General features: G+C 45.8%; 2 protein-coding genes across 2 annotated transcripts in view; one reads left to right on the top strand and one right to left on the bottom strand.

The window, feature by feature from the left end:
- Window positions 1–56,765: 56,765 nt before the first annotated feature.
- Window positions 56,766–124,704, top strand: LOC307087726 (glutamate receptor ionotropic, kainate 2-like; the record flags this gene model as incomplete). The annotated part of the gene is made up of 16 exons (XM_079753360.1): window positions 56,766–56,883; window positions 79,043–79,210; window positions 80,491–80,754; window positions 84,184–84,365; window positions 85,732–85,785; window positions 89,152–89,325; window positions 102,471–102,614; window positions 104,308–104,415; window positions 104,564–104,677; window positions 105,128–105,334; window positions 110,856–111,079; window positions 114,770–114,888; window positions 116,236–116,453; window positions 117,101–117,326; window positions 122,292–122,542; window positions 124,540–124,704. The coding sequence occupies 16 exons, from the start codon at window positions 56,766–56,768 to the stop codon at window positions 124,702–124,704; spliced, it is 2,736 nt and encodes a 911-aa protein (XP_079609486.1).
- Window positions 124,705–140,078: 15,374 nt separating this feature from the next.
- lin28b (lin-28 homolog B (C. elegans)) overlaps window positions 140,079–144,179 on the bottom strand; it is a gene marked incomplete at both ends in the record, with an annotated part of 20,911 nt that continues 16,810 nt past the window's right edge. The window contains one exon of the mRNA XM_079753215.1: window positions 140,079–140,460. Within this exon, the coding sequence (XP_079609341.1) occupies window positions 140,079–140,460 (382 nt within the window). The remainder of the gene's footprint in view (window positions 140,461–144,179) is intronic.

The raw sequence follows: 144,179 nt of genomic DNA, 5'->3' as shown, positions 1-144,179 counted from the left end.
CACCCAGTGCTACGGCTAACTGCTTCCACATGAGGCTAGCACAGAGCGCCAAACAGTGTTCAGGGGGAGCATGAAACAAACATGTTTATGTTTTTGTGTACGCTCGGAAAATAAGCATTTGTTTGTCTTGTATAATGTATTCCTAATTTATAAATAAAAATCCCTGAACCTAAACCACACCGCATCAACTCCTCACAGCCTGTTCTGCATCGCACGCAAATAATGTATCTGATGTAACCGGGCCTCCGCGTTGTTGTTATTGTTGTCTGGTTGCCTGCGGTGACAGAGTATTTTACATTTCATGAGCTTGCTGACGTCCTCCTCCGCGGTGCCTCCCGGGTCTCCTGGCAGTGGGAGTGTCACGGGCCTGCTGGCTACAGCGGCTCCTCATTTCCATGTAGGTCAGTGGTGCCGTGCCCTGGCCGGTGTGGATGAATATTTACGTGGCCGTTAACAGGTGCTGAGTAGTTTAATGACTGTAATTGTTCCACGGCACGTGCAGCGGGCGGACCGAGGCGGCACAGGGGCCCTCCTAATGCCGGGGGCCGCCCGCCCATATGTGGACTCATCCCATGGGAGGTATCTGTGTGTGTGTATGTGTGTGTTAGTGGAGCTTATTTTTTCATTGTAAAATTGCAATTGAAGTTGTGTGTGTGTTAGTATGTATGTACGTTTTGTGGCTATTTGTTTTATAGAGAAAGTGCAATACGGTATGTGTGTGTGAGTCTGCCCATGTGTGTGGTTTTTTTCCATTTTTTCCAAACCATTTACATTACAAATGATACAATCCATGTGTGTGTTTGTGTCTTTTGTGTGTGTGTGTGTGTGTGTGTGTGTGTGTGTGTATAATTGTAAACCCATGTTGTATTTTCCATATGAAATAGAGCATCTGTGTGTGTATAAACTGTAGACTCATTTGCATTGGTTTTGTAAGTCCTTTCGAGTGTATGTGTGTGATCGTATTCACAGGCAAATCATCAGGTGTGAGATAGATATACAACGTAGAAAGTAAACTATATTTATTTAGTATGCAAATTCATCCATGGCAGATGGAAAATATGTACTTCTATGAAGGAACATCACCGTAGCTAACTGTAGAAAAGTGATTTCTTACACAACTTGTCATTTGAAGACAAGCAGATCCTAAATTAGATAAAGATGTCCCTTTTTAGTGTTATTTAGCTTCTGGCCTCCTTTCCCTTTTATTTGCTGCTGAGAGATTAGGTTCTAAATGTCCGTCTGACAGCCATGCAAATGGGAATGCTTTGGAATGCACCCCAGCCGACACAGCTGGACCTCCACAAGATCCCAGCCCCCCATCCAGCCCCCCATCTAGCCCCCCTGTCTAGCCCCGAATCAGCCTCAACGTGGAGGGCACCCACACACGGTTGAATTGACTGATCTTTGGAAAACATAGCCATACTAGTGATCTGGGTGGATTCCAACCTTCCCTTACTCTTCTTAAAACATATCAATAATTAGAACTAATAATGAATGCTGAATACATTTATCTGTCCATGCGTTTTTTGACACACACACACACACACACACACACACACACACACACACACACACACACACATGCACACACACACACTCACACACAAATACACACACACAAACACACACACACGCTCACACACAAACACACACTTAGCCCGCACTTGCGCCTCCACGCTAGCTACACAAAGAGATCCAGTCGGAGCAACGCTACTGCGCCGGCATACATGTGCAGGATAAGACCCAGATGCATCTTTGTTGTTTGCCTGTGACCCTGCCTCTGTCTGCATCATGCGTGCTCACGTGCATCACCTTGTGGAGTGACAGGCCACGGGGAGGGACAGGGCAGGGGGGAGACTGGTGAAGAGGAGCAGAGGAGGGGGAAGGAGAGGGGAAGCTGCAGCAGATTTCCATCATGGGACACGGGCGGCAGCAAGCTTGCGTAGCCCCGCTGTGCGGCCGGCAGATTGCTGTGGAGCGCTGTCACCGGCCGCCGGCGGGGGGCCGCGCCATTATAAGGCCTTCAGGGCTGGGGGAGGTGGGGGGGCAGCTGAATGAATCACTGGAACACACACTCACTCATGCACACACTCTCATTCAGACACACACACACACTCACTCAGAAACACACACACACACACACACAGTCAGAAGTAGTGTGTGAAACCCATCTCTCTTTCCTCTCACTCGCTCTTTCTCTCTCGCTCTCTCTCTCTCTCTCTCTCTCTCTCTCTCTCTCTCTCTCTCTCTCTCTCTCGCTCTCTCTCTCTCTCTCTCTCTTTGTGATATGGGAGCTGAGAATGCCCTCTAAGCAGGCATGCTTTGGGAACAATGAAATGGTGAGACCTGTATCTGTAAGAGATATTGTGTTGGTGTTTAAAGAAGTGTACGTGAACTGTTTCAGCTTATTTATTATCACCTCACTTTTCATTTATGTGTTGGAAAAGTGTGTCAGACAAATACACAGAAAAGAAAAACTGGGTATTTATTATTGTCTATGCAAATCCTCCACTTACGGCTGGATATCTTTTTGTGTAACATAATGAGATTACATTTTTCTTGTGTTCCCATTCAAATCTTCTTTGATTCTATTCTGCTTATTCACTCCTCCATACCAGCAGGAATAGTCTTAATGTGAAACTGTTTGTATGTTTAAGAGCCTATTGACTCAAACCACATATTCCTTGCCTGGTGGCTGCCTGAAAGTGATGTCCTTAAACAATGACTAATGTAATGACCACTAGAACATAACAGTGATGGAAACAACTAACAGGCCCAGTGAGTGTTCTCTTCAGACCACTCATCTGGGTAAGGCGTCACTGCTAGTATCATGCGGGAATCATGAGAATCATGTTTTCATCATTATTTGAATCCCTCGCTGTATTTGTTTGAGAAATAAGAGACATTTTCATGAACGATATCGCGTGTTGGTCTGTTAGGGTTCGCATGTGGTTGCTGCTCATTTAAAAAAGTATACCACGTAATTTAATGTGTCCAAGAATAGATGGTGCTTGGATTGAACGTAGTTCAGTTCAATGTTTGATTTGGTTTTGTCTGATGATATTCACACTTGTAAGTGGTGAATTAAATAGTGGGGCAATTTAAATTGTCAATATAGTTTAGTTTTAATTTCTGACCTGAATCATGGAACGAAGTGATTTGTTTGGTGTCATGGGGATAGAGGGACTTGCTCAATTAATTTTCCCTGCTGGGAATATCTCAGACAGCAAGGGATTTTTTTAATTGGCACCTCCCCAAAACCACCAGCCTAACTACCAGTAATGATAGAATACATGTATTAATACTTCAGCTATCAGTGTGCTAGTAACTCTTAAAGAAGATTAGAAAATCTGAGGAGCTGCAAATAAAAATATCAACCAACACTTTAATGATGTGCAAAGATTAATAATAATACTTATTAAAATATATATTTCCTAATCCTTTCAACGTGATTGAATACCTTTTCACATTGTCCTTTAATTCTTTTCAAATTGGTCATGGAAAATAGTGCCGCTGAGCAAAAGGCATCAGCCCGTTGGGGGAACTGGGAGCCAGATGATTATTTACCCGAAGCTAACAGTCTATTACCCTCCTCTTGTTACGAGCCGCCGATGCCCTGATGAGTGTGCACATCAGCCTCATATCTGTGCAAAATAGAACCTCATGAAGGCCAAACCTGCTCCTACTAGCACTAGTGCTACCGCCCAGCCATCTGCGGTGGGAGCTTCTGATCTGGAGGAAGCTCCATGCTCCTAACCCACTGTGCTTTGATGAGTCTTTTCCGTCTTGTAGAATAGGATCATGACGGTAAGGTGGATGCATCTACCCTACGTCTCAGAGTAATGGGAAGACGTATTGGGAGGTGAGGGCGGAATGGACCACACACCATCTGCCATGTCTATCTTTCTCGATTGCGTGTCTCTTCCAAGAGGCCGACTCCATAAATACCCGACCGAATGCAGCGGAAATAACAGGGAGTAGAAATGCCATTAGGATTACATGTTACCCAACTGCTGCCCTCCTCAGCCGGAATGTGATGCAAATCATACGTGTGTGTGTGTGTCTTTTAAGCAGGCTGATTGTGTGCGTTTGTTTTCTATAGGGAGTGTGCTAGCAGATCAGCGATATAGGAGGAAGATAGCAGAGACCCTTTACATTACCCTCCTTTTATATGTTCTCCTTCTGAATCAGTTTTTCTGTCTGGTCTGACCTCATTTTACCTCTCTCTCTCTCTCTCTTTCGCGCTCTCTCTCTTTCGCTCTCTCTCTCTTTTGCCCTCTATATCTCTCGCTCTCTCTCTCTCCCTCTCTCCCCCCCTTCCTCTCTCCTTTTCCGATGCTCCTTGCCATCTATCCTGCCTCCATACCTCATCTGCGAGGGGTGGAACAGAGTGCACGGCCGCGCATGCCTTTACATATCTCAGGGCCCGCGTGCAGCGCCGGGCCCCTTGATACGAGAGGCCTGCATGCCAAGCAGCTCCATGTCTTCCATTTCCATGTGCTGAGCGCAGACCGCAGCGCCGACCCGGCCGCTAACGTGCGCCGCGCGACAGAGCCGCCATGTTAATGCGCATCGCACACGATTCTTTCTTCAAAGAGGAAGAAAAAGATGCTCACATTTTTGGGTAAAACAGGATCATTGGCTGAAAAGAAAATTCTCTCTTTCGATGAAACAAAACAAAAACTTGTAAAGCTGTAAAATGACCATGTTAAAAGCTATTGTCCTGATATGAAAGAGAGTTATTATTCGTTAAACTAAAGCTGGCTGGAGATCCAAGGGCAGTCTCCTGTAGGTACCCTTTGGAACACACCAAGAGGCTCTTTTTACACTGTCTCCTACTTTCTCTGTGGCTTGGCAGGTTTATGACCTTTGCGCCTACGCCTCACTTAACATCATTTACACAAGGAAGTAATTATAGCTCAATAGCTGACACAGGAAATGTCCGCTCATGAATATAAATAAAGCCCAACTTTCAGCCCATTACTCAAAGTTTCCAGCCATTACAAACATGTCCCCTCCCTTTCTCAGTTCCCTGCGTTTTGTTGTGATGTTTCCAGCATGTGTGCGGGTAGTGATTGTTGACGTAGCGCTGCCAAACTGCTCTGTGCGCCTTGACTATACCAAAGGAAATGTTTATTTGTCACACAGCGGAGGTGTGGTGTTTCGGTAGGTACTGCTGGATGACTCGGACCGGGATCTCTATCAGGTACATCTTGTTTCAGGACCGCAGATTTGAATATACCCTTTGTTTTTGAAACTTCAACTCTATGTAGCCTGTCGCTTTTCTTCTTCTCAACTTTGTTCTGTAAACCTTTCTTCAGTAAAATTATAAAATCAGAATATTTTTGGATTGGAGTTTTATATTTTATAGATATGACTCTAGATTTTTCAATGTTGTTTGGCCGATCATCCACTCTGCTGACGAGTCAGCGTATGAAGTCATGCCAGTCAAGCAAGGTGCTTTGTCTAAATACCCAGCTGTGTAAATTGTTAATTTGACGTCGGTAAACAAAAACCTGAGCAGTCCGCTGAGGCAAATATGATAATTGTTTGCGGATTAAGGAGATCTGGCAGGCGGCTCGGCGATAGGCTGTGAGCAAACTGGCCGAAAGCTCAGCTCAAATAAGAGGCGATCGCTCTGACAGTGGAGTTCCTAGTCAGATGCTACCACTAACGTTGTTGTCAATTGGAGAGTAAAACTAGCTAACCCAGAATGGTTTGAGCCCAGCGAGTGCCTCTGATGTGCTTAAGTTCGTTCAGTTACCATTAGATATGCACACAAGGAATCATGAAACGAATAACAAACATTCGGTGTGTAGATAGTCTTTCGTTCGACTTCCAGTCTAATGTGTCTTGGTTTGAACCCCAATATCCACGGTTTATCCGTAGGAACCCTTTAGCAAGAGGGTCTCAACCCTGGCGGCTCAGTAATGCAATATCTAAAATAAAATCACTGCAAGTTGCTCTGACAAAAGCATCCAAAGAGAAAAAGGCAAAACATGTTGATTTGAATCAATATAAACTTGTATCTGTCATAAAATGACTTGACTCAAACATCCACGGCTGCATTGTTATGGCCGCCAACGACATAACAACCGAACAATGGTAATGCTAGCTCATGTTGCTTCGCTACAGCACGACTATCGCTACAAAGATTGCTCAGAATCAAATTCAGGCAAGTATGGGTGATGAACGGCAATAAAAAAAAAAAACCTGCTGCGTGATACCAGCCTCCGTGATTGGATGGTCAAAGCCCACCTGCCATTGAGATTGACTCAGCAGCACAATGTGGCAGTTGGCATTGAATGAGGAGAGAGACGGGGGGGGGGCTATGCTAACATCAGGGAGACTGCGGTTTTTACACACAAATTGAAAACACAGAGCTCCAGCACTGTGAAATCCAGACAAATAGTGTGAAATAACAATTAAAAAAACAACATCTAACCCAATATCTCATCCAAAAAGGCTAATAACACTTTATTATGGGGATTCAAAGCGATATTTCATATTTGTGTACATATAAAGATATTTATTTAGAGATGAATACTGCATATGGGCTCGTCCTTATTTAATGTTGATGCTAATAAAGGACATTACCGATGACACCATAATCAGGACTTATTTGAGCCATGTAGTGGACGGCGCTGTGGCAGTCCCATTAACCAACACCGGGATCGTGCAGCCTAGCGAACACTAGAATCAAAGCCTTTACTGTTCCTCTTGTCTCCCCCCTCCTCACAGCGCTTCTACTACACAAAAAAGTCAGAAGGATTTCGTGGACTGGCCACTCTGGTGAAAGCCAAGTTGGCTTTTAAGTCGCATGAGGCATTAGAAGAGCACTCCTTCTATTAGGTATAGCAATCCTGTGTGTGTGTGTGTGTGTGTGTGTGTGTGTGTGTGTGTGTGTGTGCGTGTGTGTGTGTGTGTGTGTGTGTATGTGGGGCTGATGGTCTTCAAGGATGGGTGGTCTGTCCGGGCTGAAATGGGACGTGTGTGGGAGTGTGTAAGGGGGTGTGTGAGCGCTCATTGTGTCCGGGAAGAGGCGCCTTTGTTCCCTTAACCAGGGAGGTGGGGCGGACAGATTAAGCCTTTAGAAGTGCAACCGACCACCGTGGGGGGCACGCCACCAGGGAGAACATGGCCGTGCTCTGTGGGCCTCGCACAGCGCACCAATGTGTGTGTGTGTGTGTGTGTGTGTGTGTGTGTGTTTGTGTGTGTGTGTGTGTGAGAGAGAGAGGGAGAGAGAGTATACATCTGCATGAGTGTGATGCGTACAACCATGTTAAGTGGATATTAAGAGACTTGAGAGACATGAAAAAGACAAGAAAGAGTTTCAAACGGATTGAAGGAACCGACAGAGGAAAGAGGAAAGGCAGAAAGAAAGACGGACGGACAAACAGGCAAATCATCTGAAGATCAGAAACTTTTTATTTGATGAATGATGAATTGATTAATTTGGAAGTAAAACACCAAAGATATACAAATAAATATAGAATATAGACAAAAAAAGAATATATAGAAAAGTAGAAACATAACAATATAGACAAACAAATATTCATGTATCATAATAATATTACACATACAAATAATTTATTAATACAAAAGGGTTGAGGGATAGTGGTAGTTTCTATTGAGGTGTCCAAGTAGGGAAGTGCAAAGTTTCTGACTTACAGAAACACAGACAGACAGAGAGAGAGAGAGACAGAGAGACAGAGAGAGAGAGAGACAGAGAGACAGAGAGAGATAGAGACAGAGAGAGATAGAGACAGAGAGAGATATAGAGACAGAGAGACAGAGAGACAGACAGAGGTAGAGACAGAGAGACAGAGAGAGGCACATTAGCATGAGTTAGTGTGATTGTGAGGCAGGTCAGCAGGTCAATGGTTCTCATCCATCTGTGCCTCTGATGGCATGCCTCTGCCTGGTCAGTGTGGAGGCTCTGAGAGGAGGTGGAGGAGGTGGAGGAGGAGGGAAATAAGCTCCACGCAGCACTGCACTGATCCTCCAGCAGCAACCCCTCATCTGCTCCCCTCAGCCCGCCCAACACACACACACACACACAAACACACACACAGACACACACACACACACACACACACACACACACACACAAACCCAATGAAACACACACGCAAACACACACACAGACAAACACACACACACACACACGTGTACACAGAAACACATATATATATATATATATACGCATATATATATATATATTTATATATACATATATAAACACATACAATTACACCTAAACACACACACTGACACTTACACACACATACTATATATATATATATATATATATATATATTCACGCTACACGCACACACCAACACACACATGCATGTGTATATGTACACGTAAAAACACATCGATGTACAGACACACACATACAAAAAAAAAAAAATATATATATATATATATATATATATATATAAACAAACAAACATACATTTACGATATATATAAACAAACATACACATAAAAACACACAAAAACACATATATACGGACAGACACAAGCACACTCCTGCGCGGAACACCAAACGTGGACGCACACACATGCATACATGTTGGAACACAATGCACACGAGCGGTGGTTCTGGCGGGCTGACACCCATTCAGGGTCCACGGTGGATGTGGGGTGTCATGACACTGGTGGATGTGGTACCGCAGGCGACTCGTAGAGCAGCACGCAGCATTTGATGGAAGGACGAGAGGTGGGGGCGGTGTGGGGGTACGGGGTTGCAGGGGTGGGGGGTGGGGGGAGTAAAACCTGATGTCTCTAAAGGACCTGCCATCTGTGATGCAGCTCACCCCCCCCATCACCCCACCTCCACCCTGACCTTCCCTCTCCTCCAGGAGCAGGGGAAGCTCTTTCACTGTACAGCTCTCATTGTGTCCTGCCCCCCTGCCCCCCACCACCACCCGTATGCCCCCGTCTGTCGTGGCGCGGCGCGGCCGTCTGAGCAAACAGACGCGGGGTCTTCTGCGGCGCGCGGCAGACGGGCGGGGCGCGGGGGATTGTTTGCGTTGGGTTTGTGTTCGCTCCCCACGCCGGCCAACGTTTTTCTTAGGGAGGCTCCGAACAGAGGTTCCGGGGCCCTCAGCGGAGGGCCCACAAAACAAATATTTACCAACCAACCAGGCCTGCCTGCCCGCCTTGCTGCCTGCCTGCCTGCCATCACGCCTGCCTTGCTGCCTGCCTGCCTTCATGCCTGCCTTGCTGCCTGCCTGCCTTCACGCCTGCCTTGCTGCCTGCCTGCCTTCACGCCTGCCTTGCTGCCTGCCTGCTCTGCAGCCTGTGTTGTGTTGGGCCCTTCAGTTGGCTGGGTACAAGCGGGTGCCTGACTCTCTGCTCTTGGGCAGGGGGGGTTGGCAGGTTGGGCGGGGGAGGGGGGGTGTCTTCCTCTTCATGGTCGGTAAACCTTTGAGAGGAAGACCTACTGGTGGGGGGGCTCCTCCACCCTGGATCCACTCTGCGCCCCAGGACCGAAGCGGTTCGCGGGAGTTTGCTCAATCGAGTCCTCCAGCACAAAGTTGGACGGGATCTTTATAGTGGAGACCGGGGGAGTGGGAGGGGCTACAGACTCCATGGACCCGTGCACCCCGGTCTCACGAAGGCCACGTGACTTGTTGATCCGGACTGGCTGCTGCGGTTCCCGACGAGCCCAACGCAGAAGTCTGCAGTGCCTTTTCTCTTTTGAATGTTTTTCCTTTCTTTATTTAATTCCAGTATCCACACAGCACAGTGGCCCCCACTCCTCACCCCACCTGGATGTTTCCTTGTCAGCTCGGCCATGACCACTGCCACCCCCCCCCCCCCCACACACACACACACACACACACACACACACACACACACACACCCCATCCCTCGGTGCTTATAATCGCTACACTCTCTATTCCATCCTAATACGATCAAGCATGAATCAGTGGATGTCCTGTCGTCCCTCCTGATGCAGCTATTAGGCCCGGCTTCCTCCTCTCCCTGCACCTCGCCCCGCCTGTAAATATGCACATGTTTGACAGCGAGGTCGCAGGAAGGGAGGAAGACAGGAGCCTGTCAGAAAGGCCCACTTCCTGGATGACGGGAGAAGTGGTGGTGGGCCGGGAGGGGTGGTGCTCTGTCCATCATGCGTCAGCACCGAGGGCGAGATGCTCTCGCAGCGCGGCGCGCGCCCACCCATCACAAATCGACAATATAAAGCGGGAGAGGTCACCGAGCGGGCACAAACAGGAAGTGGATGATTCACGCCTTGAGGCGCGTGGATTGATGGTGGGGTGGGGAGGGGAGGGGGGAGGGTGGCGTCCAACAGTGCCGCAGGAAAAAGAAAATAGCGGATTATTTCACTGACCTTTTGTGCATGGAGATATTTTCAGAATGGTCAGGGAATGAGTAGATATGAACAGTACTTCTGTCGAGGGCTTCAGTGACTCTGCAGCGTGTGATTCTGAGCATTTCCTGAGTTGGTAGCCATCTGTATACGTTGTTATATTTTAGACTGTATATTTTAAAGAACTTCGTTGGCTTCACATTTACTACATCACTTTAACAGCACAAAAAAAATAAAACCACCACTTTGTTGCACTGCCTGCGGCTCAGAAGGTCCAATACCCACATATTTTACGGAACGATAGCGCCCTCTTGTGTTGAATTGTAATAATCACATTTATTGCTAATAGCGCAACGTCTTCAAAAAGTAAACAGCCTCATTGTAAGGTTGGCGTCAAGTAAGAGATTTATTTTAATTTGCTTCTTCATCAAAACATTTTTGGGCACTAAGAACTCCGAACTTTGTCCGATATCCGAACGATTATCAAGTAAAGTTTGTTAGCACTAATTCAACGATCACTTAAAAGTATAATCCAGTCGACAAGGAAAATGTTTCATCATGTATTTTTGTTTCAGTACGGTACATTATTACAATTACTAAATAAATTTCAATGTTGGCGTCAGCAATTGTATTAAAACTAAAATAGTGTAGTTCCTAACACAGGATAAGGGTTAGGTGTGGCTCTTGGATGCCTACAGGTCATGTGTGGAGATTGGGATCGAACCCAGTACCTTTGGTCAGAAGGTCGATACCACAGGCCAAGGTGATTCAGTGATTGGATAGGGATTAATATCTTCCCTAAAAATGTTGAACGATAATTAAGTTATGTTATTTGGCTCCACAAACGTTACATCCTGCCAAAGTGAGACCCAAAATATTTTTTGTTGAATTAAATTGGATTCGCCACCACAATAAAACGTACATTTGTTTTGTAAAGGCTTACAACAGTTGGCCACCATTCCTACCACTAGGTGGCGCCTCATCCTTTAAACATGGAGGAGCCCTATCAGAACCGCTGCTATAGGATCAATAAGCAGTGTAATACTCCAATGTAACACACACCATAACCACGGCTATACTGCATTGCCTGCTGCACTGCATCACTGTGTAGCATCTGTTGGCTACTCCGTTTCTACTTCCACTATGACTCTCCATCTTCGTTGTATCTCTTTCTCTTGTGTCTCTGTGTGTGTGTGTGTGCGTGTTTGTGTGTGAGTGTGTGTGTGTGTGTGTGTGTGTGTGTGTGTGTGTGTGTGTGTCCGCCCGCGCGCGTGTGTGTGTGTGTGTGCGCGCGTCTGTGTGTGTGTGTGTGTGTGTGTGTGTGTGTGTGTGTTTGTGTGCATGTGTGCATGCACATACAGTACATGTGTGGAATGTTAGTCCCACAGCAACAGACTGTAAAACATGACGGTAGCTGAATAGGTCTGGTTTTCGCAGATCCCATATTAGTATTTTAAAAGAGTCGCCTCTGATTGACTGCCTTAATGACAGAGATTTTCTTTTCTTTTTCCGAGAGCACAACAACGCACACTAGGCTTAATCCTTGTGGGGCTTTGAGACGTTGTGAAAAGCACTTAGCTGGGCTGAAGCCAGCAATGGCTCACAACGATCTCCGATTCTCTTCCCTGACCTTGTTGTTTTATTTCTGACGTTTTAGACCCAGTAATACAATACACCTGGGAATGCAAATAGGCACATGTTTCCTTCGACTCCTGGCAGTGGAGGGTTATATGTCTTTGTTAAAGCATGCAGGCCAGGTAAGGTGCATACACCAGGAACAGGCAAAGGAGATAGACTTTTGTATTTTTTTGTATATGTGTATAATTGTAGATGACTTGCTTTATTAAAATATCAAATCAAATCAAATAGAATATCAAAGTGGTCCTATGTTTTGTCGATGTGCTATTAGTGGGCTTCACTTGCAGAAAACACTGCAATTGTACGTTGACTTGCACAATCAGAGATATATGCCATCTAGCATATTCATTTTCAATGTGTTGGGAACAATTGATCATGTTATTTGTATGTGTTACTATCAATAAACTCGGTCTATGAGGATGGATAGCACTCATTGTTTGTTTGTTTGTTTGTTTGGAAAGTACTTTATTTATAGAGTCAAGACTGGCATTTGTGAGTTGTATTGACGAAGAAACATACTATCTCATTGTTATATTATATATGTAATATATCATCTTTCTTTCTCCCATCTTTACATTTTTTTAAGTTTCTGTCAAATTTAATTCTGTGAATCTACACATGCATGCAAACAGATACAGACACACAAACACACACACATACACACACGCACGCACACACACACACACACACACACGCACGCACGCACGCACGAACGCACACACACACACACGCACACACACACACACACACACACACACACACGCACGCACGCACCTACACACACACACACACACACACACACACACAGACACACACAGTCTTCAGCAGGCGTGAGAGTTCTGCAGCTGCAGTCCAACATCCTAATGAGACGTTTCAGTGGGGAACTTTGGCAGCTCCGAGGCTACAAATCTACACCAAAATGCTTTGTTTGGGAACATTGTTTGGCCCACGCTGTGAACTCACCAGCAAGGGATGCAACCCCACTGCTACGACAGGAAAGCACAACCATTATTTGCATTTCCCTCGTATGGCGTTACATAGAAGAACAAATACCACCACGGATAGACTTACATACCAACCCAAAAACAGTCACAATCACATGTATACATGCGCATACACACTCATTTAAAGGCGTGCACAGGCATGGGAACACTATGGGGGGGGGGAAGCTAGCCGCGGCTGGAGGGGGCTTGATCAGTGATAGCATCGTTTTTATGGTGCCTCCAGCGTGCTCGGTTGTTAGGATAAGGGATTCCTCGGGATTCCTCCAAGTGCCTTGCTCTACAAGAATTAGAGAGAGAGAGTATTTTCCCGTCCACATTAGCATGAGTTATTGTGATTGTGAGGCAGGTCAGCAGGTCAATGGTTCTCATCATTGAAGAATGAAGAGAGAAAAGCCATGAGAGACCAATAAAAGATAACCTTTCCAGTGTAATCCATTGTGGTCTGTGCAAAGCAAAAATACTGCCAGACTGTAGGTGAAGGAGTTGAGTCGTCGGTTAGAAAGCAGTGTCACTTGAGGTTGTAATGATGAGGGTTGTTCATCAGTACGGAGGAATGAGAAATCCTGAATAATGAATGTCAGGATCTCTTCATTGTAAAGACTCAAGAGTACTTGGGCAGAGCACATCTCATAAGAGATGAGCCGCAGGCCCTGATCATTGTCAGGGAAAGAGGAGCAGGATGGATGTAATGCAAGACTGATGTGAATGGAGGGGGTGTGAGGGTAGACCGAAGCCAAATTGGTAGCCCGTGTTGGACACAGAGTTCCTATTTGCATAATTAATGAATCAATTACTTCACTGGGGGGGTTCTAACGACCCGGCTGGGGAAGCAGTTTGACGGACAGTAGTTCAGTTGGTTGTGTGTGTGTGTGTGTGTGTGTGTGTGTGTGTGTGTGTGTGTGTGTGCGCATGTGTGTATGTGTTTGTGTGTGTGTGTGTTTGTGTCTCCCATTTGTAATTGTGGGTTATTAAAGCAAGTATGCAGTAATCCTCACAATGAGGAAGACAGAAGTCATAATGTGAGGGGGGTCGGGACCGTTTAAATCCTACCATTTGATCTCTGATCTGATTTGGAGATCTATAGCATTTACAAAATCAGCTCCCTTTGCATTTGACACAATGAAAAATGAGCAACAATGGAGGACGTCCAAGAAGGACGTCAAACTTTTGCGCAACATTTTCTTCAATAAACAAAGCTTTCCCTTGTCCAGAAATACTTCACGGGTAAAGAGCTGGAGGCCTCCCACACCCAAAACTCCAAAACATCCAAAAGCCCGTGATGTCGATAGCCTTTAACAGCTAGCTCATCTTGGCTGTTGAATCAATGATGACGTCTGTCTCTGATTAGAGGTAGAGGCAGAGCCGTCATCTCTGATGGCGTCGGTGTCATTTCCAGTGACTGTGAGGGCTGATGCAGGAGCCACGCCATTGGCTGCAGACACGGGACAGATGTGTTGAATTTCGTGTGCTCGTCAGTACATCACTGTAGTGAGCTGATCGGCGTGCACATTTACATTTTACATTTACATTTAGGGGATTTAGCTGATCCCTTCATCCACAGCGACTTACAACTATTCCTTCACACATTCACACACCGACGGCGGAGTCAAACACACTGGGCGACAGCCAGCTCATTGGGGCAATTCGGGTAAGGCGTCTTGCTCAGACACCTTGACACACCTCGACTGCCAGGGATCCAAACCAGCAACCTTACGGTTACCAGTAAACCAGCTCTACCCCCTGACCGCCTGTCGCCCCACATGCACCTCTGTCACTCCGAGACACGGGGCTTGATGAAGCACCTCTTTAGCAGGGCTTTTTGAGGGGTCTTTAAAACACCAGCTTATAGCGCCCTGCAGATCACTTTGCTACTTTGGAGTTGGCCAGATTGTGTAAGCTGTTGGGCATTCTGGACAATCCAACACACAAACAAAAGCTCTACATAAGCCATGTTGGATAAGCCCGATGAGATCCAGCCCGGGTGAACAGTTTGAGAGTGTGAGGGATGGGGAGCAGGCTGTTCTCCACACGGGTCACGTCTGCTCCTTTGTCGATGCTCCCTCCTCACCAATCTATTGTGCATGTATGGATATTTCACTTTTGCTACTGTCAAATGCTCTACGTTCACACAAGGACACATTGCTGTCCTGGGCCTATTGAGGGGCCAGCTGTCTGCATGCAGGGTTAGAGATACAAATGTATTTTATACACATGAACAAATAATTATAGAAACAAATGGAAGAATGGAATAAGACTGGAAGGAGATTTTCATTTATTTCCTGCTCATAAATTGTGCTGCTCAGCTTTCCAAATCACAGCAAAAATTACTGCTTATTGAATGACTCATCCATACAGGGTGAGTTAAACTCTATGATTTCAGAGAGAATCACGTCACAAAAAATTATAATGAGGCCATTATAAAACATACGTGTTAGCAAAAGAGTGAAAGAAAGTGGTTGGGTGTGCTCACAATTATGCAAGTGTATTTCTGTGTTTTCAATGTAAGTCCCTTTGGATGAAAGTGTTCGTTAAATGAACTAATAGCAGATAGTAAATGTTTAGTCGTTGTGTTTGTTTGGCTGTAGAGACAAAAAAAAAGAGAGCATAGTAGAGGATAGAGATACCAGGGGATGAAGAGAAAAAGGAATGAAAAATGAAGAGGGGAGGGGAATGAGAGAACAAATGAGCTCGTTCTCCTTTGTGGCAAAGTACTTTGTCACTTAATCATCCCCAGGTCTATAAATAGGTCTCCACAGCCCCAGAATATTGGGAAGTAGATTAATGGAAACAATGGAAGGCTGCTCTGTGTTTCAAGGATTCTGGATCTCTGCACTTTTCCCACCAGAGGGGAGAAGTTACCCCTCTGTCAGACCTTCCAGAGAGAGATAGGGAGAGAGAAAAAGAAAATAGGTTTAAATGAATGCCAGAGGGGGTGATGCTCAAAGCAAACAAACATAGCATAGCATAACAATTATAGCTGCAGTATTTACTCTTTATGCATGTTGACTTATACAGTAGGCCTACTTTAGTATAACAACACTTGGGTTAGTAAACAAATCACAACAACCAACATGAATTTTAAGTTTTATTCATGAAAAAATATGAACTATTTACAAAAATAAAACATGTAATGTGCGTTTGCTAGAGTCAAAATAGTCACAGCTCATCTTGAGCATCTACTGTCTCCTGGTAGCCACGGCACTGCCCATCTTGTGCTGGGTAATTAGCTCTGATGGCCTGGACAACACAGGAAGCCGATACTGTCTAAAGCTGCTTTCACACCGCCGCACGGCAACTCGCCGCCTCAATTCATTTCAATGAGGGAAGGGCGGCAGAGGGGAGGCGGTTACAAAAGCGGCTGAAAACCAGGAAGCGGTTGCCGCCCACGTGAATGCGCACAGATTTTGCCCTACCCCTCAGACCCCTTCTGAGGTGTATTCAGAATAAATAAATATTTAAGGCATTTGTACATTTACCCGGGTTAGTGTGGACGTCATGTACTCATGGAAGTATGGATATTGGAGCACAGCACGAGAAGCCTAATGATGTGTTCGAGATCTTTCGGCAGTCCGTTCTTTTGGTCGTAATGTCTCGGAATCCAACGAGATCAGCGAGGATAACCTTACAACTCGACAAACAAAGATGGCCGCGTCCGTAATGAGATGTAGTTTCTTTGTATTTGTGCCACGTTGGTCGTTTTATTGTTGATTTTAAATGCTCTTACACACTTGTTACATTGATGCTTTATTCCAGGGACCAATTTACGGTCTTGCTGTGCGTGCAATACAATGTAGAGTTTTGTTTGTTTTCGAGCTGATTGCTAAAGAAGCTAATGTAGCTAACAATAACATAACTAGCCAATGAGTCTATCCCGACTCGTCGTGGAGCAATGCCCACGAAGTACGAACCAAATCTAATGGTAGAATAGCGATATAACAAGCAAGAGCAAAGCATTTGAGTGTCAACGTATGCATCAAGCAATCAACATCCACATGTGTCCCGTGTTTCCTTTAATTTAAAAATAATTAATAACTCCTTAGTCTGATTTTAAACAGAGAAATTGTCTCAAACCATATAAAAGACAGCTGGGAGAAATGTTTGAAATGTAGTGCAATGGCTTATCTTGCGTTGTGGGAAGACTTGGCAAACCATGCTCTCCGCAGGGAGCGCGTTTTCAATGATCACGCTGATCTGCTTGGTGAGTTGCTGACGTCTCACGTCTGTGGGCTGTAACTCCCGACCTAACTGAATTAACTGCATCAGTCACCTTTTCCCATGCAGCAAGATATCTTTTATTTGTAGTAGTGAAAAAGTATATTATCGTTTGTTGAGTTGTGGTGCAGTAACTGTTGCAGCTAATGTTGCACTCGGAAGAAGAGAACTGAGAGATGAACTTCACTTTTAGCCGTTCTTGGCATATTTATTCCAATGCTACTGACACGTCATTCTCACGGTCAGTTACATGGACAGAGACTGAACATATTATTATGTATTTTAAAACCTATTTATGATTATATGTCTTTTAAACTTATATATTCAAATTGAGTGTCAGCGCAGTCTTGGAAGTCAGGATTACATTTCACTGCTTGTTGTACACCTCCAGATTAATTACTCTCAGTGATTGGGTGCAAACCTAAATCAACGGGGAAATGTAAAATCTCATAATACAAAGCAAACACATTTGTCCTCTTTCTTTCAATATCTTAGGTGCTAGTCTCTCTCAATATTATTTATTTTGAGAGGTCATGTTTGAAAGTTTTATTAAATGAAAAATATATTAAAGATGGAATAAAATATTTCAAGGCCAATAACGTGAAATCAACAGGCTCATAATGGCCGTGTGTAAACCAATGAGTTACACCACGGATGCTATGTCCATATATGTTATACTCTGTGTTTCAAACACAGGGACTGCCGTGATCGATTGCTCTATTCCAGAACAGGCTGATCTGGAATTTATTGACCAACAAATACTGGAAATATTTAGCCTGTATCTGAAATAGACAAAATGTTGACTCCAAGATGGCCAGCCATACGTTTGTCATGTTCTGAATTTGTCTTTATGTTGTTAAGTGTTTGTTATCCCCTGTCCACCAGATTTCTAGAGACTTTTCCAATCCATTCAGTCTCACCCCACATACACAGATAAATCCCTTGGTTCCCTTGTCGGTTTTTGCTATTTCTGTCATGTCCCTTTTACCTTTTGATTAAAGGAGACATATTATGGTGTTTTCCCAACATGTAAACATAGTATATGAGTTCCAGAAACATGTTTTTGAAGCGGTTTGTTGAATAGCTTTTAGGAAAAAAAATCTTGCCTACCGCTATTCCCCTCTTTCAGTCCCTTCAGAATATGCTGTTTCTGGGGTCTGTAGCTTTAATGCAAATGAGCTGCTGCGCATTGACCAATGAGCTGTCAGAGTGTACCACAGCATGGAGGAGAAGTGAGTGTTGCTGTTTGCGAATTCCTGGAGCTCTATATCTATATAAGATCATATAATATAATAATAATATTTATATAATACATAGATATTTATATAATATTATATCTACTATCACGGCCGCTATGTGCGCCTCGGATGATATTATGAATCATAAAGACTGCGTCTGAGGTCTCTGGTACTTCCACAACAAGTAGAGAATCGTAGTGGGCAGGGGCGTAGGAATGAGTTTAACATTGGGGGGGACACATCGGAAACCTGACAGATCCGTTAATGGTTTGAACAGAAATATGTCATAAATTAACTACACTGAAAAAATTCACAAATATATTTTATTCTACTAAAAAGATTCATTTGTATATGTAAAGGAAAACACATTTTGAATGGCAGTAATGAACTGATAAATATCAAATCAATTCTTTAATTTCTCAATCATCCAGTTTTTTAGAATAAGAAGCGGTGACAAGACGCTGTGTTCCTACGCCCTTGGTAGTGGGGGTTATCTCGGCCATGGTTGAGAAGAATTGGGGGAAAGGAACTTTGGCATTGACTCTCTGAAGTCCATGTTGAACCGCGACATGGAGGAGAAAGGGATTGTACTCCCGGAGCTGAGCTGCCGGACTGCCGCCGAGCTCCCCCCGCCAAAGCAGTATGGCGGCAGTCTGGCAGCTCCGGCGGAGGGAGCTCGGCGGCAGTCCGGCAGTGCTCGTCGACTGGTCCACAAAATCTTAGCTTTGCTCTGATTGGAGGGGGGTGGAGAAATGGGAGGTAATATTCAAATGTGCCCCCTTCCTACGTAGGAGGGGGCGCCGAAACTGACTCGCTCGTTTGGTAACTAAGCGGGGTACTTTCAGCAATGCATATCTCACTGAAAGAATCATGTACAGACTTTTTTAAAGTTTGTATGCATGTGGGAGCACCGAAGACCCAAAACAGCACCCCAAAACCCAGGAAAAGTGTTGTTTTCATAATATGTCCCTGTGGGGGGACGTGCGACGTCTGGCCTGCAGGGGGAGTATGGGCAGGTTGGGGGCGCACGGGATTGGCTGGGGGGATTGGACCTGATGGCGAGCAGGTGTCTGCACTCAGGCCAATCAGGGAGGGTGTACTTGTGTGCCTGCTTTGTGTTGTAGTGAAGAGGAGAAACCCGGACCACGGACCCCAGAGATCCCGCACGAGGGAAACCCACCCGAGGGCCAGAGAGAGAGACATTGTGGGAACGGACCCCCTTTCTGTTATCCTTACGAGTTTTTGTGTTTTCGTTCAAAAGCAATTAAAGAGACCTCCCGCTGAGGGACGACACCCCTGCCTGCTCGCCTTTGTGTGTGTGAACCCGTTACAGTCCCCTTTAAAGATAACAGGTATTTATGTCCTGTTGCAGGCAGGTTAGCCGGCACATTTCTCTAATGAATGCAAGATACCAGATACCAGGCACCAACCGGGTCAACCATTGTGGACATATTATTATTCTAACAAGCAACACTACACCACTAGGGCGTGAATCAGATTGAATAGACTTATGAAAGGATCCTTTGGGAGGAAGCAAAGCGAACATAACAACTGTTCTCTTGTGCATCCCAAAAACACATCCTCCTAATCTGTCCCAAAGATTAATATAGGTCTTCCCTTGGTAGCTTGAATTACAATTATGTTAAATTGACTGTATCCATCAACCAGCTTTGTCAACAATGGGTGAACTGTAATAGTTTGAATTTGGGGGTGGTCAAATGCCGTCGGCTCTGGGCATTTGCCAAATCGGTGTCATAAGTTTTCATTCAGGAAATATGAAACCTATATAAACCAAGACTTTCTGCCATTCTGCCAGAGCGGTTCTGCACTGGTAAGCACAGCTACAACCGGACTGTCTAAAGCCTCTTTGGTGAGTGTCTTATTTTTTGACCTCTTGTTATGTTGGAAAGGACAGAATAGGTTTAATAGAAAACTTGAAAAATGTTCTGCGTGATGGTATTTATGTCAAGATACTGCTATTGTCAAGTAGGCTCATTGAAACTGTGAGTTGTGGAAAGTAGGTTAAAAATTTAACCTACGTTAAATATTCTTAGATATATCAGATATACAGGGTGCGATTTGCCGGTGGGGATGGTGGGGATTATCCCCCCCTCTGGTTTACACGTCCTACCCTCTGCTGAATTATTTTTATCCTCGGTGGGGATAAAAATTATCCCCCCCACCCAAAGTATTTTCACAATTTCATCGTAATAATTAACAACCAAAATACACAGGGTCCGTCTTCATTTTGAAATATTTTAAAATGTTTCTCAAAATTATCCCCCCCTCTGGTTTTTTCACAAATCGCACCCTGTATATATATATCAGTTAGATCCGGGTCCGGAACTGTGTGATATATCTCTATACTTAGATATATCAGAGATTGTTTTTAATTTGTTTGCTTACATTTTATGTTTGTATGTGCTATTTATCAGAAGTGCACGATAAAATCCTTGAGATTCTTTTTTCTATGCAATAAATGTGATTTCTCCATAGGTATTAGAAGAGCAAGATAATCTGCAGCCATGTCCCAGTTGGTACTGTTCACCCTTAATTGTTAGACTTAATTACTTCAAGAGTCATTAAATACCTATGTAGCATAACGGATGTTTATAATATGCATGTTTCATTTTATCTAACAGATCGCCATTTTCCTTATGGCTGGTTTGATGACCGGTAAATTCACCATATTAGTAATTTGGCATCGGATCATTATTTTATCTTCGATATGCTTATCTTCTTGAAGAATCTGTACTAAAAGTAGTTTTCCTGTTTATTTTTCAGTAAGTACTCAGGATATATCCGAGCAACGTCGGCCTTGTGTAAACACAAGTAAGTCTCGTCAATGTCGGTTGAGATTAGAATTGACAAATGTAGCAAAAAAAAAAGCGAACATAATGTTGTATGGAAGTAAATCTGTGTCATCAGATTTTGAAAAAATAAACCCATTGAATTTAAAGCACTGAATATATAATAAATATAAATATTCAACGTTAAGAAATACAACTTAATTATTTCAACGTCCCCAAATTCAACATGCCAAAGTCACCTGCAAAATTCAATGTATGAAGTTCAGTGTTAACATCCGGGGACCCAAGGAAGAGCAATCGATCCTAGATGCTAGATCACGGTCAAGAAAGGAGAGCGGGAATAAGAGCTTCACTCGCTGGTTCTTGATTTCTTGATAACAAACGTTAATTCTAAACAGCATTTTACAAAGTCGAGGTCTTCAACGTTTTCCAGGCCAAGGACCCCCAAACTGGTGGAGAGATGGAGCGGGGACCCCCTACTTATATATTGTATAAAATTGTGTTTTATATTAAACTGGTCCTATAGTGCCATGTATAAATGTACCTTGTTATTTTGCATTCAATACTAAGATATTCAAATAATACACAGGTTCATATATTCATGTTTTTATTTAAACACGTGCAAGGAACAGTGAGTAGGGTGGCCATGCCACTGCCATTCATAAACATAACAAAACATAATAAACTGATGCCTGCCAAGATCAACAATGTCTGTCAATTGCATGTAATCATGCGTAAAAGCTATTCAAATGGACATTTTGAAAACATGAATGTGGAAACGAAAATTAGTGATGTTTGTTAGTGTCTTTCTTAGCACTCCGCAAGTAGTCCGGCAACTTGTCAACCCCAGCGTGTCCGGTTGCTAAGTGATGTCAACGTCTTTGGCTGACTATTTCTCTGCTGATCGCTTATTTTCCCAATAAGGACCGGCGTTCTGTACATTATCCCTTACATAACAGCACTCTCTCTCTCCCAACAGTCTTGGCTGCGCACTCTCATCCGAATGCGTATTGTTTGCAGTGGAGGAGGGGGTAGATATAAAGACCAGACGAGAAACTGACGTCGCTGTGCTGTCCTTCCTCTTAATTGAAGGAGCAGGCAGAGAAAAGCTCTCTCCTGCTGGGCTTTTATTAAAATCAAATACATAAAAATGTCGAAGCCGGTCCAGATGTGTCAGGTGTGCGCGAGAGTACGCTTACCACTTTTGTAAATGCCATATATATCCCACCCAGCACACAACGTCTTTTGGACGTTGATATCTGGGCTAAATCCCCTCTAGCCTAGATATCAACGTCCAAAAGACGTTGTGTGCTGGGTGGGATAGTACATTCGGATCGCATGATAGGAATAAATCTATTCCGATTAGAAATCGGATCAAAGGTGTCCATGTAAACGCGGCTAGTGTGTTGGATTCATGTTAATGTGTATTTAAAGACATTTCAATTCGTTGAAAAATTGCGGGGGAATATAAAAAGAAATGTCTAATCAACCAAAACCTTCGCGACCCCCCTGCAGTACCTCCACGGACCCCCTAGGGGTCGCGTACCCCCTGTTGAAGACCTAGTAGCCTATAATAGGAAATGCTGAAATCAACGTCATTAAACACTGACTTTATAGCCTTTCATGGGGAGAGAAGCAACAGTGGTGGACCTTACTAACCGCCCTATCCATTGTATCGGTCTGTAAAATGCTCATCAAATAAAATAGAATTTATTTATTAAGCACATTTAATAACAAGGTGAGGGGGGGATCTAATGTTTTATTTATGTTTTTGTTATAATGCACACCGTTTTTGTAAAACGGTGTGGATCAGTGTTTTTTAAAAGTGGTTTCCCTGTTTATTTTTCAGCAAATATATCCGATGGATGCTGGCAAGATGTAAACACAAGTAAGTCTCGTCAATGTCGGTTGAGATTAGAATTTACAACATAATTAGGTGAGTGCTGCATGCAGCTTTCTCTCTTTCCTCTTTATTATTCTCTACTAACTTTGGGACCTATCTACTTCCTCGATTTTTCACCTAGAGAGCCCATTACAATTTTAAAATGTTCAGAATAGCTTGGAATCTTTTTTAATATTATATACTTTTTAAGATATTCTACTTTTAAAATGCTATATATTTTTTTTAACATGGGAGTCAATGGGAGGGCGGCAGAGCCGTCCTCTGGTACTTCAAACTGTTTAAGACGTAACTAAATCAATTTGATCTTTCTTCAAACCATTTAACAAATCTACACACTTGTATCTTCAATAATATCCAAACGGAATTTCGATATCATTTAAACTTTCTTCAGAGACACAGTTTTAGTTACAAACCCTTATATTCTACAATTGGTCCAATTGAAGCCGTCTGCCCATTCTGACACTTAAATTACTTAAGACCAGTGTTGGGGGTAACGATATTACTTTTTTGGGTAAAGAAGTAAAGTAACGCATTACATTTATAATATCGGTAACTACACTACTTTACTAGACTATAAGAACGCGCTTTCCTGCGTTACCCAAGCCGTGTTTGCCTGCGTGTAAAGTTCTGATCTGTTGAAGTGCGTGCATGCGTGCTGCCTGTGTTTCTGCAGCGCCTGCTTGCCTCATGGCTTGCCTCGGCACGTTGCCATAGCGATCGATTTGAGTGACGTAGCTGCTTGTGGAAGGAGTGTTCAAGTGTTGGAGCGCAGAAGCAGGTGACACAGAAAGACAGGCTGGTTGCAGGGTTCATTGTAGAAGACATGCTTCCGCTGTCGACCATTGAATCACCCAGATTTAGAAAAATAATAGATAAAATACCCGCGACTCGCAAGCCAACATCCGACAGGAAAAGATTTACCTGAACAAGTGTTATACCGACATGGAATCGAAGCTCAAAATAATTTTCGAGTCTTCCCTGGATCATGTGTCCACGACCGCTGACATTTGGTCCGCCAACAACCAAAGTAACTTAATTAGGAGAATGACGGTGCACTGGATAGACAGCATTAGCCTACTTTAAAACTTGAGAAGCCTGCTCTTGCCTGTAAGAGGGTGAGAGAAAGACACACTAATGTCATAGCTTGCGAAATAGATCAGGTTCATTCAGCCTTTGGACCACATAAAGTAACAGCATGTGTCACCGCCGTTTAAGTGCATTTCTGTTCTAATTGTATGGGATAAAGTGACCTTTTTATATTTTTCATTGACAGCTTAATCTTTGTTCTCATGTTTCTCAAAGCCTGTTTTGAAACTTGTGTGTTGCTACTGATTGACCTCACCATAGCCTACTTTATCCTGTTGTTTGTGGATTTTACAGTGAGCCATTTCTTTGTGCAGACAGGGATATTGTTCTTTCATATGGTTTAATATGCTATTTTGAATAGATTTATACAATAAACACTAAGTGATGATAGGGCTATGATGTTTGTCCATGCATCTACAGTAAATTAATAAACAGGAAAGTAAAGTAATAAGTAGTGAAGTTACTTTTCAAATGCAGTAGGCTAACTAGTGAAGCAATCTCATTACAATTTACAGAAGTAACTAGTAATAAGTAACTAATTACTTTCTTTGAGTAACTACCCCAACACTGCTTAAGTTACATTCGTAACTCAGTCAAATTTCAACCGTTTACCTTCGTTCAAACCATTTAACAAATCTACACACTTGTATCTTCAAAAATATCGAAACGGAATTTCGATATCATTTATACTTTATTCAGAATCACAGTTTTAGTTTCATACCGGTGTGGGTACCGGATTGACTCGGCTGCCAGATCGACTCGGGGTCCTAGATGCGCAATAATGACGCACTTCCTGTAAACGCTGTCTTTTAAATGCGCATGCGCGTTTCATTCATTCCCATGTTATTCCCAAGTATTAACGATCTCCTTTTTTTTCTAATCTATGCATAATAATCAAATGTACAAATTATTAATGTTGTTTCCTATACTTGGGTAATATATAAAAGAAGAATCGGTTAACTCCATTCACTGAACGGGGCGATCCACTTTATTTCCAGCGCTCCCAACACAGAGTCAAAACAGCGACCCACACGCAGACACTTCCGTTCTCCTCCTTCAGAATAAGAGTAGGAACTGCAGTGTTTCCCGCAGGATTTTTTTCAGCAGCGGTGGTGTGGTCCCCGAACCCTCTAGGGCAGTGGTTCTCAACTGATCTGGCCTTGGGACCCACATTTTTCATGGTCATTATGTCGCGACCCATTTTTATTAAAACCTAGCAAATTTATTTCTCTAAAACAATCACACATACACAATTGTAATCATGTTTTTTTCCTTAAAAAACAAAACCTTTTTCATCCCTGCATACAGAGCTCTCTAGCAATGAGAAACTGATCAATCAATACTGCGTGCTGCTGATTTAGGTGAATATGAAAAAGATGAACATCATAACTGATCACACAAATATAATCTTCAAGTTGGCTTAGTAAACGGATTGTTTTTACTCAACAAGTGTTCAGTGAAGCTTTTCAGATAGTTGGGGATGTGCTTTTTTCCTGTCTCCTGTGCTTTGTTTCAAAGTCTGGGGTGATGGTTGACAGAGCTACTCTCAGATCATGTTCAGCGTCCAACCTGTTCCTCTGCTTGGACTTGAGCTGGACCAAAGTTGAGAAGCCACTTTCGCAGAGATAGGTAGTGCTGAACTTAGTAATTAAAGTGATATATAGGCCGACACATAGGAATCATAAGTCAAAACGGGCTACATTTGGCTGAATTATAAAAGGTATAAGTGGTCATTTGAAGAGCCGTTTGGGAGCCGAAAGAGCCGGCTCTTGTTGGTGAGCTGATCCAAATTATCCGGCTCACTAAAAATAACCTAAAATCTCATCTCTAATCAGATGGCCTAATCACTGGTACTATTTTTAGCTATTTTATTTTTTCTCCTACACTCCGCGACCCATTCAAAATGAGTCCGCGACCCACTTTTGGGTCGCGACCCACCAGTTGAGAAACGCTGCTCTAGGGGGCTCCGGGGGCATGCCCCCCCGGCTGAAAATTTTTTGTACCCTTTACATTGGAATGCATGAATCTGGTGCACTTTGAGAGGAGAATATGCACTTAAATCCTATTCAAACAGTCCTGTGTATTACTGTAGATGGGATTATTGGTGTTGTAACTTTGCCTTTTGTGTCTTCATTTTCAGATTTTTATATTTTTGTACAGTAATATTTAAACAAAAAATGCCACAACGCAAATATAATTTGCACAATTTATTTACAGATTTTTGCCTAATGCTTAAACACTAAACATGGTTGCCATCCCAAAAAGAGCGACAACACGCACACACACACATAGGCCTACACACACACACACACACAATACTAGAGGAAAAACGGCACGGAGGTTGCGGTTTATAGATACAATAAAATGATTGGGCTCAGAGGGTTTTTAACACTAGTGGTCATGTAGCGACACATTTTAGCAACTTACTTTCTCTCTCTCTCTCTCTCTGTCTGTCTCTCTCTCTCTCTGTCTGGCTCACTCTTTCCTTCTTTCTTCGATCTTCCGCTTCACTCGCTACTGCTAGAATCAATGTAACTTTGCAACCGTGTAGGATAGTCTACTGCCAACAACTGCCACACTCGCTGTGTATTTTTCTTCTTTGATGTTGGTTACGTGACGATGTGCCGCGTGCTGCGCAATTGACGTTACGCGCTGTACATTTTCTAAAAGGAGCTACGTAAAAAAAAAATAATAATAATTAGGAGAAGGATTTTTATTGCAGCGGCGGAGAAAATTCAGCAGCGGCGGCGCGCCACTGCTGTGTGAACGTGGGGGAAACACTGAACTGGAACAGGAACTGGGTTACATATTAACTATCATCATTGCTTTTAGACGTGTTTCCAATGGCTTTGTTTGTGCGAAAGAACGGGCTGCGTTCAATGAAATCAAAACCAAAACGGATTGAGCCTTCTTTTTATGTCCATGATTGAGCCCCGTTTATAAACAACCCTTCCGGGTTTTGTCCGTTGGCTTATGTCGACACGTCATCTGTAAGCGCAGGACCCGAGTTGATCTGGCAGCCAAGTCAATCTGGTACCCACACCGGCTTCGTTTTCAGTTGGTCTCATTGATTTACGTTGACGCTGGAGCGTGAGGACGTTCAGCAGTGTTGGGCAGTTTTTCCCGCCAGATTGGGCTACTTTTGGAGGACCTTCAGGCAGCGTTGCCAGATTGGGCGGGTTTTCTCGCTCTATTGGGCTATTTTTACGCACCGGCTCGCTATTCTCTTAAAGACACACACACACACACACACACACACACACACACACACACACACACACACACACACACACACACACACCAGCAGTGCAGGGCAGATACTTCAGTTCAATTCATTTTACATTTCTGCATTTTTAGCAATGCCTTGTGCTTTTCATTCAACTGTCACTTTATTTGTTTCCAACCATTTACATTTTCTTAAATGATGTGCATGTTTACATTGTTTACTCCATTTAGAATTTTGAACTTTTGTTCAAATCCCTTCACTTGATTTAAGCCATTTAACGTTTCTTAATGTCTTAATCTATGTGGCTTTACTAAAAAATGTTTTCAACCTCACTTTGCACTACAGCACTCACCGCATTTTCTGCAGGAAATGCATTTTCTAATGTTACTATTATTACTGTTGCTATATCATCGTACAATGCATGTACATGCAGATGTGTCCTGAAATATGATTTGAGAATTCTTTTACTTTTAACACGCATTGACCCCCTCTGCTCTGCATCAGGGTGCTGGACAGAATGGTTTGACCGGGACAACCCATCTGGAACGGGTGACTGGGAGATTCTCACGCACCTGCGCAACGAAAACCCCGGCAAGATCTGCCCCACGCCAGTGGGCATTGAGGTGAAGACCACCACTGGCCTCAGTATGGCTGCGGCAGGGGAAGTGGTTGCTGTGTAAGTCTTGCATAATAATAATAATAATAATAATAATAATAATAATAATAATAGTAATAATAATAATAATAATAATAATAATAAATGGAATTTCTACAGGGCATTTCTTGAACTCAATGACTCAATGTAAAACAGACAGCAGACAACAGGCAAATAGCACAAACACATATGGGTGGATTGGGGGAGGAGGCGGGCTAAGAGAAGACAGTAGATAATAGATGGATTTGAAAAACAGGAAGCACTTTGAGTCTCTGATGTCTCGGGGAAGGTGTTCCAGAGCCTGACAGCTGCTCTGACAAGGCTCTGTCCCTAAAACTATGAACATTGGACTTGGGGACGGAGAGAGGGCTGGCTGAGGTTGAACTGAGGTGCAGAGGGGGGTGGAAGTGGGGAGGAGGTCGGTGAGATATTGGGGAGTCAGTTGGTGAAGGACCAGGAACCTGAAGTTGATTCAATGGGAAACAGGAAGCCAGTGGGCCTTTAGGACAGGGGTAATGGGGTGCCAGGATTTGGTGTGAGTTAGGGGTGGTGAAGAAGCATTCTGGACCAGTTGGAGTTTATTGATTGGACTGGCACTGATGAAGTAGAGGAGTGAGTTGCAGTAGTCAAGACGGAAGGAGATGAAGGCATGGATCAGTTTCTCTGCAGCACTGTGGATGAGACAGAGGATTTAAACAGAGGAGTGAAGCAGAGGAGTGGTTCTGAATAGAGATACAGTATGATCTGTGGAGAGAAAGGACCGGAGCCAGCTAAGTGCATGGCCATATACACTGAGGTATATTCTAATGAGCAAGATGTTGTGGCTCACGGAAGGTGCACTCAGGTCCACGAGGATGAGGATCATAAGGGTCAGTGTCAGCAAAGTGAGGAGGTGATTGAAACTGAGGAGTGCGGTTTTGACTTGTTGGGTGAGGTTAACTTTTTTGAGTAGAGTGATGAATTCAGAGGCAAACTTACAGATGGGTAAATCAATATGTATCTTAAAATCACATCATATGCCTCTGCCCAGGGCTGACGCAACCACAGGCTTTGTTTGCAAGAACAAAGACCAACCAGATCAGGCATGTTTGGACTATCGTGTACGTTTTGTCTGCCACCCACCGTTTTGCAACCAACACAGTGAGTGCTGCACATGTGGCTAAGTCTGAATTTCTGATCTGCTTTTGTCATAAATTCATTTATTCATTCGAGATGGGTTCCCTCCATTCGTCCACAGTTTGCTGGAGCAAATGGTTGGACCGGGACAACCCAAGTGGGACAGGGGACTGGGAGACACTGAGCCAACTGAGGATACAATACCCGGGGTCCATCTGCGATGAACCTCTCTACATAGAGGCCGTCACTGTAGACACTATGACCCCAGCATTGGCTACGGAGCAGAACTTCTTCATGTGAGTTTAACTTTGAAAAGGACAGGCTTCAGACTTCCTGGAACAATAAGTGTGAACCCTCAGAGAGTAGGACATGGCATTCATGACATTTAGAGTTGTAGAGTTAGTTTACTTTAAAGGAACATCAGTGTTGGTTTGAAGTCCCAAAACCCAAAATAACAATGTTTTAGTCTTAAGATAAGGATGCTAGAAGCTGTCAACAGCTGTCACCAACAATAAACAAAATATTTGCTGACAAAGCAAAACCACTTGCACCTCTTATTATCAGAAATGAACAAACTGTATAGGATGTAAATCATGATCTATGCATTTACAAAGAATATATATGTAATATATTTGTAAAATGAATGAACTCAAATCCTCTTCCAGCTTCAATCCCACCACTGGGTTTGTCTGTCGCAACTCTGACCAGACCAGAAGAGGGTGTCTTGATTACAAGGTACGCTTTGGATGCTGTTGTGATCCGGAAACTCCGATCCGACCCAGTCCGATCCGAGGCGAGATCTTTGATCAGGCTATACCATAATGGAACTGGAGGCCGTCGCCACTCAGGGAGATGTCTCCGAGGCCTTCCACCAAGAAGTGCTGATGGACAGACAACTCGCCAGTTGGGGACCCAGATGAGGAGGCCACATTGGCTGAGCTCCAGTGATACGTAGAGACAGTTGAAATAAAAAAAATCCTATTAAGTTTTATTTGCTAGTATCTGCAAGAATGTTTTCTGTATGAAGAGTTCAGCCTGCCAGAGGTTTTCCTTTCAGTGTATGCTTTTGAGTTTTAAAAGTTCCTGTTTAGCATTTCCTTTCATTATGTGCTTTTGAGTTAAAAAAAAGCCCATGTTAGGGCGATACTCCCTCATTCCAGAGATGATACAAATGCCCAGTGTATTAGAGGGTGGCGAGAAATATATGAGATCTGCTACATTAAGGGAAGATAAGACCATACACTGGCCTTTGAGAGAGTTATATAACCTGCAGCGTAGCTGCTGAGAGTATCATCCTTTCTTTGCCAGAGACGAGCGCTCTTCAGCTAAGGTTATATTGGGAGCCTGGGAATATGTATTGTATATCTACTTTGTAGATATACAATATCTACTATATCCACTTTGTATATCTTGGAAAACTAGAAGGATCATGCTTGGCTTTGCTCAGTTCTCATAGTTTGGACAGGACCTTGAACATAGAATTACTACCCTGTAGAAGCTTGGGTTAACTCTGTTAACCCCACTAGGGGAAGGAAGGAAAATAAGCCTGCCTCATGGACACATCCGTTGTCATGGGGATCCATGTTTTATGTTTTGCCTACCCTTTCATTTCATCATTTATATCTTGTGTTAAGAAATAAAAATATGAACTGATTAACCCTACATGGATGTCACTTCCGTTCTTGCTTGACTAGAGGTTTTAGGCCGTGCAAGTGACAGAAGGGGGTGATACACTGTACGTATATACTTTAGCCATCCGAGTGGGGACGAAGATAAGAGCAGGCTGCACTAAGTAAAGATTGTATCCTAAGGGCCGGTGGGCCGTCTCAGGAACAAACCCGAGCTGTGAAGGAGGCCTCACCGGTGGGATCCATGACAACCACTCTGAGTTGACCACTCTGTGGAGAAGTAGAAACTAGGAAGAAATATGGGGTCCTAATGTTAGCTTCAATATGGTGTGGTCTAATAAGGCACAAACGAATAATGTACACCTGAAGACAGGAAGGCATGGTTCAAACAACGGTCAGGCGATGAGAGTTGATGACCTTGAAGTGGATAGCAGGTGTCCACTTGAATCGGTTAATAGATGAATAGAGCCCCACACCCACTGCAAGAACACACACACACACACACACACACACACACACACACACACACACACACACACACACACACACACACACACATACAGGAATATGTATAAGTGATGCAAACACTTTGTGTGTGGGGGCACAGAAAGACTTTGGTGTCTGCTCTCTTTTATGAATCAGAGTAACATACAGCCCTACAGGAAGTGATGTAATTATCAGGTGATATCCATTTAAAAGATTAATATCCAAACCTGGGTTCTCTTTAATATCCAAGAGGCCCTCAGCGATATACGGTATTCAATTTGGTCTCAAACCATACAGGAGTTGATCAAATGCGCCATTGAAAGGGATTGGAAATAGAAGGAATTGCAAAAAATGAATCTAAAGTCATTGGAGAGAAATAGGAACTTAGCCCTAAGAACTCAACGAGGGGGCGACGTTGGATCACTCTGTCTCCCAGATATAAGACTTTTATTTAATTAGAAGGTGACCTAGGGGTCAAGGGAGCAAGAGACCTGGAGTCTCTCTTATATGAAAGAGTGCCTCAAGGACAAGTAACTTTAATATTTTGGGGCTTCTGCCGTACAGGAGGTAGCTAAAAAAGTCTCGACCCCGTTCTGAGATTTTGAGCAAAATTTCTTCCCAGCAGGAAGAGTTTCACCCCGACGATCCAACATACATATCTGAGAATCAGACCTTTATCTCATAAAAAAAGAAGTAATGAGTGAAGGTCACAGGATCTTTTTTATCTCTCATAGGGGCGTGGCGCAGGCCCCTTTTTAACTTTTGTCCCCCTAAATTAAAAACTTGTCCACAGGCCATCATTTGTACGTGCCTTAAGGCATAGGTTTCTATCACCATCCAACCGGAAATGGGGAACTTGAAACCAAATCAGTTTTATGCCTTATTACTCTAGGGTTGGAGGTTACGCCCCTTTTGGTGTCCTTTCAAGATGGGTAGAGATGCCAAAAGCGCTTGCAGAACATTTTCTGGGCAGTTTTTTTCCTCCACAGAAGTGTAGTTTATAAAAGGTTTCTTTTGGTGGAACGCAGACTTCTGTTGTGCACCACAAAAGCACGTCCTCCTAATCAGTCCTAAGAATCTACGCAGAATATTTTTTTGGTTGGAAACGCAGAAGTCTTGTGCGTTTGGGCCGACCATCCAGACGGATACAGACTTTTTTGAAACCAGGACCCAGGGTGAAAAAGAGAAAAACGACACTATGTGTTTTCGTTTTAGGATTCATGTGGACGCCAGATACGCAAACGAGGACGTCATCGCCCCCCCACCAGGTGGTAACGTTAGATTTCCGTTTATTAGTTTTGTTTGATTTGATTTGTATTATTTTTGTAACTTTGAATACAGCCCCTTGGTAAACTTAATCACAAATTTAATCACACACTAACTGCAAGCTCAGTGCTTTCCGGGATAGCAGTGTCAATATAAATCACCATGGCAACGATCGAAAACAATGTTTTACTAACATGCTAAACATCATAAACAATCACTAACTTAAGAAATCTAATACAATTTGTCGCTCCAAATGTTATCAAAACGCATTTCAGCTCTGAATCTATCTTAAAATGTTGCATATTCCGCTGAGAATAAAAATAATATCATCCATTTTGTTTTGTCAAGACAGAACCTTGACACATGTGACACATTGCTGTTTCTTCGTACAGTCAATAGGGGGCTAAAACATTCATAGGGGTTGTCTTGGACGACCTTCACAAACAACCTGTGCTGTGGTTTAGGTTGGAGGACAGGCTGGGAAAAGAGACACATATTCAGTTGGAAGTGATTTGTTTGTCCGAATGTTCTCCTCACGTTCTTATCCGTTTTTTCTTCACATGCCTGATGTTAAAAGGACCTTCCTGACTCCGTAGAGGAGGTTATGGACCTTCTCTCCCCAACACCACCCATCAACACTGGCTTATCTGGATGCTGTGTTAACACAAAAACAGAAACAAAGACTAGGTTACGAACAGCACTCGCAGGATCCATTGTCTTCAGAGTGTGTGCGTGTGTGTGTGTGCTTCAGTGTGAGTTTGTTTGTGTGTGTGTGTGTGTGGGGGGGGTTAATTAACTGCCCTTTGAGAAGAATAGCAGCACCCCCCAGGTCAATAGTTGCTATGGCTAGCGAGGGCCTGTTCATGCATCACCATTAAACCTTCTGTCATCCCAGGCGGCCATTCTAATATTTTACACTAAATTGTGCTCTGGACTGGATGCCAAAGACAAAATGACAGTGTTGCTTGGATTCATTTATTACGACGGTGCCCCACCCCCCCTGCCTCCACCAACCCCTCGCCCCCAGTCACTCACTCATGTTTTTGCATGTGTGTGTGTGTGTGTGTGTGTGTGTGACGCATGCGTGTGTGTGTGTTTGATACGTGCAAGAGTAATGGGTGACATCACCCACGCACGATTCACACACAGACTCGCACTCGTCATGCACACACATAGGCATACGCACACACACACCCATGCATCTTGCACGCATGCATGCACACACACATACCTTCTTTATACCTATTCCATTTCCTCATCTTTTGTATTTGGTCACCATGGAAATTATGGTTGACTCAATCTTTCTGTGTTCAACGTTTGCTTTTTGAAAACCAGTATGGTTTTCGAAAAGTGTTTGCGTGTGCGCGTGTGTGTGTGTGTGTGTGTGCGTCTGTATGTGTGTGTGTGTGTGTGTGTGTGTGTGTAGAAACACATTTATCTGTATGGAATAGCACTCTTATGTGTTGAAAGCTCTCTCACTTGTACCAGAGGAACTTCCGTGTATTATTCACCAATCTTTCATCATGCGGATAAAATGCAGTAAGACTACAAAGAACACAGAGACGTCCCCCCACACACCCCCAACGGCCGACACAGGCCAGGGACACATCCGGCCGCCAACTCACTCCCCCCCCCCCCCCCCCCCCCGGAACGGGAGAGGAAGTCCGCCACGGCCATCTGCGCCCCGGGCCTGTGCACGACCTGGAAATTGAAGGGTTGCAACGCAAGGTACCACCGGGTAATCCTCGCGTTGACACCCTTCATGCGGTGGAGCCACTGGAGGGGGGCGTGGTCGGAGTAAACACGCGACCCAGCAGGTAGTAGCGAAGGGCGCCGTCCGCCCATCGGATGGCGAGACACTCCTTCTCCACCTTGCTGTACCGACCCTCCCGGTCTGACAGTTTGCGGCTCAGGTACAGCACCGGTCGGTCGGCCCCCTCCACCTGCTGGGTCAGGCCCAACCCCCTGTCCAACGCGTCTGTCTTCGGGTTGGCCGTGAGCCCCGCCCGTTTCAGCGACTGAAGGACGGCCGCCACCCGCTGCATATGCTGCCACCACTTGTCACCATAGATGACGATGTCATAGATGTAGGCAGCAGCATACGCAGCGTGGGGCCGTAATACAAGGTCCATCAGCCGCTGAAACGTGGCCGGGGCCCCGAACAACCCGAACGGAAGCACCTTGAACTGGTACAGACCAAGCGGAGTGGAGAAGGCTGTTTTTTCCCGGGCTGCTGGAGACAACGGAATCTGCCAGTAGCCCTTCGTGTAGTCCAGAGTCGTGTAGTAGGTGGCCATGCCAAGCCAGTCCACGAGGTCGTCGAACTGAGGCATTGGGTAGGCGTCAACACCGCGTTCACCCTACAGTAATCCACACAGAACCGGACAGACCCGTCCGACTTCCCCACAAGCACGACGGGGCTGCACCAGTCACTGTGGGACTCCTCGACCACGCCCACTCTAACATTGTTGCCAATTCGCGCCGCACAACGTCTTGTTTGTGGATGGTCCGAGCTCCTCTCTCTCCGGTAGCGTCGTCGCGAACGCGACAGGGACCGCATCGTTCCACGTCTTAAGGAGGTTGATGTGGTATATCTGTTTGTATTCGCCCCTGTCCAACCGCGCTATCTCGTAATCTACGTCCCCGACTCGGAGGGGGCCCTTGCCACTAATTTGGTGCTAGAGGTGGGCAGCAGCCCACCTTAAACCTCTCACACAAGCCGTCCGTGGCTGGGTGATAGACGCTCGTGCGAATGGCCTTGACCTTCAACAACCCGTAAAGTTCCCTAATCGTGCGTGACATGAAATTGCTTCCCCTATCAGTGAGAATCTCTTTTGGGATTCCCACCTGCGATATGACATGAAACAACGCCTGCGCAACACTCTTCGCTGAGGTGTTGCGCAACGGAATTGCTTCCGGGTATCAGGTTGCATAGTCGATCAGGACTAACACAAATCGATACCCCTGTGCGGAACGTTCTAATGGCCCGATAATGTCCATGCCAATGTGGTCAAAGGGGGCTTCTACAAGGGGAAAGGGCCGCAAGGGAGCCCTGGGGACGGCCCGGGGGATTCACCAACTGACACTCGGGACAGGAGGCGAACCACCTGCGCACCTCCGCCCGAATCCCCGGCCAATAGAACCGGGCCATTATCCGGTTAAGTGTTTTATCGTACCCCAAATGGCCCGCCATTGGGTTATATTGCGCCACCTGGAAAATCATTTCCCGGCGGCTCCTGGGTACCAGCAATTTGGTGACAACCCTTCTCACTCTGGGTGTCACGACCCACCCGATAAAGCCTATCCCTAACCATCACAAAGTGTGGGTAAGTCAGCACTTCGTCTGGCTGTACCCGAGTACAATCAATAGCTATCACTTGGTCGTTGGCTGAGCGTAGGGTAGCGTCTCGAGACTGCTCGAGGGGAAAAACCTCGGCACTGGGACCTTGGGTTGAGGACTCCCCGCCTCCCCTGGCCCCTGAACAGCGTTGGACACCCCCCGCATCGGCGCAGAACACAATGTACATGTCCCTATCTGTCATGTCCGCGACCCCTAACAGCCTGTGGAAACCCACCCCAATCCAACCCTAGAATCAGGGGATGCGTGAGGCTCTAACTAACCGCCGCCTGGAGTCTATGCTTTTTCCCCCCATAACGAATTTCGATAGGGACCAAGGGATACTCGTGAACATCCCCGTGTATACACCTCACAGGAACACTAGATGCCTCTACCAATGCCCAGGCGCTGATCATGGTCTGCATGCAGCCCGAATCCAACAGCGCCTGATACGTACCCCGCTGTATCCTCACCGGGATACTGTACGCCTCACCGGGACTGGGGGAAGGAGACGGGTCACCGGTGACCCGGACAACCTGGCCCACCTCCATCATAGAGCACTCCCGCCGGAAGTGGCCAGGCCGTCCGCACCGCCAACACCCCCCCCCTGCCATCTGAGCGCCCGTTTACGGGGTTGGGGGAGGTAATTCACGTGCTCGCTCTGACAGGGGGGCCCCCCATTTCACCCTTGGCACCGAAGTGGGCCGGTCCAGCCGCAGGGCAGCTGCACCGGTGCGCGAGCCCGGTGTTGGCGGTCGCTGGTCCGTCGGAGGGGGGGGCAGGTGGCTCGCTGCGAGGTCGACGGCGGCCGAGAGGCTCCCTCTGCAGGCCAGACGCCACACGTCCCCCCACACTCATCTTCAGTTATTTGTCCTGTTTCTTTTTTCATCTTACGGTAAGATTCAAAAGTTGAAAACAGAGAGACCAGAAAAGAGAGTCAGAGCGCCAGATTGTGATACTGAACAACCCCAAAAATGTCGTCTCCACCTCCCTGTTTCTCCACTATTAAGAATCGTGCATTTCACCCAACTGTGATTGACAGGCAAGATTGATTCCATGAACAAATCTGGAAAGAGATAAGTTGATTGGCCAGAATGGAACTTTGAGTGGTCGCAAATTGGCTCATACAGTGGCGGTCGATAAGTCAACTCAAAACAGATAGTCTCACAGCACATTAACTCCACAAATAAATGACCAATGGCGATCTTGAACAAATTACACTCAAATTAGAGCTCTTGAATCGTACCTACAGCTCCTTTAACATCTCCCCCATATGCACACACACAAAGACTATAATATTGGTGTTCTCCTTAACAAAGAACAATTTTTTAACCGGGGAAAGAAAGAGGTTGGCTTCGCTAGTGATGCGCCAGCGCTAATGAGTTAATGATGCTGCATGGGCTTCATTGAGGGAGCTTCACTATCACTGGGCAGCAATTGGCTGCACATGCTTTCAGCGACAGCTCTGCTCCTTTGTTCAGCTCCAGCGCGCTGACGTGCTCAGGCCTACTGTTATCAGAAACATTGTGTGAGTGTCTGAAAGAGATAATGTTTAAGTCTGTTGTAAAGTTTTAAGCAGCAGAATTGGTCGGGAGAGTTTGGTGGAATAATTGATACCTTGAGTTTGATGTATATATCAATAAAATAAAAACTTCTCACTTCGTGTTGAACTTATCAGTTAATTAATGTGGAAAAGTTAGCAAACAAAGGGTCAATAAGTACTGGTCAAGGGTATGAACAGGGAAGGTAAATTGGAAAACTTGTGTTGCATTCTGTGCTACTTCAATCCCGAACAGCGAGCCATCAGCACTAAACTGCCAGGATCTGCTAAACGCTGAGCCATCTGCTGCTCTGCGGATTGATGGCCGTTCTAAACCCAACGTTTGGTTCTGACTGGTATTAGCGGTTAGCCATTCAATTGATCGACTGGCTAGAATCAACAACCACATAGGTTTGGTTGCTGTGCCAAATAGGCATAAAGAGTATGCAAATGGATAATATGCTAAGCATAATACAAATCCACATTGAATCCAAGGAGAAAGAGTTGGTTTCAAGTTGGGGACGGGAGAATGAATAATGACTGAAAATAAAATAAGTATTCTTGGATTATGGGCGTCTAGATGTGTCCTTGAACAGCTCTGCCTCCCCGTCCCAGTACCCATCCATCCATGCATTTGTCTGGTAGCAGCTGGAGCTCATTTGTAGATGTTGTTGTATTATTATTAGAGTGCTTTGCAAAGTGGTGTCTCAGGCTGGGTCTGTGGGAAAGGGATTTACAATATTAACAGGGTTCTCCTTTACGTTAAGCAGCAATTCTTTCTTGTGTTTCGCCCCTGTGCGTTGGAGGCTGTGTGTGTTTGTAAGTGTTGGGAAGTTCTCATTGATATTTTACTCAGCTCAGGACAATTCCTCTATGAAGCTTGCATGTCGACACTGACACAGCTACACTAATTCGCACACACACACACACACACACACACACACACACACATACACACACAAACATTCACATTCACATTCAAACACACACACACACACACACACACACACACACACTGTATGTGAACACAGAGTTACACACACTTCCACACATGTGAGCTGTCTAAAACATCAGTGGGGCTCTGGCTTGTCATCGTTCGTCTTGCACTCCAGCGACCAATCAATCAAAGGTTGGCCTCCGGGATCGAGCCGGAGCCGCTTCTCAGGAGAGACGCTTGTTTCCATGGAAACCACCCGACATGTGATTTGACCTACCAAGGCAAGCGGCAGAATAACATTATTCTTTTGAGCTTTACCAACAAAAAGGGGAAACAATGAAATAACAATAAAAACATTTAAAAATGTAATATACATTAAGATGTAATGATGAGCCCTACAAAAGCATGTTTGGGTTGGGTACGATACCTAATAGGCTCTTTTGGCTGCAGTGAAGGGCCACAGGTGTGTTCCACAGCAGGCATCACGCCCGTAGTCCTCCTCTAAATGTTTTGCTAAACGCACACTGAGAAGCTGACGGCTCGAGGCCGGGGCTGGGAATCACAGATTACATAAAATGAAGAGGAGACACTTCTCTGATCGCACACTCCCAGACTCACACACAGGGGCACGCACATGGTCGCACAGACAAACACACACAAATACATAATTCCGTACGAAACACATACCCTGACACACACAAGCACGCACACACACGTTAACACTCAAGCGCAAATTGAAATGGAAGGCGCCTTTTGACGAGGAAGTGATTCACCATCCTTTAAGAGTGTATTTACAGAGAATGTTTAATAAAAAGAGTCATATCACTCATGCCCTGGAACAATCATCGTTTTAATGTTGATACGTTGGTGTTCGGACAATAGCTTTAGCCTTTCACGTGGGGATAGACTACACAACAACGACACCGACAACAACATCAGAGTCATTAAAGGGTTAGAGAGTTGAGTGGAGGCATCGCATCGAGGCCCGCTGAGACAAGCCAGTCATCTCATCAGGACCCCCCATGCTCCGCTCTGCTGCTTCAGAGCACTTCAGGATCTGACCCCCGCATGCTAACCAGGATTTAAGAGGCCCGCTGTCATGCAAGCATTTAATCAATAAAATAAATAATAAAAATAAGACCAACATAAAGGCTCCCCTGCACATGCAGAGGTTCACAGTGACACATTGGAGAGGGTGCTGAAAACAATATCCCAGAGGGAGAAAATAGAATCATTCATTCATTCCAGCATTAGATGTGATGGGATTAATGGCCCCAGAAGGGGAAGAAAAGAAGAAAAAGCAAAAAGAGAGTTAGAAGTCACACTCTGGCTGTTTTTTTTACTTCCTGCAATAAGCTTTAAATGTCTAATTGACTGATAATTGGATGTCATACAAACAACACCATGGGAACAAAAGATATCAAGATTGACCGGTTGATGGATAACAAATGATTTATAGATTCATTGTAGTTGTGTGCCCATCCGATTGTGTTTGGATGACGTGAAAGCGATTTCTTTGATAAATTTTTTTGGAGCCTTGCTCACTCTCTCTTCCTAATTGAATTGAAAGAGGTTGAATGAGGAAGGCCTACCATGATGACGTTGGGGTTACCAATCTTGAATAAATGGGGTGCTATTACTGCCTATTGCCTGACTCACTCTCCATTCAAACTACCATTAAACAAAGTGACTGGCTTCATCAAGCCTTTGATGAGAAAAACAAAGACTTTATTTCTTTGCTTTAATTGCAGAAGCAACAGAAACGGTTCCAGGGTATTTTTGTGGCTCCATTATGTCTGAGATTGTCGTTTCAGCAAGGGTTTGTTATTAGATACTTGTACTTTATATCATCAGTAAAAAGTATTTTAAGAATGTTTGCTTGGAAATTGAGAAATACATTGGCCACATTAATTGGCACTACAATGTGGTTTTGAGATAAAGAGGGCTGTTAGTTAGAAATTAATCCCAAATCAAGCGATTTTAGATAAGATCGGGCATTGTTATATAAGTAATTTAAGATATATATTATTCAACCATTCAACATTTTTGCAAGACACAGTGTATTGTCTTATCATGTTTGAGTGCATGGGTTAACCTGGACCTTGAAGAAATGACCTCTGAGAAGATATAGTATATATATATATATATATATATATATATATATATATTATATATTAGTGCTGTCAAGCGATTAAAATATTTAATCGCATTAATGTCATAGTTAACTCGCGATTAATCGCGATTAATCACCCATTTTTTTCTATTCTAAATATCCCTTGATTTCGTGCTGCTAGCCTTTTAGTGAGATCAGAGAGTGTTGAGAAGGACAGTAATAAAATATATTTGGTAAGATGGATATAAGAAGAGAGACCCGCAGTGAATTCAACCCGGCCCACTTGGCATCGGGTAGGTGCATGACAGTGGTAGGCCTACCGTAAAACTTCAATAGCCCAGGATTTTATTTGTTTCAATTGTGGAAATTGCATTAAATGAAGGATACAATTTTGCACGTTGAGCACACAGTTGTGTGACTTGTTTATTTAGTTTTAGAAAACAGGAATCAAAACGTGCTGCAAGTGAACATATGCCGCATCGGGCTCCGCGTCATAAGAAGCTCGTAATCCTTAAAGGGACAGCGATCCCTGAAACATAGAGAGAGTAAACGACATGCCTAACACAGTGTAAAGAACAACACATAACAAAATACTGTAGCTGAATTATGTTACACTCACTACACAATCACTGAACTTTCGAAAAAAACTCTTCCTCAGCAAAGATGGTAAATACTATAACATTTATTATTCAAACCAGTATGAATATTCCTACCATACGAAGGCCTAAACACATTACCAGGCTATCAATAACGCCTACACACACACACACACACACACACACGCACACACGCACACACGCACACACACACACACACACACACAGTGGCGCAGTGGTGATAGCAAGAGTCGGGAGAATTCCCGGTGGGCCGTTAACGATTCGGGGCTGTCGGGCTGATTACTGCGGGATAACAATATTGCGTTTATAATAGTTCCTTGCAGCGCCGTCCGGCAGCCTGAGCTGTGCGTCCGCAAACCTCTCACAAACTGTCAACGTCGCAACCAAGTCGATTTTGTCTAGAGCAGAGGTCTTCAACAGGGGGTCCGCCAACACACTAGCCGCGTTTACATGAACACTTTTGATCCCATTTCTAATTGGAATAGATCTATTCCTATCATGCGATCAGAATGTACTATATAAATAGCATTTACAAAAGTGATAAGCGTGTATGTACGGTCTCTCGCGCACACCTAACACATCTGTACTGGCTGCGACATTTTTATGCATTTGATTTTAATGAAAGCCCAGCAGGAGCAATTAAGAAGAAGGACAGCACAGTGACGTTGTTTTCTCATCCGGCCTTTATATCTACCCCCTCCTCCGCCGCAAACAATACGTATTTGGATGAGAGTGCGCAGCGAAGACTGTTGGGAGACAGAGAGTGCTGTTATGTAAGGGATAATATACAGAACACCGGTCATTATCGGGAAAATAAGCGATCAGCAGGGAAATAGTCGCCAAAGACGTTGATGTCGCTTAGCAACCGGACACGCTGGGGTTGATAAATTACCGGACTACTCGCGGAGTGATAAGAAAGACACTAACAAACATCACAAATTTTCGCTTCCACATTTATGTTTTAAAAATATCCATTTGAATAGCTTTTATGCATGATTACATGCAATTGACAGACATTGTTGATCTTGGTTTCAGTTTATTATTTTATGTTATGTTTATGAATGGCAGTGGCATGGCCACCCTACTCACTGTACCTTGCACATGTTTAAAATAAAAACATGAATATATGAACCTGTGTATTATTTGAATATCTTAGTATTGAAAACAAAATAACAAGGAACATTTATACATGGCACTAGGACCAGTTTAATTTAAAACACAATTTTATACAATGTATAGGTAGGGGGTCCCCGCTCCATCTCTCCATCAGTTTGGGGGTCCTTGGCCTGGAAGACGTTGATTCCTGGTCTAGAGGGGAGTAACTGAGCGGCCCCTCCCGAAGTGGTACAGCCCAGGTGGGCCTTGAACTGCGATTGGTCAGAAAGACGTAACAGCTAATGACAACATTGAACTCTCGTGCAGGCTCGGACAGAGTGACACACAAACACACACACACTTTTAAGGAGTTTTTCACCCGCTCCGTATCCTTGCTTGCCCCAACAAATTTGTGCGGCGTGCCGCGTGCTTGTTGTTTTGTTTCCGGTGTAGCTAGATCCGGTATGGTGTTGTAGTTTTTCTAACGTGACTAGTTGTTGCTAGACAGCAGGTGAAAAAACGACAACGTTTGCCAAGCCAAAAGAGCGCTAATCGCGCGATAAACAAATTAACACCGTTAAAATTGGTTTGCGTTAACGCCGTTAATAACGCGTTAAACTGACAGCACTATTATATATATAATGGAATATTTCCATTCATTCTCATCATGAATGAATGGAAGTCCTTCGTGTGCCAAGCATTGCTGGAACCCTAGCAAACGTATGTCTTATTGAAAGCTTACTCACGGAGCGAAGACAGGGGACTAGATATAAGAGAGGGGGGGGGAACAGAAGGAGGGAGGGAGAGCTTGTATTGATCTACAGTTTTGATGAATGATGGTGCAATAGAAAGAGCACACCAGAGAAAAAGAGATCGAGCTGAAAGAAAAGTCACAACATCTACCTGCAGAGAGATGGTATAAATAATAATTGAGGCAAAAGGAAAACAGTTTCAACCGGGTCTATCTTCTTATACCAACCTGATGTTAAAATCGATCACAGTTATCTCTTTTTTCATAGTGAAAGGGCCGCGTCAAAGCGAAGGGCCAAACTCGACACAAGCTCAATGCAGGAAACACGTGTTGCATGTTCCCCACACTCAGCAGGACCTCCTGTCCAGGGGGCTCGCCCTGTTGGTCACCGTGTAGGGGGATGTGTGGAGGACTGGAGGCTTTCCATAGGATAACCTCCAGTCCTCCCCCCTGTTTGGGGGGAAAAGAGTGTGGTTTACTCTTTTGATGATTTGGGTGAACTTATTCAGATAGGGTTAGATATTATTCCTCATCCTTCTCTTAAAAAACACTTATCCAGGGTCGGGTCGCGGGGGCAGCAGCTCTAGCAGGGGGACCAGACTTCGCTTTACCCGAATTTTGCTTTGCCACATTGACGAGCTCTGACGGGGGGATCCCGAGGCGTTCCTAGGCCAGTGTTGAGACTAGTCTCCCCACCTAGTCCTGGGTCTTCCCCGAGGCCTCCTCCCCACTGGACGTGCCTGGAACACCAACCTAGGGAGGCGCTCAGTGGGCATCCTTACCAGATGAACCACCTCAACTGACTCCTTTCTAGGCAGAGGAGCAGCGGCTGTACTCAGAATTCCTCACGGATGGCTGAGGTACTCACTCCAGTTAAATACCATAATAGAAAAAATGATTCTCGGAGATGCTCAGTGTACAGATAATGCCGTGAGACATGATAAATGTAAAAAAGGGGTTCATTATGCATGCATGCATTTTTCGGATCAATACTGCACGAATTCAGATAAATGTATTCAGACCTTTTCAACTAATAATAGATACAATTATAACCTTGATGTCTTCTTTGAAGGTGATTGGCTGTTGACAAAAGTCAGCTGAGACGCCGATTGGCTGATTTATCGCCAATCGACCAATCAACAGAATGGTGGGCATGTGGATGCATGACTTCAGTTTCCCTCTTCAACCCTGATGCGGTACTCTGTTTACGATCACAGGTTGATTGTGCTGTACACACTCGTCTTAATGGGAGCTATTTGTTGCACAAGCAGATGTGGGTTAACCCGCATGGAATAATGGAAAAGCCATCCGTATCCATCCAGCCTGATTTACAACTTTATCGACTGATTGTTCAATTCAGATACTGCAGGGTTGGGACAAGCTCCGGAGAGGGAGAGGGAGGAAGCAAGGGGGGGGGCAGGAGAGACAGATAGAGGGAGAGGGAGAGAGGGGGAGAGAGGGGGTGAGAGACAGATAGAGGGAGGTGGAGGAAGCTATGGGAGGGGGAGAGAGGGGAGAGAGACAGATAGGGGGGGAAGAGAGGGGGAGAGAAGGGTTGAAAGACAGCTAGAGGGAGGGGGAGATGGAAAGAGATGGAGCTAGAGACGGAGGGAGAGTGAGATTAAGGGAGGGAAGGAGGCAGAGAGAGAGAGGGAGGAATCAGACTGCAAGGAAGAGGGAGAAATAGAGGGCGACCAAATAGAGTGAGAGGACGACGTAGGACAGCAGGAAAGGGGTTGTGAGCGAGAAAGAGAGAGGAGGACGGAGAGAGATGAGATGCAGGAGAGAAGGAGCAAGAGACGGATAGATTAAATAGAGAGTGTGAGAAAGAGGAAAGAAAGGGAGAGGTATAAACAGTCAAAAGGCCAGGTCATATCAGGATACGGGAACCCTTTGTTTTTGCTCATATTCTAACAATATGACATCACGATTTCCACAAAATGTGTTTTGGGCTGATTTAGGGTTCATCACCCTAAATCTTTTCAGGTGGACTCAGATGAAGTAGCTGAAACTTCTCTTCTCTCAGGCTAGTCTTATTTACCCGACTGGGCTGTTTACTCAGCTGTTGTTTGTTAATATTGTGAGAAAACTCAATGAGTCCCAGTGTGGCGTGCAGCAAGACCATCAGTCTCACTCTCAACTCTCAATGGAATGCATGTTTTGTATAGGTTGTGTGTGTCGAGTGTTGGTGGTGGATGGCTGGTTTAAGCAGCTGTATCTTACCTTGAATAGTCAAACAAATGATGTCATGTGTCCTTTCCTAACCACAAAAAACGAATATAGGCTACCAAAATTAAACACAATGGTTGTCCGATTGAGAATCTCTCACTCTCCCGTGCGACTCATATTTATCCACATGAATCCCAATTAGTATAATTGATTTAAACAATGTTCAGTCGGGAAGATCGTTTGTTTTTCGTGAATGCCAGAATGGTGCGTTTAAATGTTGCTGCTGCAGGAAATTGTTGGACGGAATTATCTCCTTATCTTTCATAAAGGATGGTCCACTCTACCCTATGCTTAAGGCGATATGATAGACAGCATTGGAGAACCTTTCCTTCACTTTTAGTGGATTCAAACAGCTCTCAGCATAGCAGCCACTTAGACTTCTGGCTCATTTCCATCAGTTAGGAACCTTCCTTAGAATAAAAGAGTATTCGACCGCAGCTTGGGGCTGGGTGAGGCTGCAGCACTGTGATGCATTGGGGAATTAGGCAAACAAGATAAAGCAGCCATTACCACACACACTTAGACAGAATGTTTTTACCACATGCCCGATTTAGCTTGTAACATCTTGCGCACTCCCAAATAAATGTCTTAAAAACACCCACCTGGGCCAGGGGGTCGGAGGAGCCCAGTGAAGCCATCAAGGTGACATGTTTATTAGTTATAGTCTTATGACTGGGATAGTCATTCCAGTAATAATAATCATTCAAAGATGTTAACAAATATTTATGCATTTAATTCAATAAAATAAATGTGTGATCAGATTATTAGCTGTAATTGTCATTTTAATGTCAGCCAATTTAACAAATTTGGCTCCCGTTGGGGTAGTGGGAGGATAATAATGTTATTTTACTTTCCAATGTAACCGTGTCATTGAAATGTATGACAATGGGTGCCCCCAAGGTTGGGTGTGCAACACTTGGCTTTGTCATGTGTTGAAGGAAAGTTTTGAAGGTACCATTTCCTCAATGAAAACAACAAGCACACAAAAACGCCCACGCCGACACTCAGAGGCTCTTTGCTCCCGCCCTGCCCGGAACCAGACGGAACCAGTCTCAACCTATACAAGTGCACAGAGAGGAGGCCCGCACTAGTGAGAGGGGCTTCTGGCAGAGGCATAAATCACAATAATTTATGATGCGCCTCTCTGGAATACCCTGTGCTGCTGGATACATTCAATTAAGTAGATTTCAAAATATACAACTTGCATTGTTGTTGTACTTTACTCATCATCATTTTTTTGTGTCCTTGTTGTCCCTTATGCTTCTTTCTTTACCACCACCAGCTCTTTGTCTCTTTTCTGTCTCTCTTAAGCTTCATCCATATAGACCTGTGAATGAGTGCTGTTTGCAAAGAGAGGTTAAAAATATGTTTTAGTTAAGCCACATAGTTTAAGACGTAAAGAAATGCTAAATGGTTGAAATTAAGTTAAGGTATTTGAACAGAGGAATAAACAATGTAAACATGCACACCATTTAAACATTTTTATATGGTTGGAAACAAATAAAGTGTTAAACAAATAGCCAATGTGATCAAGTTTGAATACATTTGAGATAAAATATAGAAAAGCTGAACTGTTCTGATAGTGTGTGTGTGTGTGTGTGTGTGTGTGTGTGTGTGTGTGTGTGTGTGTGTGTGTGTGTGTGTGTGTGTGTGTGTGTGTGTGGTGTGGTTGGTAGTAACTTGGAAAAGTATGTTATTGACCTTATTCCTTCCTTCATTCCTCATCATCTTGTTCATCGAAATATGCTCACAAAACGGTGCTTATGCCTTTGGACTCCTTTGAGTCTCAGCTTTCATATGGCATACACACACGTTTGTGTAGATAGCACGTTTAAGAATTGCTGTAAGCATTTAGCTTCTGCCGTTGGTAAACCACCAAACCGCATATGTAGCAAGCACTTAGTCTCTAGCCATATAAACGGGGGTCCCCACAGACAACGCCTGATATTCAACAATCATATTTCAAATGGATTAATCAGTGTAACCAGTGTAACAAGAAATAACGCAGGCGTTTAAGCTTGACCTTAAGTTTCTAGGTTAAATACTGACGTTGTTTAGGCTCCACGACGTCAGCCATGGATAGCTTTAGTAATAGCCACCTAGAGTGTCATCTAGAAAGTCCTGACGCTCGAGCCTCAACATAGGTCAATGAGACCAACTATAGACCAAATATTAGATTTTTTTTTAAAAGAAGCGCACGATTCCAAGCTAATCGGAACATTTTATAATTAGAATGGAGTCTTTAGGTGAACAATTGTGGAAGGAGTAGGATCTGTAGGGAATAATAAAGAAAGAATAAAACCTAAAAAGAACAATAGTTTAGCGCTGTATGCAGCACTCACCTAATGACATACTTAAGGCAAAAGGAAAATATGTAATTTGGTGAACATTATTGTATCAACCCGATGTCCGCTTCAGAAGGCTGCAGGAACTGGAAAAAGCACATAGAGGGCACCTCCTTAACAGGTGGAAATGGTTTTGAGTCCACATCTAATTACATGACCTGAAAATTACAGTAATTGCTCTTAATTGTAAAACACCACTTCGCCTATAGGAGGCCCACAATTGGCATCCGGAAAATGGCATTTAATATTAAACCAGTGTGTGTTTGTGTGTGTGTGTGTGTGTGTGTGTGTGTGTGTGTGTGTGTGTGTGTGTGTGTGTGTGTGTGTGTGTGTGTGTGTGTGTGTGTGTGCGTGTGTGTGTGTGTGTGTGTTTTTGGGAACAAAAAGACCCAGTGCTGAAGAACTAATTCCCCTGTCTGAGGCATAGTTGCGTCTAGGAGTGATGACTTGTCCTTGTGAACCACTTGGAACGGCTGGTTGCTGCGTGGGCAGTAAATACCTTTTATGACTAATATTTGGCCGATTGGTATATCTAAAAACATTATTATTTGCTGAATTCATCCAATTTAGATTTCAGCAGTCCACAAATCTACAACTGAGGTGATCACCTATAAGAGAGCATGTCACGTTTGAAGCGATCCGTTAACCTCTCTAATTATCATCGACAATCTTGCAAGGTCAAGTTTGGTTTTGTGTGTGGGTCTTCAGATGGCTGCAGGGGCTGATCTGAGATCCACGCATCCATTGCAGTAGGTTTTCAACGAGTGATATACCGGTTATATTTTACGATTTTATACACCATTGCAGAAATATAATTTGCAAAATATTTGCCTCTGAAAAGTTTTACAAAAAAAAGTTGTACATTGTCTGTTGCACAAACCTTGAATTAATCTCTTGATTATAGTAAATGTCCCTTTAAACATAACCCATCACTCAACAAAATGCAAATCACTACAAGTACGTTTTTTACACAGGATACTCGTGCAATTGGAGATTCTTAACATAAGCACAGGAGTCTAAACAACGGTCCATGACTTCTGGGTACTGGAGGATGATGCAGAAGGGGTCCATGTCCTCATCCCCCTCCTCCACCCCCTGCGGTTACTCCAGCGCCACCTGCCTCTCCACATCCACCTCCCCCTCATCCAGTGTTGCCAGATTGGGCCAGATTTCCCGCCCAATCTGGCACTGCAGCCAGAGTTGCCAGATTGAGCGGGAAATGTGGCCCAATCTGGCAACACTGTCCTCATCCTCTCCTCATCCAACCAAACATTGGCTGTGCGTGGCAGTGGCACGTTTGCCACGGAACAAATGGTTGTTTCTGTTTATTCAGGGGTGGAAGTATAAGCACATCTTAACAAATAATATTGGTTTATAAGAGTGGACCATAATGTATAATTGCAAAGACATCCAATGGAAATCCATCAGTATGAAAGCGTGAGAAAAACACCATGATGAATTTGTTTTTCAGAAGTTGTCATTCGGTTATGGATTGTAACCGAAATCACACAGATAAAGGAGACTTTGACCTGAAACCATTAACTAATGGTACATTTACTCTTATCCACATAAAATAAAAAATGTGACAATCAGCAACCATGCGATAATAACATTGTATAACCTCTTAATTTATTTCCCCAGCACTGTGTCATCATTCTTCAATTCATTTAGCTAGCTAAGCTGCATTCCCATTTCATGTTACAAACATTGTTTAATGAAGTTCCCTATTTCTACTGCTAACCTATCAGCTATCTGTCATGTTGGGCTCAGAGTCGCATGTAAATCTGCGACCAACTACATTGAGTAATTTATATTATATTATATTCTTGTATTAATTTTGATTGTTCACGTTGTTTGTTTTTTTAACCAAACAAACAAACAAACTTCCAGGTGTGATCCCCTTCCCCCTGCAGGTATCTGCCCATTTCCAGCTCGCTCAGAGATATGCTACTCTGAGTTTCGGTAAATGTCTCTGCCATTGTGTGTGTGTGTATGTGTGTATGTGTGTGTGTGTGTGTGTGTGTGTGTGTGTGTGTGTGTGTAATTGTGTGTGTAATTATATAATTATGTGTGTTGATATTGTGTGTGTTTGTGTGTGTTTGTGTGTGTATCTGTGTGTATCTGTGATTTTGTGTGTGTAAGTGAGTGTGTGTGGGTGATTGTGTGTGTAATTGTGTGTGTAATTACGTGTGTGTGTGTGTGTGCATGTGTGTGTGTGTGTCATTCCAAAAGGAAAAATAAATGTTGTAGTCAAAACAGTCTTTCTTCTGCACAACCGACGACATAGCAAAGTGATGCCAAGTGCATAATTGATGGCACCCGTCCGTTGGAAACTAAAGCTGATTACACCGATTATATTTTGAAGTCAAATTACATTATTATAAAAGTCTACCCAAATGTGTTAAATCGGCAAACTGTCCCTTTAAGTGAAATGGTTCTGTTCCGATAGCAATAGCAGTAGCGTTGGCCCCTGAGTACATTGGCCCAGGATTAGAATGGACCTGAAGCTATAGCTCACAGAGAACATGGCTTTGGCCTCGCGGGAATGAAAAACATTGACACACAGCATACACACATATTCACACACGCGCGCAAAATGAGTGCTTCGAACAAGCAAGTGTGTTGCCTTTTACATGTCTACGTTGACGTTGACAAATAGAACAGTTAATGTACAAACACACACACACACACAAACACACACACGCACACACATGCACACACTCACACAAATAATTATATTCAGACACCCTCTCTCTCTCTCTCTGTTAATATCTCTCTCACTCTCACTCTTGTTCTCTCCCTCTCTCTCACACACACACACATACACACACACACACACACACGCACACGCACACGCACACACACACACACACAAAGACACGCAATACACACACACACACACTGAGGAGATGTCTTTATCCGGGGCAGCAGTATTGCGTTGTCAGAGGTAGGTGACAGATATTAATGTCTTGGAGGGGCATGATGGATGGAATTCCTCCCTGATGCGGCCGAGCCCCACAGACAGCCCCCTTTAATGAGTTCCGGAAGCATCCATTTTCGCTGACAACAACCACCCCCAACCCCCCCCCCCCCAAACACACACACACACACACACACACACACACACACACACACACACACACACGCACACACTCCTTCACAACAGTCTTCAACACTGTTTCTCTCTCTCTCTCTCTCTTGCCCTCTCTATTAACTAAAAACACTGCTTTAAAAGGTTTTGGGTGGCGCCTACAAACCATGTGTTCCGAGATTTGCTGTTCTGAACAAAGCAGACAGACAAACACACACTATCATGGATACACAGGGCACAGACGGACACATCAATACAAAATGTAACTAGTCCCATGTCTTCCTGGTTGGTATGGCTGTAGTCATGGCTAACTAGTTAGGTAGACATTGGGGAATAACCTTGGCCCCCCCCTCTTATAACGTTTGTTCCGTTGACTATCCACTGAAGACGTGTCTCCTCTTACTCACTCTTAGTCATCGTATTAAGCTGGAGTTAAAGTCCTCCTGCGGGTTGAAAAGCATTTGAGTGACGCAAATGCTTGACTCCAGTTCTGACCGGCGGCTGGAAACCTGTCGCCCAAATTGCAAGTGGGAAGGAAAGATGTTATACATTTTCAACAGCTTCTACTTTGAATCGACCTACTGCTATTTATCAAAGATTGAAGTTATTTGATTTTGTTGATTTTTGTTTGTTTCATTAACAAAGTGTCAACCTCTTATTAAACTGTGTGTGGGTTTTTTTTTTATATGTGTGTATGTCTGCCTGCCGGCCTGTCTGTGTGAGTGTGTTTATCCCTGTCCGTCTGTATTTCCAATGGTATGTATGAGTGTCAGTCTGTCTCTCACCATTTGTGTGAGTGTGTTCCATGTGTGTGTGTGTGTGTGTGTGTGAGAGAGAGTTTGTGTGTGTGTGCCGTGTGTGTGTGTCTGTGAGCATTTGTGTGAGTATGTGTTGTGTATGTGTTTGTGTGTGTGTGTGTGTGTGTGTGTGTGTGAGCATTTGTGGGAATGTGTGCCATGTGTGTGTGTGTTTGTGAGCGATACTGTGAGTTTGTGCAGTGTGTTTGTCTGAGCGTTTGGTTGTGTGTGTGTGTGTGTGTGTGTGTGTGTGTGTGTGTGTGTGTGTGTGTGTGTGTGTGTGTGTGTGTGTGTGTGTGTGTGTGTGTGTGCGTGCGTGCGGGTGTGTGTGTGTGTGCGTGCGGGTGTGTTTGTGTGTGTGCGCGTGTGTGTGTGTGTGCGTGCGGGTGTGTATGTGGTGCATCCGTCAGGGAGGGCTAACGTGAAGTGGCAGTGTTCAGAGAGGTCGTTAATTACAGTCTCAGCTGACTAATTGTGGCCCCCAAGGCCTCTGGTACTGAGGCACCCGCACGGCATCTCTGTGCAACGGAACACACACTGCTGACGTTGGCATACCGTGGATGGATAGATATAAATATCTTCAAACAAGAGTGGTAGCAGTGAGCGCTTATTTTGAATAAATATGTCTGTGTGTGTTTGTATCTGTGTGTGTATGAGGGGGGATGGGGGGTTGGGGGTGGGGGCAGGGGGGGGGGCTTTAGCCGTTACCATGGTTTCCTTCAGACATGTGTCCCAGCAATCTCTTCACAAGCATTTCAAAGAGAAGGAGAGAGAGAAAGAATTATAGTTAATTGCAGCTTCTGAGCTTTTCCAACCGGACTAACTTCCGGTTGCCCTTCTTGAACCACTCTTGAATATGCAGAAATGACAATAGAATCTACCCACCTCCTTCCCATTGCTCCCATTGTTCCCATTGTGTACAAGCCTTGCATCTCTTTAGGGCTGGTTCATCAGAATCCATCATGGGATTTTTTGTTGGCGATACTCGATAATATAACGCTATGGCGGCTTCAAACACAACAACTTAACAATAATAACTTAACAATTAATTACCAAAAAAGACCAAACCAACAAGACTACCGACAACATTCCATGCTCATACACTTCCAAAAATGAATGTGTCATTGAGATGTGGGGTCGTGATGTACAAGCCCTAAAGACAAATACACAACCATGCATACACACATTCACACACCGCTGGCTGAGTCATCCGAGCAGGGTGACAACCAGCACGCGGGAGCAGTAAGGGAGATGCAACTTGCCTGGGGACACCTCGGCACTCGCTAGGATCGAACCAGCTGAGTCAATGGCTCTACCTCCTGAGCTACTGTTAGCTCTTAATTGTTTGTTTTATCTTCATGCAGTATTTTCCTAAATTACATATGCATGCATCAGCAAACAATATCCACAGAGGAGGCCATGTTTATTGACAAAAAAGTAACAATTTATTTATTTATTTATTTTCAAAGTAGGCTACTCATAATAAGTCAAATATACCTTATTACTTTGGAGCAGCAGTCAAACAGCAAGTGAAAGCCCTCAACTAACTAGTAAAAGTGCTTTTCAAGAGCTTTAATTTGGGTGTTATGTGAGGAACTGTCATCTGAAAGCCACTAGACTTTACGGCACCGTCCTATGGATGATTAGACCGTTCCTGGCTCATCTCTGACCAATCCGACCATCTGTACCCCGATTGGTTCAGGGAATCCATCATGGATGCCCCAATGCAACAATTCTCAATGGCGGCGAACGGTAGGGAGGAAGGGGACATTTGGGGGTTTTGGTTGTGAATTCTTGCTCTACTCTGCTTCCCTGCTGGTTTCTTTACGACTCTCATACCTACAGCGCCTTTAAAGGAAGGCCGTCCAATGACCAAACCTTGACTGATTTAGTAGATCAACATTTATTGTGTTTCATAGTGGAGCTAAACCAAAGTATGTTTTTTAACCGGGAAAATATATTATCACAAAATATATACAAAAAGTGAGGAAAAATCCAATATAATATACCCCCAGGGTCCCTAAGTCTGCTTTCCCCTCTATATTAACCACATTAAACCCCTAAAGTGTTGCAAAGTGTCTTCACATTCGAATAAAAGATAAACCACGTGATTGGATTGAACGCACGGCGCCAGGTGCCTCCAATATAAAGACATCCCTCGGCGCTGTAAACGCGCCATTTCTACGTTCACGGCCAGAGGGCGCTGTTACAGCACACAAAGCGTGCACGGGCTTCTTCACTCGCGGCTCGATATAAGCATTCCTTTCATGCTGTGTTGGAGGCTCAACAGGCTTACGGAGAAGCCTGATTTCTCCGTCATTATGCTAATAGACCAGATGGTAGCATGATGATGAGTGCTACACCGCGCTATGATCTCCTCACATGGCTTGCGTGTTGCTGGCTGTGAATAGCCCTACCCACTAGCCCTGCTGCATGCATCCATTACCAATCTATGTGCACACAATGCCGACTAAAAGCCCGTGAAATGACCTCTCGACTGGCCCCTGTCTTTGGCTGTTTTTTTTTTGGTTTGTTGTGGAGAGAGCGCTGCAGATCCACTATACGCCACCTTTGATGTTGCACCCTCGCGCGCTCACACGCACCTTCGCACACACAAACACGCACACACACACACACACACACACACACACACACACACACACACACACACACACACACACATATACAGACAAACACAAACACACGACACGCACGCGCACACACGCACTCACAAGAGCACACACACAGGCAAGCCATTGACACGTATGCATAAGACGCACAATGGGGGGCGTTCATCATGAAGTCAAAGACCTCTTTCAGAGTTCCTGCAATTCTTCCCCGAGATTAAATCTCCCCTTAGCTCATTTAAAAGGACGAGCTGGCTATAGGCCTACTGTAGCCGTGATACAGCTCCACGCTGGGCCGGGCAAGGGATGCTCCATTTATGTTGCACCTATGCAGAGCCGTCTAGATATCAATCTCTAGATTTCCATCTTTACGCATAAACGAAATTCGTCTTTTGACACACAAGCCAGAAAGGCAGTAAGCTATTTTGCAATACGCCTCACCGATCACATCGGCTGTCGTTGCCAAATACATTTAAACCCGATTCCGATTTGTGCATATCCAATTGGACGAGCGGTTCCCATTTTAGCTGAAGGTTTCTTTTCAAATAATGTTTGCACAGGATAGAAGTCTGTGCCTTGTGGCAGCATCTGTCGAAATTACACATTTTCCCCCCACACTATTGAAATGGATTTGAGAATAATTAAATGGTTGTCACCAGAACTGAATTTGAGATTTAAAAAAAGCAGGCTTCTAATGTCAGCTTTGTAAGAATAAACAATATTCTGCAGGCTTTACTTCCTTCTATAAAATAATGGCGGATGAGGATGGTTTCTGCATTAAAAGTGAATTTGAATGCATACTTTTTTTTTCCTCTTATATATAAAGTTAAAATTGAGGTCCTGCAATTTGGGTCCGAACCGACCCAATCGCTCAACTTCAGACTGTTCTGGATTTCCAATTCCCCAGTGGTGCTCTGAGACGCGGCGGGGCGCTGAGACGCGGCGGGGCTCTGAGACGCGGCGCGGCTCTGAGACGCGGTTGGGCTTTGAGACGCGGCGGCGGGGCTCTGAGACGCGGCGGCGGGGCTCTGAGACGCGGCGGGGCGCTGTCCGTGGTCCTGACCCACAGCTCTGTCGGTGGTCCTGGACCCCGGCAGCGAGGCTCTGTCCGTGGTCCTGAACCCCGGCAGTGGGGCTCTGTCGGTGGTCCTTGACCACAGCTCTGTCCGTGGTCCTGACCCACAGGACCACGGATCTGCGGGAAAGGCAAATGAAACACACATTAAAATGCAACATCTATTTTTATTTAACCAGTATTTAACCAGGTTAAAGTCTCATTAAGATTAAAATCTATTTTTCGAGAGACCCGGCCAAGAGGGCAGCATGCAGACAATGCATATATGTTTCATGCAAACAAAACGCATAATTTACACACAATTCAAAGACAGTTTTTAATAAACAAAGTACGACCACCTGCTGTGACAAAATACCAACTGGTATCACCTGATGGACCAGTCCGTACCGCTATACGTGTACCATTTCAGGCGACAACGTGGTTTGAATTGATCTGTTAAGTGAGCATCCATCAAGAGAAGTGGCCTATATCCAAAGAGTGGAGCGTTGATGAGAAAAAAAATAATCCATTTCATATTTGTTCTATTTTGTCTCTGTTTGGGGAGGACGCCATGTTTGTAATGTATATATTACCTCCCGTCAGGGTGAACCATCTGGGTTAATTGCAATGCTCTTAATGGACTGCACACTGACACCCAAATGATGAGTGATGGACTTCTGCCAAGTTATAGAGCTGCCCGCACCAGGTCTTTCTCTCTCTCTCTCTCTCTCTCTCTCTCTCTCTCTCTCTCTCTCTCTCTCTCTTTCTTTATCTCCCTCTCTCTCATTCCTCTCTCTCAACCTTCTCTAATACTCTCTCTCTCTTTCTTTATCTCCCTCTCTCTCATTCCTCTCTCAACCTTCTCTAATACCCCCCTCTCTCTCTCTCTCTCTCTCTCTCTCTCTCTCTCTCTTTCTCTCTCTCTCTCTCTCTCTCTCTCTCTCTCGCTCCCATCTCTCTCTGTCTCTCTCACACTCTCCGTCTCGCCTTCCCTCTCTATATCAAACCGCCCTCTCTCTCTCTCTCTCTCCTCTCTCCATCCTCCCCTCCTCCTCCTCCCTCTCCTCCTCCTCTTCTAGAAGGCTGTGCTCTGCGGGCTCCGCGCTCACAACACCAGGCTTGGCTCGACGTCAGCGTCTGTGCAGCAGTGCAGCATAATGGGATCGTAGGCGAGCCGAGGTGCCTCTCACACACAGGGCTGCTATCGCGACCCTCCCCTCCGCTTCCTCGCACCGCTCCGACCGTTCGCACCGCTGTACCCCGTCGCCGAACACACTCGTGCGGATAGCGCATAGCTGTGCCCCCCCACACGACCCCCGCCCACCCCCTTACCCCCACCACCTCCCCCAAGAAAACCAACCCAGCAGCCCTATGTATGTATGTATGGGGCCCCCACTGGATTTTTTTTTCACCTCTCGACATGGATACCCCGCCGTCCCTTGAACTGGGGGCTGGTTTCTTGGCGCAGTGAGGAGAGGATCCATGCCGGGACTGCTAATGGATTTAGGGAGAGCGCGAGTGACCATGCCGTGATCTTGCACGACCGGAGAGAAGAAATCCGCGGGAATCAGAAGCGTACGGGGGGGACTACCACCACTGTGCATTTTTTGACGAACAACATGAAGATTACCTCCCAGCTGGTAAATAGTCTCGTTTTCAGGTTCAACCTCAGGCTTCTCCCGCTCCTGCTGCTGTTTCTCGGATACTCTCGCGGGATGCCGCACGTCTTAAGATTCGGTAAGAGAGGCGACTTGTTGTTGAGGCTTGTTGCCTTCAATGGAAGGATGTGTGTGTTTACTATGACGGCTGATGTGTGCAGACCTTGGTGCCATGTAATGCTCCTATCTTCCATGACTCAATTGCACGAATGACTGTATCCTAACATAAATACCTCCATAAGCTATTCATGGGTCTGTTTTAAAGAGGGTTGTTTATTTGAACATGCCTGCTCATATGCTCCGAGGAGAGTAAGTAGCCACGAGGGTTACACGTTAAAGCATATAGTTAAACAATATATGGGCCAAATATATGCTTATACCGGCTGTGCAAGCTGCACTACCGGTACAACTTCGGCAAATGTTTCCAGATAGGCCTCTATCCTCGGTTTGCACACTTCCAAACTCAATATGTCTGTAAAAGTCTGCGAATAGGCCCACTGCAAGCAACAGATAGCGCTAAATGTGTGGCACACGGCGATGCAATGGGCATCACCATACATGATTCGTGCACCTTCATCTATACTAGCATTCTCTGGATGCCTGATCACAGTAGTATAGATGAAGGTGAATGAATCAAGCATTCAGAGAATGCTTGATCACAGTACGGTGTTTTAAACCGCTGACACGTCCGCCCTCATGTCTCCATGTAAACACCTCCTGTGTTTGTGGGGATCAATCACACAGGACGCGAGGCCAATCGACGCGCCTCCCGGTCTTCTCACTCCGCCAGCATCGATTGGGACCTCACTGGTTTCAGTGATCTGAGACCTTGCGTTCAGATCCCTTTCTGGGGGTCTAGCCTTGCTGTGTAACTTTGCGTTCCCCGTGCTGACACGCAGCTCGCCTTCGGTGTGTCTGGGACTCGTCTTTTTCTGACAGCAGTTGTTATCTAATGTTGACAGCACCTCCTACCAGACCTCACGCCGTCCCCGTCCCCCCGGGGGCCTGCAGGTTTAACAGTCAGGGCGAGTCTGCAGAGAGCCACCGCCATGGCACCGGGCTGTGCTCGAGTCCCGGTCGCCTCCTGCTGCGTCCTCCTGCTGTCTATGGTTTCCCGCGTTCCAATTCCCCCGTGTTGCTGTCTCGGTCTCTATCAGAGCCATGGCTGTGTTAAAGAGCCTGTCCTGAGGTAGCCATGCGGCTATATCTCAGAGAGAACCGGCATGTGACCGGCCTCAGATTTTTGGCTTTCGGGCTTTACAACGCGTCTGCTGGACGTGTCATTCGCTCAAAGCGTAAAACGCGTGAACGGCACCAGAGACGTTCGGGCTCTTGGCTAGTCTGACTGTTGCTATTTTGACACATTCACTTGACAATGACAAATATGTCTCTGAGCTCCGCGAGGGACGAGGCAATGTGTCCTCTAAAGCTGCGAATCTATCCTGATATGTGGCTGTTTCTGCTGCTGCGTGGGCCGCGTGTGTTGGCTGAGGGAATAAGGACATCAAGTGGATGGAATATAATGGCTGGGAGAGATGTGTTGTGTGAGTGTGTGTGTGCTCGTGTGTGTGTGTGTGTGTGTGTGTGTGTGTGTGTGTGTGTGTGCGTGTACGTATGCATGTGTGTGTGTGTGTGTGTGTGTGTGTGTGTGTATGTGTGTGTGTGTCTGTCTTTGTCTATTTCGTTTATTTTGCATTCATATTTTGCATTTTACATTTGTATCCAAAGCACGCAAAGTAGTAATGAAAACCAAACCCCTACATTTGAAATTGACAAAGAAACAACCGGACAGTGAACAGAATCGGAATCACACAGTTAGGTAAGCACAGCATATTTATTTGTCTCATATCTATTTGACGTATTTATTAGTAATTCATTCAATCATTCATTCATTCAATCATTCAATCAATCATTCATGCTTGCCTGATACATCAGAGGCACATCACAGACCCCCTCACAGAGCCCTCACCAGGCTACCGGCCTGCTCCCATACTGTACGGGCAGAAGGCGCGTGGCTCAGCACAACGGCCCAGCTGCTGCTCACGGGACAGGAGGCGGCTGCACGGCTAAATGAAAAGGTCAGCTCCCCGGGGCCTGCCTGTCCCTTCCCCCGCCTTTCCGCGCACAGCACAGACCAGCTCCGCTCCGCCGTGGGCCTCGTCTTTGCGGGGCTCACGGTAGGCCATTGTGCCTCTGCTGTTCTGCCTTGTCACACACGAGACCTTTAAGCCCGATTCAGAGTCCGCCACCGTGGACCCTTCTGGTGGGCGTGCACGCACGTAGCCGGTGGAACGAGAATGGCGTCCCCCCTTAAAAAAAACACGCTCCCCGCAGACGTTCACGGAGCTCCTCGTCGGTGTTTGTATTCAGGCTGGAGGAGGAAGCGACCTCCTCCAGCGGGTTTTGTTGCTGCGCCGGCCGATATAAACCAGGAGTCTGTGATTGCAAACATCGTTTTTCCATGTAGTGGGGTGAAAGTCAGCAATGTGTATGCGCCAAGCTTTATGTCTTGTTTAGTTTGTTTATTGTTGATCCCCCCGCCACCAGCTGATATACACATCGAGCAACAAGTGCGCTCTGTGGAGACTGTTATAGCCCCCAGCATCTCAATCTGATTGATTTATTTGGATGATAAAAATGGGCCCACCGGCCGCACCACATAAAAGTCTGCATAGTTTGCCGGCTTCAGATTGAGTTACAATCGTAAAACAGATACAGGCTTTTCTTTTTTTTTTATCATGGAATGTACTTAAAAACATGCTTGACAAACACAGTCTACGGTTTGAATTGTGGATGATGCATGAGGAGCTCTGTGCTAAAAGGTCCATCTTCACTTGGGTTCAGCCATTTAGTTTGAATGCATGGCAGTCAGGTCACCTTCACTTTGTTGCCATGAATGCATCAAAAACACAAATATAAATATAGCTTTTGCTATCCCCCCCCTCCCCCCAAATGATTATGTTTCTATTAATTTACTTCTGCTGGAATATAGTTCACATGCTGATATCATTCTTTTTAAGAAGAGAAGGGGAAAATGTTTGATTAAAGTTTGCTCTGCCTGAGGTGAATTGCCAAATCCCAAACATTGTGATAGCTAGTGTGTGTGTGTGTGTGTATGCGCGTATGTGCGTGACTGCCTGCCTGCGTGCGTGCGTACGTGTGCGTGTGAGCATGGTGCGCGTGCGTGAGCGTGCATGCTTGTGTGTGCCTGCCTGCCGCCTGCCTGCCTGCGTGCGTGCGTGTGTCCCTGCCTGCGTGCGCGCACGTGTCTGTGTGTGTGTCATCATGGTTGTGAAGTGAAACCGTTATGAGGACGGTATTTGAGCGGCGGTTCCATGCTGAAGAATAGCCCCGGACTGGCTGAGTGCTAAAGTTAATGAACCCTGTGTATACAAGCACCTATCTCACATGGAAATAGCTTCAACACACTGTCAATATCCATTCGCCCAGATTGCATTTCCTACTATTTGGTAAACAAAAGCACAGAGGCTGGTGTGGACACGGGGCACACACACATACGGTGTCACCACTATGATCTCATTGGGCGTGATGAGTCAGTGTGTCCTTCTGAGCCGCTTTGATTGGGGATTTTTTGCAGCAGGAAGAAAGGAAGTTATTCAGATGCCTGAGGAAGGAACAACAAGGCAGGAAGGGGACGGGAGTAAACAAAGAAAGACGCGGTGCAGATTGACGTTGAGATGTTTTAATATCCGTCACCGACGGGGGGGAGCGGTGATGGTGTTAAGTGGCAGCGGCGGAGGGGAGGCATGGAGGCACCAACTGCTTCCACATCACAGGAGGAGGAGGAGGGTCCCAGGGCTGTCTAGCACAACGCAAAGCATTGTTGACTCACAGGATGTGGATTCTGTCTGCTCACTTCCTGCCTCCCTGTTTAAAGCCATTTCAATATGGAGGGGTATAGGGACAAAATGTACTCATGAGCTAGTACATTTTAAACAGGAGCAAGAATTTCTGTCCCCTGCTGGAACACAAAAAATAAAACACACAATGGTGATTCATCTCCCAGACGAAGATAGCTCCGTTGACTTCACACAGTCCCGGTATTCTTCCGTCAGATCGCCATGACGCCTCTTCAGCGTTATAAATGGTGCAGGCCACCGCTCAGACCAGCTCTTATGCCACAGGTCATCGCTATGACAGGTAGCCATGGCGACCCTACTTGTTTTTCAAGCTAACCAGAGCTAGCTCTGAGCTCTGTGGAGCGGGTCTCATGGTTACCGCTAACAGGAGCCTACTTATCCTGATGGACGAGGCACAAGTTGGATGGATAACCTTTGGGGAGGAGTAAATTGTATCCTACCCATCGCGGATGAATGCTGTCTTATGCAGGGAAAAAACCCTGTTGGTCGCATCTTTGGCAAAGTGGTTTGGAAATGTTGCTCTTAAAGCCCTCCTCTACCATCTTACCGTAGGTCTGCTCTTTGGTCTTTAGTTATGACTGGCTCTCCTCCCTTATACATTAACCCACCAACCATGTAACATTTGGACCAATAGCAGACAGGAGAGTTCCTCACAGGGAAAATGCAAAGCTGAGTGCTTGTTGCATATCAACATTTAGTCCATTCTCTAAATGCTAATCTAAGCTCTGACAGGTCCTCATATAGTTATGGGAGTAGGAGGGGCTAAACGTATTTCATGATTCAAACCATCATGAAATGATTTTAAAATATGAGAATATATTGAATTCCTCAATTTCTGCTGCTTCTAATTGTTTAACACGCGTGACAAGCATGATAAGGGTCACTCATATACACTATCGATTCTTTCTTTAATAAGCAGTTTCGATTTCCTTGTGCACCTAACTCGGGAAGGGATTACGTTCATATAGGCCCTATTGATTTTGACAGGATGGAAATATGAACATATATAATATGGGTATGGACATAGGACTATTGTCATGGTCACATGATTACAGTCATGTTCACATGAATATAGTCATGGTCACATGATTATAGGCATGGTCACATGATTACATAGTCTGGGTAGCCCCGCCCATTCTGCCGGCGATTTGAGTTCGCCCTGCAGAAAGGTCTGGAGAAGAGCAATACATTTCTTTCTAGTTTCGATACGTTTCTGCGGGAGCCAATCACCAAGCTGGCTTTTCCCCCTGGCGCGCTATTGGCTGGTTCGTAATAATATTCAACAGCCAGATAAGGTATTGTCAGACTGAATTAAATGAAAAGACTGATGACGGGTACATTCAAGGGTAGAGGGGAAAGGCAATTCAAAGAGAGTTCTCTTAAGCGCTTTTTATTTTATTTTCCTTGCTGGATGGCAGGCTGAATTATCAGTGTGCTGGGGACCGGTTCTGAATTCGGAGGAATTATGGATAACACCCTGTGTCCTGGCCCGCCGCCAAGCCTGTTCACGGCAGCAAAATACATTTTAAAAAGGCACAAAGCTGCTTAAAATATTCATGTGTCACTTGGCAGCCACCGTAGCTTATATAGAAATATGAAACTATCTCCGCTCCACTTGGAAAATAATTTTCCATGGTTTAAAAATACCCACAGCAGGTTTCAAGAACAAAGAGGGGATCTGACTGCCATTTGCATGCAGCACCACACTATGGGCTTGAAGCGGGCAAATCTATCTGGATGGATTTCTAAAACATGTTTACACACCCACACTCTTTGAAGGTCTCGCTGCCATGCCTCAGTTCACAAAGGGCATGTTCAGTGGAGATTAGTAGGCTCTTCTTCAGACTTTGGGAAATGGACGAGGTGTGAGGTGTAATAGCAGTGGATAATAAGTCATCTTCCATCACGCAGCTCTCAGTGTTAATTGTCTTTATTTATTTGTTTGTAGTAGTAGTAGTTATAATTGTCATTGAAAGTTCATTGCATCTATATATACTCTTTCAAAACACATAACGTTGTGTGTGTGTGTGTGTTTATGTGTGTGTGTGTGTGTGTGTGTGTGTGTGGGTGTGTGTGTGTGTGTGTGCGTGTGTGTGTGTGTGTATTATTAGCAGGAATAGTAATAGTATTTGACATTGCGGTTTTAATTGCTAGACTAGAGTCTAATTGGGTAATAATGGGTTAGAAATTACTAGCTTGGCGTGCTACGTGAAACAATTAAAAGCTTGTTTCAAGGTTCTTTGAGTTCCAACAACACTATTCAAACAACTTATTTTTTTCTCTGCCACCAGTGCGACTAAATCATCCAGAGGAAATTCTGACGTGTTTGGGAATGGAGGGCACAATGTTTCTCCCCTTCCACATAACAGATCGTTTAGTGGGCCGTTGGCTGTTTTTCACTGTCCCCAGCCCTTCGATGGGTCAGCGGTTACATGGGAAATGTACAATTGTGCTGCAATTTATTCCAATCAATCCCAATGAAATCCAAGGCCTGTCCGTTAATCAGTGGTGGGAGGAATTGCAAGGCCAGCCATGTTTTTCTCTTTGTTTTTTCGTTTTCTTCCAACTGATTTTTAGTCATAATATTTACTCTCAAGCCCACATGTGAATGTGGGGAAAGTCAGCGTTTTCTAGAGGTTAGGAGTTGAACGCAACAAATGAGATTCGGAAAGAGTTAAATATGGAGAGTGTGTGAGAGAGAGCGAGAGTGCGAGCAAGAGAGGGCGAGAGAGAGAGAGACACTGGGAATGCTGCAGAGACAGACGATGGAACATAAATAAGTGTGAGGAGGTGGCGGTTGAGGCGAGCGGATAAAGGCGTTAGATGGATTAGTTTGCCTCGGAGGAGCAGTCTGTTGGTATGTCCACCCTCAGATGGGATCAAGTCGCAGTCTATGTGTTGTTATCCTGTTGTTGTTATCGCCGCCGCTTGATACAAGCAACAGTATGGAGTAAGAGGGGGACTGTAGCAGCTCTTCTCCAGGCCTGCATACGAAAACAGCCTTCTGATACACCGAGGTATGCATATTGATGAGCCAGACTAGGATACAGAGAGAGAGGGCGTGAGATACGGAGGAGGGAACGGGACGGAGAGGGAAAGGGGAGATTAATGCATAATCTATAGAGAGACAGAGAGAGAGAGAGAGAGAGAGAGAGATAAAGAGAGAGGGGGGGAGAGACAGAGAGGAAGATAGATAGAGTAAGAGAGAGAGAGAGAGAGAGAGAGAGACAGAGAGAGAGAGAGATAGAGGGGGATAGGGCGAGAGAGAGATTGGTAGGAAGGTAAGGGGTTATCTTTCAAGCCAAAGGCATGGAGGTTGCATGGGTTAAAATCCATCAAGGATACAGCAGAATGGATCCGACATGGTTCTTCATTGACAGAGCTCGCAGACTGCTGTTAATGAAGCAACAACGATAAGTTGGATTTCGAAACGGAAACAAAAGACAAAAAGATGGATTTGGTAAAAGAAAACAGTGAGAGGGATTTGGTGTGATTGTGATGGTGATTATGAGTCTGAATACATTTCGCAGATACCCATGGACTAGATCCAGTAGTAACCCATTGCATTGTCATTTCATGCTTGTTTTAGCCCCTCTTGGTGTAAGTTGTGTTGTTGTCTTCTGCATTAATCTGCCACTCCTGTAAACACAATTTACAATCGATATAATCCAAGTGAATGTGTTGGTGGCACTCAGCAGTATTACTGAGGTCCCATGCGTCTGCCCATTCCTGGGGCTGTGTTGAATCTATTAACGGTAACAAGAAGGCCCGATACACAGGCCTATACAGCTACCAAGATCTAGCTGATGTAACCTGCCATTGACATCCACACAATGTTGTCTGTATAATTGAGCAATTGATATATATGCGCCTCCATTTGAGTACTTTCAATTATCAACACAATAGTGGATGAGTCAATATATTTACACACATACACACACGCACGCACACACACACACACACACACACACACATACACACACTCAGAACCAGACACACAATTATTTGTAGGTCCTCATTATTTCCTGTTAAGTATGTGTGTGTGTGTGTGTGTGTCTATATGAGTGTGCCCCAGAGTCTGCGCGTCGGGCGCACATGTGTGTTTGAACGTGTGTGCATATGCACGTGCGTCTTTTTCTTTTTTTTGTGGGTGCCTTTTGCTGTGTGATCCAAGGACACGACGGAAGCAGGAGGGACAGTGATGTGTTTGCAAACTCCTAAAAACTCCCTGCTCTCTCTATGGCCCTGACACTATCATGGCCTGCATCTCAAGGCAATACCATGCAGAACGTCCTCCTTCCCACCCCAATACCACCACCAAGTGGTGGACAATAACGAAGTACAAGTCATTCGTTACTGTACTTAAGTAACTTTTTAGCGTGTCTGTACTTTACTTGAGTATCATTTTTTTGTGAGACTTCATACTTTTACTCAACTACAGACTACAACTACAACTATCAGATATCACAAATAGAAAACATTGTATTCAGAGTGTTGTTTTTTTCTATTTGAGTGTATAAAGGACATAGCAAGACATTGGAACTACATTACACCAAATTACTTTTACTTTTGATACTTAAGTATATTTTAAGCCAAGTACTTTTATACTTTTATCCAAGTCTACGTTTAAAGGGATTACTTCCACTTTTACTAGAGGAATATTTTACACTAGGTATCTCAACTTTTACTCAACTTTTACTCAACCACCACGCGTCACAACCACCACCTGCCCCGACCCCACCACCACCAGCACCACCACCAGCACCACCACCAGCACCACCACCACCCCGACCCCACCACCACCAGCACCACCAGCACCACCACCAGCCCCACCACCACCCCGACCACCATACGTCACCACCACCACCACCACGCCCTTAGAAGGTTATTGACCAGTCAGGATCAAGCATTCAACAATGCTGAGGTATATATTCAAAAGAGTCAAATGGAAATATGAGGAGAGAGGGAGGAGAAGATGAGAGGAGGGGGAGGGGGGAGCAGAGAAGAGTGGAATGGAGCAGACAGGAGAGGCGATAAAAGGAAGGAGAGGAGAGAGGGTGGAGTAGGAGGGGAGGAGAGGAAGGGGTATTAACGAGGAGGTGGAGGGGAGGGGGAGAGGAGTGAGATGAGAAGGGGAGGAGAAATGGAGAGAATAAGCTTTTTGGGTGTATTTAAGTTTGTGTGTGTGTGTGTGTGTGTGTGTGTGTGTGTGTGTGTGTGTGTGTGTTTATGTGTGTATGTGAGTATATACATGTGTGTATGCGTGTGGTTGTGTGTGTGTCACCATTATTAATGGCAGGAATTGTCGATGCCACTCAATTACAGCCCATCATGGCTAACTAGCTCCATATCCATCTACTCTCATAAACACACACACACAGAAACACAGAAACACACACACACACACACACACACACACACACACACACACTCTCTTCATTATACCCACAAACACACACAAGACATGTCATGTATGGCACACTAGGACAAACTTCTTTTGATTTCTTTTGTGGCCCACCTGTGTCTTTAGATTTGGGTGAGACAAAGAATCCAATACACCCCCCTCCCCCCCCCACAGACACACACACACACACACACACACACACACACACACACACACACACACACACACACACACACACACACAGATACACAAACACACACACACACACACACCATTGGCCTCTTCCTTTTTCAGATACGACACAGAGCCTTGGTTTCAGAGCACAGCGGGGTGCAAGTGAATGTGAGAAAATACTGAAGGGAATAACACACACAGCCGATCCAAACAGCGCTCTTCATTTTAACACCAATTTGACAAGTCCTCTTGTTGCATCTATCGAGATACACGCGCGAAACCGCCATATTGGTGTCCGTTTCTGCTTTTGCCATGGACACATATAATTAAATAACACATTTTGCTTCTCTTCCTCCCCAAAAAAGAGGCAAGCTTCTGGTTAGGTATTTGGTTGGTGTCATTTAATTTATTCATGTTTTTCTATAAAACACATCACAATTGTGTTTTTATCTTGGCTGAATACTACATGTAACGAATGGCTGTATTGAACAGGGCTTATTGATGCTCACATGCACGTGCTAGTGGTGGTGGTGGTGGCGGTGGCGGTGGTGGTGTTGGGGGTGGTGGTGGCGGTGGCGGTGGTGGTGTTGGGGGTGGTGGTGGTTGTGGTGGTGGTAGGTATATGCAGCTGTCCATTGGGGAAGGCCATCCATTCAATCATTTAATTAAGTCATCTCTTGAGGTGTGTTTATGACCTTTATCTGCCTCCAGTGACCTCTTTTATTCCCTATCTTCAATCTCTTGCTCTCTAATTCTTTGAGCTTTTCCCTCTCTTCTCTCTCTCTTCTGTATCTCTCTCATGCACTCTTCTGTTCATCTCCTCTGTTTGTCTCTTATTCTCCTCTCTGGTTATCTTAACAGGCCAGCGCTCTGTGTCTATATGGGGCACACAGGCCCTGTTCAGTCTTTTGTTCTGACTCAAGTATTACACAATATTGTCGTCTCATATCACCGGGTAGTCTTTAATAGCCCTCGTGTTTCCTTTGTCTTTCCTCGTTTGAAAGTCCTCCTGCCTGCTCTGTTACAGATAGTCAAGGTGATTGTTGACGTTTGGGTCCGTCATTTGAAAAAAAAACAGAGTTTGATTAATATTTGTAAGGTCGGGGCGCCCCGATGGTTCACCAGGTAGAGCACGTACCGTTATGGCTCAGTCCTGATCGAGGCGAGTTCGATTCCTGCCCGTGGTCCTTTGCTGCATGTCTGCCCCTCTCCCTCCCATATCTTCCTCTCTATCTCATCATAAAGGCCAAAAATGCAAAAATACATTTAAAAAATATGTGTTTATATTTATATAGTACAGAGCTCCGACATTTTTTTGGTAAATTGATCAATAGAAGAATCCGGAACATATCTGTCGTTACAATTATCACTGCACTTTTTTCGAATTGTGTTGAATGTAATGCAGAGCTAAATGTGGATGGGAGACATTAAGACCTTATCTTTGTATGTCGCAATATGCCAATATCGCAATAATTTACCAAATATGGTGTTTATACTCATCCCTTTGATCTACGAGAGACCATGTCATGTAAAGAGGAGTCTGATAGACCCCTGAGTGGGGATGATTGGCCGTCATAGAGGGAAACCAAAGCCAGGGTTTTCACTCTCAATTATGCCTGGTAGTTATGTCTAGTGCATGTGTTCCTCCGTTTACAGTTATTATTATGATTAATGTTTGTACTTTGACATGCTCTGTAGATAAGGAGAACAGAGAGCTGGGAAGAGGGAGGTTGTGACGTTTGGCTTATTTTAGACTCATTTGTGCAATCCCTTTATTATTTAACAAAACTAGTTTCACCTTAAATTATTTTTTATCTGCTGCAGTGTTATCTGCGAAGCCACATATTAATTAGGACCTTCTGTTATCTCTGTCTTCCCTTTCCAGTTGTGCACACCTGTTGCCCGTTAACGCATGTTTCAGCCCTAATGTAATTAGTATGCGGCCATACTCATTATCACAGGGATGAAGTGATACCATGTTTAAAAAGGCAATTTTGAAGCGTCATTGTCTTGAACCAAGGGAGGAATTAAGATCAACCAACAAATACAATGTTAATGTAACATAATGCAGTTAATATAATCACATTCTTGAAATAAGAACAGCCAGCATTAACACAATAAAAAAAAACTGAGTAGAATAGAGCAGAATAGAATGGGTGTTACAGATAGTAACTCGGCCTCTATCTATAATGAACTCACCATTGCTATGTCATCTTAGTAAATTAATAATGTATTTATTTCTGTTCATTGAGCCTATCTCTGAGGTGCTATGACTTTCTCCCCCCCTCCCTTCCCTCCTGCAATGTTAGTAAAGTCAGCTTTGCACTGCTCTACGTTACAGGAGCTGCCTGCTGAATTAATTATTGACCTTTTGCTAACGTCTTCCCGCCGCACCAGTGAGCAGCTCTAGTTTTACAACCGCTCTGATCAGCATTACAATGAGTGGCCGCAAGGGCCCGTTTCACAGGTAAGGGGAACAGAGAACACGACTCTGCAGCGACAGAGGAGGGAGAGAGGGAGAGAGAGAGAGAGAGAGAGAGAGAGAGAGAGAGAGAGAGAGACCGTCTCCCATATCGTTTGCTCTGAATTAATCTGAACATGCATTAAACATCTCTTCCTTTTTTTACAAAGGTCAAAGGACAGGCCCTTAAAGCATGCTTAAATAGAGGTCGTCAATGTAGAAGTAGTCATTTATATGTGTGCTTTTGCACCCAGGGTTACCTTTGACAGACAGAGCAGCTACTAACACAATTGTTAAAATAAAACGGAAGAGATTGAGCTTCGACGGCCGTTCTTCTTTCTCCCATCATACTTTGAGGTATAGTATTTTGACACTTGATATGATTACTGTAAACCCCTATGGAACAACAAGGGAATATCTTCTTGTTCTCGTCGCATGCTTTATCTCTGGAGGGCTGCTGGGAACAACATAGCAACCCAGTCCATCTCTGCCTGGCTCCTATTTATTAGCAAAGTCCCCACTGTAGAATAGAGTAGACAGATTGTTGTTCTTCATCGTTTTATTGTATATGTTTAAAAGACTCATACACCATAGGTTGACATGCCAGCAAACATACTGAGATAAATATGCGTAAGTTTACTTACATACACACACGCCCGCACACACGCGTGTACAGATACACACAGTGTAACACACAACAAATATAAAGACATCAACGCTCGCTCTCTCTCTCTCTCTCTCTCTCTCTCTCTCTTTCTCTCTCTCTCACTCTACCTTTTGCTGTCTGTCTATCTGTCTATCTGTCGGTCTCTCTCTGTCTGTCTGTCTGTCTGTCTGTCTGTCTGTCGCTCTCTCGCCCTGCCCCTCTATCTCACACTGACACACACCCCCACAGCCACGTTTTGCTCCGGCCCTGCTCCAGCCTGCGGTGGATAATTAGCATCTCTCTCACATGCTTAGGCTTGATTAAAACTCACTGTACGGTGAGCAGTGCTGTGAGGTAGCCATCTGTCACCTGTTGACGTCACCGCAAGCCCAGCCTCTAGGCGTGGTGACACAGACATACAAACACACACACATGCATGCGGTCTGCGTGCATGTGTGTGTGTTTGTATGTCTGTGTCAGCACGCGCAGTGCCGATGCACATGCACTCTTGAAGTGCACATTTTGATGTGGGTGGATGCCAGCAATGCTTGTGTCAATATTTAGTGCATCTACTCCCGTGTATGTGTGTGCGTGTGTCTGTGTGTGTGTGTGTGTGTGTGCATGTGTGTGTGTGACTGTGTGTGTTGTGTGTGTGTGTGTGTGTGTGTGTGTGTGTGTGTGTGTGTGTGTGTGAGAGTGTGTGAGTGTATTTGTGAGTGTGCTGTCGACTTTGGTTGATTCATCTGTGTCCTTAAGACAGAGCTAGGTTAGGTTCATCCATAGAGGCCTTAAAGATTTGGGTACGAAGGGGATGTTGATTCATTGGTGCCTTATTTAGACACAGAGTACCAAGGGGTTTTTGTATGCAATAGACAAGCACTTACTGCGATTTCTATGCTTCAATTTATAGCACTAATTATTTTCCAGCTTTTAGCAACTGCATAGACTAAATGTATGAAATATTATGCTTAACCAAATGTATGAAATGGTATTATAATTAATGGATGTAGCGCATATAAAAATATGGAATATGAATCATCATGTAAGGCTCAGCCAGAGGGTATCATGTGAAGTATCCCAGCTGTGTAGGCATGAGTCCAGAGCACAGGTCCATGTAAGGTTCAACCAAAGTGGATGGTTCAGATGGAGTTTACTGCTCAAACTGAAGTGGAGGTTAGTGTAGCGGGTTGCAATGAATACGAGCAGGCAGAGGTGTCGTCCCTCAGCGGGAGATCTTTTTTATTGTCTTTTATCGAAAAACACAAATACTCGAACTATAACAAAAAGGTCCGTTCCGAGTCGTCTCTTGTGGATTCGGGTATATTCCACTTGCTCGGGATCTCGGCGGTCCGTTCGCTCCTGGGTTTCCTTCCTCACTACAACACAAAGCAGGCACATAAGTACACACTCCCTGATTGGCCTGAGTGCGGACACCTGCTCGCAATCAGGTCCAATCCCCCCGCCCAATCCCGTGTGCTCCCAACCTGCCCATACTCCCCCTGCAGGCCAGACGTCGCACGTCCCCCCACAGTTAGACCAAAGGGTTCAAGGAGAGTGTACCGCTAAGGCTAAGTAAGATTTGCGAGGGTAAAAAACTAAACTAGCTGGTGTGCAGATTTTCATCCAAACCTAGCTCGAAACCAGCTGAAGGGCAGTTACTTCAGTATTTATAATAAATACAATAATAAATAAAGCTGTGTAGGTCAAGGTTGACAATCCATAGAAAAGGGAGGCAACTTAGATATAAAACTGAATTAAAGGAGCTGACAAATGCAGAATAATGGAGGAATCCAAGCCACGGGGACTACATGGAGGACGTCCACCCAGACTCAGTGAACAGAAGAAACTGAACTTGGAAAAATCGGACTCGGAGCTCGGAAAATTTGAAAGAACTTCTCTATGAAACACTCTACAAAAACTCAGCTCATCGGTAGCAAGCCTTTACCCCAACCCGTAAAGGAAGGATTCCTCCCGTAGCCCTTCGGAGCCACGTAGGCCACCTGCCATGGGACCAATTGAATAGACTATTTCGGCCGCAAGCAAAGATTGAGATCCTATCTCTTTTCCCCCATTCCTAAGGACCACCAACCCTTTAGAGAGAGTTAGAATTCGATACCAAAAATAGTAAGAGACTTTGATTTTGAACTAGATAATCCCATTATGACGGCATATTACTAGCCGTTACAGCAGTTTTTTTATTACTCTTTTTTGATAGTTTATTTCGCTTGCTGAAATGTTCCAAATATTAATCCTTTAAATAAAACTATAATCAACCAATCCATTTCTCCATCAATCAGTGAATACCTTTCTAAAGAAGATTAGAATAGCGCTTTGTGATCAGTCAGCAGAATCAGTATAAGCATCGTGGATCTTAGAGGTTACTTAGTCAAGTTCGAAGAAACATATCCCTAGAGTTGGTTATTTCCAAACTCTTAAAGAATCCCAGGGGAAAGCTATCCCACAGACATGATCGGCAGCCAGACCCTAACCAGGGTTAAGCTCAGGGGTAGGGCGCCGAAGCAAGCGGGGTAGGTGTCTGGATAAAACGATAGTTAGGGGCTGGGCGAGTGTCCCCATCGACTTGTTAACAACCGTTACAGGACAACAGGTTTCGCTAAATCCACCTCCCGTGAGGCGGTATAGTCTACGGATCTAACAGTGTGTGTGTGTGTGTGTTTGTGTGTGTGAGTGAGTATGCGAGGGGATGGTAGGAACTGTGAATGATAGAGAAGTGAACAGAACGGCACAGAGTCAGAGGGAGATTTGTCAACAATTGGGGAATGAATGTCTTGTTCCTCCAGGGTGTCAGTATACATATCTACTACCAAACCTTTATTATACTGTTATATTTGAATTCACGTGCTACGTAATCAAACCAGTATTCAATCTATACTGATGTTGGTTCAAAATGGTTGACATAAGTCACCAATGATATGAAAATAAATAATTTTCATAAACACACCTCAAGAGATGAGCGCTACGAGCAGTTGGCATTGAGCAACAATTGCTCATCAACTAAAGGTTAACCAAGTTTGTCAAAACACTAGATAAATAGCTGATGTTTCCCATTCGATTAAATCACAAGGCCGAAATACCAAGCAAGGCAAAATCGTCTTCTTTGGTTAACCGTGTTTAACCTCTGTGACCATAGCTTAGCAATCTTACTTTTTTCATATTCATAATGTTGTTTTGTACGGAAGGATAGTGCATGATTGCAGATGATGTGCTTGTTAATGTGTTCTCTAAACAGGTAATGTAAATGTAACTGTAAGGTACAAGTTGAGGCTCTACAGGCCACAAATGGATTTCATGTGTGTGTGTGCGTGTGCGTGTGTGTGTGTGTGTCTGTGTGTGTGTGTGTGTGTGTTTGTACTTCAACGCTCTCACTGTGGACGTGTGATGGTTTCGGCAGAGTAGTTCAATCTCAACACTCTAAAACATAACAGCACTCTCCCCGTCTTCCAATGTTTCTGTAAGTACCTGTTTGATCTCAAGGCCTTTGTCATTGTAGGGGAGAAGGTCTGTGTGTGGGTGTGTCACACCCACACACACAAACAGACACACACAAACACAAACACACACACACACACACACACTCACACACCCAGACACACAAACACACAAACACAGCCGCACACATAAAAACACTAGCACACTTCTTAGTATTGCCTGTGAACTTCTTCCTTGGCTGTCAGGAGTATGAGAGCTCGGAGACACGAGCCGCCGGGGACGTTCAGCGCCGCGCAGCTCCTGTGGAGACGCGTTCACAGTTTGCCACAATTAGCGCAACAAAAGAAGTCGGTTTGACAAACGGCAAAAAGTGTCAACCGGCAGCTTAGCACATTTCACCCAATTCAAAACGAGTCCCTGGGTATAAGTGGGGCATTCTGACGAGGGAGGTTGCGTTTTGTTGGAAATTAAAGCTAGCCCGACAATTTAGCGCAACACGCCCATTGTGAGAATTGTGCGATTATCTTATTTTGGGGGTCAGATCTGTGCTTGTGTGTCGGAGTTGTCTCATTATAACAGATTGATGGGATTGATCTTCAAGCAGTCTGGGATATAGTCCTCTGGCCAATGCCAGAGCGTGGCAGAACTTTGTTTTGTGTAGTGAATGCCACCTGTGTGGGCAGAGGCTGCTTCTCATGCCATCAATACCCTCTGTTGTTTCTGAGCTGTCAGCCTCCATTAGCCTCAGAGTGTGTGTGTGTGTGTGTGTGTGTGTGTGTGTGTGTGTGTGTGTGTGTGTGTCTGTTTGTGTATGCATTTGTGTGTGTGTCTGCACATGTAAGCATGCAGGTGTGTATTCAATATGAGTGTGTTTGTACATTTGGACGTGTGTGTGTGTGTGTGTGTGTGTGTGTGTGGGTGTGTGTGTGTATGTGTGTGAGTGCGTTTGTGTTCATGTATGCTAATGCATGTGTGTACGTGTGTGTGTGTGTGTGGTTGTGTAACTGACACCTTGTAGTTTAGCCTAAGGCTGGCAACAGCCTTCTGTAAGACTCCATCCTAGTGTTTATCCCATTTTCACTTCATTCCTTGGCTTTCTGTCCACACTGAAGGTCCGTGTATTGATACCGCGGTCCTCTAATCTGCGGTCCACGCAATAGAAACACACGTCAACAGACCAGCTGGGGAAGCTGGATCCCCAAATGGAGGGGGTGCAGATTAACGACCATAGCGCCGACCTCTCTCTGCAGACCACAATGCATCACACCCGTTCCCATGTGGTCCTTTTTATTGAGCTTGGAGGCTTCCTACCTGCTTCCTGGCAGCCTTGAGACTAAGTTACAAATGTAATGTATGTACTGAAGAGGTCTGGGAGGGGTGAGGGTTGTTGAGGATTAAAGATTGGGGGGGGGGGGGGGGGGAAACTTTGAGCACTTGTAGCAGCTACAGGGTTTCTCAGCTGTTGCCATGGCATCCACCCTGCCTACCTGCCACCCCGGCCTCCCCTTGTTGGCCATTAGTCACCAAGACAGGCTGTCTTCACTATCTTACCATCTTACCCCCCCCGGCCCCCGTCCAGCCCACCCCCACCATATCCACCACCAACACTTCCACCAGCAGCAGCCTATCAGCCAACGCTGCGCTCCAAACCCGACCTAACACCACCTGCTATATATATAGATGAGGGGGAATATCACCATGGCAAAGCAAGCGTCTGACCCGTCCATGTCCTGTGAGACCCCCCCCTCCCTGGGTGAGGAGACGCTGTCCACTCCGGGGCCACGGCGCTCGCTCACATTCAGCTCATTCTCAGGGAATGACGTCCCGTGGTCAGAGCAGCATAATGATTTATAATGTGTAGGCTTTCATTCACCGCATGCCCTTGATTATCTGTGTGTGTACCCCTTTAAGAGGGGGGGAGGAGGTGAAAGAGGGGGAGAGAGAGACCTGGGTTGGGGGATTGAAAGAGAGGGAGAGAGAGAAAGAGAGAGAGAGAGGGAGAGAGAGAGAGGGAGAGAGAGAGTGAGAGAGCAGGAGAGAGAGGGGGGGAGAGAGAGAGTGAGAGAGCAGGAGAGAGAGAGAGGGGGGGAGAGAGAGAGAGAGAGAGAGAGGGAGGGGTGGTTGTTTTCTATGACCATCTTGCCAGGGGATACAGATCGGTGCACACTGTTGATCAGTTGCCCTTTAATCTTCTCCCTGTGATAACGCATAATTCATACTGCTGATGAGTGAACCATGTTTCAAACCCACACACACACACAAACCCACCTACTCACACACATACACACACACACACACACACAGACACACACACACACACACACGTACACGCCTGCTGATGACCTCAGCCCTACCACATGCACCACGCTGTAATTCACAGAGAAAACCGGCCCGTAGGTAATACTGAGTGTCCACCTGTATAGATGAAGCACTTATAAAGATAATGTCCAGCAAAAGGTACCAAACAGGAGAGTGCGGGTGAGTCATATCACATGTGCCATAGAGGACAGGACAGTTTTCATCCTCATCCTCCTCATAATCACCGTCACCTTCATCCTCCTCCTACTCATCATTATCCTCCTCATCGCCTTCATCATCCTCATCCTCCTCCTCATCAACCTCCACAACATCATGATCCTCCTCATTCTCCTCCTCATCATCATCATTCTCCTCATCATCGTTATCTTCCTCCTTCTCATCATGTTCTTCATCATCCTCCTCCTTACTATCGTCCTCATCGTCCTCATCACCCTCATTATCTTCATCACCCTCATCATCCTCTTCACCCTCATCATCCTCATCCTCCTCATCATGTTCATATTCTCATTATTTCTTTCCATGATGAATATTATATCTATCCCATTAATCCCGCGCTCTCTAACCCGCTAATCCATCCAGTCCGCCCAGCACCAATCCACCCTGAGCCCTGCTCCAGACTCCTGGAGAGGCTGGCTGAACTCTGCTCATCAATGAGTCGCCCTGGCAGGGTCGCTGTGGCCCAGCCGGGGAGGCCCTGTAATAATTATCTAGTAGGTCAACCTGACATGATTTCCATCATCTCCTCTCTGTAATGGCGGATACTTAAAGGTCCTGCTCCGCTCAGGAGAAACGTGACATTCATCGTGGCGAACCAAAATGGCAGCAATGTGTAACATGTTGGGGTTGTGTTTCGGTGCTAAGCTCGCGGTCTTAACGCTTGAGCTGGGAAAGCTTAATTTGCGTAAATAATTACAATGTATGAAATCACTAGTGTCGTTATGATATAGGAATGGTTATATTAATCAAAATTAAAAATAGAAAACATTTTAGATTTGCATACTGTCTGCATGGTGATGAAAAACATGACCCTATTCTCTTCATGGGGTTAAATAGGGATGAGTTTCTTTCTTCTTTTGGTTTTGATTGGTGTCTAATGGGGTAGGTAGTTAATTCTATCTTATTTTTGCCACAAAAACATTCGGAGGCATACTGGTGGAGAGCGAATAGAAGCACAAGGTGAGCCACTAGGAACTGTATTTAACTTATAGGCCTGGTTCAAGGGAAAACAAAGACTTATATGTTGGATTACTCTTCGTGGATTAATGCTTGGACCTTTCCTTTAATGAAGTGTTTAGAGTTTCCATATGGATTACTGCGCTTCTAAAACATCATCTTGGGGGTATGGTTGGGTAGGTGTTGTGAATTTAATTGTATATTTCTTTCCCCCATTCTTCCCGAGATAAATGGGACACAGTTTGTGCAGTACAAAATTGAAGGTCTGAATATTGTAGTGTGATTTTTAAATTATTGCCCACACCAGAATAAGTAGCTCAAGTGGTCGTCTTTTGATCTATTGTGAACGAGTGTTGTAAACTACAAAGATAGGAAGGAAAGGAAAAGCAAAATGCTTTTCTAACACTGATTCAAGTTTATTTATTTATATATAGACAGTATATATATATATAAGTATATATTTTTTTTATCTTGAGAGACTCCTGTACAACCTCTCACTCCCTCCCTCTCTCTCTGTCTTTCATGCTCTCTCGCCCTTCTCTTCCCTGCCTTTTCCCTCCACTCAGATGGTGTTTCTGCATTCTGTAGACCTCTCTTTTCACTTGCTCCGTCCATTTTAGAGTTTAATAACTACCCTCAGGGAGATGTTTTTATACCTGCCCCTCTTCCTTTTCAATCTCCCCCAATCATCTCCTGACCTTGGTTTCCCGGGCCTTTGCACCTGAATCGATAGAAGGGCTTTAATATTGCCTCTCCACTTCTCCATTTATTTATTTATTTTTTACTTATTTCTTGCGTAACTACAACAACGCACTTGTCCCCTTTGTGAGGATGGGAGCGGCGGACTTGTGAACTCCTCGTCTGAGTGTTTCTCAGGCTTTTGCACTGTTTTCTTTCATGTATTTTCTGGGGCCCGTTGCTCAGTCATTCTCTTTTATGTTGGATTTCAGTGGCGCTGCAAATCCTCCACTGATGGTTAGGCAAATTGTGGATTAATGTAATGAATTGTTGATGCTTTTGGTATACATAGGCCTATATATATATATGTATAGTCTACTGATGAAACATAGCCAGTGTAATTTCCACAATTTATTAGCTTTTGGGATAAGATATTAATTTAATAACAATATTTAATTGAATCTGCATACAGCGCTATGCAGCCAAATACACACCAATATGCCTGGCTAGATACAATTTCTTTCTGATTTACCCACAAATGTAATAAGTGTGAAATAGGGCGTGGCACCACTTGTGGCCACATGCTACACGGTAAGGTTGCTATAGTCTATGGTTCAAACTTAACCAAATACATAGCCTGATAGTAATAGCTGCTTTTCAAAAGAAAACCGGAGATAATTATATGTCAGAAGCAGACTAACAAGGTTCAATAGTAACCACAAGAGTAATGAGATGCAAAGATAATGGCAGAGAAAGCACTTATTAGTGACCAATAACATCAAAGAGATGATATTCATTCTGATGGTCTAATTCTTTCAACGCAATCACACATTTACCTTGCTGTAAAGATCCTCTTGTTGTTCTCCGCTGTGCCGTCCTTTTGCTTTCAGATTTTAAGATGTTTTCTCCTGAGGGCTGTTCTGTTTCATTCCTCTCATTCTGCTCCTGCCTAATTTAATTTGGTCAATGAAACACAAAGCAGAATATTGAACCTTTTCCGTCAACAATGGAGCACTAAAGACAGACACCCAACCTTGTGTGAACTCACCCCGCTGACCTGCTTAATTGCCTTGCTAACTACGTGGGCGACTGCCAAGGAATGCCAATACAGGAAGCTTCTACAAACTAATCGACTAGAGCTGTATGTTTTCCTGTAGCCATTAGGGTCATGTAAAAGGTCCAATAGGTCAAGAAGATATCCGACAAAGAAAATGTTTTGCAACTACTTTCTAAAGAGAGCTGAAATGACCAGCTATATGTGTATATATATATGTATGTATGAATGTGTCTTTATGGTATCATCAAGTACCTTAGCTATTACCTCTTTTAGAAATGGCATTGTTAAGGGAATGTCTGAGCATTTGTCCTGTATTTGAAAGTTTTCCCGGCATGGTCCGGGAGTTTACACTGACCGAGGTAATATATCGTCTTGATTTCGCACCCCAATGTCCCATCCAGAACCCTACACATATTGGGGGTTTCATTTTCATGTAAATGCGATTAGACGGCATCGCGGTACCAGGGGCCGGACTTAGGTAGAGTTGTTGACGGTGTAAAATGTGCGATGTTCTAGCTGGAGAGACGTTGAAATCCGCGAGCTGCTGACCATCATGGGAGAGAAGGTGATGCAGATACACTTAACGAAGACGGTGAAAGATGGTGCAATCTACGAGAAAGTGGCCGAGGAACTTTCCTTACGAGGCTTTCGTCTGGATAACAAACATCTGGTCATCAAAATAAAGAATATGTTGTCGCTTTTGCAGTTGTAAATAGTTAATCGCGTTTATAGCCTACACTCAGATGTAGTCTACTCATTCTTGCATGTGAGTGGCTTTTTAAAAAATTAAGCTAATTATTCTAAAGACTGGACCAAGAAAGCTCCTTGACGAAGGGGGAATATACCCCACGGTATTACACAGGCAAGACAGGGAAACTAACATATACCGCAGTGACCGTACCTGCATGGCAGTGTAAAAATAGCTATGACTGATGTTAGTTTGTGATGGTATTTGTTTGTCATTATATTTCTTTTGTTCTACGTTTCCCCCTCAGGTGGAATATTTGAGTCCATCGAGAGCGGCCCCTCGGGAGCCGAGGAACTCGCCTTTAAATTTGCCTTGAACACGATCAACAGGAACCGCACCCTGCTCCCCAACACCACCCTCACCTACGACATCCAGAGAATCAACATCTTCGACAGCTTTGAGGCCTCCCGCAAAGGTGAGCCCGCCGCCCGCCTCGCGCCCCTTCAGGTAGCATGCTAACACATGCTAACACCAACCAGGGCTCTCTCTGGAGCGAGCGGTTCCCTAGACCGTCGGGACAATCTCAGAAAGGTTAAAGCACTCTCACCAGTCACCGTGGAAGGACCGGTCAAAGCCATGTAGCGTTGAATAGACTTTTCTGTAAGTGTAAAAATGAAGTGTATTATATGAGAATATGTTCATCTATTTTTTTGTATTAAGGTTTTTATACAGCCTACTGTAGTGGCATACTTTGAACATGCCTTAATTTGCATTGCAAAGCAAATACTAAAATCGCCCGTTACATCAATGTAGACATGTCACATTAAGTTAATTGTTATGGTTAAATAGTAAGGAAAAAGGCTTGGACTAAAATAGTTTTGGATAGTACCATATCAAGCTCGTATCCATTTTCCTAACCAATGAGAAGAGGTTCTAAGTTGGAATTCCAGCCGTGGGCAGGGTTACCTTGGAGCTGACCTGCTATATACCAGGTCTGCTCCTGGTCAGGCTCAGAGCCTTTGTTGCCATGGTAACTGAACAGAGATAAGTCTAAGTTTGGTATCTGAAACCAAAGATTCCACCAATCACTGAATCTTGACTTAACATACGGGGTTATCCTGGAACGCCAGCTTCTTGAGATGGGCCTTGGGTTTGTTCTTGTTATGTTTTGCTTCATGTGATTTTAGCATTCAATCATTCAATCGTGTTTTAAACAGGAAAAACACACAATGTCTTGGCCTTCAACGCCCCTGGATGTTTTTTGTTTATTTATTGAAAGGATACCGTTGGGCTTTTTAAGTGTTAGCGCACAGCAAAAAAAAAGCAAATGCCCATAAGACCTTAAATTAATTAAAAGTAAAACACAGTGCTGCCATAAAAAGAGAAATTAATTACATAGTAGTGTTGGAGTTTGTTTTGTTACACAATTGGACTCATTTCGGTCTGTCGTTACTGTGAGTTTCCAAAGCACAAAGAGCTTATTCGTTTTTCTAACTACAGAATTACAAACGGGGCACAACAAAGAAATGTTAAGGCTAAGTGTCATGAATAAATCATTGCATTGCTTGAAGCACTGATACCATACTTTTTATTATTAATATAATTTAATATGATGTGATAAGGCCTATATTACATATAATATGTTGTGGGTTGTGTGTATAAAAAACAAAACAAACATCTCTCATCATCTCTCTCTCTCTCTCTCTCTCTCTTTTTCTCTCTCCTTCTCTCTCCCTCCCCCTCTCTCCTCACTAGCGTGCGACCAGCTCTCCCTGGGTGTGGCGGCCATCTTCGGCCCGTCCCACAGCTCGTCGGCCAATGCGGTGCAGTCCATCTGCAACGCCCTGGGCGTGCCCCACATCCAGACGCGCTGGAAGCACCAGGTGTCCGACAACAGGGACTCGTACTACGTCAGCCTGTACCCCGACTTCTCCTCCCTCAGCCGGGCCATCCTGGACCTGGTGCACTTCTTCCGCTGGCGGACGGTCACGGTGGTGTATGACGACAGCACCGGCACAGGTACTGCTGGAGTCCCTCATACCCTCTTCTAGTGGTAGTGATGAGAGGCTGGGACAGGTACTATGGGAGTCCTTCATACCCTCTTCTACTGGTAGTGATGAGAGGCTGGGACAGGTACTACGGGAGTCCTTCATACCCTCTTCCAGTGGTGGTGATGAGAGGCTGGGACAGGTACTGCTGGGGTCTCTCATACCTTGTTCTAGTGGTAGTTATGAGAGGCCGGGACAGGTACTGCTGAGGTCTCTCATACCTTGTTCTAGTGGTAGTTATGAGAGGCCGGGACAGGTACTGCTGGGGTCTCTCATACCTTGTTCTAGTGGTAGTTATGAGAGGCTGGGACAGGTACTGCTGGAGTCTCTCATGCTCTCTTATAGTGGTGGTGATGCTGATGCCCAGTCTGCTGTGATTGGTCAGCACGCCCACTCTGCTGTGATTGGTCGAACACTTTGCACGTGTGTCTGCAAACTCACACCCCCGAGAAGTTGTAAACATTGCGGATAGCCAATGTCTGACATCACACTATTGCGCAAATAAAGTTTGATGTAACAGTCTAAAGCAAAGGGAAAAGTCGAAAAAGCATGATATCACCCCACAGTCCTGCCATATTTGTTTGTTTTCTGCCACGATCCCGATCCAAGTCAATTTTTCACTTTTTGCAGATTTCTCAGTTCTTAATCATCAAAATAATTCAGCTGGACTTTTACTGTGCAGACCTGGAAATGCCTGCTCCATTGTCGATTGATTTTTTTTATATGGTTTGCAGTAATAAGCCCCTGGCCGGCCAGGAATATAAAATGTTGCTTTTCCCTATCAGATTAGGTCAGGAATTTGTAACCTTTTTTCTTGGTTTACAAATCAATTGCTTACTGTCTAGCCTGCTTGTTTGGCTCTTCCGTTTGAGTGAGCAACAGCCTCAAACATATAGAAAGACAAGAATAGTACAGTACCCAGAACGCCCCAGTGTGAGATGTACAGATTAAAGCCATGTAGAATTACTATGCTTGAGGGGCGGATAACTGCCATAAATAACACACTCAGATTGTTATTAATGATCGCTATCGTGGTTGCCGTGACGATGTTCTGCTTGATGGGAGTTGGGGAGTGCATGGCTAAACTCGATATTTGCAACATTGGGTAGTAGCTACATTTAGGCTTTAAAGGAGAGTTTGTCTTCAAATCACCGTAGCTTCAACAATAATAATCAGATATTAGTTTAATTCAATTCCGGATTTTCTCCTGCAGAAATCCAGCAGCGACAAACTGGCATTTAGTGTTTGCGAATCCACCTCTGATTAAAATACGGTTAGCGTTAACAGGCTAGATTCTCCAACTCGAGTCACCAGCGCTATCATTTTGCGGCTGACATTTGATCACCCATGTTGCATATTGAATCTAAGAATACTGCAAAATATCTAGGCAGCTTTCACAATGAATTATAAAGCCTGTTATAAATATCATAATATTAATCAGATAATTCAGCTGATGGATATATAAATATAGAATTCACAGAGTTTCTTCATTGGAAAAATAAAAAAAGCGTCAAAGGGTTTTAGCCTGTATTATTCCATAATGTTCTTGAATTAGACAGTGTAGAGCGAACTTGCTCTACACTGCTGCGGCAAATTGCAAAATGGCATCAGGAATTGCATTGTCCTGACGAAAAGAAAAGAGCTTCAAAAGGACACGATTCTCTAAAACTTTTCCCATTTCTTCTGTGACTTGCAAAGAGAGAAAAAATTATTTCCACAGTTGGCCTGCCACTCACATTATATAATTGAACGGGCCGGTGTTTCAGTGCGCGCTGGCATGTGTGACCGCACACTGAACCTTATACCAGACCCCAATGACCGCTTCCCCCTGATGATGGCTCAGGTGTCACTCATGGCCCTGACCCTATAGCTATGCCCCCCCCAACCCTCACCACCACCTCCACCCTGCCAACCAAACCAAACATAACCCCCACCCCGACCCCACCATGTGACACCTTAACGCTTAAATCCCCCATGACCCCCCCTCGATGAGAGATATTCACACAGACAGCTGTTGGCGGATCCAGGGGGGAGGTCTGAGATCAGAGCTGGTGGCGTTTCATCAAATGCCCAAATGTCCATTTGTCTGTCTGCTGGTCCATCGCTCGGCACAAGAACAACTGAGATCACACACGGCTTCTCCCAGGGGGACGACGTCCCCGCCCAGCCATCCATCACACACCAGTTCCCCCGGAGGACGGCCCCCTGATCCCCAACCCCTGGGTGTGGGGATTGTGGACCCCTCAGCAAAACCGCCTGCATTGCACTTTATTTTAACAAAAAGAAACAAACAAAAAAGAACAGTAGATTCTTTCTCCCGGCGTCTCCAAGCTGAAAGAAGGGGGCGGGGGGGGGGGGGGGGGGTGAAGAAATGGTCTATGGTTCTATCTCCCTCTCGTCCCATCCATTCTCTTCATGCCCTCCCTCTTCTCTCCATCCATTTTTATGCCCATGACAAGTAATCATTTCTCCCATCAGTACGGCCTCCTTCATCCCAGGGCTCTGAAGTCCTCGCACGGCCACGGAGGGACTGGAACTCATTGGAATCTCATCCCACCACCCCCTCTCTCTCTCTCTCTCTCTCTCTCTCTCTCTCTCTCTCTCTCTCTCTCTCTCGCTCTCTCTCTCTCTCTCTCTCTCTCTCTCTCTCTCTCTCTCTCACTCTCTCACTCTCTCTCTCTCTCTCTCTTTCTCTCTCTCTCTCTCTCTCTCTCCCTCACTATTTGAGTGCACTCGAGATGCTGGAGAAAAATGGAACATGAAGATTATTGCCAACAGTGAGATTAAGACGTCGAAGGTCTAGGTGGTGGAGGTGGTGGAGGTGGTCTAGGTGGTGGAGGTGGTCTAGGTGGTGGAGATGGTGGAGGTGGTGGATGAGGGCTAGGTTTTGGGCTAGGGCTGGACACAAACCTATCGATCAGTTGTTCTTTCCTCTTGTGTTTGTGTGTATGTGTCATTGTGTGTGTGTGTTGGGGGCGTGCATTAGTGTGCATGTGTGTTTGATGAGGGAGATGGAAGAATCCCAAATTAAAACGAAACAGTATTTGGTGGAATTGGCTTCGGATGGTTGATATCGCCATTGCTGTATGAATGTGTGTGTGAATGAGTGTGAGGCACATATTGCCGTGGTTAGAAAAGAACGCTATAATGCAGTCCAATTACCATTTTGCGTGTTGAGAAATACTTCAAAGTAAAAGCTGGAGTTAATCACAATGTAACATTAATTAGGGTATCTATTCACCTGGGCCCTGTTAGTCTACCTGAGAACATTAGTATATATTTGAATCTCCTCCGATAGTACAGATGCTCTCAGTAGACAGATTCCCCCAGCAGACGGCCGACAGCCTCCCTTGGGTTGGTACTTTACATGCACGGCGTCGCTCCCCTTCTCTCCCCACAGGTCTCATTCGCCTGCAGGAGCTGATCAAGGCTCCCTCGCGCTACAACCTCCGCCTCAAGATCCGACAGCTGCCGGGGGAAACCAAGGACGCCAAGCCTCTGCTGAAGGAGATGAAGAAAGCCAAGGAGTTCCATGTGATCTTCGACTGTGGCCACGAAATGGCGGCCTGGATCCTGAAACAGGTACAGAGCGGTTCCCCCAGTCAGGTCTGCCTGTAGAGGCCGTGGCTCTTTATTTATACAGCACCCTTCAAACACAAGGCCAATCGTAGGGCCTCACAAAGGCACCGCATAAAGGAAACATTAAAGGGACCGCCGTTGAAACACAGAGAAAGACAAATCACTGGAAAGAGAACAGTAAAAATTTAAATATAAGTTGGTAAAATAATATATAAACCAGTGCAGGCCCATGTTTTCAATAAAACAATGCAGCATACAGAAATGTGAGCCCTAATTAAAAAGGGGTTGATCTTTACCTCAGATGTTGTTAAATCTTGGTGCCCGAGAGGCGGTGTGTTAGAACATAAGAGGCGTCATCACCCCAGGCCTGGTTAACCCTGATGAACTGTTGGGCTCATCACACAGGCCTCATATTGGATTCATTGCAGCATGTGCAACTGAATCCCATTCCCTTTATTAAAGCTTATACACCCCTGATTTCCATGATGAAAGTAGTTGGTCTCATCATAGAATATGAGATTCCTATTACAGTCATAATGGATGTTCTCCTTTGTGACATCATTAGTTTTTTTGGGGGGTTGGGGTTTAGTCCAGTTCTGCTTGTAGCCTGTTCAATGAATCTAACCAGAACACGTGATGGATTAGCAGTGATAGAAATATGCTACACAAACGGTGCCCTGTGTCGCGTCGCACACTGTGTAACCTCACCTGTGTGGAAACACAATGCTTCTTTCTCCTTTGACCTCGTGTGCCTGACGAAAAGAGGCACACGGGGAACAAAACTGTATAAAAATATATAATACCGGCTTTATGAAATCAGCACATGTGAGAACGAGTCAATTTCGAAGCTTCTAATGATAACAATCAAACGATTCCTCCGAAGCTCCGCTCATTCAATGATTACAAAGCAGCTTTTATCGCTGTACTTAGTGCCATGCCATTAGTCTGAGAGACATTAATTATTCATTTGTATCTTATGAATATCTCAAAGTAGCATACGTAACATATTTATATATTTATTCTTACTCCTTGCCCCGTCTTTTCTTTCAATATTATTTGAAACTATGTATAATGAAAACCCAGCCACCGCTTCAAAGGGCTGGCCCGTTTAGAAACCCAGAGGTGCCTCAAGACACCCCCCCCTCCCCCCGACAGAACGCTGCGTCTGGGATTAGCATGAGAACACACATCCTACCACGAGTGAGGTGCTGGCAGAGGAGTTTTTATTCTTTAATCTCGATCATACTGGCTTATCCTCTTGAATAGGAGTGTGGAATAGGAATAGGAGTGTGTTTTTCATTTTCCCTGTGTTGATGTGATGTTTAGCGAGGTGAACCGTCGAAGGTTAAAGGTGACCTTCTCCCTGCAGGCTCTGGCCATGGGGATGATGACTGAGTACTACCATTACATCTTCACCACGCTGGTAAGTGTCCTGCTCATTTCCAAAGCTACATGCGCTTTTATTTTGGTGGCGGTATTAAAACTGGAATGTCCCGAAGCCGCAATTTCCTCACATTTAACACACTTCTTATCAACCATTTAGTAGGTTCCAGTTGAAGCATTGACTTGCATGCTTCCTTGCTGAAACGCGCCCTCATTTACATAGATTTGTTGTCCAGGAAACCTTAAGTACTGATCATAGCGAACCAAAGCGGGTGTGATGTGTTCTACCGTGACTCCGGCTCCTTTGACGTTCTTTCATCTCGTCGCTACAAAGCCCTTCTTTGCCCGTGCCGTGCGAACGCTGGATAGAAAACGGCGTGTGTATCTTCTTCCCCGGGCCCTGGCGGCGGAGAAGAACGAGAGATAATGGCGGTGAGCAGATGAGGACATCATTCGGTCGGTGACCGACCCCACGCAAACAAAAGGCCCGCTCCGCTGTCACCAAGGACATGACGGGGAAGAAGGATTTGGGCGGGAAAGGTCGAAGCAGACATTTATCTTGTGTGTGTGTGTGTGCGAGGTGTGACGCAGACACACCCCACCATCGCTTTTTCATCCCTCACCCAAAGCTGCGTGTTTGTGTGTGTATGTTTGTGTGTGTGTGTGTGTGTGTGTGTGTGTGTGTGTGTGGTTGTGTGTGTGTGGGGAGCAGAGGGACGACAGTGTGGCGAGGGCCAGGGGTAATGAGACAGCAAGCATGACATTGGGAAAAAGGAAAGAGACGATGGTGATTACAGAGCTTTGTTTTTTTTCTGGTGCTCTGACGTGTGGCCCTGCACAGACGTCCTCTCCGGTGCCTTTAAACCCTGAGCTCGGCAGCCACACAGACTCTGTCGCCAGAGCACCGGCGAACACAGACGTGTGTCCTTCAGAAAGTGGCCAGCGAGAGGAACATCGACCGTAACCCATCCCCCACGTACCGACGTACACACACACATGTACCCACTCACACACAAACCACCACACACACGTACACACACACACAGACACAAACCCCCACCCCAACATACATACATACACACACACACACACCTACACACAGGTACCCACACATACACACAAACCCATACAAGCACGTACCCAGACACACACACACAACCACCACACACACACAAATACAAACGACCACACACACAGCCCCCCCCCCATACACACACACATACACAAACGACCACACACATAGCCCCCCCCCATACACGCACACACACACACACAAACACACAAACGACCTCACACACAGCCCCACCTCCCCCATACACGCACACACAGCCCACGTCGATCACCTCCCTGCTCCTTCGATCCGGGACGAGGTTGTGCTTCAGCGCGGGCCGCAAGACGCGCAGCGGGACCACGTGGTCACGCTGTCCCTGGACCCCCGGATGATAGATGGCGGCCCACCAGGACCGGCCCCTGGTCACCTTGAACAGCCTTGGCTTAAATCAAGGCCACCGGCCGAGCCAGAGTTAAACGGGCCCGCTGCACGCGTGTGTGTGTGTGTGTGTGTGTTCATGTGCTTCCAAAACGTCAGCGCGCCGGATCCCGCCTGCGTCTGGGGAAATCGAGCCCCTGGCTGTAATTTATTACTCTCCGGAGCAGCTGTGAAGTGAGCATGCATCCACCAATGAAAGATAGTTAATTACCTTCGCCAAAACCCAGGTAGAGGAGAGCCTCAGGGGGCGGAATAAATATGAACATTAACTGTTTAGAAGAAAAAAAAGAACGGAATGAAAATAGTGTGTGCACCGGGCGAAAAGGTTTGTTATCGATCGCACACAAACGGTTCCACAACATTCCCATTAAATCTGGCAGTTGCTGTAGCAAGTGGGTATTAGGTAAACTGAAGCGTTGCAGGAAAGTGTGGTGGTTAGCGTGACAGACGGACGCTATAGAGGCCGTACACCTGTGTCCGTAGCCTGCAGCAGACAGCATCCGAAAGAAAATCCCCATGAAAAATGCAGAGGCAAGGCGGTTTCATTTAAACAAGACATTAAAAAGACAATCGGTTAAATGCACTAAAAATGTAAAATAGAAGTAAAATAGAATAGAAGTAAAATGAGGTTAAGCTACGTCAAAAAATAAAAGCTTTGATTATCAAGGTAATCATAGTGTGATGTCAAATGTTTTTTACAAAAATTTAAAGCTGCTTAATCATGGTATTGTGTAACCATGGGAACAGTAGTCAGCCCCTGATGACAGGAGGGCCCTCCTGGGTTTGGTACACCAGCCGCGCCTTGATTACATGTCTCCAATAGTCACTTTGGATCAGATGTACTTGGTTAGAGTGATATTAAAGAGCCTTCTCTCCCTCTGCATAGCCGAGCCGAGGCACCATCATTGCACCATTAGCTGAATGAATTTTGAGGAAATGGATACTATACAAAACAGCAGGCAGGGACTTTTAGACACATATTTATATTCTTTTGGTCATTTTTTTCCCAACAAATTTGGCAGGTGTGTCTTGGAAACATTTTGGAATGATATGTGATGGCATCTTTATGTTTTATGATCCCGTTTTCTATCAGTTCAACTGTGGGGGGCTGACACCGTATTATAAAGAAATCCTCTTCCATTGCTTGTGTACATCAAATAGTGATCCAGACATTTCTAGTGTACATCAAATAGTGACCCCCCCAGTAGCTAGTATCCCTCTGACAGTGACCCCAGTAGCTAGTGTCCCTCTGACAGTGATCCCAGTAGCTAGTGTCCCTCTGACAGTGACCCCAGTAGCTAGTGTCCCTCTGACAGTGACCCAGTAGCTAGTGTCCCTCTGACAGTGACCCAGTAGCTAGTGTCCCTCTGACAGTGACCCTAGTAGCTAGTGTCTCTCTGACAGTGACCCCAGTAGCTAGTGTCCCTCTGACAGTGACCCTAGTAGCTAGTGTCCCTCTGACAGTGACCCAGTAGCTAGTGTCCCTCTGACAGTGACCCTAGTAGCTAGTGTCTCTCTGACAGTGACCCCAGTAGCTAGTGTCCTTCGGACAGTGACCCCAGTAGCTAGTGTCTCTCTGACAGTGACCCCAGTAGCTAGTGTCTCTCTGACAGTGACCCAGTAGCTAGTGTCCCTCTGACAGTGACCCAGTAGCTAGTGTCTCTCTGACAGTGACCCTAGTAGCTAGTGTCCCTCTGACAGTGACCCTAGTAGCTAGTGTCCCTCTGACAGTGACCCAGTAGCTAGTGTCCCTCTGACAGTGACCCAGTAGCTAGTGTCCCTCTGACAGTGACCCAGTAGCTAGTGTCTCTCTGACAGTGACCCAGTAGCTAGTGTCTCTCTGACAGTGACCCAGTAGCTAGTCTCTGACAGTGTCCCCGCCCAGTAGCCCCACTCACCCTCTGCCCGTGCTTCCAGGACCTGTTCGCTCTGGACATGGAGCCGTACCGCTACAGCGGCGTCAACATGACGGGGTTCCGCATCCTGAACACGGAGAGCTCCCAGGTGACGTCCATCGTGGAGAAGTGGTCCATGGAACGCCTACAGGCCCCGCCCAAAGCCGACTCCGGCCTCCTGGATGGATTCATGACGGTAAGCTTCCACATCTTAATGCTTATATGAGAATATGAGAGGCTTCCTTCCGCCGTATGCTGAGCCGGCAAAAAAGTAATTCAACTCAACTGTTTATTGGCGGTACTTCATCTGCCACCATATGTCTCAATGGCCGAATCAATCGGAGGCGATACATTGTTCACCATTGCGCAGCAGATGGTTTTTAATGCCGCAAGGCACTTTTGCAAACCTGAAATGCGTGCGTGTGTGTTTGTGGGTGTGTATTTGTGTATGTGTGTGTGTGTGTGTGTGTGTGTGTGTGTGTGTGTGTGTGTGGGTGTGTGTGTGTGTGTGTGTGTGTGTGTGTGTGTGATGACCTTTGCAAAGCAGCACATCAGGAAAGTAAATAAATCAATGCAATGAAATGTAATGCAGTTCCACCAGAGCCATGAATAAGCGTCCGGATTTCAAACTGCGTGTCGAGGTTTTGCCAACGCATCATACACAGGCATGGTGGGGGAGGGGGGGTGGGGTTAAGGGAGGAGGTTGGGGCTGTCGGGGGAAGGGTTCGAGAGGGGTGGCTAACCCTTCAGGAGGGACCGGGTGTGGCCGCTAATAGCCCGTTTATCTGCCCCCCACCCCTCGCCCCTCCGTGCCTCCGGGATCGAGGCCAGAATATGACAATCTGTCAGCGCTCATGGCAAGAGGAACCGCCCAGCCAATTGGATGGAAATAATGGCCAGCGTTGTTTCTCAGGACGCGGTCCAGAGAGAGAGAGAGAGAGAGAGAGAGAGAGAGAGAGAGAGAGAGAGAGAGAGAGAGAGAGAGAGAGAGGCAGAGAGAGAGATTTGGTGTGAAGCAGCAGAACACTGTTTGTTGTCACGGTCATTCAAGGTCTTTCTCAATATTTTATATTTCGGTTTTAAGCTTCCAATTAAGTCGGCCTCTCGCAACAACAACAAGACAAAAAGCACACAGACTTCCTCTGCCCGAGAGGAAGGGCTTTGTTGTACCACTTCATTTATCGGCACATTTAGTTATTTCCTTTCTTTTAGAAGTTTTATTTTATTTCTTCTGGCTTAAGCGCCAGTTTGAGAATCCAAGCGAGTATCGACAGGGAGAGAGGCGAATAATAAGAGAAGTGTTTCCACATCAAAGACCAGAGGGATAAGCCTTTGAATTAGACGTGTGTCTCCTCCTGAGCCCAGTGGGTTGTCCCGCTCCCTACGTCAATCAGCGTCACCCAGCGCCTCTCTTTAATGTTTTATGGTGAAGAACAGACTCAAAGTGAAAGCTGCTCCGTGATGGATGCAATATCAATAATTGCTGGGATATTTACCTAAACGGAGCTGTGTGCATACTCTATTACGGCGTATTTGTTTCCACCGCCGTGCTGGAGATGAAATGGTTTCTGTGGTGAAAGCAACACATCATCGTTAATTTCCTCCACAGTGTGTACGCGTGTGTGTTTATAGATCCCCCTGCATCTCCCTGGGGTTTGTGTTGAAGCACAATAACAGAATGAAACAAGCAAAGCATTTATTTAGGCAGCAGGAAAAAATATTAATGAAATGCATTAAGAGGTCATAAAGAGGTCTGTTGATTGTTTTATTTTTGCTCTCGGTTTCTGCCGGAAATGAGCGAGTGGGTGATGTTGAATGGTGAATTAGCATAGCATGAATCTTTTTGTCAGGCGCGGCACGTGCTATTGACATACCTCACTGGACCAGACCAGTGAAGCAGATACTATGAGGCATGTGTAAACATTTGTGTGTCTATACAGATATATAAGTAAAATATGCAGATTCCATGTTTACCTGAAGTCCGTGTGGCTGTATACTGTTTGTGTGTGTGTGTGTGTGTGTGTGTGTGTGTGTGTGTGTGTGTGTGTGTGTGTGTACCTGTGTTTGATGTGGTTGTGTTTTTGCATTTGTTCAATTAATGGGTGGAAATGGGTTTCAAGTAGAAACATGATCTGTCACTCCTAAAACCATGTACCCCTCTGACTCAAAGACACGCACACACAGACGCACACACACACACACACACACACAAACACACAAACACACACACACACACACACACACACACACACACACACACAAACACACACAGACACACACACACACCTTCTCTTCAATGTGGTTACTGGCAGGAGCCGCACTGAGCTCAAGGCTTTTTCCCTGTGCTTGTTGACCAGGCAACAGTTGTGCAGCTATGGTTGCCAGGACAACACCTTCATCGTGTCACCTTGTGGTGTCACCGGAGGGGGATTGATGGACTGAGATAAAGAAGATGTGTGTTTGTGCATGCGTATGTGCGTGCATGCATGTATGTGTGTGTATGTGTGTCTGTGCATTTGTGTGTTTGCGTGTGTGTGTGTGTGCATGTATGTATGTGTGTGTTTGTGTGTATGTGTGTGTGAGTGTCTGTATGCATGCATGTATGGGTTTGTGTGCATGTGTTTGTGTGTGTGTGCGTGTGTGTGTGCGCAATTGTGTCTGTGTGCCTGTGTGGGTGCTTGTGCGTGTGCTTGCGTGTGTGTTTGTGTGTTTGTGTGTTGGGGTGGGTACATACGATAACATAAGATAAGAAAAACTTTATTGTCCGTCACAAGTGACAGAAAGAAATTCGTATGCATGTGTGTGTGTGTGTGTGTGTGTGTGTGTGTGTGTGTGTGAGAGAGTGTGTGTGTGTTTGAGTGTGCGTGTGTGTGTGTGTGTCTATGGTGAGGGTTGTTTGGGGGTGATGTCAGCGGTGGTCTTCACATTAATGGGCTCCATGGGGTCTGATCAGTGGGACACTAGGGCCCCCGGGAGGAGCCCGGACATACACTAATGTATATTATGAGACGTCATTCTCGGGCCCAGGCCCCCAAGCCATACACAACATCCTATAATACACAGCACATCCCTGAACACGGTCTGTCAGAGACATGTCACATACACAAGGCCCGGGCATAGGGGAGACGCAATACCAATTAGCGTAGCTAGAGAAGTGTGTGTGTTTGTGTGCGTGTGTGTGTGTGTTTATATATGTGTGTGTATGTCTAGCATGTTTGTGTTTGCGTATGTGCTTGCATGCATGTACGTGTATGTGTGTGTGCGTGTGTGTATGTGTGTGAGTATATCTTTGTGTGTGTGTGCGTTTGTGTACCTCATGGAGTTATGTGTACACCTTAACAATCAATGTGTGTGCCATCCTCCACCTCCCGTCCACTGGAGGTCGTCGGCAGTTCGTTCCCGCCGACCCCGGCCTCGTATTGCTTCTTTGATGTGCAGATTCGAAGTGCCAACGCCGGCTCGGTTGTGCGTTGTCCTTAACGTGCAGAGCCGATGTATTCTCCCGCCGCTCCCCTCCTGATGGTTGAGCTCAGCCACCATACATAATGCATGAGCACACGGCGTCATAGCGCAGGCTGTGCCGCCCGTCGCAGGACGTGGGCACGCCGCATTTGTTTTCAATGTTACTGAAAACGATAGTGGGACAAACAGTGGAAGAGCGACAGGGTTTGTGTTCTAATTCTCTGTGTAAATGTGTCCTTCCGTGTAAATTGAGCCGGCCCTGAATGCAAACACTGCCTTCGGGTAATTGGATATTGGCTGGAAAAGTTCCGGTGTGATTTGACGTCTGTTGAATCCACTCACTGTGTACCTAGACTTAATTGAAATCTACACTTTCCCGATTGTATTGCTCATTGAGACTGCGGGCCAAGTTTCTCTTCCACAACATTTGATAAAGCCAGAATAACAACACAGGGCTGAGTCCTCGGATAACATCTGGCCCATTCCGAGGTCTGATCGGTCTCAACGGGCCCTTGTTATCGGACCGCATTTCCAACAATAAGATCCAAAATGAACTCCTTCTTTTTAGTCTTTTCAAATTTGAGAACAAAATCGCAGGTAACGGACCAGCAGGTATATCACATTTTACGTTAAACAGCCTTCCCCTCAGGGCACTCGTTCAAATGGGCCCAGTTAAAGTCATATGCTGGGCCCAGTAAGAGACTGACTGGCCTTGGGAGAAGCAACTGAACTGGAACCGATTTGTTGACCAACAGTCGACGGGGAGTGTGGCCAGGTGGGGACTAATTGGTTGTTTTGTATGAATTTTAAGCAGGTCAGAAACACACGGGCTGAGAGGAAGAAATAAGCCTTATTCTCAAGGAGAACTCGCAGCAACCACCTGGGAAGGAAACGAGTTCTTCATCCATCACAGCCACACATCTCTATAAATACACACGCTAGCACACAATTAGCCATAAGGGGTGATTGTGTGTGTGTGATTGTGTGTGAGAATGGGTTTGTGTGTGTGTTTGTGTCTGTGTGTGTGTGTGTGTGTGTTTGTGTCTGTGTCTGTGTGTGTGTGTGTGTGTGTGAGCCTGGGTTTGTGTTTGTGTGTGTGTGTGTGTAAGTGAGCGAGCGTCTCATGCTACGTGTGTGTACGTGTGAGTGTTGGTGTGTGTTTGTGTGCGTGTGTGTTTGTGTGGGTATGAGAGCGAGCGTCTCATGCTCTGTTCACACTTAAAAATTATTTTGCGTCCGCGATGATCCAATCACAAGTGGACAGCTTTAGTAACAGGTGTTAGGGGTTGTGTTATTTGGTTGCTCCTGAATCAACAAGCACTGCACAAACCCAGGTGGATGAGTATCTTGGTAGGGTTGGGGGTTGGGGGGTGGACATCCGCCCACACAACGAGTCTGCTGAGAGTAGAGGTCAGAGTTGGTAACAGGCATTTTGATACATACGAGAACACACATTTCATAAAAAGTGTGTACACGTGTGTGTTTGCTTGCCCCCCCCCCCCCTCCTACCTATTTTAATTCCCCTACCTCTACACACAACACCTCCCACACACGTGTGGATGTGTTGAGCTTGTCAATGCTGTGCTAGCCAATCACGTTGGCGGTAGTAGAAGTTGTTTACTGCTGGATGCTGTGCAGCCCCAGAGTTCTGCCTGCATCGCCTCTCCTCCATCCCCCGCCTAGGGACTCATCTCGGGAGGGGGGGGTGGGACTAGCTCTGGTCTGGGGGGGCTCCGTGGGGGGTGGAAGGCATTGCACTGCCTTGAGGCTCATCCAACTACATACAAATGGAGGACAGACAGGCTGCAGCGCTGTGATGCGGCGTGGGGGTCAATGGCGGATGTGTCAGGGAATTGAATGGAGGAGGACTCAGGTAAGGGTCTCTTTAATTATTCATGTATCCACACTCACACACACACACACCGTGTTGTTCCCGTGTAAGGAGTCTTTTTGGAGCCTGTCTGGTGCTGCCTCTCTCTCTGCTACCGTGCTGCCCCCCCCCCCCCGCTGTGCTTGGCGAGGGCATCAGCGTCATTAACACCCCTCCATCCCCCCGCCGCAGGGGGGCAGGCTTCTTGCCAAGACGGATCAAAATGATGAGTTAAAATAAAATAATGTTTTTATTATTCCTGTGATGTAAGGGTTTCTCCTGGGGGGTGGGGGGGTGGCTGTGTACAGGAAGCCCTCCAGAGTTATTCTTTGCAGTGGGCTTCTTTCAGCACATTTCCTCGCCCGCGTTAGCTGTTTCATAATGTTTGCTTCTGAATGTCGTCTGCTGCCTTCTCCCCTGGCTCCTCTCTGTGTGTGCTGAGGCCAGGCGCCGGGCGAGGGAGGGAAGGGGGGGGGAGTGAGAGAACCACAATACACACCGAGCGGAAGCCACACAACACAGGACACAATGCAAATAACACACAACAACACATGAATCACACTCACTAACCAAAGAGCACGGGACACAATGCATTCACCTCATGACATAATGCTGATAACACACAACACCACACAACAACAGTGACACTTGACTCGATACAAGTCACACAGCACAACACAATACTATTAACGCAACACAATGCGGGTCACACACAGCACAATACCAATAATACACAACACAATCAGTCTAATAGTCTAACATATAGGCACCCACTCATACAGAGTCCAACCTATAGGGTCCATCACACGTACACACACATACAGAGTCTAATCTATAGGGTCCATCACACGTACACACACATACAGAGTCTAACATATAGGGTCCATCACACGTACACACACATACAGAGTCTAACATATAGGGTCCATCACACGTACACACACATACAGAGTCTAATCTATAGGGTCCATCACATGTACACACACATACAGAGTCTAACATATAGGGTCCAACACACGTACACACTTATACAGAGTCTAACATATAGGGTCCATCACACGTACACACACATACAGAGTCCAACCTATAGGGTCCATCACACGTACACACACATACAGAGTCTAATCTATAGGGTCCATCACATGTACACACACATACAGAGTCTAACATATAGGGTCCAACACACGTACACACTTATACAGAGTCTAACATATAGGGTCCATCACACGTACACACACATACAGTCTAACCTATAGGGTCCATCACACATACACACACATACAGAGTCTAATCTATAGGGTCCATCACACATACACACACATACAGAGTCTAACATATAGGCGCACATTCAGGTGTACCCACACATGCATACAGCCTCTGACATATATATGACACAGATACACATACAGAGGCTAAACTATAGGCACGCACACACACACACACACATACACACAAATAATGGTTATTAAAATGGCCTATACACACATACACGCACACAAACACAGTGTCTAACATAAAGGCACACACACATACACAGACACAAACACACAGACACACACAAATACACACACAGACACACACACAAACACACACATTCCTCACCATCCTGAGCAGAGTTGAAGCAGATATTATATAGGGCCATAAAAGCCTTCGCAATCAGAGGCTACCACCGATATTAGATCACTGTCATGCAATCAGACCCTGAAGGCCACAGGGTGATGGGTGAGGGGGGGAGGGGGGATAAGCATGAGCGGCCAGTGTTATGGTCATGGTGGTAACTAGGGTTATTGCCTGGCCCTGAAGTTCTCTTTGGTTGTGAAGCACACACACACACACACACACACACACACACACACACACACACACACACACACACACGCACACGCACACACATACTAACACACACACACACACACACACACACACTCTTTTGCCTTCAATCTCACTCTCGCCGTACGATGCTAAATACAATTAGCGCGCACTTTCCCCCCTCCCCTACGCTGAGGCAGACCCGCTCTGGCTCACGGATAACAAAACAGTAAACTGAACACAGTAACCCCCAGAAACATTGAACCATTAACACCCCCGGGCCGGGAACCAAGGGTTTAATGATCACATGACAACTTAAAGGCTATCTGTGGTACAAAGTAGTCTATGGAGTAGACACCTGCTAGCCCTCTGCGGCTAGCCCTCTGCTAGCCCTCTGCTGCTAGCCCTCTGCTAGCCCTCTGCTAGCCCTCTGCCGCTAGCCCTCTGCTGCTAGCCCTCTGCTAGCCCTCTGCTGCTAGCCCTCTGCTAGCCCTCTGCTGCTAGACCTGGCCTGCTAGCCCTCTGGCCACTATTCCTCTGCTAGCCCTCTGCTGCTAACCCTCTACTGCTAGCCCTGGCCTGCTAGCCCTCTGCTGCTAGTCCTGGCCTGCTTGCCCTCTGCTAGACCCGGCCTGCTAGCTCATCCTGGTTGGGGGCTGGTTAGATATGGCCGGGACAAGGGCAGGAGTGTTAAATACTCACTTTATCAGACACCGGGGCAAGGCAAACGTGGCAATTAATTACAGCGTGTGGGAGGAGGAGGGGAGGGCGGGGATGTGCCAGCACCCAGAGGGACACGCTGTGGCAGAGCTCTCTGACCAGGACTCTGTGATGACAGACCTGACACCATCTATCTCCACAGCCACCGTTCGAATAAGGATTTCTTTTTTCTTTTCTTTTATTTGATAAAAAAAATGAATGCAATTAATGAATATTTCCACGAGGGTTGGTACGCCACATCAAGTCATCTGTAGTCCTTTCTCTCTTCTCTCATTTTCACTGTATATATCTTCCCCTCCCCCCTTCTCTCTCTCTCTCTCTCTCTCTCTCTCTCTCTCTCTCTCTCTCTCTCTCTCCCCTTGCCTCCATTCTGGAACAACAAACACAGCAGCAGCCAGCGCATGTCTCCTATCCAACATCTCAATTGTGCTCGAAGCGGACCTGGAAGCTTGAAGACTGCCTCTCAGTTTGACTCCATCACTGCCAAGCTCTCTCTGGACCCATAGATCCTCATCAGAAAGAATACATCCAGTCCATTCTAGCTTTGTAGCACCATCCTGATATTCACTAATGTGTTTCGCTATTAATATCAGTCCTGACTTGGTGGGGGGTAATTTATTTCAGCTTATGGGCATGGAATTACTTTGTTCAATAAACTCGGCCAATCAGATTGAATAACGCTCTCGCTCTCTTCGCTCTATTCGCTCTTCCGAATCCGATCAGAAGTAAAGCGAAAACATCTACTCCCCTGAGAACCGCTTTCTGTGCACATTTCTATTCATCTCTTGACATCGTTAGTCTGTCTGTCTCAGATAAAACGGGGTCAATTGCTGTCGATTGCTACACATTCCCAAGGCAATGTCACTGTTTTTTAAAGCCTGCACACTGGCTCCATCAAAAACTCCCCCTCCCTGCCCTCCCCCAGCGTGTTTGGTGTGTCCACCTTTTGGCTTGTGTATGTCGGATCCAACAGGAGCAAGGTCAGATTGATCTTCTGCGAGAAACTGAATTGGGAATTTGCAAGATCACAATGATCTACAGCGAGGGTTGAAAAAAGAAGACAAGGGCTCTGTTGTGGTAGAATACCCCTATACGAGTTAGCCTCTAATGCTTCAAGTGAATGAAGAAGAGAAAGGCTAACCCCCCCCTCCCCCCAACACAATCAGAGTTTAAAGATGGCAACCAGAACAGCAATGGGGATCAAGGTGGAGGTTACTCAGAGAGCAGAGGAAGGGGGGGGGTAGAGGGGGAGGCGATGGATGGGGGTGGATGTTGTGGATGGGGGTGGATGGGGGTGAGGCTGTTTATCCAGTAGGCCCATTGAGACGGAGGGTTAGGCAAACAGAAAAGCAAAGAGAGTTGGAGAGAGATGGAAGGAAAGAGAGAGAGGGGGGATTGGCACGATTCTGCAGCAGAACCCCCGAGGCTTCTTCCCGCCAAAACAATCTCACGCAGCCAATGGGACGGCTCCCTCACTCACAGGGCTGTATCTGCTCCGGCGCCTGAACCAGCCTGCTGCTGCTACCACCAGGAATCAAACCCGGACCTCGTTCACTTCAATGCGCAACATGTTTTAGGAATTGTTTACTCCATTCCTCCATTCAGTACCCCGTATATTTATATTGGCGTACACCCTTTAGGCTCGGGGTAATTAGCACATTCTTCTGTTATTTTCCACAGAGCCTGATGGGTTGGCCTGGGAGGACTACACAGTAATAGTAGCAGTGTGATGCGTCTGCCTGGAGGCCAGTGTGTGTCTTTGTCTGTGTGTTTGTGTCTGCGTGTGTGTGAAGCCTAGGGGCAGAGGGAAAGGACGTTGTGTTTTTAGCATGCTGTATACGTTTACGGAGCTCTATACAGCGGGAGAGTAGGAGAATACAAAGGCACTGGGGGAATTGAGTTTGTGTTTGTCGACCTACACATGCTGGCTTGCACATATTTGTATTCGCCCTCAGCAACACATGCACACGCGCGCACACACACACACACACACACACAGACACACACACACACACACACACACACACACACACACACACAGAGCAGGGGGCTGAGCTCGGTAGGGTCTGGGGCTTACCTGTTCTAAATGAGGAAACCGTTTGTGACTCAGACAAACGGGCTGCCCCGGAACGCTCTGCTGTCTGTGCCGCGTGTGCGCGTGGCCATGCATCCTAATGGGCACACACATGTGTGTGTGTTCGTCCGGGTGTATTCATCTGTGTGTGTGTCTTTGTCTGGGTGTGTTCATCTGTGTGTGTGTGTTGTGTGTGTGTGTGTGTGTGTGTGTGTGTGTGTGTGTGTGTGTGTGTGTGTGTGTGTGTGCGCAAGTCATTTAGAACATTGCAAATGCAAAGAGTCATGACCAAACTAGTTGTCTAAGCGCTGGGGTTGGGGTGCGAGTGTGTAGTCATCTTGTCTTATCAAACCATGGCTTCAGGGGTTGACACTGTAAGTACAATTCTGCTATCTGGCCTGCGTGTCCTGATAAGGGCCTGAGGACTGGCTTTTACTGGAAGCATTACAACATGCTCCACAAAGTAAGGCACTGTAATACATACCAAGATGGCCGACGGATGTTTCTAGATTGAACGCAATCTGCTGTCATCATCCTGTCGCCTTGCTTTTCTCCCTCCTTCTCCTCCATCTCCTCCCTCCTCCTCCTCCTCCTCCTCCTCCTCCTCCTCCCCTTCCTCCCCCCTCCAGACGCCCCCATCCTCTGGCTTTTTAATCACAGAGGGATTTCACAGAAGAGCGTCGCTCCGCAGCTAACAGCCGTGTTTGAAGGGGAGAGCTCCGTGCAAACCGCTCAAAGGTGTCGAAGCCAGGCAAACGTTTGGCGCGTCGATGCAATCTGGAGACGGCTTTAGAGTACAAGGCATCGACCTGCCAGAGCCACGCGCATCGCTCACACTCCGCCGCTCGCTGGGTGTGTTTCCTCCTCGTTCTGTGGCATTTCTCGATTTTATTTTCCACACCGACTGGGTGTTTTATAAATAAGGCCTATGTGCAATATACAAGTACATTCGCTAATATGCTGTTTATGAAGCAGAGCAAGGGTAGATCCATTAGAAAAGATAAATACAGCAAATGTGTTCAGCTAACACAAAAGGTTAGGGTCCCCCCTACCCTGCCCTCTCCCTGTGGGTGAAAGCTGGTCTAATGTGTGGGTATTTGTGTTTGGTAAATTGTATTTGATCAGAATACTCAGGGATAGCGTCCTAGCTTTGACCTGCATATGAATTTTGTCATCAGGTTTGATGAGGTTCATTTCACCGCTGTTACCGGGGCCGAGGCAGCCTGATACGGGGGCTGGTTTTAATTAGATAGTTCTCCTCCTGCCCTATTGGCAAATCATCTTCCCTATTTACAGAGAAATGAGAACATCAAATACTTTATCCGTTCATAAAAACAAAACAAAAAAAAACAAGTACTCACACCCTAAGCCAATTATGTGGTTACTATCCCAAAGATAAATCAGATTTGGCTCAGATGTTTAAAAAATGAGTGTCCTCCCCCAGGAAGGTACGGGAGGCTATGTTTGTCTCTAGTTAAGCATCACAAGACGCTGAGAGCTACTGCAGGTTGAGTGATGGAGGGAAAGAGAGCAGGAAGAGAGCAAGATTTAGTAAATAAACGTTTTTAAAAAAAGGATCTCTCCCCTTCTGATCCCTCCCTCCCTTCGTTTCTCCACCATTGAGAAATTATGCATTCGAGCACCTTTGATTGATATGTGAGATGGATTCCTGAGCGAATCAGGAAAGAGATGCCCTGATTTGTGAAGAATTAGCCAGGAGCGGTCTAAAACTGAAAAAGGCGGGGCGCGTCAATGACAGGGCATTTCACCTCATCACGGCTGATGGCTGTGGCATTTTTAGTGCACTATGGTCAAATGATGAACTACATAGGGTAAACACCCTTTCTGGTTAGGCTTTTCACAGACATACCTAAAGGGGAAGCCACATAGACACAAACGTACGCCAAGGCAATAACAATCAGCACCAACACAGGCAGAGGAAACACTGTGGATGGAGATGTATGTGGAAATTGAACGAGCCTAGGTGGTAACACACACACACACCTGGGCTCGTCCGCTGCATGCAACTCCGGGGAATAGGATAAGGAAAGTCTTTGAGGAAAGTTTAAAGGGAGAAAAGCATCAGATAATCTCTTAGTTTTATGGGCCCGCGTGACTTCACGCAATCCTCTCAGTGCCGTCGCCAGATAGCGTGCTCCGCCGTACTGCGAGGAGGGTCGGTCACAGCAGGCCGGGCTGGGCCTCCGTCGTGCCCCCCCGCCCCCCTGCCTTCCTCAAATCATCCTCTCTGCCGCCACTCCTGCACAGACGAGGCTGTGGAGCCGCGGTGGGACCTGGCCTACCGGGGGTGGAGAGGTGCATTCTGGGAGACTGTTGTCCGATGGAGACAGTGAGAGAAATGTCCCAGCCACGATGTCAATGACATTTATGTTTGTTGTTGTTGTTGTGCTTAACATGTTAAGTTCAAATCAGTCTGGCAGGGGTGCCAAGGGGCCATCTGCTGTGGTGCCAACTCTCTCTCTCTTCCTCTCTCTCTCTCTCTCTCTCTCTCTCTCGTTCTGTGTGTGTGTGTGTGTGTGTGTGTGTGTGTGTGTGTGTGTGTGTGTGTGTGTGTGTGTGTGTGTGTGTGTGTGAATGTGTGTGTGTGTGTGTGTGTGTGTGTGTGTGTGTGTGTGTTTGACTGTGGGTGGGCACTAGCCTTTCAGGACCAATTAGTGTTCAAGGGCAATAAATCCTTCAAACCACTGAGGTTCCGCCCCTCCAAAGCCTTGTCATTGGCTCAGACAGAGGCTGGTCTGAGCCACTCAGCCTATCTGCTGATAGGCTGAGTGTTGTGCTTGGCACCGGTTGGTGATGAGGCTGATGTTCCCTTCCTCCTGCCAGTGGCTCTGCCCTATAGCTAATACACACATTATCGTTATCACAAAAGAGGCAGAGGTACCCATAATGCTATCGTGTGTATTCTCTCTGTTTGTTCATCCATGTTTTGTACAACCATTTTGGAATGTTTGATGTGAAAGCAACTTTAAGAACATGATGCAAAAAACTGGATGGATGGAAGATGTAGCAAGGGAATGCTACTATAACAATAGTAATAATATTAATACTACTAATTATATCAAAATAATGAATAATAATCATTATATCATGATTGTATAAATCCCAGGAGACATTGTTTAATAATACAACAGACTTCAACTACATAACGGTTTAGAAAAAAGAAAATAATAAAAATTCTCCCTCTCTCCCTCCCTCCCTCTCTCCCTCCCCTCCCTCCCCCTCCCTCTCTCCCTCTCTCCCTCCCCTCTCCTTCCCCCTCCCTCTCTCCCCCTCCCTCCCCCTCCCTCTCTCCCTCCCTCCCTCCCCCTCCCTCTCTCCCTCTCTCCCTCCCCTCTCCTTCCCCCCCCCCCCTCCCCCCCTCCCGGCCTGGTGGGGCCGTGTGCAGACGGACGCGGCGCTGATGTACGACGCGGTGCACGTGGTGGCGGTGGCGGTGCAGCAGTCCCAGCAGATCACCGTCAGCTCCCTGCAGTGCAACCGCCACAAGCCCTGGCGCTTCGGAGGCCGCTTCATCAGCCTCATCAAGGAGGTGGGGGCGAGGGCGGGGGTGAAGAGGAGGAGGAGAGGGGGAGGGGGAGGAGGAGGAGAAGGAGGATGATGATGATGTGATGCTGATGTGTTCTCGCTCCACCATCGACTGTATTTTTATTTGTATTCCTTTTAACTGTGTTATTCATGTTGAGCGACAGTACATTGTTTGATTTGATGTCTTGATTTGACGGGTAGGGTGCACATTGATGACATCACTGTCAACATGAGTTCAAAGAGGCACGTGTTCGTCTGTCGTTATATTGTATATTGTTTCACTTCTTATGACAAATGTACTTATTGTAAGTCGCTTTGGATAAAAGCGTCTGCTAAATGCCCTAAATGTAATGTAAATATTCCTGGGCAGGCCGTTAGTTATTAAGAGAGAGCAACATCAACGTAGGGCATTAAATAGTTCTTATTGCTCTGAATAAACACAGACGTACATATTCAGTTGTTGGTTCAAATGCGGGGACAGTATTGAGGAAGTTCAAGGTAGATTGGGTTCCCCGCTGGTAAGCTTGATACTGAATAGAGTTTTCATTGAGAATATTTTTTATCAGATCTGATGAAACAGGTACTCTATGAATCACCTGCAAGTAATAATCAAATATATATATATATATATATATATATATATCTGTTTACACAGATCCTTTATAATGTTATTATGAACATCATGTAAATGTTATTGTAAAGATATACCAAACACATGTGTTGGATTGGGAAACGTAACACAGCCAACCAACACAGATCAGTGACGCCCACCGCGGATTATGTGCGTGAAGCGACGCACGACGAACTCTAGAAACACACACTTGATGTTAGCATTTCGTCTCTCCTAATTTCCCTTTTCATACCTCTTGTCTCTCATCCCGTCCACCCTCCTCCACCGTATCTCCCCCCCACACCCCCCTGTCTTGGTATCAAAGCCCCCGCTATCAAAGGGGGCGGTTGGGATTCGGGAGCAGCCATTTGCTTTGTTCCTCTCAGCTCTTTCATTACCTGCTAATGGAATCATTGCAGGTAATTCACAGAATGAGGCAGCGTATCACCCTAACCCCCCCAGTCACCTCATGACTTCTATCACACCCCCCAACCTGTGATCTCATGGCACTTTTGATGTGGGAACTTCAAGCATCGTGAAAGATATAAAAGGCCTTGTCTGTCTCTGTCTGTCTCTTACCATCCCTCTCTCCCTCTCTCTCATTCACTATCTGTCCTTCCATCCTCTCTCGTATTTATCCCTCATTCCCTCCCTCTCCCCTTTCCTCACTCTCCTTCTCTCTCCTTTTCTCTCCCTCTTTCCTTCTCTCTCCCTCGCTCTCTCTGCTTCCCTTGCTCTCTCTCCCTCCATGGACAAATAACAGACGTAGAAGGAAAACAGCTTGAGAGAACAAGCATCAACTGGTTGATCACGAGGTGCCAAGCCACCTGAGTGCATCTGAGGAGCTGCGCTAGACCTTTATCTTAATTCATCGATGTATGAAGGCTCTGGATGAGACGTTGTGTGCTGCTGTGAATGTCAGAGCAGCCTTTCAGCCTGTGCCTGTTCCATTCCCTCACCATTATGCTTCTGGGGGCCGTCTCTCATGCAGTCTCTGCTTCCCTCACTCTCTCGGTTTCCCTCTCTCTCTCTCTCTCTCTCCCCCTCTCTCTCTCTCTCTCTCTCTCTCTCTCTCTCTCTCTCTCAGGCCCATTGGGATGGTTTGACGGGACGCGTTCTGTTCAACAAGTCGAACGGCCTGCGGACCGACTTCGACCTCGACGTCATCAGCCTGAAAGAGGAAGGGCTGGAGAAGGTGTGTGGGTGTGTGTGTTTGTGTGTATGAGTGTGTGCACGCTCTAACACCCGGGCCACGTAGTTAATCCGACGAGCTCTGAACTGGACAGCTTAAGACGGAGCTGTGAATCAGTGACCTCCGCTGTTCTGTTTCTCTGTCGGTGCAGATCGGAACGTGGGACCCCCCTAGCGGCCTGAACATGAGCGAGACCCACAAGAGCAAGACGACCAACGTCAGCGACTCGTTGGCCAACAAGTCCCTGCGCGTGTCCACCATACTGGTAAAGAGCCTTGGCTCAGGGCCGGGGTGAGAGGAGGGGCCAGCCATCCCCTCCCCTGTAGGCTCTGAGCGCTGCGTCACGCTCCCGACGCACGGTGTGACGGGAGCCCGGGGAATTAGCCTGGCTTGACTTTGCTTTAGTCTGTGTGCAGATTTTTGGAACTAGGGCAAACTTTAGGAGACACACAAGCCAACACCTACTCCTCTACCATTTTGGATCAACATTAAAATTAAAACAACAAAATTCAAAGCGGAAGAAATATTGGAAAGAAAGGTGAAAATAGCAAAAGGTATGCAGAGTCTCAGGCTCTCCTCTAGTGTGGACTGTACTCCGAAACAAACAACAATGTTGCTGCTTCCCTTATTGGCATCAATGGCAATAATCTCTCTTTCTTTCACACACACACACACACACACACACACACACACACACACCCCCACCCCCCTGCAGGAGGAGCCCTACGTGATGTTCAAGAAGTCGGACAAGCCTCTTTACGGCAACGACCGCTTCGAGGGCTTCTGCATCGACCTGCTGCGGGAGCTCTCCTCCATCCTGGGCTTCCGCTACGAGGTGCGGCTGGTGGAGGACGGCAAGTTCGGCGCCCTGGACGAGGCCTCGGGCCAGTGGAACGGCATGGTGCGCGAGCTCATGGACCACGTGAGTAGCCTAGCACCATGGCTAGCACTACGGCTGGCACTGCCGCCGCTAGCCCCGTGGCTAACACTGCAGCTAGCACCACTGCCGCTAGCACCACCGCCGCTAGCACCACGGCTAGCAACGCGGCTAGCACCACTGCAGCTAGCACCACCGCCGCTAGCACCACTGCCACTAGCACCACTGCCGCTAGCACCGCGGCTAGCACCACTGCCACTAGCACCACTGCCGCTATACCACTGCTGCTAGCACCGCCGCTAGCACCGCCGCAAGGGTGTATGGGTGTGGGGGAAAGGGGGAAGGGATCGAGGCTATTAAAGGATCAGCGGTTGGTGAACATGAATTTTTTGTAGCTAAAACTGTAAAAGTTGTAAAAGGGTTGAGATGCTGTGTAAAATACGAGGGGTTCGGCTACGAATCAGAAAAACCTTTTCCAGAGCGGTGGTTTTCTGCGGGCCACGGGCAGCTGCTCGAGTGAGCGCTACATGTCTTCTGACAACGTTTGGCCCCGCCCCCTCGCACCTGCTCCTCTGGAACCCATCGGGCCCGTTTGGTCCGAACCTTCACCACACTGCTTTTTTTGTTCAGTTCAGGGTGAAGTGACCTTAAGCTTATTGCATGAGGTGGGAGGGAGGGGGAATGAGTTGGAAAGGAGGATTCAGTGCATTGTGAAGAAAGATAAATGAGTTCAGAATATTGTTTATATTATTTATATATTTGCAATATTATTGTTATTCTATCTTCATACAGCATAATGTTGCTGTCCTGTTGCAGGATGAAGTGTTGAAATTAGTTTAATTTGAAATTATTTCATTTATGAATTATGTCTCTGCTGAATTAAAAATATGGTTTTTGAGTAATTGCATGAAATTTGGGTTACCGTTAGAGGGTCAATTGTCTGAACGGTCCTGCACTGCATGAAGATAAGCCCGGGCCTTACATCTAAGATAAGGTTTATCTTGAGCCAATCAATAAGTCGACATATGAGTAATTTACCGTCAATCAAAACATAAGTCCACCTAGCGAGAGATGCTCATCTAAGATCGGTTTGGGGCGGTGAGTTATTTTCTTCGGACAGATCAATCGAATGCACCTATTGTTTGGCCTTTAGTGACGCACTGCTGACAGAATAAGACCTCTTCTCGCTAACCGAGCTGGACTTATGACCCTTCAGTTTCTCTCTCTCTCTCTCTCTCTCTCTCTCTCTCTATCTCTCTCTCTCACACTCTTTCTCTTTCTCTCTCTCTCTCCCTCTCTCCTGAGCATGTCTTCGTCTTTTGCGTATCGACTGGCTCAGGTGCTGACAGAAATCGGAGGCTAATTCAATTGGTCCCGACATGGCACCGTGGCCTCTTGATTGTTTGACCTCTGAACCCTTTCCCTCCCCCCCCCCCCCCCCCCCCAACCTTCCTCCTCCTCACCAACCCTCTCTCTCTCTCTCTCGCTCTCTCTCTCTCACTCTCTCTCGCATGCGTGAGTGAATGTGAGCGAGAGTGGCTGAGCGTTTGGCGTGGTGTTTGTTTATTAATAACCTCTCTAGTTTGGTCGGTTAATTTGTGTTTGTCGACTTTGTTTGGATTGTTCGTGTATCTTCGTTAACGTTAACGTCGTTACCGGCATGGCAGGGCATAATGCCCGCAGGTACGAGTTCGAATGCGGGGAAAGTCGGGTAACTCCGTTAAGTTTGCCTCGTGAATGAACGCTACCGCTGCTGACGCTACTGCCGCTGGCGCGGTCCCTCCGGCGGCTACCGTTGTCGGGGTCGCTCCGGCGGCTGCTGCTGCCTCTGCCGTGGTGTCCCGGACGGCTGCTGCTGCCGCCGGCACGGCGCCCCCGTCGCGGGCCGCTGTCGCGGGGTGCTCCCGGCGACTGCCGCGGTCACGGTACTCCCGGTTACTGGCGGCTCTTGCGTCTGCGGTCCCCCCGATTTCCGCGGTGCCCCTGGCGGCCGCGATGGCCCCCGCTGAAGCGGGCCCCCCGGTGGTCGCCACGATTGTTCCCTCGGCGGCTGTGGTGGATGGTTTTGTTGGGCCATTGGTTGTACCGACGCCCGACCTCGTTGTTGGGCAGAAGGGGTGTGTTGTTGGATATGAGGTGGCTCAGGAGCTGCAGGAAAGCTCTGACCTTGGGCAACATGTTAGCCCACATTCTTTAATGGAAAAAAAGGAGGAGGAGGTGATGCAAGAGGATTCCTTGAAAGTGTCGTGTAAAAGAAAGAAATTAGATGCCGAAAAGAACAATTCCAAAGTAAAAAGAATAATAAGCTCTTCTTCCGAGGAGTCTGATACAGAATTGATGAATGATTCTCAACACCAAGAACAAGAAGATAGGCCTAGTGATTATTCTTCTGAAAGCATCAAACGATTCTTAGACAAAACAAAAGGGCACAGAATACAAGTGGGAAAGAACTTGCCCTATCTGAATGCTTTTATTGAGTCCGTAAAACATATTTGCTTGAAAAAGAATACTGGGGAATCTTCTGACAGTGTTTTTTTCTTATCAGGAAATATTTTGCCTTAAAAAATTGATTGTAAAAGCGAAATTAGAGATTGCTTCCAATGATGAGAGTTTTTAAGCAGTTTTCTCTTTTTTATTATGTAAGTGTGTTTCTTCCGATGCAGCCCTTCCCTTTTGAAACCATGTGTGATTTTAAAATTGGCACTTTGAATCTGAATGGTGCAAGGGTCTGTTTTAAAAGAGCTTCTCTATCAATTATTTAAAGATAAGAGACTTGACATTGTATTCATACAGGAAACACATAGCACACTTGATAACGAAATTGATTGGAATAAAGAATGGAGTGGAGATGTCTTTTTAAGTCACAAGTCTTTTAATAGTGGTGGAGTGGGAATTTTGTTTTCAATCATTTTAAACCAGTTTCATACAATGAGGAGGTAGTGGAAGGACGACTTTTAAAAGTTAAAACACAGTATGAATCGTGAAAATGTTTTTTATTCATATTTATGCCCCAACCAAAGGGACTGAGCGGTTATTGTTTTTAGACACACTTGACAAACTAATAAGCCAATGTGATAGTGATGAGTATTTATTTTTAGGGGGATTTTAACTGTACTGAAGATTCTAGGTTAGACAGGAATCACCTGGAGCCTCATCCTGCCTCTCTGAGGCGACTCACACGTCTAACAGCGTCTTGTGAGTTGAGGGACGTGTGGAGAAGTTTCCATGGTATTCAGAAACAGAACACCTGGGCTCACACAAAAGACAATGTTTTATCACTAGCTAGGCTAGATAGGTTTTATTGTTGCACCACCTCAATATTTTTAAGAGCAGTTTTATTATTCCTGTTGGTTTTACTGACCATTGTATGCTACACTGCTCAGTTTTAATCAATAAGGTAAAAACAAAAAGTGCTTTTTGGCATTTTAATACTGCTCTTCTAGCTGATGGGATTTTGTAGATCTAGTGGTGGGATGTGGGCAAGTGCCGGATGAGACAACTATGTCAACAGTATACTCTCAATGTTAGCAGGGACAGAGTCAGGTCAATGAGAGAACTGGAGTTTGAGGTAGTGGATCTGCAGTATCTTGCACAGTCCACCGGAGATCGAGGCCATATTGAGGCACTCACAGCAAAAAAGACAGCTTTGAGCAGTCTGCTGGGCGTCAAATCTCAGGGGGCGCTGGTCAGGTCCCGTCCCATTTTATGGATGCAATGCACATGAACGCCCCATCACATTATTTCTTCAGCCTTGAGCGTGGTCAGAGGAAGATCTTCCATTCTTTGCGCACTGACACCGGAGCAACTGGGTCTGATCCTGATGGAATATCCAGGTATGCAGCAGGTTTTTATAAGGAGCTGTACAACAAAGCCCTTGAGGAAGTCCTAACTGCCGAGGAGCTGCAGGCTGCAGTTTTGGGTTTGAAAAGTGGTAAGGCTCCTGGCATTGATGGTCTGCCTGCAGATTTTTATAAGTCTTTCTGGTCAGTCATTGGTGGAGACGTCGGTGATGTCCTCAGAGACAGTCTGGCTTCAGGGTGTTTACCATTGAGCTGCAGGGAGGGCCGTCATCACGCTGCTTCATAAGAAAAGTGATTTGCCGCAGCTTAAAAACTTGAGGCCAGTCTCTCTGCTGTTTACAGACTACAAGTTGTTGTCCAAGGCATTGGCTACAAGGCTGGGGAAGGTGATGGTGGAGGTGATCCACGTTGACCAGTCCTACTGTGTGCCTGGCAGGCTGATCACTGACAATGTCATGTTAATTCAGGATTTTTTGGAAGTCTTTGGTTCTTTGGGAGTAGAGAGACTGGTCTTATTTCCATAGATCAGGAAAAGGCTTTTGACCGGGTTGAACATCAATACCTGTGGCACATGCTGCAGTTTTTGGTTTCAGCCCAGGATTCATAGCCATGATCCAGGTTCTGTACCGTAACATTGAGAGTATGTTGAAGATCAACGGTGGTTTGAGTGGCCCTTCAAGTACAGAGAGGTGTTTCACTTCTTATGACAAATGTACTTATTGTAACAAATGCACTTATTGTAAGTCGCTTCGGATAAAAGCGTCTGCTAAATGCCCTAAATGTAAATGTAAATGTGTGAGGCAGAGCCTCTAGCACCTCCAGAAGGAAGAAGGCGGACTAACCTTGATATTGTCCCTGATTTTAAAGACTGCATCAGCATGTTTTTAAACACAAAAAAAATTGGTTTTAGTGATTTAAAAGGTAAAGTTGCGTATTCCATCTGTGTACAGGTTTTAAACAAGACAAAACTGAATGGTCGAGCAGACCAATTTGGTATGAAGGAGGATATGAGGCCTGAGTGGAGGGCACTGTACAAACCGCTATTGGTCAAGAAGATTGCTGATTTACAATGGAGACTTTTACATGGAATAGTGTCTGTTAACTCTTTTATTTCACTTGTAAATCCCAGTGTTTCTAATGTTTGTCATTTCTGTCCGCAGAGGGAAACCATTTTTCACTGTTTTTTAAAATCCCCTAGACTTTCCACTCTGTTCCCCTTTTTAGAGAAGCTATTCATGGATTGTGGGAAATCTTTCACGAAACTGGTTTTTATTTTTGGTTTTAAATATGGGAGAAACTGCAGTCACAAGTGTGAACTTTAAAATTGTATAATTGGGCAATCAAAAATGGTTATTCATATAAGCCGCGAGAGAAAGGTTGAGTGCAACCTGGTTGTTGATTTAAAGGTATATTTGGACAGAAGTTTGAGGTCAAGGATCTTAATAGATTACAGATTCTACAGGGAAATGAAAGTTGTAGAGACTTTCAGCTGAAGGTGGTGTTGTGGAGCGGCTCTGTGCGAGGTGGAAGAGGGAGAACTTGTGTTCCGGGAACAGTTGGCCTGAAGGAGTGATTATTACGTGTGTTTATTTGTCTGTAAATTTGTTTTCGTTTGTTTGTTTTCATTTGTTTTGTATGTTTTGTTTTTGTTTTAAGTGATGCGAAAATAAAAAGGTTTTAAAAATCAAATCTCTCTCTCTCTCTCTCTTTCTCTCTCTCTCTCTCTCTCTCTCTCTCTCCCTCTCTCTCTCTTCCCGGCTGTGCAGAAGGTGGACCTGGCCGTGGCTCCCCTGGCCATCACCTACGTGCGGGAGAAGGTGATCGACTTCTCCAAGCCCTTCATGACACTGGGGATAAGTATCCTGTACCGCAAGCCCAATGGCACCAATCCGGGGGTCTTCTCCTTCCTCAACCCCCTGTCGCCCGATATCTGGATGTATATTCTGCTGGCTTGCTTGGGTGTCAGTTGTGTGCTGTTTGTCATAGCCAGGTACAACATATGCTCTCAAGATCCCTCCCTCCTCTGCCTCCCCCTTTCCTTACTCATCTCCATTTCCCCCTCCCTTCCTTTTTATTTGTCTTGCATCATTTTATCCCCTTTTCTGTTTTCCTTTGTTATCTTGCGTTCGTTTTACCTCCTTCCGGTGCCTATAAAATATAAATTAAACTGCCAGCAGATGCAGGAATTGTTCTAACCACATCACTGCCTGTGATACCCGTGTATCTATGCAAACACTATTACAGTTAGAGTGAGGCGTAACGTGAGCTCCCAGCCTGTCACAGATAGTGGCCTCAGCCCAAAACAATATTAGACATTAGTATTATATATACTGAATATGTGTACTGAAATCCCTGTGCATGAAACGTGCTTGTGATGCCGAGAGCTCCGGCTCCTCTGCTTTGATCCCGAGACCTTTTGGCTTTCCACGCACGTTTCACTCAATGTTTCTGGCTATACCTTCCCTTGGGACACTACTATGAGCAGCAACTGTCACCTAAGTTAGTTCAGAATATGCAGGTGATACTCACTTTACTATTTATTTTGCACTTTTGTTCAAGGTAAGTGATCAGCATGTCAATACTCTGGTATTTCCCCCAGTCTTCCGACAATAACCTTATATTACGTACTATAGTATATAGTACTATTACGATATACTAATATTTCATATTTAATATAGGAAGGTGCGCGAAGGGTTTAATGTGCATGCAATTTAGTTTGTTTATTCATGTTAAGGCATACAATACTACTACCTCTCAAACATTATGTGGCCAATAATCTCCATCCAACAGAACTCTCTGTGGTGTGCTGAGTTGAGTTCTTTCATGATTGGGTTATTGATCACTCTGCCAGCGATGGTTTAGTCAATCCCCTGAAAGCAGAGTATATTTTGTTTTTCACCCCTCTGCAAACAAAGTAAGGGGTTTATAGAATTCTGGATTAGCCCGATGCAACAATAAACCTCCCATATTCACCAGGGGATTCCCAACTACATATTACCACCACCTTACTTCCTAAACTGTATATATAGATATATGTATTAAACACTGGGGTTTTGATCAGTATATTATATTAACACATAATCAATTTTTGCCATTGTTTCATTCTTAGCAATGCTAATGGAACTCTAGAACAATAGTAAAAGTTATTTGTCACAGACCTTGGTCTTATCAACTGGCGGTTTCCAGATTGAATGGTTTTTATTTCACAGAGGCGTTTTCCCAGCCAGAGCCCGCCAAACACCCAGTCAGGGCGCGCCTCTGTTACTCTAACAGTGTCCTCGCCGCAGACATAACGGAGATGACCGCGATAACACAGACATCAGAGACAGCAGAGACATGGGGCCGGCCTGCGGACGGTCGAGTGGTCATTTAATCCTGTTGTGCAGAGAGAAACAGAGAAACAGATCAGGACAGTGAGAGAGTTATGGTGGCCTACTGTGGTCGAGGAGAGGAAGTGGGAATTGGTGAAGAAAGTTGTTGGTCAGGAGTGAGAGAGGGCTGGGGTGGTGGTGATAGGTAGGTGTTGCTACGGGTGGGTGTGTGTGTGTGTGTGTGTGTGTGTGTGTGTGTGTGCGTGTGTGTGTCTATTTCTGTGTCTGTGTGCGTGTGTGTGTGTGTGTGTGTGTGTGTGACGTGTGTGCTCTTCAGTCTTTCCCTCCACACCCCCAAACCGTCTCCCCAGACTCTGTCTGTTCAAAGAAGACGAGGGACTGACCTTATCGCCGCGTCCCCGTCCCCCCCTCCCACACACACACACACACACACACACACACACACACACACACACACACACATCTCCCTTCCTAGCAGGTGATCAGTGTGCAGGACACGACTGTCTACAGGACTACAGGCACGCCGCAGGCAAAAAGGTCGCGGGGGGGGGGGGGGGGGGGGGGGGGGGGGGGGTAAGGGAGCCAGCACACTAGGACAGGGGGCCACGCAGGCCCTCGGGGGGCTAGCGTACCATGCAAAACAGACGCGATCGTGGGACGTGTTGTTGGTCTTAGGGCTGTGGGCTGCGATATGAGAAGAGCCGGTTCAGATGCAGGCTTTGAGAGGAGTGGCCCATGGGAGTCAAAATATTATAATAATAATAATGCTTGATTGCATTTATCTAATGCCTTTATAGGCCCCCAAAGGGCTTCATATTTACATGCATCTATTAAAATAAATCTGTTATAGAATCTATGCTATTCACAAGGGGCACACCCACTTGGAAACAAAACCTTTTAAATAAATAAACACCAAACCAACAGAACGCCTCATCATCCACATGCAGCATACATTGCAGTCGGCAGCACCCTTACAACAGCGAGCCCTGGCTGCAGATACGCACAGACCCCCCGTGGTGCCAGTGGAAACGCAGGCTCACTGAGATTCCAGCACACAGGCCCACGTGCTGATGGAGGTTGACAAGGAGAATTATAGCATGTCATCAGCGCGCCGTCAGCCTAGATGATGCTCTGGGCCAAGACAGGCGTCTGGCTGTAAAGGATGGGCAATCTGACAGAAATCACACTACATCTGATGTAAAATAACCCCCTCCACCTCAACCCCTGCCTCAATAATTACAATGAACGATCAGAAAATGAGAAGAGATCAAATGAAGGATGAATGAGCCCGTATGATTGGTTGGTAGGTTGGACCGTGTCGCTGGATAAGCACTCATCAGGCAGGGCGCTGCTGCCTTTAATGCCACACGCACTAGAACGGAACGGTGTTTGTGGAAATATGATACCTTCAGAAGGTTTGATCACAGGTCCTCGCTGCTATAGGCTGGACACGGTCTTTGAAAAGCTAAGGCCAGGAAATGAGTACAGTCAGCAGCCAACAGAAAAACACATTATGTCAGGGGATTCTGCTGTGTGGTGTGGCATTCCTTTGCAGAACTATCTGACATGGGGGTGTGCCCTAATACACACACACAAACACACACACAGAGACACTATTACCTGTGAAGAATACGCTCAATCAAGTTCTTCATGCTTCATGCTAAGCCAATCAGCCGGCGTTAATGCCTTGTCACTCTCAGTTAACGTGGTTAATGGGAAACGTCCCTATTGCACCTTGAGGGTGGAGGAGGATGAGGTGTGTGTGTGTGTGTGGGGGGGGGGGGGGGGGGGGGGCTGTCACAGTGAACGAGCACTGGAGGTTGAGATGTCGCTTCATTTCGGAGAGGAGAAAGCTAGCCAGGAATGGTAGAGAGTGTTGGAACAGGCAAGATAAGCAGTTTGTGCTGAAGGAGTTCCTGCATGATAATTGGGGGGAAGCCAGCGCCGATGATTTGGGGTTTCTCTGGGAAAGCCCTCCAAAACGGTACATGAGTTCCGGGGTAAGCGAGCTCTGACGGGCGTCGAGACATTATGACCAGTGAAGGTGTTATTCCCCAGTATTGATCTGCGCTTGCCATAAACTGAAGGCATTTGAATACGCCAATAAACCAATCTCAATGAAAGGGCAAAAGATTTTTTTTATTTACGGTTCCTGCAAAGTGCTGAGTTGCGCAGAGCATAGCACACGCACACACACATTGCATGCCTTACTCTTGATTTTTATTACATGTCATCCTTGCCCCCACTTTGATGTCCATAGGAAAAAGATCAAACTAGTTTTATGCTGTGCATTGGAAACTGATGTCTCTCTCCCCCCTCCCCTCCCTCCCCCTGGTGCCCTCTCCTAGGTTTAGCCCGTACGAGTGGTACAACCCGCACCCCTGCAACCCGGACTCGGACGTGGTGGAGAACAATTTCACGCTGCTCAATAGTTTCTGGTTTGGCGTCGGGGCGCTCATGCAGCAAGGTAGTTGCCTCAAACTGTGGCTGTGTTGCTCGGTGGAGTCCAGAGCACCACGGGCTCCTCTGTCTCTGGGGGTCCGGGGGTTCACCCAGCCAGCGCTGCTCTGAGAGACCACTGGATGTGTGTGTGTGTGTGTGTGTGTGTGTGTGTGTGTGTGTGTGTGTGTGTGTGTGTGTGTGCTAGCCGGTCAGGAGACTAGACGTCCTCTTGCAGTGCAGTCAAAAGTGGTTGATCTATAAGAGTTTGGAGGGGTTAGTATAGGATAGGTTAGTATAGTATTAGGGTTAGTATAGATAGGTTACTATAGTATTAGGGTTAGTATAGGATAGGTTAGTATAGTATTAGGGTTAGTATAGATAGGTTCGTATAGTATTAGGGTTAGTATAGATAGGTTAGTATAGTATTAGGGTTAGTATAGGATAGGTTAGTATAGTATAAGGCTTAGTATAGGATAGGTTAGTATAGTATTAGGGTTAGTATAGATAGGTTACTATAGTATTAGGGTTAGTATAGGATAGTATAGTATTAGGGTGAGTATAGATAGGTTAGTATAGTATAAGGCTTAGTATAGGATAGGTTACTATAGCATTAGGGTTAGTATAGATAGGTTAGTCTAGTATAAGGCTTAGTAAAGTATAGGTTAGTATAGTATAAGGGTTAGTAAAGGACAGTTTAGTATAGTATAGGTTAGTATAGTATAAGGGTTAGTATAGGATAGGTTAGTATAGTATTAGGGTTAGTAAAGGATAGGTAAGTATAGTGTAAGGGTTAGTATAGGATAGGTTAGTATAGTGTAAGTGTTAGTATATGATAGGTTATTATAGGATAAGTTAGTATAGTATAAGGGTTTGTATAGGATAGGTAAGAATAGTATAAATATCTTTAACAGCATGTCAAGCTAGCATTTGACAGAATTGCACCGTGCCCTTTATAGCATCTGAATGTAAGCTTGCACCACCTTGGGATAGAAGTCTGAAAACAGCTCATGGACTACACTACCCAGTGGCCTCTCTGGTTTGCCGCATTGGTCTAGGAGCCCCCAGAGATCAGTGGGGTACGGAGTCAGGGTGTGAGGTTACCTTGAGTACATGACTCTCTGGCACAACCAGTCACGTCTCGGCATGATTCGCAGCATTGATTGTTTTGGTTTGGGCATGATTGATTTTGGGTCATTGATCGGGCGAGATGGTAAGTGCAGTGTCGTAGACACATTGTTAATGCATCTGTGATCCTTCTACTAGAATACCCAGGCCTCTTCAATTAGTCTGCATCGTCTAGTGTCTTTGTTAACGATTCCGCCATGAAGCGCACGTGTTCACAAGCCCCCGGTGCCGCCCTCTTCCCCCCCAGGCTCCGAGCTCATGCCCAAGGCCCTGTCCACGCGCATCGTGGGGGGCATCTGGTGGTTCTTCACCCTGATCATCATCTCCTCCTACACGGCCAACCTGGCCGCCTTCCTGACCGTGGAACGCATGGAGTCGCCCATCGACTCGGCCGACGACCTGGCCAAGCAGACCAAGATCCTGTACGGGGTGGTGGAGGACGGGGCCACCATGACCTTCTTCAAGGTACGGCCTTGCTGCTGGACGCAGCAAGTGTCTTGTGATATTTTCCTGCTCACCATGGTGACCCAGTAAATGAGCAGGTTATTAATGAGCAGAGGGGCACCGTGCTGACCTCGTTCCCCAGGTGTTCTCCTCTCACATCGGAATGGGGGGGCCTCACAAGTGCGTGATTTGCGAGCGAGAGGGCGGGACTTCGGAGGGAGAAATATCTGTTTCAGTGCCATGAGTTTGGCAGAGAGAGGGAGGAAGTTCTGATAGAGAGACATCCGTTTGTATTACACGTTTTGGCTATTGCTCTGTGGAATTCTTCCTCAAGTAACTCCCTATGTATTCCCTTTGTCTTTGTTGTTCTTGTTCTTGTCAAGTTCTTTTTCTTCCTGCCTCTGGACGTCTGAGTAAACTTCCATGCGCACCTCACGGAAAGTAATAGAACGGAAAATGCGCTGTGGTAGACGGGGATAAACGCTAAGATTCATGTCCCTCTCAGCCTAGCATCTCGCTCCAACAAGGATTCCTACATGTAGACCGCTGTCATTGGTTACCAACCCGGAACCCTTCGGCCAACCCACTGCTAGACTCTCCGATCCCCCCTATCAGACCCCTGCAACCCCGGCAGACCCCTCCCGCTCTCATGTGTGGTTGCTTTGCAGAAGACCAAGATCTCCACGTACGACAAGATGTGGGAGTTCATGAACAGCCGGCGGCACTCGGTGCTGGTGAAGAGCGTGGATGAGGGCATCCAGCGGGTGCTCACCTCCGACTACGCCTTCCTCATGGAGTCCACCACCATCGAGTTCGTCACGCAGCGCAACTGCAACCTCACCCAGATCGGTGGGCTCATGGACTCAAAGGCCTATGGCGTGGGGACGCCCATGGGTAAGCAAACAGTGTGTCCTGGTAGGTCCTGGCTGCTTGGTGTTGACGCCTAAGGTGGGCAGATTCGTGAATAATTGACTTAACACCAGAGAAACACTGGCGCCATTATCTTCATTATAGCCGTGTTATGCAATGTCCTGAAAGGGCTTAATGTGAAAACAGCTTAACGAGGCAATGTTTTACTTTCTTTTAGATTCTAGCGCCATAGGCCTGAATTTACATTTGTTTTTAATGAAGAGAAATATGGTGAAAATGACCAAACAGAGCTTATCATGGCTAGGGGCCGTGAACCGAGTGAGAATGAGCTGAGAAGTCAAAAGGATTCAGAAAGAAAGGCACTTACACTTATAAAGGCACTCACATTTAGTACAAGATCAAAGGAGCATGAACGCAGCTGCAGAAAACCCCTTTGTTGCTTCGACAGAGTAAATGTGTGTTTATATGCTGCTAGCTTCTGTTCTGGCAGACCAGGTGAATGGATCTGAGAGCGGTCAGCACAGGGGCAAAGAGACCCCCCCCCCGCCCCACTGTAATGGCCTCATCTCTGGCCAGCGATATGAGGGCCATCACACACACACGGGGAAAAAAGAGATAGAAGAGGATGATGAATCCTCTGCCGTCCACATCTGCAGCTGTCTGTTTTCTGATTGGCAGTGGAGTGTTTATGGGTCCGCAGGGGATCTACTGTACATTCAGGAGGGGGTCACGGTGAGGTAGGGTGGGGGGTGCTGGTCACGGTCACACTTTGTTCCCGTGGGGATTGTCACATGCAAGGCTTCCTGGATCACGATGTGGCAGGTCTGCCAGAAGCGCTTGGCCACGTTGTGCGAGGGAACGGAAAAATACAGATATAGAACACACCTTCTAAAGTCATTGAAGCACCCTCCGGTATGGCAAGTGTGTGTACACTTTTAACACCCATGGGCGTAAAAAGTGCTGTTAAAAGCACCTCTTTTAGTGCGGCCGTTTTAAATGATGATATTCACCCTAATGAGGGCTGTTTATGGCTCAGTGTTAGCCTCTATGAACAGACGGTGTAGGGTGGCTCTATTGAGTAGAGTAGCCCTCCGAGAGTCCCTTCACCTACTAACGACGGCAGCCCACTGCACCTCATCGTTCAGGATCAGTCGGGGTCATTCTGTATGGTCAGATGGCGACCCGAACCTAGCTTCGTCATCATCACCCACTGACTCTATGGTTACCGAGGAGGCTCCATAGATAACCCTTGTCTTGGTCAAGCCTTAGAGCGCGGCTTACCGGCCGATTCCCCACAGTGCAGCTCCCGAGTTCCCCCCAGCAACAACGAAACCTTACCTCCCAACCCGTACACCCACAGGCACAAACACACACACACACACACACACACACACACACACACACACACACACACACCTACACACAGAACACACACACACACAAACACACACACACACACAAACACGCACACTGACACACACACACACACACACACACAAACACACACATACACAAACACACACACACACACACACACCCCCCACCCATCCATATTCCATACAGCCCCGGACTTAAACTGTGATCACATTAATATCCGGCCGCAGACGGCGGCGCGCTCCGAGTGATGGATGTCCTCCGCCGTGGAACATCTGTCGGCCGCTTGTGTATTCACAGTGGGTCCGACGCTCCTCTTTTTTCCAGCGCCTTCTTCTTTTCAATTTTCCCCGCCCCCCATTCCCCTCCCTTTACTCTCCCTCCGAGGAGCAATCCCATTAGCATTTATCCAAACCCCGCTTTGTTAGCCCGTCGTTAATCAGGGCAAATATGAGCGGGAGTGAGTGAGAGGAGTGAGAGGACCGAGAGGAGTGAGAGGACCGAGAAGCACGCGGACGCCTGATGAATTCTCTCTCAGTGAAGCGTGCACAAGTACTGGTGGGCTCTCTCCCCCCCTCCATCCCCCCCCCCCCCCCACACACAGCCCCCCGTGCTCCTGCTGTAGGCTGACACACGGACACCGGCTCACACACGTTCCTCGCCAAGCGACATCGCATCCTGATTATTCATGTGTACATGGACAACCCCCCCCCCCCGCCGAGCTGATGTCATGTCAACTTGGATGCTCTCAGGTCTCCAGCACACACACACACACACTCACACTCTATTTCGTTTTTCTCTCTCTTTCGCTCTCCCTCACCCTCTCTCTCTCCCTCCTATCTCTCTAACACACACACACACACACACCCGTGTTTGAGCATGCATTGTGTTAGTGTTTTAAATGGAGGCGTCTCCTGCAGTATGCACGGAGCCCGCCGAGCCCCAGGCGGACACATTACTGCGGAGGGATGATAAACGAGAGGCTCTGAGAGGGGGAGACAGAGAGAGACAGAGAGACAGAAGGAGCCCAATGAAGAGGCTCTAGGAAGACGATTTGGGGCCACGGAACAACAGATCAGCTAATTCCCACTGCTACCTGGAGCCATCTGCACACCTTGTTTTAACCTCCCCCATCCGCCCTACCCACACCCACCAACCGCATCACTATCACTCCTCCCCCTCAGGCTCACCAAGACAAATATCCCACTTCTGGTAAAGCTCTCCCTCATATCCCTAGTTTGGGTCCCGGTGTGTGCTGTGCCTACGGGGGTCTGATCTGACGTTGTTTATCCAGGACTTAGCCCCAAAGCGTGTAGAGTTAGCGGCACCGTACTAAGCTGCTTCGGGTGCCAAGCACTACCTTACAGACCTGAATTAAACCTGCACCATATAAGTTATCCCTCTGGAGCCTCCGGCGCAGTGGTTCGGACTTTGAATTAGAGTTGTACCACCAAGTTGTCAACCAGAACTTCCACTGACCATCTGTGGTCAGTGGAATGGTTGAAAATGTCTAAATACAAATGCAGGGGCTGAGCATGTGGTGACCGCGCTCCATTTCATACGGTTATTACTGCAACAACCTTCTCGTTGAGATACGTTTTCAACGGATAAATAGCTCAAGTAGAGAACTGACCGTAGTAGTGCCTATGTGAAGAAGCTGTTGGGAGGTGGAGGAGGAGGAGGAGGAGGTAGAGGAGGTGGAGGAGGAGGAGGAGGAGGTGGAGGAGGAGGAGGAGGAGGTGGAGGAGGAAGAGGAGGAGGAGGAAGAGGAGGTGGAGGAGGAGGAGGAGGAAGAGGAGGAGAAGGTAGAGGAGGTGGAGGAGGAGGTAGAAGAGGTGGAGGAGGAGGCGGAGGTAGAGGAGGAGGTGGAGGAGGAAGAGGAGGAGGAGGTGGAGGAGGAAGAGGAGGAGGAGGAGGTGGAGTAGGAGGAGGTGAAGGAAGTGGCTGGTGCTGCTTCACCTAAACGCTTTCTGTTAAGTTTTCTTTGTACGGGTTTTGTTTTCCATAATGACATAAATACCTCCTAACAAGCTTTTGAATCATCCCGCTATTAATGGAACACGAAGAGCGGGAGCGGAGCGCTAATCTGGCTCCCGCTCGCGGTGGTGGGGAGCGGGGACGGGTGGGGGCGGGGGGTGTACTGCTGGGGTTCTGGGAACGGAGACACAGACGCAGACATCCGGCTCTCTGCCTCGCTTACTTCCTCTTTTGATCACGGCGGCCCCCCGCTGTGGTCCTAATGCCTCACCGCTAATTCAGTCGCTCTCCCCCCCCAACCACACACACACACACACACACACAGGAACCCCCACCCATCACTCCTGGGATTTTGGTGGTGGAGGACGGTGGGGTTGAGCATAATTTGCCATTAACATGCACCTACACACGCCAGCACCACCACCCCATCGCCCGCTCCCAGGGTACGACTGCATCCCACAGTGCTACACAGGTCGCCAAGTACACATTCATGCAGAGGTGCCAGTGCACACGCACACACACGCACACACACACAAACACACAAGGACATGTCACACATTTACAGATGTACACATGTACCAAAAGACACGCACACACATAGGTGTACTGCCAAAACACAGATACAAGCAGAAATACACAAGATACATTATACATCGGCCCAACCTGTTGCCCTGGATTTGCATTGCGTCTATGTGAGGTTAAACACACCCAGACACACAGACACACACTAATTCAACGGAACTCTCCAGAGGCTTCCAACCATGCCTTTGAGGTTCAACCTCTGTGTGTCAGAAACACACTGTGAGGGCGGCGAATGGGTGGGGGGGGGGGGGGGGCGTTCTTGGACACGGCGGGATTAGGGGGGACTCGGAATGAGGATTTACAGGAAAGCACCGCCGTGATGCTCACCGCCAGATGACAGGATGTGATGACACACCGCGGCCGGGGCATGTGTTCCCACCGGGGGTGATCACACCGGGGGGGGGGGGATGCACTGAACCGCCAAGCCTTAAGCGCCCAATCGATATCCTGATGACCTTTAGCACATTAACCATTACCATCATTCATTTGATGTGGTGACCCCCTGATATCTAGATCCTATTGAGCCCTTGATGTCTTTACCTTTCAATATCTAGATCCTATTATCCCCTTGGCTCGATACCAATTGAGCTGAATATAAAAAGATGAAATAGAAAAAATGGAATAGAATTCAATATTCTAGAAACAAATTTAACAAACTCAAAAACTATAGATGAAGTATATAGCTAAAATATATGATATTAATTAAAATATATAGCTAAAATATGTATAACAATAGCTATTTATATAACTGAAATATCTGTAACTACAGCTTAAGTATGAAGCTAAAAAATGTGTAACTACAGATAAAGTATATAGCTAAACTAAATGTAATTTAGTTAAAATATTTATCTAAAATAACTATAGCTAATAGTAGCTAATAAACAGACTATAGCTAAAGCATAAAATATCTGTAACTATGGCTGAAGCATTGAGCTAAAATATGTAAAACTATAGCTTAATTTAATTTCAAATCATGCACATGACGAAATATGATATCGAGGCTGTGGTTAATGATTGTTATCCCGACCCGATCCCCACCTTTCCCCCCTCCTGCAGGCTCTCCGTACAGGGACAAGATCACCATCGCCATCCTCCAGCTGCAGGAGGAGGGCAAGCTGCACATGATGAAGGAGAAGTGGTGGCGGGGAAACGGCTGTCCGGAGGAGGAGAGCAAGGAGGCCAGCGCCCTGGGGGTGCAGAACATCGGCGGCATCTTCATCGTGCTGGCTGCCGGCCTGGTGCTGTCGGTGTTCGTGGCCGTAGGCGAGGTCCTCTACAAGTCCAAGCAGAACGCCACGCTGGAGAAGGTAGGCTCGCTGGGGGGGGCCGGGCTGGGGGCTAGGACACACGGTCAAGGTCCAATGTGATGCTTTTCAACATCCAAAAGGAACGAAAAGATTATCGATTTTTGTACTGTTCATTATTTTGCACTTCTATCCAAAGGCGAATCACTGTTAATTCAATGCCAGTCAAGAGCAGGCAGGGGGTTCAGTGTCTTGCTCAAGGAGTTCCCCAACAGGCTGAGCTAGGCTTTGGACATGGGCCATCGCACTCAGGACTTCTCTGGTAGCAGAACCCTAGCCCCGATCCGACATTAGTGCACTACATAATGCCGCCATTTTCTAGGTTGTTGTTTTGATGAAGTTTGTACTTCTTCTTTAAACAATTGATTTGTTTGAAGTTTTGGTATGCAAACACGCACATTATAATTAAATAGCTGCGAGCCGCATATAGATAACCTGCTTCATTTGGTAATTCATCAAAAGAAAGGTGATATCCTGTCTTCCAGTATGTATGCATCACAGCGGACGCCCAGACCTCCTTCCTGCCCGATTGTGTCTCCCGCTGACTAGGGAATTAATACTATTCTGCTCTGCCTCGTTCTATTTTTGGGGACGGTGATTTATTATGAGTCATTGCGCTGCTGCAAGTGCTCTTAAGATACTTTATATCTATAATTACATTTCTAGATGATTGGAAAAAAATATTTTGATACTATGTTTAATTATTTACCTCTACATAATTACGGCCACATACCGGGGTGGAACTGCACTGTAAGTGAAATTCATAATCCTTTTCTTTTTTCATAACTATGTATGCCATCTATTCTGCGCACGGGATCATTAATCAGCAACCGCTAGACTGGGTCGCCGTGTTCAAATAATTAGCAAATAATAAAATACCCCGCCTCCCCTAGACCTCCAGGGTGCTTATTTTGTATGGCCTGCCAAATCTTCTCATTTTTCATCATTTCTTTTGTCCTTGTCATCTTTTTTAATCCTATGCCTTTTTCTAGTGTCTAGCAGATATGATGCTACGATCTAACTCAACTAAAACACACAATAGATATACTAAATCCACTGTGATAGGTGGGACAATATCCTGACATAAGTCACTCATTCTCATCCTACTTTTGAGTTTGAAAGAATAACTATAATTGCCAGCCAGGCTAACACAATTCAATTCAAATCAATTCAATTATATATAATGTCTTTATAATTAGACGTTTCCTTTTCTTTCATAACCTGTTGCCAAGGAACCAACGCTTAGATCCTCCTAAGAGGATGCCCTTTGCTGATTGGCTTGAGATGTTTTGAAATGTTATAGCCCCTCCCACACTTACTCCTTACTGGATCAGTGATATGGGATGGACCTCATGGAGAGGCCGGGGAATAACCAGGAGGAGGAAATGCAAGAGGGAGAGAGAGAGAGCAAGAATGAGAGTCAGTGAGAGAAAGAGAGAGAGAGAGATTTGATTAATTGATTTTTGCACCCGAAGGACATGTAATGCTCCTTTGCTGTCTGGAATATAAAGAACTAAATTTGTCCCACTGCGGCTCTTACTCCACCATTTTCTTCGTCCTCCCCTTTCTCCTTCTCCTTTCCTTCTTCTTCGTCTTCTTCTTCTTCTTTTCCTCCTCCCTCTCCTCCTCCTCCTCCTCCTCCTCCCTGTGTGCCCTCCTCCTCCTCCTCCCCTCCTCCTCCCTGTGTCCTCCTCCTCCTCCCCTCCTCCTCCTCCTCCCTGTGTCCTCCTCCTCCTCCTCCTCCTCCTCCTCCTCTTGCTCCTCTTGCTCCTCCTCCTTCTCCTCCTACCTGGGCATGTGTCCTCCTCCTCCTCCCCCTCCTCCTCCCTGTGCATGTGTCCTCCTCCTCCTCCCTGTGTGTCCTCCTCCTCCTCCTCCCTGTGCATGTGTCCTCCTCCTCCTCCCTGTGTGTCCTCCTCCCCCTCCTCCTCCTCCTCCTCCTACCTTTGCATGTGTCCTCCTCCTCCTCCCCTTCCTCTCCTCCTCCTCTCCTCCTCCAGAGGTCTTTCTGCAGTGCCATGGTGGACGAGCTGCGCGTCTCCCTCAAGTGTCAGCGGCGCCTCAAGCAGAAGCCGGCGCCGCCCGCCATCGCCAAGACGGAGGAGGTCATCAGCATGCACACCTTCAACGACCGCAGACTGCCGGGCAAGGAGACCATGGCCTGATGGCTGCTGACCCCCCCCCCCCCCCCCACACACACACACACACACACACACACACACACACACACACACCACAACCCTCCCCCCTAACGCCTACCCCTAAAATACAAGAAGAAATTAAAGAAGAAAAGACAAAGAAAAGACGGTTTAACTCGAGAGGCGAAGAACGGGGAGTTGATCCAAGCGGTGAACCCAGACACACACATTCCCCCCCCCCACCCCACCCCTCCCGGGCCAGTCACACACACCGCGGTCATAGACAGATGTTTCCTGTGGAAATACAGTTACCTGGGCAGAGCCACGTCCACAGCCTGGCGTCCATGTTGTGGAGAGGAACGATGGCTCATATGCGACCCGAGCTGTTCAGTTCTTTGACTCACAAGGAGTGGACGATGCTTACACACGCACACACAGACACACTTAAACATTAGCACACACTCTGCACCCACCATTCCTGCGCAGAAGGGATACTCAATTGTGCCATTTTACGACGAAGATAAGTTTGATGTTGTTGTTTTTTTCGGTTGATGTCGATACACTCCCCCCCCTCACCCCGACCTCTAACCCTGTTCGTAGTGGCTAGGAAGCCTCAGAGAAATGATGAGCTCTAATGCTAGTCCACAACAGAAGACAACAGAGGCGGTATCCTGTGCCAAATGGTTTTAGGGTGGGGAGAGAGCTGTTTACTTTAGAACCATCGATATGGACTTTTTCCACTCCTCCTCCTCTTTTTCTTTCTCCATTTGTGTTGTCTATATCGTGCCAAAGGTCTGCCAACTCTCTGTTGTTTGTTTTTTTTCCTCCAGAAGCTATGTACGCCGTCAGCGTTCCCCACCCTCCCCCCCCTCCCCGTTCGTCCGTATGAGGTCTGTAGTAGCTATTGCCGGATGCAGGATTTATACAAAAGAAAACTTTGTTTTTGTACAAGAACAAGTTTTGTAGTACTTTGTATCATGGTAGCCATGATACACAATGTAGCAGATATACCAACTGAGATCCTGAACAAACAAAAAAATAAAAAAATACACAACACGAGAAACACAAAGACAGGCAGTGTTGGAGCCTGAGACTCTGCTGTGTAGGGTCCATCTGTGTCATCTTCCCGAGGTCTGTCGGAGCCGTGCCATGTTAGGACGAGACGCGTGATAGGTAGGTTACCTGGGTGTGTTACATTATCAACGTGACCCACACCTAGCAATGTCACAATGTCACTCCCCAGGGACAGACACACAGACACACACACAACGGTTAACACGACAGGATAATTGTAACACTTAACATGGTTATAGTTGATGAAATATGAAGGCCCCTTTATACAGTTTACACGACAAAAGAAAAGTGTGATGGGAAGATGTCAAGGAGGTTAAAAGTGTTGGTTGTTCTGCTTGTCATATTCCACCCAGCTACAGGCCTCCTGGTTATATGAATGTAATATAATGTGTGTGAGTGCAGGGGTCGGAGGTTTCAACAAAGTCTGTCATTTTGAAAACGAAAAAAAGGTAACCATTAGAAATGAAAATTTGTTTGACATGAAAGTTAGGTTTTTACAAATAATGACATTAAAAAATACAGCGTCTTGGTCCTCTCATCTGGTTTATGTTGCCGATCGCATGCGTTCGCTTTATTGCCGTGCTCCTCAAACGGTCGCTCGGGGACACATGAAGGAGGCTCGTTTTCTACCACACCAGCATCACCATCGAGGATCATTACCAGCATCGCGCCTCGCAATTTACCCAAATGCCAAGCTCTTCATGTTGATAAGACCCACGCAGCTTCTTCTCAATTGCAAGACATGAATAGATTGATTAATTGGGAGATGAAGTGCCATCAAGCTGAGATAGCGAGCGCTCTAAACGGTCATCTTTCACAGGCGTCCGTCCCTCTGTCGGGGCCCGCCTCCCCAGCCACCTCTCGTGTGTGTGTGTGTGTGTGTGTGTGTGTGTGTGTACGGACGGACTGGCAGACGTGTGTGTGTAATGAGAAAACTGTAATCTAAGGTTTTCAGGGCTTTCTCTGATTCTTTTGAATTCAAGGACATCCAGTTTATTATATTTGCAACATCATGTTTGCTATGTACAAGTATAAGCTATTTAGGGTCAGTAGTATGATATAGGATAGGTAGGGATAGGGGAGATGAAGGTAGGGTCTGTTAATGTAGGGCTCAGGGGATAGGAGATATTCAGGTAAAGGATTGGGGATATTAATATAGGGCATATTAATGTATGGGATATAAGGGGACAGAGGACAATAAAGGAGGCGATAGGATATTAAGTAGGTAGGGTGAGAGTAAGGTGGGGTAGAGGGGAGATATTAAGGTAATGTGCAGGGAGAGAGTAAGGTGGGGGAGAGGGAGGTATTAAGGTAGGGAAGGGAGGTATTAAAGGAGTGATAATAATGCCACCAGGTGTGAGCGTGATTAGCCATTAAAAGCCGTTTGAAAATCTGCCATTCCCTGTGCCCAAGTGACATCACTAGTGGGTGGGTCCACCTAGGGGTATGATGGATAGATCAGCAACATTTGCTACAGTCCACTGGGTAGGCTGGTAGACTGATCCATCCAGCATACATCTAGATGGACACACCCCCTTGTGATGTCACTAAGGAAGGCCAATGATATCAGCCCTTTAAGGTACTGTGTCGGGAGAGCGTTAGGTCGCGGATAGGGAGATATTAAGGTAGGGATGGGAGGTATCAAGTGGGTAGGGGACGTTAAGGTGAGGGAAATGGGCCTATTAAGATAAGGGATATAGAGGGATTGTCTATCAGGAGCACTTGATCGACAATCCTCTCTTACGCAATCACAAATCACCTGAAATGTAAATGTCCCTGTTCAAGGTTGCAGAACTCAAGGGCATCCCAGCTGAATGGAGCAACACTCCCTGTGCAAAACAAAGGCTTTCCAAGAGGACTGCTCTACTTCCATGACTTTTCTCCCTTGACTTTTCCCTCACCCTCCATCTTGTTGTCTCCCCCCCACCCCCCTGTGGTTCATTGTTATCTCAGTCCCGCGGGCAGCAGAGAGACAGCCCGGAGCTCTCTGACAAGCCTTCCCGGGCCTAATGATGGAAACCATTTTGAGGCAGGCTGGGACCCCGCCCATGTTCCCCCCCCCCCTGGACTGACAGGGAAGGTCAGAGCGCAGCGGACGTCAGCACATCCACCGGCAGGGCGGCGGCAAGGGCGCGGGGCAGTCCATCACATTTATATCCATCACATTAAGGTCGTCTTACTCACCATGCAGGGGAGGGAAAAAAGATTGATCCTGGAACGTCTGTGGCTCTTACTCATTAGGGCAATTATCGGATGAAAGGTTTTTTTCAGGTAGAAAATTGCCCATTTTTGCAGGATGTGCCTTAACGTCACGAATGGAGGAAATAAGAGAGTGTAGCCTGACGTCTGCTTGTTTTTTTCCAAACGGTGGAGGGAAACAGAAGCCCCTTAAAATCCCCAATCCCCGCTGCCGGAGCTGCGTCAATGTGTCAAGATTGTTTACAGCAGGCCGTTGCCATGCCAATTAGAACAGCAGCGCTGGCTCCTGCCCTTGACGTGCGTCACCGTTAGTGTTTCACGAGACACACCAAGGTTTGACGATCCTTTCACAGGCTCGTCAGGCCGGGGACCGAGGGGAGCGGGAAACAGGGCCGAGAGTCAATGTTGACACGCACACAAAGCTGTCCGGAATTCAACCGGTAAATAGGACGGACGGATGGATGGACGGACAAATTTGAAAGATGGACAAAAGCACCTGATAAAATCAAGCGGTGGTAAACAATGGACTCCAACAGCCCCCCTGGTGTACCTGTTAGACCCACACAGACACAGCACAGAGCAGCTCACCGTGTGGACAGCCGCTGTGTGTTTACGGCAGGGTACGCTGCCTGGGGTACTCGCCCGCCCCCAGCCAGGGCTGCCTGTCTCTAAGATGTTGGCCCGCCCCCCCTGCCCCCCCTCTGTGCAGCTCCATGGGTGTGTTATGACGCCCTTTGTGGGAGCAATATCCAGAAGATGGGGGCTGCCGCCGCCTCGGGGCACACAGGCGTCGGGGTAAATGGGAGGATTTTGTACGCAAGGGGGGAGAGGGGGGGCCTCGTAGTGGTGGCGTGTGTCTTCCCGGAGACGGCGGTGGGGAGCGGATTGGGCCCATGGTTGAATAACTGGGACCGTAGATGTGGGTGCTTTGTGTGCGTGTGTGTGTGTGTGTGTGTGTGTGTGTGTGTGTGTTGACACAGCTCTCACACACACACACAAACATGGTCCTTGTGAGGACGCTTCATCATAGTCCCTTCCACTGCTCATACCAACGTGTGCGCCGGCTGACTTCATCCAAGCAGCCTCCTCCGGGACGGGGGGAGGCGGGACCAGCTCCCAACGCAAATTAATTTCAATTTGAAGGAAATCGTCTTTTGTGTCACCAGAGCCTTGGTGTGCGTTTTACTTGCTTCACTGCTAGTAGCAGATGTACTTTGTGTGTTTGTGTGTGCGTGTGTTGCGGTGGATGCCAGCTGTTCTAGTGGGGTTGGAGGAAGCAGCTTGCTAAGTGCTTCACCTTGGTCCCGCTCACATTGACGATGTTTATTCCATTTGTGGTTGATGTCAGTCGACGGTGTTACCGGGACAGCGTCATCGTGCGCGTTGTGTGATGACTAGATCCCAGAGGAGGTGTTTGTGGTACGTTCCACACCTAGAGACATGAGAAGATGGGAAGCATAGCAGCGGTTATTGAGATGGGGGGGGGGGGGGGGCATTGGTGGAGGGTGGATACAAGCACACACAAATTGGGTCACTGTCAGTATTAGCGATGGGTACTAGCATTAGCGATAGTAATTTTAAGAAGGATGGGTCGCAGGGGGGCAGCTGTTCCTGACAAACAGCTTGAGTTGCAAGTTGGAAGATAGTCTGTGGTCTGTTTATTGAAAACCTGTCCCTGCTATTTTTATTGACCATGGTCAGTCAGGGGTGTTAGATCTACCAGCACCTGAAAACCTACCAGCCCCTAGTGAAGCCTTGCTCTGACTTACGAGGAGGAAGGTCGACAAGCTGGACCTCAACTAGGTCTCTCGCTCTCTCTCTGTTTCTCTATATCTCTATGCCTCTCTCTCTATGTCTCTATGCCTCTGTCTATGCCTCTGAGAACTCTCTCTGTCTCTCTTTCAGGGTCATCTCGAATAGAGGGTTCATCCCTCCGCCGTACATCAAGCAGGGTGTGAGCAAACAGAATCCCTTCCTGGCCCTCTCCTCTGACTCCCGGAGTACCTTACCCACAAACCCCTGGGTGCTTATCTCCATCACTCTCCCTGCTGTACTAGACTTCATCACCCACAACCCCTCAAATAATTGTTGGTACTTTGGAAAGACATGGATATATGCTGTGAACCTCTGTGTGCTTTGATCTCCTGTAAAACAAATTATGTCATGATGAATAGTACATGTGATAAGACAGGTGTGCAGGAGGAGAGAGGAGAACAGAGAGCCAGTGAGCTGTACAGAAGGTCCACACTCCCGCAGTCGTGACAAGTAGACGCTATGAAAGTGTGTGAAAGAGAGAGAAACGCATTAAGAATTAACTCTGGTAAACATGATTATGAAGGAGCTGGGAGAAGCCTTGTATTTAACAACCTCCTGCCCTTGAATGGAGAGGAATCGGTTCATTATTTCACAAGCTCTGTCTCTGAGGGAATCGTTACGGAAATCGTTACGTGGCTCTTCACCATGCACACCAGTCTTTATCATGTCTGCTAATCAGAACTGTGATCATCATGATGTCATTAGGAACTCTGATTGGTCTGTTAGCAACAACTAAAACCAACCACTTCAGTGTGGGGTTGGGGGCCTTTTGAGAATCAAAATAAAAGAGTGCCTTGTCTTCTAATTGGAAGTTTTAAGAATCATTTTAGGAATAGTGTCTTTTTACACATACAACATCTACTTTTATTCCACCCAAAGACACACATAAACTCACATTATGTTTCCACTATTCTACCATGCTTTAGAATAACGTTGTTACATTGGTTTGTTTGAAGAATACTACCAGGTGTAGACCCACACAGATCACTGTGTGGGTTCTCCTACCTCTAAAACCCCTTTGTGTGACCCCCCCCCCCCCCTCTAAATGAATAAGAGGGTCATAACTGGCCACCTTCCTCGCGCCCACAGCTTCAAGTCATTTTCCTCTCCTAATGTGGGCCAGGTAGACGAGGCTCACTATGGATTCTCCCTCTCTTTGTCTGTCCCCTCTCATCCTATTCCACGGAGGGTTCTACCAACCCACGACGGCCCTCCTACACCTTCACCCCCCCTCACCAACCCTACCACCACCCCCACCGCCAACTACACCAACCCTACCACCACCCCCACCGCCAACTACACAACAACCAGTGCCAACTACACAACAACCACCACCAACGTCGCCACCACTACCACCACCACCACCACCAACCCCACCACCACCACCACCACCTCCACCACCACCACAACCCCAACCACCACAACCACCACCCTACCACCAACTACACCACCACCACCACCAACAGCACCACCACCGCCAGCACCACCACCAACGCCACCAACACCACCACCACCAAAACCATCAACACCACCACCACTAACAGCACCACCACCACCAACCCCACCACCACCACCACCACCACCACCACCTCCACCACCACCACCACCACCACCACCACCTCCACCGCCACCGCCACCACCACCTCCACCACCTCCACCCCCACCACCACCACAACCCCAACCACCACAACCACCACCCTACCACCAACTACACCACCACCACCACCACCACCACCACCTCCACCCCCACCACCACCACCACCACCACCACCTCCACCCCCACCACCACCACAACCCCAATCACCACAACCACCACCCTACCACCACCAACAGCACCACCACCACCAGCACCACCACCATCACCACCAACGCCACCAACACCACCACCACCAACAGCACCACCACCACCACCTCCACCGCCACCACCACCACCACCAACAGCACCACCGCCTCCAACACTGCCACCACCACCACCACCACCACCCCCACCAGCTACAGCACCTCTGTCTTGAGTGTGAATGATTACACAAAATGGAAAAGAAATTACCTCTAATGAATGTTGCGTTTAACCGGATGAAAAAGCTGACAGGAAAGCACTTTTTCCATGGCGACGATCCATGGTGCATGTTAATGGCCCATACATAATTCATGCTGTGGATATGATCACATAATTCATGAGATGATCGCCCGTTGGTGTGCTCATGAAGGCTGTGTGCGTGTGTGAGTGAGTGTGTGTGAGAGTGTATGTGTGTGTGTTTGTGTGTGTTTGCCTGTGTGTATTTGTGTGTATACTTAAAAGTGAGATGGGACCATGTTCGGGTAACCCCAAAAAAATTATTCTAGCCCATATCGTGGACCCTTGATTGTTGAATGTTGTGGTGTGAGTCGGGCTAGGCTGTGACTTATCTTGTATTCCCAATACACCCGACCCCCGCCCTTTTTTCACTGGAAAGGGTAAAGTAAGCTGTCCAGAGGCTTTTCCGAAATAAGGTCAAATTCGCTGTTTAAGAATGAGCATTCGCAACATGGAGGGTAACTAGGTGAAGGACATGGAGAGGCAAGGAAATGTCCTCCTTTCTATGTTCCCTCACCAGTTTACTCCTTCACTGTTAGGATGACTGTCAGAATAACACTGAATATGATGTATGTATGAACTACGGAATATGCAGTCTCCAATCTCGTCTTATTACTGAGGTCTGGAAACATCTTTGTGAAGTGAGCATCTTTCATAACCTGCATTCTACTAAACGTGAGCATCTTTTTTTGCGTTCTTTATTTGTTTTACATAAATTTCAATCTACAAATGAAGCTCTCTCAGAGCAGTGGTGAGAAACTGCAGCTCTTTGCATCGAACCCTTTTGTTGTTGTTGATTAAAGGAAGGCCTAAAGTCAGGGACAGATCCAGAAATGAAAAAATGGTTTGATTGATTGGCAGGAGAGCGACTTTGAGGTTTCCAATTTAATTTCAAAAGGTGCGTGACATCACTGCGACGCATTTTGCAGATGTAGAGGCATGTTTAGGTCTTCAGCCCATGGAGCATGTTACTGTCAGTCAGTGGAGAACTTCAACCACAGCTGAAGCTCTGTACACCAAGCTGGCTATCTGCTTAACTAAACTGATAATGTGCGCTTACTTCTGATGTAAGCGTGAAGTGCTAACTGTCCTGCCACTTCCTTAACCTAAAGAACCCTTAGATAATGTATTGAGACAAAATCCTCTGCATATTTGCAGAGCTATTTTCCAGTCTCTTGGGTATAATGTCACTCAAGCACCTGATCCATGCCATAGTTAGACTACGTGATATTCAAGCTAACATCAGTACCTCATTGGGCCACATAGAATAGAATAGACTTTAGCACTACACACATGTATGTATGCATGACCCCAGTCATGCATAGCTTCTTCTTCTACACATGAAGTGGTCAATACAACACCATTAACTGTTTTATGGATTTAGATAAGTCAGACCCTATAGGTGCGGCTTATATACCATTTCGCCCACGCTAAAGACTGAAGATTTACCTGGTAAATCTGACCGTGTTGGCGTGACTCATTTACCATTCTGCCAATGCCAAGACAGACTGAATTTGAGGACCGCCTTCCATTCCGACATACCCACACTCCGACATTGACGTCTCATTGTCGGAGAGGCGGCAATTCCTTTGTTTTCAAACGTCCCACCACTCCGACAATTTCTGTTTCCATTGTCGGCTAGGGTTAGGAGTGGGGGCATGTCAGAATGGGGGCCTGGCTGACTGGCAGCATGTCGGAATGGCAGCATGTAACCACTGAATTTGACCTGGGTTCGGCAGATGCCTCATGAACCACCCCAAGAGTGCACGTCCGTTTAACTTGTACCTCTGAATAAACCACATGTTGAACATTTACCACTTTGCGAGTCTTACCTAGTCCCGAAACCACGATGCCACAGAGGAATAAAATAATGTTTCATCACATCATATTAGCCTATTGTGTGGGTAGAGTAAAAATTGGATATTGACCAACCTTTCCAAAGACTAAGTGAAAAAAAAGAGACAAAAATGAAAACAAAACACAGTGATTATATAGCTAACTGAACTATAAAATTAAGCACTCCTCCACTCGCTCGACCCCTCCCGTCTGGAGTACTGCTACTGACTTCTGTTTAGGGTGCCTGGAGAAAAGACTTGTGTTAGTTTACACATTTTTCATGTAGTGCCCTCTAAAGGAAAGTTATTTATAATATTTCAAAGGCTGCTCCATTAAAGGCTAAAATAATAAATGGATTTTAGGAGGGAGGAAACACCAGCAGCTTCTTCAGTGAGTGACGGATTGGTATTTTTTCTGTTGGTTGTTTAAAACCCACAAAGAAAATACTAGTAGCGTTATGTTGACCCCTGGTGGTAAACATTGAGAATCACATAGTTTAACAGATAAATATTATTTTTAATAAAGATTAAAAAGCCCAGACGGAATCAAGAAGAAAACAATTCAATATCTACTAGGAAATCATATATACTTTAATGCCAATATAATACGTTTATTTTCCAATCAAGTAAAACATTTAAGACACATTAAAAATCCAATCCAAAAGATTCACAGAAGTCAAAAAAGCAGTATACTTAAATTGGGGCTAAAATGACAAGTGATATGCACATAAAATATTTCTTTTCACTCAAAAGCAATCAGTGCTTTGCTCTCCACATCTCTGAGAGAGGGAATCTGACGAAGGCACACTGCCTCCAGTCACAATGAAAAGAACAACAAAAACATGAACAGAATGGTGAAGTGTACAGTCAGTAGCTACATGGAAGTATCTCCAAGTCAATGCCTCGTTGGAATCAGGGCCTCTGAGACCTGATCTTCCAGTAAGTCTGTTTACGTTCAACACCAAGTGAAGCTTAAAAATGATACAACTGAGTTTAAGTAACAAACGTTTTTTGTTTTTTTTATGGATCAAAACAGTACAAGAAAATCATTGAAATACATGGTTTCTCAACAAATTACAGAGCAGCCAACGAGTCAGCAATTGAGGTATATGAACTTGTTCCCATCTTTAGTTTCCATCTGCTGACCTAACCACACCAGAGCAGTTAGGAAGTGAAGTGGCAATTATGTTTTGGCCTTAAGTAGTCTAAGCACCAGCTGACGAGCTAGCACCTTTGTGGATTAGCGGACAGCAGAGCAGCCACATTAGAAGAGACTCAGGAAAAGTGAGAGAATTATTGTGGTCGAGAAGTGGTTTGCATAGTACTTGCCCTTTCTTTTTGTAGAAACTTTTTTGTTTGGTTTCTGTTTTGATTTTGTTTGTATTTATTTATTACAACTTTGTTTCTAGAGGAGGGGGTAAGCAATTTTTGCTTGAGATAGGGCAAGCAGCAACATTGTAATTTGGTGATTTGACCACTTCAACCGAAAACATGCACTTTTAAAATCAGCAGGGCTTGAACCTGCAAACGGTTACTGGGTCTGTAATTGGTCACCACAAGCTGATTCAGTACACCGAAATGGTGGGACAACGGAGAGGAAGAGGACAACAGGATTTATGTTTAAGTCCTCTTTCAACGTCTCTTTTGATATCTAAATAAAGATTTTAATTTAATTTGAAATAATGACTTCCAATAGATATCGCCACCTTCCAACCAGAGAAAAGGGGTTGCGAATACAATGCAAATACAAGTATCTTAAGGCATCACGACTGTTTCAAAGGCATTCTGAACGTGGTTGTGGGACACGCACACAGACGCCATTTTGGTCCGTGAACAAAAAAGCTAAAGGTTTTCAGCTTGGCACAGCTGGGGTAGCTTTAACTAACCTGATTGTGAGGTTTGTTTAAGAATGTTTGATGCATACGTATCAAACCGTGTCAGAATAGTTTCTCCTTCTCTAAGCAGAACAACAAGCTGTTAAGACGTAGGTAGAGGTATATCACAATCAAAAATGTCTGAAAGATTTCCCTCCCCCAACACCATGGTGAGTTTTCACAATCGCTCAAGGCCCAAGATAACTTGAAGGATGACATAATTGTGTGATTACATCTACAGCATCTCCCCCCCCCCTCCCCTTTAGCTTCTGGTACAATCAATAACGCTGTATCTATAGAGAATGTGTCTTGGTGACCCAATGCTGATGAGCGAACACTAACAGGGAGCGTGAACAGGAGATCGATCAGTAGTTATAGTGAGTACAAAGGTATTGCGAAACAGTGACTTCCATATTTGTAACTGTATGATTCTGTTTTTTCGTACGCGACACTGTAATAGTATATACTTTATACCGATTAAAAAATAAAGAGACCTGCAACGTCTCCATCTTCTGCTGAGTGTGAAATGTAATATTGCAGGCAAATCCTTAAAGAAAAACAATCCATCCTTTAATCTCATCAGTTGCAAAATAAAAGCACTATGATAATATTCATCTTAATAAACATTATTTGAGATGGATCTCTAATGCAAAATTTCTATTAATACAATATTCTATTTTTGTTATTTTTCATGTTAAATGTTAATAATGCCACTCAAGAGAAAATAACTACAATTGTAGTTCTCTCCAGAGAGAAACCTTCCCCGGACCATGTGACTTGTGATTAGTTAAGGTTGTCAAAATGGCCGGGGGATACCGTCATCGTCGTGGAGCTCTAAGATGAGTAAGGAACCCTATTTTGTAATAGGGTCAGACAGACAAACACATAGATAGGCACTCCTTGTGCGTATGAGTAGTACAATCCTATTGGTTATGTCCACCGTCTGCCTTCTCGTCATGGTTGTATTTTAAGATGTAACGAAGAAGAAGTGATGATACAAAATCCTAAGCAAACAAAACCAAAAACAACCGTCATCTTGTTCGTATTGAAGTGTAAAACATTTTTTCTGTCTTTTAACAGCCTTAAATACACGTCTAGAATGCTCCCAGTGTTAACTGAGGTCCAACCATAGACTGCATCCATTAACCGCTAGCGGTCAGACAGAGTGTAGTCCTATCTGGTACTGCACTAGAGGCTAAAGTCTGGACCGTTCCTCGTCTAGGTTTGAGTGAGGCCTCGTGCCACCAAACGCTTTGATTGGCTATTTGCTTTAGTTCTTCTATTGTCCTCTCTGAATGGCACCTATGGACTCACTTCAGACAGCAGCAACACAATAAATAACTGCATGAAGGAGTGTGGAATAGGGGCGGGGTGTGGCTGTGTGGGAGGTAGTAAGAAGTTCTGTTGTAATAGTGAATATGAGGTAGGTTTTTGCTGTAAACAAAATAAAAAAGAGTTTTGCAGTGAAAGTGAAAAAAAGAAATACAATGAAATGAAAAAAAAATTATAATAAAGGTCACCGAATCTGGAGAGCAAGACCAGGGAGAGTGGCAACACTCAAAACACACAGTCACACACACCTCAGTAAAACAAATCCTACAGTTCATACAAGGTCATCGAAGTAACAAAACCGTAAACAGATAAAATGTACGGCTACGTATAACTCAAGAGGTAGTTACTAATATCAGTTTGTGAATGGGTTACACGCGAGAGGTCATCAGCTTGTTCAGTCAGTCTGTGGTGGATGACTTCCAAAATAATAAAATACACTTTTTTTTTGGTTAATTCCCTGAGAACAGTTCATCATCCTGAGAGGAATAGTGGGTAAAAAAAAGTGAAAATACATTATAAAAAAGAAAAGAAAAACAACAACTAAAAAAGCATGTTATTTCCACAGAGATTTCAGTGTGAGTTGTGCTCCTTTGTTTGGTGCTTAACCCCTTTTTCTTATCGACTCTCTTTGTTGTAATGACGCATTGTTGGGATTAGATTTTCTTTTTTCGCACGCACACATTCAAAAAGCTGTACATTCAGACAACTGCAGGGCTGATCCTCCAGCAATAAGTCCCTCTTGCTCTGAAAGAGCACGCTAAGCGCCTTCAACAGAAACATCATCCAAACTCTTTGGTACAGATGCATACCTAAAGGTGTTGGTTGTCTACTAGAACTAAGAACACACAAGCAAGTTTGATATCATCATCATCATCATCATCATTATCATCATATAAAGTCATTGATTTGTCAGAACATTAAGACACAGCTCCGAAGTGACCCATAGGCGTGAAACTTTTGTAAGCAGTTAACTTCAGAGGAACTCTTTCACATTCAATATGGTCAACATGGAGAAGAGTTGTGTTCGTTCACTACTATTATGCGCCACACAAAGCCATTCAAGTTGGAAAAGCAGCTAACTTCTCTGCCACCAGGCCCCTTACATCCATCCTCTCCTCTCCCTTTCTCCCTAGCTGTCATCTGGTAGAAATATATCATAAAATGTTGAGCGATGCTATCCGCTAACCCATCGTAGGCACAGATGGGAGGAATGCACACAGGAAGTGGGCCAGGATCACATGCTAGTCGGCAACAGACGGCGATATGCTTACAACGTCATGGTAATCGCTGTGTTTGCATACGGTGATCTGGCAGCGCTTTGTGGGCTGCTTGTTAAAAGACACCAGACGTTTCCTACATTCTCCTTGTCGTCACTACTTGAGCGGTCATACAAATGCACATAATCCCCCAGGGTCTCAAGACGTCATCATTCACGTGGTGTTGTTGAACAGCGAGGAGCGCTCGGCGTGTGGTAGAGGTTTGAATGTAGGTCTGAGCTCCCTGGCCACACCACGGTGACACAAGGCCAGGTGGCACGTTTTTTGGGTGGCACACAAAACAAATCTTTTGTCTCGAACACAGGTAACAGAGGACGATGTATGATGTTTACTTAGATATCAAATATGATGTTAAGATAGCACCTGTGTTTTACCTTTAACATTGAACTGATAATTATACAAAAAAGCATAATAATTTGTGGTTAGTGTCAAAGGGTGAAAAAGACTAAGGATTATGATAATTGAAGAAATTTTGGGGTAGAATAACTAATGGATAAATGTAGGGCAATAACAATGAGTTTTCTATTTTAAAAGTTATTTTTATAGCGAAGGGGTTAATTGAATGCCCTACTTGTGTCAAAAGGGCCATATGCAATAAATAGGGCTATACATTATTTAACTCCTTATATATGAATTACTTAAATGTTAAATATTATTTTACATTATACCTTGTTTCTTTGGGCAAATACTAATGACCTAGTGGTGTGAGTTCAGGGTAATGTTTTTTCTACTAAATATCCAACATCAAAATTGTATATATGCTAATCGTCAACTGAATTACTGGACAATGTACTCATTTGTGATCTAAACTAGCTGAATAAAATAATTATCTAAAGATGTATCTATCTATGATTATAGTAAACTGGTATGTTAATAACAACCAAAAATTGAAGAGCACTCAGAATATAGGTTGTGCTAGTATAGCTTGTCACGCATGCACACACGCACGCACACGCACATGCACACACACACACACACACACGCACACACACGCACACACACGCACACACATACACACACACACACACACACACACACACACACACACACACACGCCCTCTTTGAAACCTTTCAGTTCATCACTGCAACAATCAGTTGGTCCAGTCTATTTTTCTTCTTGTTAGAGGTATGTAGTCAACATTTACAATATGTTTAGACACGTTGGTTTAAGATCCTGCAACAAAAAATATATAAACGGACAAAGATAACAATTCTTTGGTTGTGAATTGTTTCTAGCCTGAAAAAAGTGAGTCATGTGAACACTTCACATTTCTCTCGTTCTTGCCATTGTGCGTTAAGTGCTGGATTGGATGAACCCGGTGGATTATTGAATGACTTTGGAACGCAACCTGATCATTTCTGCGTAAAACGAAGGGTGGAAACTAAAATAAAGTGTTTCAAATGGTCGACATCCTAGGTCCAGTGGGAGGCAGAAAAAATAACACCATTTGAAAAAGAAGAAAACCAAAGACAAAATGTTCCTGCCAAGCTGAAGCGATTCAAGAACACAATTGAAACGCTCCGCTGATGCCTGCGGTCAACACTCCAGCGACAGTGGTTGCCATAGCTGCACTAGACCTCCCCGCAAGCCAATCACACACGAACACGCATTCAAGCACACATGTTCCCGGTACGGTGGTTACCATTGCGGCAAGGTCATAAAAGAAAATGTAAAAAAAGTAAAACAGCATACATAAATAAAAAAACAATAAAAACCTCCCAATTTGTTTTCCCAGTTGTGAGGTAGTTGAGAAGGGGGAGGGGCCTGCAGTGTCCTTAGCTGAAGGACTGGAAGGGAGGGAGGCTGGGGGTTCAAATAGGAAGGTCCAGAGGATTACACTCAGTTAAGGTAGAGGATTGGGGATGGCGGTGCAGATGGGGGGGGGGGGGGGGGGGGGGGGGGGGGGGGGGGGGGGCATATTCAGGATTTCTTGCGTCTCCGGCTGGTGGCGGGGCGTGGCCGCACGCCCTGAGGCCCCTCCGGAGAGTAGGATTGGGAGGAGGAGGAGGAGGTGGAGGTGGAGGTGGAGGAGACGCCTCCTCGCAAGGAGGAGCCGGGGCGAAGGCCCTCCTCGCCCCTGGCCTGCCGCTCCTCCTGCTGCTCCTCCTCCTGTCCCCCGGGCGGGGCCGGCGGGGCCGAGGTAGAGGCGTGGTCGTCCTGAGATCCGGGGGCCGGCGCCGCCGCCTTGTGGGGACACAGGGCCACCATGTGGGCGATGCTCTGGCAGTAGTGGCACTTCTTTGGCTGGGGGGGCAGCCCGCACTCCTTGGCATGGTGGTCCAGGCCGCCACAGTTGTAACAGCTGTGATGGAGGACAGGGGGGAGATAATGTCCTCTTTAGTATTGTATACAAAAATTAACAAATAAAACAAAGAAATGTGTGTGTGTGTGTGTGTGTGTGTGTGTGTGTGTGTGTGTTGAGTATTTAACATAAATATATGATATTATGGTTATAAGAAGTATAATGAATAATACATCAATCAATGATTTGTATATAATGTTTATCTATTTATGTATCGATCTAAACATATAAATTCTATCTTTGTGATGTGTTTTATTCAATTATATGCATTTTAATAAAGATATGCTGCACTAGCTGACAGCTACCACTAGATGGGAGTATGACACACGATCCTGTTCAAGGTACATGTGGCGGATAACGAGTCAATATAGAAAGGAGAGCCCTAAACCGTTCTCAGTAACTCTCGTTTCTCTTGTTGTCGGATCTATAAAACCTGAGCGTAAAAATGCGTCTCGATATGCCATGCTAGCGACTGTACCAAAATTAAAGCTTTGAAAACCTTGATTTTTTTTTACGTTATTAGTAATAGCAGTGATATTATTATCAATATGAATAAATAATAATTATTATTATATAAATTCATAATTTATTATGTTTTATGAAAAAACACATTTAATCAACAGATGTCATCCATGTACGGTCCATCGTGGACTACTGCAGTGTACAATCGTGACCTCCTAATGGTTGAAGTCCCGTGCGACACCCCTATATCTCTACGTGTGCGAGTCCAGAGCCACTCATTCTTCACTGACGTCGTGCTCGACAAGACGTCGTGTCACCGCTGGCCTCCAGCAGGCGCTGGCTGAGGAAACAATACACCAGCACCCTTGTTCCGGGGCCTGTGAGAGCGTTGAATGGGGCCTGCGAGAGGCCCGAGGTTGAGGAGCCAGGACACACCAGCACAAAGCTACGGGGGGGGGGGGGGGGGGGGGGGGGGGGGGGGGGGTGTGACGACAGTGAGGGCAGCTCTGTTGGCAGGGCTGTGTTGCTTGTTGTTGTGCTTTTGGCTGCTTTTTCTGGTTTAGGACAGGCAGAGTTTGATATTGAGACGAGCACAGTAACATTTTGGATTTCAAAAGAAATAGTTTGTCAGGAGTATCTTCTTTACATAAGGACATCTGCCATTATTCTAAATGTTCCTTACAATCAATAAAATATTAAATCATGAAGCTGAATAGGACAGGACTCAAAGCTTGATTTTTTTTACGGATCCAGCCAGCGAATAAATCAAATTAACTAATCACATCCAATGTTCATAGCCATGGTCACTGCGGTAGGAAACGGCGGAAGTAACAGTAGAGTTATGTTTCTTGACACTGTCCACTAAATACATCCATAGTTATAAACTACATTCATACAGCTATAATTATCAGACCTTTTATAATCATTACCCAATATATAATCTGTTATATCTAATAATCATGATCATTCATTCAGCAGTCAGCACTCCAAGCCAATGTGGGATGTATGGCGGTGTATCGCAACTGTTTTGTTTTGGACACCAACTTTGCCACAAAGAGGAACTGCCCAACTGCCATTCACAGCACTATTTTAAAACCGGATTAAATAGAGAATCTCTATTATAAATGAATCCTCTAAATACAAAGGATATTTGGTTAAGGACGTGGCCTAAACCTTTCTTCACTAGGATATATGGGGTGGAGGGTCTGGTTATTGGAAGAGCAGCATGTTGGCGTGGTAACTGATTATTTGATTATTTGTGAGGTGCCTAATGTAAAAGGACCATTAAAATGAATGCCAGCAACCTTTAAGCCGCTTTGTTTCTGTCTTTTCGTCTGCTCACTGTGTCTCAAACGGCTCCTCAATACGACAATACCTCAATGTCTGAATATACTTAAAAGTTAAATTAAAAGATTAGATTAAAAGTGTGTTTTTATTTGAAAGGGCACTTAATGCACTTGCATTATAAAGCTATTATAATATCATTATATCAGTGGCATAAAATGGTCTTAAAATGACAATAATAAAGTGTATTCATCTCAATTATTTCTTATAAATTATGTTGTCCAAAAAATGTAGTTATGGTGACAGGCCAATGATTCCTGAATACCTTAAGCTAGCATCTCTATCCCTCTCCATTTTTTCTGTCAACACAATCCCAAAGTTATTGGCTCATGTGTTTGACACAGCGGAGCGCCACTTTGATCAGTTGATCGTCACATGCAGAGGACTCAGGGTTCACGTAATGAACCGCCCATGGTACTAACACTGGATTCTTGGAGGCAGATAAATGTTATCTATTGCAATGCTCAACGTTGTGGGAATAGAAAATCAATGATGATCCCGAAACAAAATAAATCTGGAACATTTTTGGAAAATGGCCCAGAAGTAAAAGTCAATTTTCCATTTATAAATATTAAGACAGCATTGAATTGTAGTTCAAATATAATCCCAGCTATCTCAGTTTCTTATTCATAATTTGGCATGTATTGTGGCTTGGCCACAATAGACTGCATTGGAGCTTGATAATAGACACATGAATCTGCAGTCTGGAATCTGTATGGCTCATGCCAATGCAAGTAGCCACCAAACATTATTATTACGTTAAAAATCAGTATTGTACAGAGTCAACCATATGTATCAGCCCCTTATACTGCATTAGCTTCCTATTATTAATGTGTCGCATCCTAAATCCTCCAGACTTTAATTTCGAGTGAGGACCCAAACGCACCTTGGATATACCCAGCAGAAGGGATTTAAAAGTCAATTCTACACAAAGCTTCCCAAAGTGGATCACTTATGTTTTATATTGTTAACCAACCTTTAAATGTAGTCTCTTTTCTACAGCTGTGAAGTGAACCCTTTCTTGACTAATGGGTGCTTGTAAAAAAAAAAAAAAAGTGCCTTGGTTTTTAGTGCATTGGCTGGAGCAGTCAGTTATGTAAAAGTTTGACCAGTAGGGGTCATCCTAGCATAACAGCAGAGGACCCCAGAGGCAGTCGGCAGGCGACAACATAGTGAGCTTAAGGCTGAAGGTGATTACAATCCAGGCAAGCAAGTGCTTTCTCTGCAGCCATCTGAACAACCAGGAGAGCTACACTCATCATTTCCCTCCCCATTGTGAATCAGGGCACTTCCGAAAGGACATTTCTTGTTCAAACCGTTCAAACCGGGGATGGAACAGTGTTGGCTTGATTTCTGCTAAAGAGCTGTCATGCCTGCAACGTATATTTGTTTGAACATACATAGCCCAGGGACTATAAAGCCTTCTTCGTATACATATACATATATATATATATAGTATATGCCTGAGAAGGATCCTAGCATCGTCTGCCTTGGGATTCTGTGGGATCCGGAGGAGGGCAGCACAGAGTCCTTTCTGCCTCGCCAGTCAACCAGCTCCTGTGTTTTTTTCCCGTTCTCTGGCTACCTCCATGCGGCTCCCTCTGACAGATACGAGCAAAGCACTCTTGGTGATTTTGCGGAGGACAAAGCGACTGATTGAGCCACCGGCGCACAGGGCATTGAAATGCGTACAAACCCAATCTAGCCCCGCACTCTGTCCCCGCCCTTAATGTTAAAGCTGCAAATTGACATAAAATAGTGTGGAGATGGCAGGCAAGGTGCCCTATTCAATACCTTATTATGGCGCAGCATAACCATGGCAACAGGTATGTACTCTGCTAGATTGAATAGATAGAATCTATAATCGCTGCCTTGTACTCATAAATAGCTCACTGCAGTATGGAAGTGCATAC

Source organism: Pollachius pollachius (assembly GCF_949987615.1).
Source record: "Pollachius pollachius genome assembly, chromosome: 16".
NCBI classification, from domain to species: domain Eukaryota; kingdom Metazoa; phylum Chordata; class Actinopteri; order Gadiformes; family Gadidae; genus Pollachius; species Pollachius pollachius.
This window is presented reverse-complemented; position numbering and strand designations above follow the sequence as displayed.